Here is a 144,179-nt window from a genome sequence, read left to right as displayed (position 1 = left end):
AGCGTCGTTGGGTTCGTCTGATCCCTACACCTTCCTTCATCGCTAAGAACCAGACTGCTTCCTCTGGGTCTGTTGATTTTTTCCTAGTTCCCTTTTCAGTTCTTTCCTCGGTTACGGAAAACACGGTTTGGTGCCCAGTCTGGGCATTGAAGTGGTATCTAGACAGGACCAAGGCAATTCGCAATTCGGATCAGTTCTTTGTCACGTTGAGTGAGCCGTTTGCGGCAGCTTCCCATGATACCATTTCACGCTGGATCATGGAAGCGATTAAGTCAGGTGGCGATGATGCTCTCCTTTTTGACACTAGGCCGAGGGCCCACAATACCAGGAGTATCGCTACATCTTTTGCTCTATTCAATGGAGTCGATGTAGACGACAGGGCCGCTTTTTGGCGTGCTTCCAATTCCTTTACGTCTTTTTACTTAAAGGACGTTCCTTTGGGTATGACATTATTTACCTCTTCTGCTCTTAAGGCAGCGGCCTCCTTGTCTTCATCTCCCTAATTTTTGTGCACTTTCTCATTTTTTTTTTAGACATGACTCCCTTCATGATGAATCCGTGTTGTTCTTGCAAATCAAATGAATATATCCCAGTTATTGACAGTAAATTATGAAAATACCATGATTTTCGTATTTACGAGATAACTGGATATATTCATTTGAACCCTCCCACCGACCCCTTGCATAGCAACATGTCTCTGGATTTAGGCTCATAAGAGGAAATGGACTCCAATTTGCACAATGATCTTGGGATAGTGCATACGTAGGGCGATGCAGCGTGCGAAAGAAAAATTTTGTACTTTTATTCGCTGTGCAACTTAATTGTAATGAACTAGTAAATCAAATGAATATATCCAGTTATCTCGTAAAAAAAAAGAAAATCATGGTAAGTATTTCCGTATTTACTTGGATAGCACACAGAATTAAGTTTACTTAAAGTAATCCACAACCTTGCAACAGATTGAGTTTGATGATAAAAAGGGGGAGCCCAACCCATTTCACCCGTAACAGCATTGTTAGGTGTGTATTTACCAACCCCCAAATGAAACCTACATGCTCTGAAAAATACACCTTTGATAAAAGAAAATTCCTCTATGCCCCAAAGACCACTTGTATTGTTGGATTGTTAATACCATAGAGTAATACAATTTAGTATATATGTCTTATAAAGCAAACCACCAATAAGTTTAAAACTATGATAATAATGCCTAAAGCTCGAGAAGCTGATTGAGCCAGCATTTTGGTACCCTTTTGAAACAAAGAATTTGTCAAACCAAAAACAAAGGTATCTGTATGAGTCAACAATATCAAGATTGTAACCGCTAAGGTGAAAAGAAAATTTTGTTTGTTCCTGGCTCTTCCGTCGAAAATGAACAATTCGTGTTTGTGAAGCATTAAATTCTATTCTCCATTTAAGGGCCCATGCACTAACTTTGTCTAACATACATTGAAGATCAATTTAACATTCAGCTAAAACCACAATATCATCTGCATACATAAGCATATCAATTTGTGTATCTAGTATCTGAATACCTCTGACATATCCTTACACTGTCAACTAAGTCATTTATAATCACATTGAAGAGCAGCGGGGATAAGAGGCAACATTGTTTAACACCAGACTCTACATGAAAGAAACATGTTAAGTTACCATTGACATTAATAGTGCACATACATGTAGATTCCTGGTAAAGGGATTTGATCCTATTATACAATTTACCATGAACACCAATTGATCTTAATTTGTACCATAGCATAGTCCAATTCACCCGTATCTAATTATGAAATTTGGCCATAGGGATAATCAAGTATCACTGATCATCTTCAACAAGTCTTGCCACATGATCAAGGTCAAATGTCATTAGGGGTCAATAAAGCTACTATTTTATTATATGAATGTTTTTGTGTGCATAATTATCCTTCTTTGTTGTTTTAAGTCAGCACTGCTTTTTATGTTATAAGGAACATGCATGCCAAATTTTGTTGCAGTTACAGAATGTTGCCCAGATCAGAAGGGGGTTCATGACAGGATCAAATAAAGCAAATCACTGGAAATTTTATGGAAATTGCACAAAATGAACAGAAATCTACAACATCACACAGTGTTATTTGATTGTTAAGATTTTGGGCGATTCCGTGCTAGAAAAATCAGCCATTTTCACTGTTTTTAACCTGCTGTCCAAACGAACGAAGATCTTCAATTTGCTCTGTTGTAATATTATGGAATCACACTTTTAGGAATGCAAAAGATAAAAACAGACACATGTTTATGGAAGATTTGATAGCAACATGTATAATTTTTGTTTTTATGACAGAGTGAACTGTACCAGGAAGACATCTACCCTGATACTTTAGCCAATGAATATGCAGTTCAAGCCGGTGAGTGGATCAATGGTGAAGACGGCACACCAAAGTACATGTCCATGCACCAATTTTTCAAAGAAAAGGAAAACTCTAGTACGGGAGGTGGCCTTGGTGGCCTTGGTGGCCTCAAAAAGGGCGGATTGAAATCGACGACCCCAGCAGCCAGTGCTCCTGCTAAGAAAGAAGAACCCAAAGCAGCTCCCATAAGCTCTGTGAGGCCACCCGTTTCTTCGAACAGTTCTAATGTAAGTCTCTCAAAAAATTCAATTTTCTTTATTTTTCATAAATTCATAGGAATGACATATGCCACCTCCATTACTTTTATTTGCAGGCAGATGGGGGGGGGGAGGCTTTTACAGCACTTGTCTTCAATATTTTATTAAATTTTCAAATATGTGCTTTCACTTAGATACTTTCATCCTCATCAAGTTTAATCTCTGCAAGATCATTCTGTTAATGCACCTCAAATGAAAATTTGCATTGTTGATGCATTAACTGATACTGTGTGCCAATATCTTGTATACTGAACTGTGGGTCAACTTAAGTCAGAGTCTAAGTTTGTGCTAACTTTTTGGAAAGCAAAACGCATCATCACTTTGTTAAAACTATAGGTATCTAATGTTTTAGGCTTTTGTGATGTTGAAAATTATTGTAGTTATAATTTCCAGAGAATTGGAAATGTGCAAATAGTTCTTGTGCATTGGTCATTTTCTGTAAATGGTTTGATTTCGTATGTGTATCCATACCTTAACCACAGTATATTAAATTTAGACTGCCTTTCAGAATACAAGCGGTGCTGTATGTATTAGTAGCATTGGCAAAATGTAGTTCTATAATAATAACAATAATAATAACACATATGATTTATATAGCGTCTTTTCCATTTTTATTAAATGCTCAAGGCGCTTTGAAGGGAGTAAGACATAAAAGTAAAGAGAACTATTTAGAGAAATACAAAAAAGGGCAAATTTAAAAATGAGGAAAAATGACTTTTTTTTAAACCTAGTACCTGCTGGTGAACAAAAGCAATTTTAGGTTGCCCTTAAATGATGTTGCAGAGTTTGAGTTCTTCAGCTCCTGTGGTAGTGAATTCCAAAGGGCTGGTCCAGCATGAGCAACGCTCGATTGCCCCAGGATTTTTTAGGTTGATGGATATATGAGAGACTAGATTGGGATGATCGCAGTGTGCTTGCAGGTTGAAAGTGGTGTATAAGAGACCTGATGTAATCGGGTGCGGATCCATTGATGATATGATGAACCAAAAGTAGAATTTTGAAAACTCTGCGATCCTTTATGGGCAACCAATGGAGGTCTTTAAGAACAGGAGTGATGTGATCGTTTTTATTTGACAGAGAAACAATGCGAGCTGCTGAATTTTGAAGTTTTTGAAGTCGGGTAATTTTGGAGTTAGGTATATTAAAGAGAAGACTATTACTGAAATCAAGACGTGAGGAAATGAGTGAGTGCACAAGTTTCTCTGTTGCAGAACGAGTTAAATATTTTCGAATGAAACTAATGTTGCGCAATTGATAGCGGACAGATTTACAAATACTTGTGACCTGATTTGACATTGACATTTGGAAATCAAAAATGACACCAAGATTTGCGGCATGAATCAGAGAGAGGAACAGGATTACAGGCAATGAAAATGGAGTCTATGTTAAGTTTACTTAATTGACATTTTGAGCCAAAAAGCATGAACTCACATTTACTGTGGTTTAGTTGCAGTGAATTTTATTTCATCCAGGTGTCAATGGCAGAAATGCAATTTTCCAAAATGTGCAAAGCTTGGGAAGCTTGAATTTGGTCCGGTGGAAAAGAGACAAAAACCTGAATATCATCGGCATAAATATGGTAATGAACAGGGTGATTTTGAAAAATATGGTGAAGACCAAGTAGGTAAATTGAAAATAAGGTTGGTCCGCCTACAGAGCCCTGCGGTACTCCACAACCTAATGACTGTGAGGAGGATGTGAAACCGTCAAGAACGACAGACTGAATGGTATGATAATTAAGATCTAAAACCATTCAAGAGCCTGGTCCTGGATACCTAAGCTTGCAAGAGTATTGAGAAATATCTTGTGATCTACAGTATCAAAGGCCGGAGACAGATCTAATAGGACCATTGCAGTCGTGGATCCAGAGTCCATTTTCTGCAATATGAAACTAGAAAGTAGAGTCACAAAACTCTGGTGGGGTCGGTAAGCCGACTGAAAAGGGTCAAGTAAATTGTATTCTAACAAATAATCGTTCAACCTAGTGAACACAACTCTCTCAAGGATCTTAAACAGAAAGGGAAGATTGCAAACTGGACGATAATTCTTCAGGGTTTCCTGATCCAAGGAGGATTTTTTTTCCAGCAGAGGACGAATCAGAGCAGACTTTAAAACAGAAGGCACAGTAGCTTGATCTATACTGAGGTTAACAATTTGACAAATAATTGGGGCAAAAGTGGAAGCGTAATCCATAACTAGAATTGTAGGAACAGGATCTAACTGGCAGGATTTGGGAGGCAGTTTACGAATAAGGGAAAGAATTTTGTCTGCGCTGGTATGTTGAAAAGACCCGAGGTGGGAATAGGTGACTGGCTCTAATTCAGGTGGCACGTGATGAAGTAGACTACTTCGGACTTTATTTACCGGTACTTTAGAGTGAAAAAACTTGATAAATGTTTCAGCCATCGAACTACCATCGGTGTAAGTTGGTAGAGGAGCAGGCTGCTTCCGGTTCAGAAGTCGATTTGCAACATTGAACGGTTTCTTGTGATTATTCCCACAGTTCTTGATGAGTCTGGTGTGATATGAGCGCTTGGCTTGTGAAACAAGGTAGTTCACACGGTCATGCTGAGCACAGAATGACTGACGGTCTGCTTGTAGCTTCCCGTTGTTGCGCCATCTCCTATGTATACAACGTGACCAACATGGTTACAGCTGTATGTTTAAACTTGGCTCACCATGTCAAATTCCAACCTGAAACCAGCTGGTTTGTCAAATCTTGATTAAGGACTCTGCTCAATTTTTTTTAAAACAAGTGCACAACTAGTTACCAATAATGCTTATAGCATTTCCATTTATTTGAAAGCAGGATAAAAGAGCATTGTAGATTAAATACCTTGCTCACGAACATAGGTGCCGGGGATCGAACTCCGGACTTTCCATGTATAGCCAGGCGCCTTAGACCACTCGGCCACAGCACCTCCACTGCTCAATCTGCTGCAAAATTTTCATTGAGCTCCCTCGTGTGTCAAATGTGACAGCATAATCCTTAGACTATCCATTTCCTTAGCTATGTGCCTGAATTGTGCATCTATCCATCCTCTTGCACTGTTGAATGGCGTGGGATTTATTTGTTGTGGGGCCTTTAAACGTTAAAGTGCAATTTGAATGTTGGATATAAGGTTTCATTTGATTATGGGATTTGTGTTTAATTGCAAGTTTAGTGAAACAGGATCCAGCACTGTCAACAATTTGAAGACAGTTTGGTTCTATGACGTAAAATGGATGCCAAGGATGATGAAATTTATTTGTTTTATTGATATCACTCTCAATGTAACCTCTAATGGACAATGCAAACAGAATATATTGTTAGATGTACATGTACTTGAGTTTTGACTTGTGAGAAAATGATTCAGAATAATCCATTATTCTTTGCTTTTCCTTTCAACTTCTCTCCAGTAAAAAAAATTTATCCTGCTTATCGAAAAATGTCTGTATTTGATATTGATATTCTTTCCTGCCTTTAATTTTACAGGCATTCTTCTTTTACAGCATAACTTAAAAAGTATATGAACCTTGTTTATGAAACTTGAACATAAGGTTCATCAGTTATTACTGAACATCCTGCTTGAGTTTCAAGTCACATGACCAAGGTCAATAAACTTAGACCGAGTTGGGTGAATCAACATCAAAATCTTAACTTCAGGTTAAGTTTTTGAAATGTCATCATATCATATAGAAAATATATGGACCTAGTTCATTAAACTTGGCCTATATGGGTAAATACATATTACTGAACAACCTGCCTGAGTTTCAAGTCACATGACCAAGGGTCAATGAACTTTGGCCAAGTTGGGGGTATCTGCTGAATTACCATCATAACTCTGATTGTTTATGGATTTGATTCATGGAACTTGAACATATAAAGAGTAATCAAGTATCACTGAACATCCTGTGCCAGTTTCAGGTCACATGATCAAGGTCAAAGGTCATTTATGTTAAGGTCAATGAACTTTGGCCAAGTTGGGGGTATTTCTTGAATTACCATCATAACTCTGTAAGTGTATTGGTTTCGTTCATAAAACTTGGACATATTTTATCGCTGAATATCCTCTACAGGTGTAAGGTCAAAGGTCAATGAACTTTGGCCATTTTTGGGATATTTGTTGAATAACCATCATAACCCCGAAAAGGTATGGATCTAGTTCATAAAACTTGGACAGAAGAGTAATCAGTAATCACCGAACATCTCATGTGAGTTTCAGATCACATGACCAAAGTCAAAGGTCATTTAAGGTCAATGACTTCGGCCATTTTGTAGGTAGTTATTAGATTGCTGTCATAACTTTCAAAGTTTATAGATACCGTAGATTATAAAATGTGGATATAGGGGTAATCAAGTATCACTGACAAGTCTTGGGTCACATGATCAAGGTCAAATATCATTTATTGTCAATGAACGTAGCATTGTATCATTATATGAATTAGGCCTGGGACTTTCGGGTTTTTTTCTTTTCGGGTACCCGTGGTAATTTTCGGGCGGGTACCCGAAAATCATGTCGCTCGAAATATGACTGGTGGAAAAACCCCATAGGTGACGTCATCCAGCCACTGCGACGCAAGCCAATTTATGAATGAAAATATAGTAAGCATGCGCATTGCAAGCCTCAGCCCCACGCAGTATTCCGTCAAAAAAAGTCTGCAATACTGTGTCACCTCGTACCAAAATCGACCTAGAATTCCACTTTCCTTTATTTCATATGAATTATGAAAGGTATTCTCAGAGGATCTGTTTTCCCACCGATACCGCACTGGTAAGCAAATTTTTATTACTTCTTGCTTTTCCGTCAAAATCTTACGAAGTAGCGTCGATATTACATCGTGTTCGTGAATTTCTAGAATCTATCGCTACGTGAACAAAGTCAATTGATTTCCGGGTTTCGGAGCGTCGAATGCGCCAGCCAATCACGATCGTGTTACCATTTTCCGTTTATGATAAACTGAAAATGGTATCAAGAACGTGATTGGCTGGCGCCTCGTATGCTCCGAAACCCGGAAATCAATTGACTTTGTTCACGTAGCGATAGATTCTACAAACTCACAAACACGTTGCAACATCGACGCTACTTCGTAAGATTTTGACGGAAAAGCAAGAAGTAATAAATTTTTCTTACATGTGTGGTATCGGTGAGAAAACAGATCCTCTGAGAATACCTTTCATAATCCATATGAAATAAAGGAAAGTGGAATTCTAGGTCGATTTTGGTACGAGGTGACACAGTATTGCAGACTTTTTTTGACGGAATACTGCGTGGGGCTGAGGCTTGCAATGCGCATGCTTACTATATTTTCATTCATAAATTGGCTTGCGTCGCAGTGGCTGGATGACGTCACTGCGCTGCAAAAGAAACATGGCGACGATTGAACGATCTCAGTCACATCGTCATCACTTGAAAAACTAGTATATTTAAGGATATTTCGAGGGTAATTGGTGAGATTCAGAATGAGACTTGTGTACTTTTGTGATGAGTTTACAATCATGTCTTACACTACGCATTACAAATCAAATGTACGTTATACTGGTGAGCAATTTTCGGGTATCGGGTATTGATTTTTCTACCCGGGTACCCAACGCTTCCGGGCGGGACCCGGGTACCCGAGTTTTAGTCCCAGCCCTAATATGAATGGTGTTTTTTGTGAATAATAAGTTTTGAAAGTCAGCGCTGCTGCTGTATTGAATGGCATGATGCAAATGAGACTGCCAGATGTGCTCCACTTGTGTATCATTATAAGGTAACTCATTAATAACTACAATCAGTTGCGAGATAGAATCAATGTTGTAAAATTGATCTCCAGGTTTTTGAAATGTTTTTTTAATGGTTTCAGTTTAAGAATCACTCTCAGTTGAAAAAACAGTCAATTTCTTATTGAAAAGAAGTAATTCTTACCCATATAGAAAAGTACTTTGATATGTAACAATCTGGAAAATGTAAGTTCCGTCACTTGGAAATATGTGAATATTTAATGATCAGTTCTAAAGTAAATATGAGATTCATAATAATACCTCAAGTCTTGATTCTTGTCGTAAAGACTGGAGAGAATGATAATAAAGCAGAACCTGTTCCTGTGGACACACCAGTGGTAAAAGCTGCCCCTTCTGCTGAACCCCAAGAAACCAAGCCAGAACCTGAACCCAAGGTGGAGAAGAAGCCAGATCCGACAGTATGTGAACCCTAGCCAGCATGAATAGCATGTCCACTCTCTTATACCCTTAAAGTCTTCCTCAATAGCTCAGTGTCACCCATCCCTTAGCACAATGCATTGGTATTGTCTGGTTTCAAATATATACTACATGTGTGCATTGTAGATATTTCTAATAGTTTTCAGAGGATGCAGAGTTTGGTATAGATCCATTTTAGAATGTGTAGCATGTAATGGGGGTTTAATCCCTTTACCTTTAACATAGTCTGGGGGTATTATATCTAGTATGACCCAGTACACATGACACCAATAGCCTACAAACCATTGCCCATCAGACAATGATCACAACATTGACACAAGGTTAAACTCAAACTGTGTTCTTACAGGTTATCCTCCTATTGGGTAATTGGTCTTGTTGGCTTCTCAATGCGTTGTAATATCTGTCTTATGAATTATGATTCTTATGATCCTTCAGATTGATGAGATGTTGGTCTGTCACCCCCAGGGGTCGGGGGGGGAAGGGGACTTCCATTTACCAGTAAATTGGTATACCTTTTAAAAGAAAAGAAGCATCTAGTCTTTTATCCCCTTGTAATTCAGATCCTAATCTCTTAAAGGGGAAGTTCACCCTGACAAAAAGTTTATTGTAAAAATAGGAGAAAAAATAACCAAAAATATTGCAGAAGGTTTGAGAAAAATTCATCAAATAATTATAAAGTTATTAGAATTTAAATTATTTGATTTGTGACGTCATATGCGAGCAGCATTCCTACTTAGCGAATGGTAAAAAAATCAATGAAATATCGCTTTCTCAGCAAATTGAAAAAGATTTTCACTTAAACTTTTGTATATCAATGGACAAATCATTTCACATCCGATCATGAAAAGAAAATAAAATTAAGTCATCAGGAACCATACAAAATTTGAAATTCATACATTTTATATTACATAACACACGGGGCAGCTGCTCGTTTATGACGTCACAAATCCAAAATTTTGAACTCTAATAACTTTTTTACTCTTTAACGGATTTTCCTCAATCCTTCACCAATGTTTTTTACTATTTTTTCTGCTTTTTTTACAACAAAGTTTCCTTCAGGGTGAACTTCACATTTAAAGGAGAATGAAACCATTGGAACAAGATAGCTTGTGTGAAAACAGAAAAATCAATGAAACAGATAAATGAAAGTTTGAGAAAGATCGGACAAATAATGAGAAAGTTATGAGCATTTGAATATTGCAATCACTATTGCTATGGAGATAGCAAATTGGCAATGTGACAAGGATGTGTGATGTCACTGATGAACAACTTTCCCCATTACTTTAGTATATATTTCACTTGAATTGCCTCTTTTATCACATCTATCTATAAATCATGTGTTCTTTCTACATGAGGGCATGTAATACATATTTTTTAAGTATACATCATGGATAAAGAGTTTGTGTCATCATAAGAAAAAGCAAAAAGAGACATTTTGAGGGTATTTTATAGTCCAGTAAAGGGAAAGTTGTTCATCAGTGACATCACACATCCTTGTCGCATTGCCAATGTGAGGATCTCCATAGCATTAGTGATTGCAATATTCAAATGCTCATAACTTTCTCACTATTTGTCCGATTTTCTCAAACTTTCTTTATTCTTATTCTTTGATTTTCTGTTTCTACACAAGCCTATTTGTTCCAAAGGTTTCATTCCCCTTTAACCCTAAATCTCCCAGGGTATTTTGATTCTTGTCATTCCCGGGGGGGGGGGGCATAATGGCTCCCCTTAAGATCTCGGCGGACGATCACGCGAACGATTTTGCACGCTGGTTGTGCAAAAATTTGCACGCTGGTTGTGAGCGATGTAATCTACAAGGCTGTATGGTAAAATTTTCCAAAATAATGAGATTTTATTTTATATGAATTAATTATGCTAATTTATGCATAAATCATACTTTTTGCTCTAATTCACTAAATAAAGCTCCTGGAATGCTTATTTTGGTAAAAATATTCTTTGTCACATTCTTAACAATCGCAATTAAAAAAACTTCAGTTTGGAAATCAATTTTGTATGTATTTTATTGTTTTATGAATTTGTATGTATTTCTTTGTTTTTTTACTTTTTTTTTTTTATTGTTTTTTCAATGGAAATCGTGCCAGACTCAATTCTTATCATAAACAAGGCAAAATTAATTAAGTTTAAACAGTAAATGTAGAAATAATGATAATTTATGAATTTTGGCTAAATACACAATTTACATTGGATTTGTACATGAAATCACGTATATGAGCAATTTTGGGTCTGACCTGCACTTTCATAATGTTGCGTAATGTCGTAACCGCATACCCGGGCGTCACAAATTTGGTCTCAAAATTTGCGCGAGACTTGAAAGTAAAAAGTCAATGAGCGGCGAGGTCAAAAAAATTTTTGCAGCAGATATATCGCGAAAATTGTGGAGGGAGGGCCATTATGGCCCCCCCCCCCGGGAGAATTAGGATTGTGACAGGAAAATTATACCCTTTTTCAGCATTTTAAAGGACAAGTCCACCCCAACGGGTAGTTGATTTGAATAAAAAGAGAAAAATCCGCCAAGCATAACACTGAAAATTTCATCAAAATCGGATGTAAAATAAGAAAATTATGACATTTAAAAATTTTGCTTAATTTCACAAAACAGTTCCTGGTCAGTATGCAAATGAGGAGACTGATGATGTCATCCACTCAATATTTCTTTTGTATTTTATTACATGAAATAGGGAATATTCTACTTTTTTCTTCATTGTCAAGTGAAACAACAATTCCTCCCTGAACATGTGGAATGAGCATTGTTTAATACTATGTGATTCAGACGAGTTGGTCCTTATATTCAAATCTATAAAAAATGAAATATTGTATAATTCAAACAATAAAAAACAAAAGAAATAGTGAGTGAGGGACATCATCAACTTTTTCATTTGAGTTGTGCTTATCACTGTTTTGTGAAAATAAGCAAAACTTTTAAAGTGTCATAACTTTCTTATTTTACATCTGATTTTGATGAAATTTTTAGCATTTTGCTAGTTAGATTTTTCTCTATTTATTCAAAGGTCATTTCAGGTCAACGTCGAAGTTTACCTGCAAGACTCTCTTATGACACCTAACTCCGCAACCGTAACTCACTTTTCAACCAAACATGGATGTTAGATAGACTTGGGGGATGTGCATGTTATGCTGCAGTCATAGGCTACATGGTAAGGTCAAAGGTCATTTCAGGTCAACATTAAAGTTAACATGCTTGACTCTCTTATGACACCTAACTTCGCAACCGTAAGTGCTTTTCAACCAAACTTGGATGGTAGATGGACTTGGGGGACCTGCATGTTATGCTGCAGTCGGAGGTCACATGGTAAGGTCAAAGGTCATTTTCAGGTCAACATTAAAGTTTACGTGCAAGGCTATATGACAAGTGTTATTCCATCCCAGTCATTTCACAATAAAGTTTTGATAGAATTGTCTTGCGTGCCCTCACAAATCACGATATTTCTGGTTATTTTCATGAGTGGGCGAGACACAAAATTGCTTTTGCTTTGTTTTAAATAGGTGTTTTTGATACCCCTAATGATTGCACGTGCAGCCCGCATCCAAAATTGAAAAAACACCCCTTTAAACATGTTTTTTCGTCATGTGTGTGTACAGCAATATATTTGACTGGCCCTTTAGAACTGTTGATGTCCTGGTCATTCATCAGTTCTAAATATTGCCAAAGCAGGTTTTCACAAAGAATATTTTGAATCTATGCAACTGCTAGCCATACCAAAAACACAAACGATATGACTCAATGTATTTGTTGTGGTATAGTGATGAACTTAGAGTATTCTTATTTCTGTAGAAAGGAGAACATTGAATCTATTTCTAAAGCTGTTTTATTAGAACTTAAGATTTTTTTTTCTCAAATTAAAAGGGGTCAAAAGAAATTGCATCTTGTATTATCAGCTTCCATGTGTGCTGTGTGTGAGGTTTCTTAAGCATTGTAGCTCTATATGTATGTTAATTTTAGGTACAACAAAGTGACTATTTATGAAATAAATACATTTACATACAAATTATTGAATGTTTGCGGGGGGGGGGGGGGATAATTTTAGTATTTTCAATATTGTGATTATCAATTTACTTGTGGGTCCCATGGAAATTGGTAATTAGATAACAATACCAGTTTGATGATATTTTTTACTAGGTTCCTTTTTTTTTATCGTATAACCTAATATCTTTGTGCTTAAAAATATGTGCAGAAATGCAGGAAGTTCACTTTCATTCTACATAACATACACATTTAATACGTAATAATGTCACCATAATAACTAATCAATCCTACCTCCAGTAAATCTGACACTATTGCCACCTCCATAACCATTATTTATCACTTCAGCTGTGACAATTATTATCACTGCCATTATTATTAAATATGTTACAAACGAGAAACCGATATTACTACTAGAATTACTCACTTATGCCATTACAGTCGCTGTCACCACTACCACCACAAGCATAACTATCCTTTTTCATGATTACCACATCATCATCATCATCATAATAATAGTTTTGTCATTGTTGTTGTCAGCAGCTATCGTACACTCTCACCTCTCTAAACTTATAACCTTCACTCGGTGCCATATCACAACTGTCTACCTGGCACTACATGTAATTCCTCTCCTGACAAAGCAAATGATAAAGTTATTTTTTTCATGTTTTAAGCCCTAAACACTGACTAGTTTATGACCCATTGAGCCTCTGTGGCAAGGTGTTGGCCAATGAATTTTCTCTCACTAAAATTTCCCTGGTTGATGATGATCGTCGTTGATGTCATTGTGATCACCATCACCACCACCACCATTTTCATCATCATCATCAGTCATCATCAGATATTTTCATCACCAATACCATAGTCATTATCATCATCAATTACCATTATCTTCATCTTCCTCAAGAACACTATAACTATTTGGTATTGAAAATGACCACCATGGCACCATCTCTCATTAATGACCCTATTACTAAAAAGAGGGGATAGTGGCATTTCTTATCAGACCAAAAGGTAAACCTGTTCACTGGTCAACGTGATACCATGGAGCTAGCAGAGAGCTCTATGGTGATACAATGATAAGATACATTGCGCCATTGCCCTTTATTTCCTTTAGTATGATTATTTTTCATAATTTGGCCTTGCAGAATATCACACTGGTAAAATTCAGAAATATAATTCATTCAAATCCAGTCAAATATGTCACCTTCTTTTGTCATAGATGAGCATACAGGTTCACTCAGCAGCTCTGACAGCACAACCAGCAATATATTCATAACTGTCATTAAGATGTACTATTAGTCCTGCCTTATTCAGTGTATTACATTTACAATGCATGGGTTTGCTAGAAAGTGATTTTGCTGGTACAGTTGGATATAATAGATTCAGTGGAAAGCCAACTCTTTGTATAGAGGTAGTTCATAGTATGTAGATCTTGTTTGGTGATGATAACAACCATTATTAATGCCTAAAGGCTAAAGACACTGACCTTATTATACCTCAATGCAGATCTGTGTAATATTTCTTCCCATATATGCATGCCATTTGTCACTGGATTAAGAAAATTCATGAAATATGTCACAGAGGGAACCAGATTATTGTCAAAGTGAAAGTAAAGTTTAACTGTGCTCTTTATATTGAGTGAAAGATGTATACCATAATTCAACCATCCAAAACTATTACTATGTACAATGTAGCTTATGTTGTTTTATTTAGAATGACCAAATATATTTCAAGCCTTTTTAACAATACATAGATCTTTATATTTCAATTTGAATCTTATAGGCCGAAGGATTATTGCATTCAGTCAAATGGGTTACATTAAATTTTGATCCTTTACTTGAATGGTCAAACTACATTGCACTTGAATTGACATACATGTAGATTCAAAGTCATATAAATGCAGCACACACTTCCCCTTTAACCCTAGAAGGACTGGGGGTTGGAACCATGATGCACCCCCTCAATGCTTTGCTCGATATATACAAAACGCACAAAGATAGCGCTGTAAAATTTTATGACTTTGGAAAGTTTTGAGACTGAATTCGCTTCATTTGGGTATAGCATCGCGACACCACATCATCCCACATGACTTTTTCAAGATAATGTCAAGCCATAAAAAGGCTAATTTTTATCCTTTTTGTACAAAGTCTATGGGACATGAAATTCATAAAAGGGATGATTATTTATCGTTCTAATTGTTCTGTAATTAATTTAGGGTTTAATTTAGTTGTTAAATGGTCTGTAATTTCATTGAAAAAAATGAAATAAATTTACATATTCAATTCATGATAAAAAAAATAATTTTCAGAAATTGTCTTATATACTGGATTGTATTTTATGTGGTAAAGAATGCGTGTGCCAAATTTTGGTGCAAACGGCGGCCAAAATCAGAAGGGGGGCAATCATGGGGCTCCCTAGTCCTCAAGCTCAAATAGCCCAGTTATTTAGGGTGAAGATGTAAATCAGTCTTATCATCATCTAATAGTGATACTGTTATATGTCATTTGAAAGAATGTTTAATGCCCTTTGTTCCAATGTTTAATGTCCTACGTATTGTATCCTTGCCTTGCCTTTTTCCAACCAAACAGCCCCCAGCTTCCCAACCACCGCCTTCTCCTAAGACCCCTGCTCCCAAAGCACAGAGCAAAGATTCATCAGAGTCCCAGACAAAGACCAAAGAATTGACCACACCCAAAGGAGGAAAGGCACCACCTGTGATGGATGGCAAGATGTTGGTCTCAGATATCCTTCTTGATATTCGTAATCTTAGAAACACTGTCAGCAGACACGAAGCCAGTATCGAGGCTCTGGAGGAACTTCAATTAGTAATCATCTTATTGTTTTACTTTCTTGGATTGTTTGTTTGTTCACAGTATCTAGTTTGATGTTTCTGCCTGTTTATTCTACAGACAGTGTTACCAAACAACAACTAATCATTTTAGTTTTTTTTTAGCGTTTTAGCATTGTTCAGATATGCCACTTTTCATACAAAAGTGATTGTTTTCATTCTCTCCTCAAGAAAACATTTTATGTGTAAAAGGACCCATTTCATATCATAAAGACAGTTACATTTTGTTAATTGTCTTCCTCAAAATTCTGTAGACTAGAATAAAAAATTCATCACTGCATTTGAGAAATTACGGTAATTTAATCACATTTGTGTTGTATGTGTCTTCCAATTTTTATGTTGATATTTATATAATCAGTTTTCTTTCTAGCTTGCTTTGTTTATCATTCAGAGTGCCTCCAGTTTGTAGATCAACGTTTTGGAATGGCCGAGTCCCTTTGCTGTGTGTGACTAATAACAATATTTTTCCTATACCTACTAAATTAGATTTTGCATGCAAAGGTTACTTTTTTTCCATTTTGAAGATCACTTCCTATTGACATTAATGTAATATGATTTTTTTTTCTGTTTAAACATGTAAAGTTTGCAATAGACTTTCAAATCTGTTTATTACTGGATTCTGTTCTTCCCATATGATCTGTACAAAGACAACCCAGTTCTCATATGAGAGAATTGATTGAGCATTAATACTTGTAAAAGAGATGACAAAACCCATATGAATCTTTGACAAGATTACATCACACTTGTCTACAAGAGGATAAGAAATGATATTATTTGAAGAGAAGAATAATTGCCTCATTGGAATAGAAATGCTCAAAAATGGAGTTATCACTTTATTTCTGTGTTTCTTTGGTGTTACATACGTAATTGCATCAATCATAGTTCGTTTTTAAAATCCATTCATCCTGCATTTATTTTTCTCTCTCATAGGTCATAAACACTGCCTGTTCTGGTGATCATCCAATCTTAATTCTTATTTTGATATATTGAAGTTGAAATGTTTGTGGGGTTTTTTTGCTGAAGCAACTTCAAGTGATCAGTCTGTTTTAATGTATTTTTTCATTTGTTTATTGCCATACGGATGGAAAAGAGAATAATCTGTCATACTTCTACTTGAAGTTGTTAAGTCTTTAGGTCAATAATGATTACCCCTCCCCACGAATATTGCCGTAGATGTGTCATAAATTTCTTTTTTCATCATGATTGGTTATGTCAAGTTTCCCTCTTTAATTTATTTCAATTAATTGTAGGTTGAATTTCCACTATGTTGCTCTACTCATCTTTCAATGTATTCATGGAAATGAATTCTAAAGTAGAAATATGTTGAGAATTTAATGATAATCATGTCACCCTCAACCCAACAGAAGAGGTTTGCAGTCTGCATTGCTCTGTTTGGTGCCTGTTCTTTGGATTTAGCTGCAATGTTTGATTTGATGAGTGAAAATTTCACCCCCACCCTTTCTCAAATAAAAATGAAAAACACACACACTATCAAATGAAAAACAATTATTCCAAAGTATTTGGTCTTAGGTCTCCTGGTTAACAAATTTGCAGGAGCATCAGGAAAAATAAACTCATTTTTTGGCTCTTCGTAGTCTAGTTGATCCTAAAGTCATGGGTAACTGGTCATCTAGCTTCATGAAATGCCCCCAGTACCCATGCTTTGGGGCTGGTTCACAAAGCTCTACATAAAGTTATGCACAATCTTATAAAGTATTATTTTGTAGCCAGGCTTATTTAGCTAAAGTTGGATTATGCAGATTTGTCTTAAAATATACATGTAATATGGTACATGTTTTCAGGGAATAGTGTAATGCTGATACAATCATTTGAAATACAGTCAGATATGTCAGGAAAAAACTTGGGATTCATAGTTTGGTATTGTTTTGTAAGTACTACCGGTAGCATGTTATCAAAACTAATCATAGTTTCTTAGTATCTTGGTAGTATGCTTTTCATACTTCTCACCAGGAGACATCATACCTGTCTGATAATGTGACTAACCAGTTATCCCTTTGCCACCCTTAAGACCCTGAGCAATGTTATAACACCTGTACTGCATCTGCGCTTTTTAACATGTATTTTCTCCTTTATCACAGTTATAAAGGAATTTATATTGTATATATATATATATATATATATATTTTTTATAGCATTTACATTTATTTGAAAGCAGGGTAAAAGACCATTGTAGATTAAATGTCTTGCTCACGGGCATAGGTGCCGCGGCCGGGGATCGAACTCCAGACTTTCCATGTATAGCCAGGTGCCCTAGACCACTCGGCCACGGCACCTCTATATGAATCTTTACATGAATTAATGACCAGTGTATCAACCAAAATGCTGACTTAAAAAATTAATTTATGTAATTAAATGCCCAATTAGGCTATTGTGGTGTGAAACCAGAGATATTCACTTTGATATTGCTCAGTTGTTATTGAATGGGCATGAGGCTACATAAGCATGTCACTTACATTTCCATGAACTCTCATGTGCAAGTGTACCCTTTCCTAGAGTGATATTAAGAAGTAAGCACAACTCTTTATATATGTGTGCACTTTTGATAAAACTATTATTGTGTGTGATGTTCACATAAAATCTGCTTGTGAACTTTGATAGCATGTCATGCACAATGTTACGAAAGCCTCATCAGTATCTAACATTCATCATGTTTGTTTTCTTTACCCCTTTCTTCTGTCTCCCAAAATTTCTTGTTTTATCATTTTCAACTTTTCATTTCTATATCTTGAATTCTGTATTATTCTGTCTTTCTCTTTTTTCTTCACAATTTCTGTACTCTCCGTAATTCCCTCTTTTCATGCAATCTTCCTTTCTCTCTGCTCCCCATCTCCATCTTCTTTCATTCCTGAACTAAAGAGCCAAAGCCAGGAGATGAAGGATCTAGTTGCAGAGGTCGCCAGACTGAAGTCAACTGTCGAAGAACAAGAGAAGCGCATTGCCGCCCTGGAAGCCAGAAATTGAATAAAAACAACAGGGAGAGAAATTATGTCCAGAGAATGTCAAAATACATTTCAAGGTTGAGTTTTTGGAGTATGTGAAAGAGACGTTATTGTTAGGAGCCACGTTATTATCATATTTTAATTATTATTTAAAAAATCATGATTGGATTGGATAGAAACAATGCATACATTTATATGTATTAATGCTTATATACAATGTATATATCCATAAATAGTGGCAATGGCATATTTCTCAAGGTAATCTTGATGAGTGCCGTATATTGTCCATGATGTTAAAAAGTGATACCATACCAGTCTTGACTACATGGCGTAGTTTTCTGCTTATGATTTGGCTCCAGTAGTAGTGTGTGCTTAGGTAACATGTTTTTCTATGACACAGTTTCTTCCCTCATGTTTATACTCTGTGCTATACCACAGTCATAGTTGCCATGAGATTATTTACTGTAAGTGTAATAAAGTAAAATAGGTTTAGTATTTGATATTTTAAGGAAAACTTGCCCATCCAAGATCTGTTAAAATCCTAGTGTGTGCCTGGATATAGCTTTTACAATGAATGAACTCTCCATACGTGGCCTGTTATCTCACACATGTACATAGTGCCTTAGTTACAGTGTATGGTTAATACGGTAAGCCATAAAGCGCTTTCTTTCTTAAAAGGCACCAATGTGAATCAGTGACTGGTCTCTTCTGTAACCTGAAAAATGAACTAGAAATTTATGACGGAGTACTAAGTTACACCTTGTTTTGAGCGCTATATTTATTGGCAAAGTCAACATAGATAGCACTCAAGTGTGAAAGTGGAACACCACATCAGTCCAACAAATACCCTTTTCATAAACCTATCCTCCAATTAGCCGCCTAAGAGTAATGCGGATAATTCAATAAAAATTGCGTTCATAAACTCCGAAAATAAGCCGCATTATTTTTACGAGCACCCGTCCTGAAAAAGGCGGATAATCGCCATGACAACTGGACACGCCCCCTCCGATGCGGTTGTGTTGGAAAAGGGTGACCTTGTGACCGGACCATGGCAATTATCCGCATTATTTGGAAATGCGTTCATAAACTGAAAATCTTGTCCCGATGCCGCTATTATGCGGATAATAGCAGCATCAGAGTAATGCGAATAACTCTTGTCCACCTCCAATTTTACGACCAAATTATGCTGCTATTAGCTGCCTAATTCATAGCAATTGGGTTTATGAAAGGGTAAAAAATAAAGCACCAATGTCACAGTGGAAGATTTGAAGCCTAATATTAGTGTTGACAGCCAGTGTTTCTCTTTACACCATTCAGAACACTGTTCATGAAATGAAGCATGTGTGGGGATTAATTTCACTGATCTTACCAGGTGTTAAGCTTTTTATATGAGTGCTATCTATTTGTGTAATCCCATTATGCTGTAGCCAGGTTAGGCAATTAATACTCTCAACACAGACACAAAAGTTACACATTATGTGTTTCATCAGATAGAAAACATCAAAATTTTATTCTGACAAATGTGCAGAGGGAAAATATATTTATGATTTTTGTACTACCTATATTGATAGTTTGGATATATTCCAGCTGAAGAGGGCAAACTGTGCTTTTAATTAAAGGTATGGTGTCATTGAAACTCAGTTCTAAAACAATGAAAAATTACCAAAGAACATTGCTGAAAGCAAAGTTAAATTATGAATAAGTGTAAACAACAATCGAGCATGTTCCATTGTTTGACGAGGTATATTGGTAGTTCACTAGATTTGCATGCCAGACTTGTAGGTTTAGAAACAACAGATTTATTTCTGCAGCAGTTAATGTTTGAAATCATACATTTCTTGTCACTTTAGTGTAGATTTACTGATTATAGGATAAATGTGGCACACGTAAAAAGTTCTCCACTAAAGCAAGCATAAATTAGCAAGTAGAGATATTGTACCTGTATCTAGATCTTCATTTAAATTGTCTTAATATTTAGAAAAGGATATGATGGAGTAAGCTATTAAACATTACACTCTTGCACAATTAAACAAGTAGAACTTGTCAGTGGAAAATGCACTCTTTAATACCAATACATGCTCTTGTGAGCTGGTTGGGTTTTTATGGATATGTCATAGAAGAATCTGTACTGCACCAGAAATGTTGTTAATGTTTTTATTTTCTTGGCATTCTTGAGCTTCCATATTTCCAGATGTAATCATGTCTCCTTTTCTCAGTTAAACTTCCTACAGAATTTCTTAGCCCACTCTATTCTGTCTTTAAAGATGTTTTAGGGACCAAGGTCCTGTTTTGTGAAGCAAATTACAGAAACTGTTGAAAGCTACTGAAATCATGGTTTGTGATTGGCCGAGAGCAGATTAAATAATGATTATTAAAGTTTCAAGAAACATGGTGTAGGAGCAAGAACAGAATGTGTTCTCCCTATCATAAGACTTATGATGTAGTAAAGTTTATTTTCCTCATTGTTTGGAATATAAACATTATCAATTCAGTCTAGTTGAATTTATGAACGCACTGTTACATCTCAAATTAGCAGCAATCATATATTTCAAACTGTGGTATGGGAAGCTCAACTAGGTGGACCATAGCTCTGAGTGATATCAGCAAATTTAAAATCACTCACTCTGTGTATGGTATGGTTTGCCTCAATAATGGATATACCATGTCCTCAGAAGGCAACTTGTTTTATCGTGATGGGCAGCGACACCTAGTTGAATAGATTTTGTTGCTTCAAATTAACCAAATCTCAATGTATATCAAATTTAATTCTTTAAAGAAGGATACTTGTAGTATATATCCACTTTTGTATAAAAAGATAAGTATTATAACATTGGTACAATTCATTTAGAAATACAATATATGTTTTAGTACTTTTTATTTTCAATCTTTTTTCAGGAAAAGGCAATAATATTTTTAATGAATTTAATGAATGAAATCATTTTTGTTTTTCATTTGCTTTTTACAAGGCAAAATTGTCAAGCTTATATTTGTTTATTGTAGATGAGTATCATTCTAATGTGTAGAATGTATGGAACTTCTTTTTATTCAGTATTTGGATAAAAAGCCATGTTTTTTTTCTAGAAACACAATCAAATCCATTAGAATTTGAATGGTGAATATGATAGCTTGCTCTCTCTTTACTAAATAATTGTTGTTTTCAAGGAACATAATATTCCTTAAGATATAAATGTATATCAATTATCTAAATTACTATATGTAGTGTACTTTGTTATAATGGTTTGGGATAATTTTATTGCCATTTGGTCCAACGACCTTTAGACTAGTATCCATCCTGTAATAATTTTATTTGATCAGGGGTCTGTTGCAGAAAGAGTTGCGTTTAAACGCAAGTCAAAAAATCAAACGCAAGTCCCAAATGCGCGCTGCTGATTGGTTGAAAATCAAGTTGCGCATGATTTTTAGAGTTGCGATCGATTGCAACTCTTTCTGCAACGGGCCCCAAGCACTCAAGTGAAAAGCTGCAGGCCCTATAAGACCAAAAATGTAATGGCCAACAGATATTTTATGGACAAATAGAGTCATTAGGAGGCAATATTTATTTTTTAATACACAGAATGTGTGAATAGCACATTTGAGAAATGGAATTAATGCAGTGAGATTGGGCCAAATGGCAATTTTTCGGAGGGATTTATTTAACCAAATGGGTAATTTCATCGAAAATTTTAGAGTGAAAATGTATGATTGGGTAATGGACAATAAAATCTGATTTAAAAGACATTTGAATGATGTAAGTGTATATTTTGAAGTGTATGTTTTTCAGGATTGCTTTTAATAGTTTTATGCTTTAGAAAGAAAGAAAGAAAGAAAGAAAGAGAGAGAGAGGGGAGAGAGAAAGAAAGAAAGTCATAGATAAATGGATTTTATTAAAAACATGTCCTGCAGTACAGAACTGAATTGAACATGAATTACAAATAAAAATGAAATAATTTGAAAAGTTCCTTTTACCCAAATTGCATCAAAAGCCTGTGCAAGGTTCCACAGTCTTTTCCCTGAATCCCTATCATCTCATCTGTGGATAAATTGGAATGAGGAAGACACTGTTCATGAGTAAATGGATTATGCAGTTGATTAAAGTGGCATGGATTTTGTTAAAATACCTGTGAATAAACTGCAGTTGAAGTTTTGGTCAATTTGGGTTTGGGGGAGTGTTTCTGAAACAAATAATGAGTTTCACTTACTTGTTTTTCCTGATCAAGTCTCCATGACACAAAGATAAGCGATCAATCGCTTAATGGACTGACCGATCAATAGAAATGTTACACGTGCATATGGTTTGAAATGCTGACCAGGAACCAATCGGAAGTGTTCTTTCATACTTTCTATTCATCGCTAAGCTTTGTGTCACAGGGCCATGATTAGTGAAAGTCACTGCCTATTTCATGGAAATGCTTTCGAGCAATGCATTCTAAAAGATGACAATATTAAAGACACCTACCAGTGGCTAAAATGATTCTAAAATCTCACTGGTATCTATTCATAAATTTATAGTAAAATGTGATTTATGTCCCTTGTCAAAATATTAAATATGTAATAATTCATTAGTGATAGCAAAGATGCAAAGTGCCCGGCATTTGCCTCTTAAAATCCAAATAGATTATAAACTTATCATGTGAGCTATTATCTACTGAGGAGCTTATTCCTGAGTAACTTGATATCAACTAAAGTTTGCAGCATGATATTAATAATGATAACAGACATTCATACAGCGCTACCAATCTAGAAATAAAGATCAGAAATTTGGGTTCAAAAGGCCCATATCTTTTAATTGATAATATGAAGTTAAATGCATGCATGCTTGCTTGTGAACAAAACCATAGTGAAAGCGAATCGAGGAAAGAAACAAGATTGTTTGTAATGAATTTACTTGTCATTTCTTCCCTTTCCATAGTATTACTGCCCCAATGGCAGATCCAGGTAGGCAGAGCTGCCAACTATTAAAGGTCAAGTCCACCCCAGAAAATTGTTAATTTGAATCGATAGAGAAAACAACGCTGCAAATTTCATCGAAATCGGATGTGAAATAAGAAAGTTAAGACATTTTTAAGTTTCACTTATTTTTCACAAAACAGTTCAATGCACAACTCAGCGATATGCAAATGAGAGAGTTGATGATGTCCATCACTCACTATTTCTTGTGTTTTTTATTGTTTGAATAATACAATATTTCAATTTTTACAGATTTGAAAATAAGGATCAACCTTAAACTGTTAAAATAATAGTAATTCCTCATGTTCAGGGAGAAATAAAAATTTGTTGCACTTGACAAGGAGAAAATTAGAATATTTCAAATGATAAAATATAAAAGAAGTAGTGAGTGGGTGATGTCATCAGTCTGCCAATTTGCATACAGACCAGGATGTTCATAGAACTGTTTTGTGAAATTAAGCGAAACTTTAAAATGTCATAACTTTCTTATTTTACATCCGATTTTGATGAAATTTTCAGTTTTTTGCTGGTTGGATATTTCTCCTTTTTTTTCAAATCAACTTTTTGTTGGGGTGGATTTGTCCTTTAAAAAAATGTCATAAGTATGATTTTCATGTCAGATTATGTCATTATGCTTTTGACCTGAATTATTACTCTTATAGGCAAATAAGTCGGGGGGGGGGCACTTACATTGACGAGTGGATACCATGCGTGACCAAAAAAACACGTAAAAAGGATGTCTTTTCACGATAGGGTCTCAAAAACACAAAAATAATGAAAAAGGGTTATCTATTTCGCTAGGAAAGCTTCGTGTTTAGGGTCACCTTTGCGGGGATAATAAAACAAAATTAAAACGTTTTATAAGGGATGTCCTTTTTGCCCCGACACTACGTGTTAAGAGTCCGATTTGCGCGAGGTGAAAGGTGGGGCCGTATTAAACCCAAATAATGGTGTCTAAAGGTAAAACTGACGACCGACGTCGACGGACATACATGAACAATTGCTGTACTTGTTTATAGGGGTTAATTTCAGGGAATACTTGCCAAGGGTATCGTTTTGTTTCCAACACTTGTTAAGGGTAGGGTTTCACATGCCAATACTTGTTAAGGGGTACATTTTCAGAATATGGAAATTACGCGTTTAGGGTGCTTTTATAGAAACCCCTTGGTCGCGCATGGTATCCACTCGTCAATGGAAGTGGCCCCCCATGATAACATTTAATACTACTGTGTCAGTAAAAAAAACTTACCGGTACACCTCACAAATCCCCAATTTAAGGAAAAAATATTTCATGAACACATAATTATTATATATGGCCTAAAATACTTCTGTATGTTCTCCCCAAATATTTGATACCATAATTATGTGGTATATTTTACCCCTTCATTATAATTGTTTTAATGAACACTTTTAGTATCAATTCTCAAGTTAATTTCATTGAAAGGTATTTGCAAATAGGTTAACTCACTCATGTAGGATAATGACATCATTGGCATCTGGATTCATTCATTGCAGTCATGCCTTACTTTGGCGCAAATCAAAATTTACATCACTGCAAAGAATACCTACTGATTATCCAGTTGTGAAGACATATCACATAAATATGGTATCAAATTATTTAGAAGATCTTTCCAGCCATATACATGTACTAGCATAATGATTACAACATTTTTTCTTTTCTTAAATTGGGGACTTGTGAGGTGTCAAGGTTTTTTTTACTCACATGGTATATAGGAATACATTGGGCAGTGGTGAACTCATCTGAAGGTGGCCAATGATGCTCATTGATCATGTATCTTTGTTTACAACCCTCTGAATGTTATCATCACATGCTAATGACTTGATCTTGTGGTTTTTTCCTCTTGGATTTATGTAAAAAAAAAAGAAGAGAGTACAAGAGATGATTCTGAATCTGAGCCTTGAAGAAAAGAGGACCTTTTCTTGAAGAAAAGTGGATCTGCGCAGCTCATATATAATTGTAAATTTTATATCAAAATTATGACTTTGGAGCTTCTGGATTACTACTTTTTACTTATAAAGGTTGCCAGCTCTGGGTAGGGGCATGTCTGGTCCGTGCCCCCCCCCCCCCTTCGAGGGCCATAAAATATGTTGTGCTTGACAAATTTTTCCCAACATGAATTGGCATTGATTGGGAGTCCAAACCTTTTTTGGGGGTGGGGGGCAGGGGCTTGTTTCTTTATTTTGTACAAAAATCCCCCCCCCTGGAAAATCCTGTGTCTGCCCTAATTAGATTGATGTAACCCTTGGCTAGCAGAGATGCCAAGTTCAAAGACCCAGCTGTGCATGAGATTTTCTGTGACTCTGCATGAGATCATAGGCATTTGTGGGGATCGGCTGTGACACTTGTAGGAGAGATATGAGTGGAATGGAGCAAGAGTCTAGTGGGAGTATTGTGCATTTTGTGTGAGGCTTAGCATGTGAGGGCTAGAAGCTTGGTTGAAGTGATTTTTGAGCATTTTTTTATTTAATTCCAGTACACCGTCAAAACTCATATTGTACAATATCACATCATGGGCTAAATAATTTGTTCTAATATTGATTTGGTCCAATTGCCAATACTCCAGGGCCCTGTCTCACAAAGAGTTACAATTGATCTGATCAATCACAGCTATTGACGGCCAGCGACGTCAACATCTATTATGCATGTTTGCATGATCAAAATATTTTCTATGATGCATTTTCATGCATTCATCGCTTTCTTGAAAATTCACCTTGCTTCTCTTTATTTACAAAAAACATTGAGCAAATTTCCTATAGAAAAAATTATGACACTATGGATTTCCATAGAGCTATGATTGATGTATCAATCGTAATTCTTTGTAAGACGGGCTCTGGTATTCTCTTTGGCTATTTAATATATCTCTTATCTCTCCATCATCCCCATATTTATCTATCCATCCCTCGGTCCGTCCGTCTGATCTCTCTCTCTATCTCATTCTTTCTCCCTCTCCTGCTTTGTCTTCATTCCACTTTGCCTACTTTGTTTTTTGCATTATTTTTAATCAAAATGTGTTTATCCAATTATATATGCTAAGGGGTGTTACTTATAATAACAAGTAGGTTACATACAAAATGGGTAAGCCTAGATATGGGAATAAGACAATTTATGGTAAATAGGCTCAGTGGCTATCATGGACTTATTCCATGGTGGCTAAAACAATGGTAGAAAAACTGGTTGTAGATAAACTGACATCAAGTGTAAAATATACAAAGTGGCAATTCATCATATCTCTATGTAGGTTCATCAATATTATTTAATATTATATGAATTGATGATAGATGTCAATGTATCAAGGAGGTCACTTTCCATTCGAAATGGCAATGTCTGTTTCCACTATATTTTTGCCATTCCTATACCATATAGTCAATGTTTGTTTGAACTGATTAAAATGCTAAGTTACTGGTCGCAACTCTGTTATTATTGAAACTCTGCTATAACCTCAACCAAAAGAAAAAATATATTCATGGACTTGAAACAACATACTGTTACATAAACAGAATGAACACAATAGACTATGCTGTTCAGGATTTTCAATGCTTTTATTCTAACATTGTCCTAATAAAAATGACATCCAATGATCTGCACAAGATTTTGTTATACCCATACTAATACTTCGAGCAGGAAATTAAAAAGGACAATTATTGCATGTATAATTGATCCAACAGGTGCATTGCGGTATATTGAATCACATATAATTGACAAGATTGGTTTATTCATTGGCAAGAAACACACTTTGATCATAATACATAGTGCATAATATATTGGAAAACAAATATTAAAGATATGATTAAACACAAATCAAAGCCTTTTTTTTCATTTTTGGTAATTTTCACAAGAACCATTGGCTGGAAGCACTGTGGGTTAAGCTAGTGGATGGAATGCAAACTACATGTATTCTTGTGCAACTTTCAACTATAATACTAGTTGTATCGACTTCAATCTCTAAACCACTAATTTTGAACCCTATTGCTTTCTCAAATACTAGTATTTGAGCTTCATGGCCAAAAAAATGAACTATGCTAACTATGAATGTCAGATGACTGAAAAGAGTATAACTACGCTGCTAAAAAATAAGTCTTACACTAATTTTGAACCCTATTGCTTTCTCAAATACTAGTATTTGAGCTTCATGGCCAAATAATGAACTCTGCTAACTATGAATGTCAGATGACTGAAAAGAGTATAACTACGCTGCTAAAAAATAAGTCTTACTTTATGCACTTTTGAGGCTAATATGAAATCATCAGCTTTATAATCATCTTACATTTTGGTTATTTTCAAAGCTTTTATATTGGGCTATCATTTTCAAAATGATTATAACATACTTCATGTTATAGGAGCTTTTGTATGGAGAATGAATGCTTCTATCAAGAATTGTAACCCTTTCTTTTTAATCTGGTATTAGTCTGTCCTTTCTGTAAATAATTGTTTTATCACAGGACAGGAAATACTAGGGTAGACATACTGAAAAAAGTATCATGTGACCAATCCTCTAATGTCATGCTGTTGTTTTCAACACAATGATTCACTATGAAAACAGTCGTAAGGATTACAGGACACCAGAGTTGACACATGACACATGCACAGATAGTTCAATCACCAATTTTAAGAATAGAACATTAGAAGAATCAATCATGCAAAACAAAAGCTCCATATACTCTACACATCACAAAAACATTAAAACTGCATCTAAAATACAAAATGCAAAGATTTCACTTGTATAAAAGATTTACAATTACTTTGTACTAAATATTGCAACTACATGTATGTTGGCTATCAAAATGGTATTTCTACACAAATTCTCATTTATGTTTGCTAATTGCAGTTGTTTGGCTAGTATTTGGCAGCACCAACTAATGGGAATGAATTATACATATCATTTCACAAGATACAATCATAAATATTATTAAGACAGTGGAAATGTAGAATATTTTGATCTCCCTGAGAAAATAAATTTCTTACTTTTTCGCATCATTTTACAGAATCATTTAAAATAATAATAAAAAAAGACCTTTGAACTGTCTTTAACACAAAGAGTGCTCAGAATTTTCCTTAACCTATGCAGGTGTATTGTGGTAAACACACAGTGTACCTGTCACATTTAAAATATGCTAAGCTATTATAATTTTGTGTTCATGTATAACCATAAGATAAACAGTTGTTCTAACGATTTCAACATAGGTCCGTACAATACCTTGTACAATGACTACCCAAGAGTCTTTTGCATTTATAAATAAAAAAAAATGTTCTGGATATGAAATATTTTTCTAGAAGAAATCATGTAACTGCTGTGAAATTTTTAGCAAACTAAGCATTGGATATGAATCAAATAACAGGTATTTCCAAAGTAATAATACACTGTACCAGTACCACACATACTTAATTAGGATTTCACAAAGTCCAGTTTATGTATCTGTAACAGATCTACATGTAGATCTAGATGAGGATACAGGTACATTGATCTTGGTTTTACACACTTGTTACTGACTGCAACTACATGTACTTCCAATTATCTTTAAATGCAGATACAGGCTTGCACAAAAAAAAATGAAATCCCTAAAGGTAATTACCTGTAAAGACAGAGCTAGACCCCCTCCATCCCCCCCCCCATCCGGTGGAAAGATGAAAAATACATAATCCATATACCTAAATTTGATTCAATTACAATATGAATCCTAACTTGCAGGTATCTGACTTGACAATTGGGCAGAATTTAATTTAGAACAAAATACAACCTCCGTGTATTAAAACCTCTTTCAAATGCTCATGTATGGATTTCAACAGACACTACATGAATATGCATGTATATATGTTTACCATAAATTATACACACTAAAGAACACAAATTTGATCGAATACATACATACAGAATACGAGGGCAATCTCCCGAAATACCCAAAGTGTGGTACCCCTCCCCCTTATTTTGTCAATTGCATACTCATCACTACTTATTTCAATATGTTGCAAGTTTAACTGATTCATTTATAAGTACATGTACATGAATTTAAGTATATGAACGGATGTATTTAGGTAATGGTCTAGTGGTTAAGACTATCGTCTTCCAATCTGAGGGACATGGGTTCGATTTCAAGCCATGGTGTGTTTTCCTTCGGCAAGAAATCTACCCACATTGTGCTGCACTCAACCCAGGTGAGGTAAATGGGTACCGGCAGGAAATAATTCCTCAGAAAGCTGTGAGCACTGAAATCAGTAGACTAGCTTTAATAGCCAGGGTAATATAGGAGCGCCTTGAGCACCTAACAAGGTGGATGTGTGTGCCATAAAAATCCTATTATTATTACATAAAAACTAATTCTTGCAGAGAAAAACAAAGCAAATGTTGCTAAATCAACTGAATAGAAAACAATTTTCGAATTGTTATCTTAAATACATGTCTCGTACATGAGTTACAGTCTTTAATACAAAAAAGTTTATTGACACTTGACCCAAACGAACAGCCTTCTTCCTGTTTAATTACTGATTATCAACTGATCTCATTATCAACGAGTCAAAGTCCTCACTTTGAAAGGTAATTTTTTAGCCTTAGCATTGACTACAAACAAGGAATACAATACAAAGATGATACTAGTGTGTTTATTTTGCAATCAATGGGTCATCAGATAAACCACAGTATCAAATGTGAAAACTCAAATGAAGATCACTGATTATACTGCTTAAATGCACAAATAGCTGTGCAAATGGGTTTGAATCAGTAAAATCTGTATGATTTTTCTGAGATTTTCTTCAGAAAACTTTCAAAAAATGATAATACATGAACTTCAATTCTGTGCTGGCCCCCAAATCAAGCCTACTTGGAATGTCTTCTCTTTTCATCGATTTACAGCCACTTGGTCTAATTCCTAACCAGTTTCACTTTTTCTTTTGCAACTGAGTCACTGGTCTACTTTTAAAAGTAGAAGATTTTTAATGATTTGCCATAATTGATTAAATTAGTAATCAAAACTAAAGCAAACTAATTTCTTTTAACAACCTGTGTCTCATAAACCACTATTAAAACAAGCTGTAAGATTGTCTAATGTTTAATGCTGTTTTTTTTAATAGTTATAATCCCTGCTCGATTATGCATTTTCCATCGCATGAGTGTGACAAATATGAACCCAAGTTTATTTTCTTCTATAGATTATCCCATTATCAATTTTCATCAACTACTATTTCATGGTTATGTTTGAATTAGTAATCAATTGCATCAGTGGCATACTTCAAAATAGGTCAGATTTATCAAGAAAGGTCTGCTAAATTTAGCAAACATGATAATAAGCCGACTCAAGTACAATGTCAAGGACATTTGATATAAATTGCTAACAGACTATCAGTGAATATTACTTTGAACTCAAACAATATAACATAAACTCATCTCCTTATTTAGTGCTTTGATCATGATTGTCATTTAAAGATTTCAGAATATCAATTAAAAATCAAGTCTACCTGATAAAAACGCACAGTATACTAACTCCGTTAATAACTCAGAAAGTTTTACACAAAATTACAAAAATGGCCAGGTTAGACAATATTTCAATAAATGTTAATCATCTTCAATTTTCTTAGATGTCAGTTGCAATGTAAATAGCAAAAAAATTAACAAGTAAAAATTTCAAAAGAGTGATCTCCATTTAGGTCCTCACAAAACATAATATACATGTGCATATAAAGTCACAACTTTTCACATTTGAAGTAATGTACATCTAATCTGGCAGGAATTTAAAAAAAATCAGAATTGGCAAGAATGAATTATCTCCATGTAGTATTCCTGATTTCAATTATTTGTTTTATGAAGCATTTGAAGAGGCAATTAAATTGCTACTGTAGAAGACCAAAAGGCAGCCATTGTCCAAGCTAGGGCAGACATAGTCCTCAGGAGATATGGTGTAAAGGAATGTATGTCACCATTCTTCACTGATTTTTACATTCTCTTGTAGAGACGAATACATTCAATGTTTCCCAAAATGCATGTCTGTGAATTGATCAATGATAAAAAATAATCAACATTTAGTATATCAATAATTTAGGCCTTACATGTATAGCCACTGTTCTATGGGAGATATACTTCTACATGTATGTAATAGAACGAATGGGGAAATTCAAATTGGCACAAAAATTGCCAGGGTGAATGAGTGGGATATAAGGCGGTGCTGCACCAGCCCGAGTTTGCTCTTATCTCGAGACTTGGCCCTCTTAGTGATTAATCTCGATATTCTGTGCCTGTATTTATGTTGAAATCTTGGGAGAATAAATATGGCCTGTTTCACGGTTAGGCACAATTTTTCACTTTTTTTGGTTTTGGTCCACTGCACAAAATAGCAGCAGTTAGATGAAATGTTTTGGTATGCGCATGACAGACCCATAGGGGTACCTCCCATAGCATATAATGGAAGTCCAACTCAAAAGTGTCTGTGCGCAGTACAAGATGTGTCTCATTTGGACCTAGCTGATGTCAACCTGGCAAAATGCCTTTCTTCTTAACTTTGCCATCCCTTAACTAATCTAGATATTGTCAAAATAAATAGTATTTCTTATTATTGATGGTGGAAAGAAATCATGTGACTTTGAAAAAAATCTTATTATTCTTTAGTAAATTTTTTTCAAAGCCAAATTCGTCATGCGGATGTGTTGTCTGTTTACATTTTTTGAAATATTTTGGATAAGTTAACTTGTCATTGTGGACAAAAGAGATGTTTGTATTTGAAAATGATCATTTTTACACATTATCCCATAAAAATTGGTAAGTTATTCTTTGTGCTTTTCTTTATACTTACAATCTTCTTTTCATAATAAGCATATAACATGAAAATTCCATCGTTTCCATCAAAGCAAGTTTTTATACCAATACCATTTATGTCAATGCTTTTTATACATAAATTATGATACGACTCTAGTCATTACTAATGTCTCTCCTTTGATTTAATTGGAACATATACATTGACAATTTATGTGTGGATGTGACATTTTTTTATGTGAACGGACAGGTTATCTATTACCAAATATGTCAGCTTTGTTAGGCCTTTAATACCCTAAAAAACAATACTTGGTACTGTGTAACATGGTATAAATTCATTGATATGGTGAAATTAGATGACGTTTTAAATATAAAGTTGAGATAATTGACATCTTTAATTTTTGGTCTGTCCGTTCACATCTGAATTGTCGCATCAACACATAATGATGTTGAACATTTTTGTTATTAGAATTCTGAGGGTAAGCTTTAAAGTCATGAGACTACCGTATCCGAGTAATGGAAATGCTGACAGGAATATTTAATGAGGAAAACTGGTCAAAATGGAATATACGAAAAGTGGAGCGCAACTGTGAAACGGGCAATATATTATTATATTGAATTTGATGAAGAAATAAAATCAGCCACAAAAACATAAAATTTGTTATATAGATTTAAGAAGAAATGGCAATGTCCTCAGAATCAGGAACCAGATGCTATATTTGTAGAAGAAATGTAAAAGACAGAACTGACATAATGTCTTGATATTAACTCCTTTTAGCAGGCTTCCTGTATGTGTGTCAACCTTATTTCCTTTGAGGAAGGAGATCAATGTTCACAATTCACATTTAATCTCAAAGTCAAATGAACTTTTGAACTTCCTTTTAGGTTATAACAGATCAAAAAGTTGGCAAGTTCACAAATGACACTTGGCATAAGTTGGCATCTTTATGAGTACAGTACACTTTAATGATCCACTTTACAAATTGTTGTATTATAAATGAGGGTAGGCACAGTTGAATCAAATACCGAAAATTTACTTCGCATTGCAAGTAAACATTTTTTTGCATTAACAGCTGTTCCCTTATATACGTATAAAGCAAATTTCAGATACTAATAAAGATGAAATGTTGCAAAATTCTTATTTGATGTTTATCATATGCAATGAAATTACTGGGGTAAAATTGGGGGTTCAGGATGGGTGATACAAATGTGATGCAATAAGCACTTTAAAATTCCAATGATGTGAAGTTATTGCAATGGTGGCAATTTCATATTGTCTGAAAATTATCTAGTTCCTGAAGAGAATCTTTCCAGGCCAATTCTTCATTTCATCTTCTATAGACAAAACAATGAGGAATGCAGAAAAGTTGCTTAGAAAAAATGCATAATGCCCTGAAAGCAAGATTCCTGCATAATGACACAGCAGGTCAGGCCACTTACCACTTTTAGATCTTTGTTTGCATCTAGCTCCCTGATATAAGTACAATCCTTGCCATCTCCTTCTGCTCCAATGGTAGATTCTTTCTGTATCAGCTTGCCATCATCCAACGTCACTGTTGACTGAGTAATATAATGCAACACAAATCAGGAAAAAAATAATTGCCTTCCTATGTTCAAAGGTTAAATGTCTTGCCAGGCTGCTTAAATCATGTTCTAAAAAATTACAAAAATTGGAAAGCCAATGCAATGAACAATCTTTTGGTATTCACTATTTACATGGTTGGCCATCATATTCACTCAGCATGCAATATTAAGTCAAGAAAAAACAAATTGTACCAGGCTACCAGCTCTCTTTAGTTTCATTTGTTAAACTTTATTCTCCTCAACTTGTTGCCAACTGCAACCAGATGGCACCTGTAAAAAGGTCTATGGGAATTAATGGGTTTATACGAAATTTAATTTTAGGTATGCCACATTCTATTCCTTCCACCTACAAAAGGGAAGGGAAAACTTGTACAGAGATTTTGTATTTCCTTATTGCAATCCTTCCTTTTCAAACTAACTTAAATATCTTAATTTTGCATTTTACAAGTTTGGATCACCCTACCCCTGCAGCAAGTTCTGTTCACCCTGTTCAAATTAGAAGGTAAATATTGTGTGATAATACACACCTTGACCTTTCTTCCATCTGGGGTGGTGGTTTCAAACTCCTTGCCAACGTCAAATTCAAGCTTTGTGGTCTTGAATGTTGATACAGATGTCAAGCTGTAATGATCATCCTTGTTCTCAATAGTCAGTTCTGGCGTCACTTTGTTGCCAATCTTTCGCAGAAAATAATTCACTCCTGCAAGTATGAAGAAAAATATCGAGGCTTTAAGGATATAATGCCTTTACTAAGTACTTTACAGGACCCCAGCAATCCAATGTAGGCTGACTCCTATTCAATATGTGATCCTGCATGTTTTTATTTTGTTTTTCTCTGAATACATTATAGAGGTTTATCAAAATCTATTTGAGTAATCATAATCATGTCCTTACTTTATACTTAAGAGGATTCTAAAACCTACTTCTACTGTTCTGCTCTTTCCACAGCTGTGAACATTGCTGATTCAGCATCTACTGGATAAAGACAAACGGTACAGGAACCCATTTATGTTCACAGATTGCCACCATATCCATAGATGAAGAAACTCAGAAGAGAGAGAGATCAGAAGATCACGTTCGCATATCGAAGCTGTACATTGCCTCAGGAACCCATTTATATTTGAATTACCATTACGACATAGTTAACATTTTTAGTTTTCATGCTACTTCCCCTTGTGACACCTCAGACATACCTCATGCTTTTGGCAAGAGACTCATGATTTAGTTACTCAAGCTTATCCCTCCAATCTCTTTCTCACGTCTGTATATCATAGCCTATTATGTATTATTTATTTCATGCTCAGGCAGAGCTGGCCACCGTCTTACAAAGAGTTACGATTCATCCAATCAATCTTATTAAACTCTATGGAAATCCATCAATGTCATAATTTTTTCTACAGGCTATGTGCAAAACGTTGGTTGTAAAGAAAGGAGAACACACCAATTTGGCAAGAAGTCAATTGATTTATGGATATACATTCATATCTAGAAATACTTTTGAACACACATGTATTTTATATGTTGACGTTGCTGGCCGACCATAGTTGTGATCGATCGGATCAATCTTAACTCTTTGTAAGACAGGGCCCAGGTCTTTAAAATTGGTATGCCCGTCACTTGTAATTCATCAATGAGCTGATTTTATAAGGTGCTTACAGTATTTCTCAATTTGTCCTATGCCTTAATAAAACCGGGCCGGTTTTCAAAGTGGGGGGGGGGCTGACCATGCAAAAAAACACCATCATATGGTCATTTTTACGTTTCTGCACACTGTTTTGGAAAAAATGTTAAGTGTATATAATATCACGGTTCCTCTGCCTTTTGTTTGTTTTAAAGGAGAATGAAACCATTGGAACAAGATAGCTTGCGTGAAAACAGAAAAATCAAAGAAACAGATCAACAAAAGTTTGAAAAAAATCGGACAAATAATGAGAAAGTTATGAGCATTTGAATATTGCGATCACTAATGCTATGGAAATAGCAAATTGGCAATGCAACAAAGATGTGTGACGTCACTTAGGAACAACTCTCCCCATTACTTTAGTATATATTTAACTTGAATTGCCTCTTTTATCACATCTATCCATAGATCATGTGTTCTTTCTCCATGAGGGCATGTAATACATATTTTTTTAAGAATACATCATGGATAAAGAGTTTGTATCATCATAAGAAAAAACAAAAAGAGACATTTTGAGGGTATTTTATAGTCCACCAAATGGAAAGTTGTTCATCAGTGACATCACACATCCTTGTCGCATTGCCAATGGGAGAATCTCCATAGCATTAGTGATTGCAATATTCAAATGCTCATAACTTTCTCATTATTTGTCTGATTTTTCTCAAACTTTCTTTATTCTTATTTTTTTATTTTTCTGTTTCTACACAAGCCTATTTGTTCCAAAGGTTTCATTCCTAAGCTAGGCCTACACCATCTCAAATCGATCACCAACATCATCATCATTGCCATCATATATCATCATCATCATTATCTTTCATCATCACCATCATCATCATCATCACCACTGATCATCATCATTACCATCATCATCACCATCATTATCATCATTATCATCCTCATCATCATCACCATCATCATCATCATCATCACCACCATCGATTATCATCATCACCATCGATTATCATCATCATCCTCCTCATCATCCTAGATGAGCTTGATTTGCTACAAAGGCAGCCCAAAAAATCATACAGACTAGGCCCAGGCCAGGGAATTGTTTGTTAAACAATTCAAATTCCCATCATCATGACTATCATTGTTTTCACTAACCCATTCATAACAAAAATGGCCGATCGAGAAGGGGTAGGCGCTAGACTTCATCCATATAATCGTGGTAAGTGCATAATTTCTGTTTTCACAATTCATTTGGAGAAATATTTAGACCATAAATCACGCTAGTCTCGTGAGTATGGTCAAATGCATGGTAAGCCCCTGGGCTCCCTGGTTTAGTTTTTCATGAATGCATCTACATATGATATAGGGCCTAGGTCATGTAGGTCTAAGTTCAACTTCAAAAATCTACCCAACAAATAACCCTGGTCCCAGGGAGGCAGCTCCCTGGGTTACCCAACAAACTGTCAGCATTAAATTTCACCTGCATTCATCACTATCATGACTTGAACAGCCTTGATTTACATTATATTGGCATTATCGTGATATAGGTAACCACCGTTCACTTCATACAGCAGCGCTTTATTCAGTCGCACGCACGGTTCCCTATTTCCACCTCCATTCACTTTGTACACAAATGCGCGTACACAAATCTATGAGTGGTTTCCTAAACCACGATTTGGCCATTATATTTATACATGCACAACATACATTGTGAATACCATCATCATCGACAGCCAACATTCATCGACGCGACCGGGGCGGGGCACGTCGGCACCCGACTCCAAGCCGGGTGCGTGCTTGGGTACCGGGTAGCGTACTCTAACGTACGCGTAGGCAGCGTAGCTACATGTAGCTCTATACTGCACTGGCACTGCAGGGTAGAGACGGTCATTTCATTTTTAAGTTAGAACTCCCGAAATATTATCTGCAAGCTTACCGAGAGCCCCCATGAATTCATCAAAATTTTTGCTTTCAGCGAGTATGTACTTTCCAGCGAATTCCGGTGATGCCATATTTGAGCAGTTAAAATTTATGTTCCCTAGCAGACGATGAATGAGCCCTGAACTTTATAGGCTGAAGATTGATAATTGATAGGATGCCGTCGACCGTCGTAGAGATATGGATGCCGTTCGATGCATGCATCATCCGCACTGAGAGATCAGTGATCATCCGCTAGCATGTTGTACGTGTGTACCCACAAACGTAGAGGGCAGCAACACCACGCAGAGTTATCTATTGATAACTCTCTACATACGTTCGTTGGTGTGTACTAGTACTTGTCAAAGACCTTAAAATATCATGATGGGAAGCGCAGCCTCTTTGAATGCTGGTAGACCTGTTTTGTATACAACTTCGCCAGGCAGGTTGTTCCATATTCGGATTGTCCTTGGGAAGAAGGAGTATTTGCAGGAATCAATTGACGATTTTGGCACAGCAAATTTCAGTGTTTGGTCCTTTCTTGCAAGATATGTTGCCGGAGTGACTATAATATAGCTGGCATAGGCATTTTGACCAGTCTGTAGTGAATCTTGAAAAGAAGAGAGCATTGGTCTAGGAGTCGCCGATGATGTAGTGTGTCCCATCCGAGAGCAGACAACAGATTTGAGGATGACGTAGACCACCTATAGTCATGGGCAACAAACCGAGCTGCTGTCCTTTGCACTTGCTCAAGGTTTGATGGCAGTCAAGGTGTAGGGATTCCATGCTTCTGAGGCGTATTCAAGCTGGGGTCGAACCAGAGCTGTGTAAGCTCTCGACTTCACTTCTCTTGAGCATGGCGAAAGAGCTCAGCAGATAAGTCCTTGGGTCTTGCTGGCTTTTTGCCTGATATTTTGGCAATGTGTATTCCAACAAAGATCTGGTGTTACAGTAACTCCCAGGTACTTATACTCCGAGACTCTTGGGACAATATCATCCTGGATGTGATATTGGTAGATCCTTGGACTCAATTCCGAGTAAAAGACATCACACCACATTTTTTTACGTTAAAGTGCATGAGCCAAGTTGATGACCATGAAGTTAAACTATGAAGGTCCTTTTGCAAAGCATTACAGTCTGATGAAATTTCACGAAAGATTACACAATCATCAGCAAAGAGACGTATGGATGATGAAATGTCATCTTTGATGTCATGGATATAGAGTAGGAAGAGAGTAGGACCGATAACTGAACCCTGCAGTACTCCTAATGAGACCTCCTTCCATGATGATTGACTCCCATCAACAACGGCTGACTGTGACCTTCCAATAAAAAAAGCAAGGATCCAGTTGAGAGAATCCCCAGAGATGCCATAATATTGTAGTTTGATGGAAAGACGTTCGTGCGGTACTCTGTCGAAGGCTTTCTGGAAATCCAAAAAACAGCATCAGACTGACTACGATTTTGAAGCGTTTGAGACCACTCATAGACCACCGAGGTAAGTTGTGTTACAGTTGATAACCCTTGTCGAAAACCGTGTTGTGCATCGGCAAGAATGTTATTTACTGCGATGTGCTTTGAGATGTGGCTCAGAACGATATGTTCCATGATTTTGCAAGAGATCAAGGAAATTGGCCAGTAGTTGGATGGGTCACTTTTGTCCCCCGACATATGGATCGATGTTACAAAAGCTTGTCTCCATTGGGATGGAACCACATGCACCATTATCATAACTTTGCTGAAAGAGATGGCTAATGGTGGTGCAATTTCATGAGCCACAAGCTTGCATGAGCAGTCTTGATGGAATCTCATCAGGCCCACTTGCCTTTGAAGGGTTTAGTTGTAAGAGTTGCTTTTCAACACCAGATATATGAATATACAGCTGTCCCATGGCTGGATATGGAGAGGGACCTTTCTGAGGCATTGAGTGGACACCTTCTTGGATAAAAACAAATGTGAAGAACTCATTCAAGCTTCAAGTTCAGATTTGTCACTTGACGTAGCACACAACTTCGAAGCCCATCAAAGTGAGGGTATTCAAATGTTCTCTGTTCGGCAAGACTTGACATATGACCAGAATCTTTTAGGGTTTACTGTAAGACTAGCTCAAATGATTTCGTTTACATAGTCAGAATGTGCATGGATCTTTGTTGCGGAAATGTCTAAATGTTTCCCAACCAGCATCAGTGGAGTGCCGACGAGCTTTCTTGAATAGCCGGTCTCTCTTGCGCATCTGGTGTTTGTTGGTATATAGGTGTTATCCAAGGTGGGTGTCTTCTGCCTTTGGTCATCTAAGGCACGAGTTGAGACAGACAGTTGTTGAGAAAAGTACTTATCATGCTCCAATTAATTTTCTTCAACACTTCGTTTCTCTGGACTACTGTCAACAAAACCTTTAGAGAAGTCTTCCGCAGCCTTTTTTAGGCATTCGGAATCTGCCTTTTGAAACTGATAGACTTTCCTTGGTGGTTTGACTTGAATCTTTGCACTTTGCAAGGATGTTGTGGTCTAATATACCTGGGTGTACATGCACATCCTTAACAAGTGCTGGATTTGTAGTAATAATGAGATCAAGTACGTTGCCTGAGGCAGGCCTTGTGATGCCCCTACCAGTCTGAAGCAACGAGAACTGCAGGAGGATGTCCAGTAATCGCTGATGAGATGCTGCACTTGCAGGATCAGTGGTCGACTGAGATTCCCAATCAATATTTGGATGATTAAAGTCTCCAGCAATTATAATATTGGGAAGCCGCCTATGATGTTTAGACATCAACTTCGACAGTGAATTATGAAGATCCGCTAGACTTAATTTGTAGACCGGTTACTTGGAGGACAGTAATAGCTGCACAGGAAGAGGGATTTGCTGTTTTCAAGTTTAATGTTGCATCACTGTAGTTCACAGTCCACATCAAAATCAGGACATGCACTAACGGTCAGTGTGCTGTCAATGGCAAAGAATACTCCACCACCATGTTTGTCCCTGTCCTTGCGGAAGAAAAGATAATTGTCTGGGAAAATTGAGTAATTTGATATATCACTGTCAAGCTTAGACTAACATCCAAATTATACATCTGGTTTGTGTTGTGCAATAGTAGCCTTGAAGTTTGCCTGCTTCGTCCTTCTCTTCAGCCCATTGCAATTTATGACCATTGCTTTGATATCCTTTTTTTTATATCGTCGGCGCGAATTGCTAAAAGAGAAATGTGATTGGTTTTCTGTCTACCCCCATGGTTCTGGTGAGCAGGAATGGGTTTTGGTGGAGATGTGAGAAAAGTAGGCTCATGGCTATAATCAGAGTCCGAATCATTTTCCTCACATTGGGAAGAGCTCAATGGGGGAAAGCTATTCGAATGTGAAAAGTCCAGGCCCCTGAAGAGAAATAGTAGAGCCAACATTTGGTACAAATCCAAGAGAAGCTTGTTAATTTATTGACAAGACATTGATATGAGCTTGGTGAAATGCAGTGGCGTAACTACGGGGGGGGGGGGGGGGGGGGGCATGGGGGCAAGAGAAGTAGTAGAGTCAACATTTGGTACAAATCCAAGAGAAGCTTGTTAATTTATTGACAAGACATTGGTATGAGCTTGGTGAAATGCAGTGGCGTAACTACGGGGGGGGGGGCATGGGGGCAAGAGAAGTAGTAGAGCCAACATTTGGTACAAATCCAAGAGAAGCTTGTTAATTTATTGACAAGACATTGGTATGAGCTTGGTGAAATGCAGTGGCGTAACTACGGGGGGATGGGGGCACGTGCCCCCCCCCCATCGGCTGACCCCCCCGGAAAAAAAAAATAAAAACCAGGAAAAAGAGAAAAAAAGAGGGAGAAAGGAAGAGAAATGTAGTGGTGAAAGAAAAAATTATTGTTCATTACAATATGTTATATTACAATATGTCATGTTATATCACAAAAAAAACATTTTTCATCACTTTATGAAACATTATTTGCTCAGGGCCTATGTCTTCATTGTTCGTGGTGCTCGCATAGACTGTTTGACGAGATCTACAACCCTGTTGTACTAAAACCTCCCGTTTCATATCAATATACTGTACGCCAAATATAATTTCCTCGCAATTCGAGTTATTGTTTTATGTAGTAACATTTGCTTCTTTTAATGACCACTTAAAGTGACTGCCCTATTTTAAGGTCTTAATATAAAACATTTTCTGTCCGTGCTAAAGTTCACATTATTGGTGATGTCTGCTCTTCATAAATTCCTTAAATCAGTCCTTAAAATTTCAACTTTTCTGATCTCAATATTAAAAATTTTCAGCTCGCGCTTCGCGCTCGCATTATTTGGTAAGTGAAGTAAGCACGGTCTTAGTGAATCCTGCAAACAAGCCTCTTCAGGTCTGAATTTCCTAAATTTTCAGCTCGCGCTTAGCGCTCGCAGTATTTTATCAGTGAGATGCGTATGACTATGACCACAAAATGTGCTTCATGTGTTTAGATGTAATTCTAACAAAATCAGCAAAGGATGGCATTATAGCATAAGATGACTATGATGAGATATGTATACTCTTAATGGATTCCTAAAATTTAGTCCTTAAAATGTCCCTGTTTGGGGTCAATATATACAAAAATTTCAAACTAAAAAAAAAAATAATAACACGCGTTTTATTTTATTTATTTATTTATTTCACGCATGACTGGCCATCCACCCGGGATTACCTTTGCCATTCTTAGCTATGTGATTAACCCTACCATTTTTGCCTCTGCCATTATTACCTCTGCCATTTTTACCTCTGCCATTTTTACCTTTGCAATTTTTACCTCTGCCATTTTTACCTCTGCCATTTTTACCCCTGCCATTTTTACCTCTGCCATTTTCACCTGGCACCATTTTATCTATAAACATTAATAATGCATGGTTAGTTAAATGTTTCTTTCTAAAACCAATTTGAACCTTCGATTAAATAATATATTTATTTTAGAAAATTGACAGTGCGAGAGTATATTAATTTTTTTCGAGAATTTTGGAAAAAGCTTAAGAGCGAAATGGGACGATAATTTCCAATATCATTTTTTTTTACCTTTCTTATGTATCGGTATAGCCTTTTATATTTTCAATTTTTCTGTTACTACCCCAGTTGTTAAAGATAAGTTGAATAAATAAGTTAGCGGTTGTACTGTTTCATTTATAGTCTTCTTTAAAAGAAAATTCGTAATATTAATATAGCCAAAGCTTGTTTTTAGTTTTCTTTAACAATGATCTTATATAATTTCACGAAAAGTAATGGGAGTGAATATATATATTGACAGTTCGGTTCTTTTAAAAACGATCGAAAATCAACATCGGAATTTGGAATGTCGCGGGCAAGATTTGGGCCAATATTTATGAAATAATCATTAAATGTTTCATCAATCAACATTGGATTTCTTTTTTTCGGAACTGTTGACCATACTTGAAGAAATAGATGGTGATTTTTTTTTTATTTAGAACAGTGTTTATCACCTTCCACGTGCTTGAGATATCATATTTAATTTCTTCGAATCGTCTAGAAAATAATTCTTTTTAGCGGTCCGAAGTAAAGTAATAATGATAACTTTGATCTGATTTAATTTTTTTGTGCCTATAAAAAAGACGATTTTTCGATTTATACAACGAAGAAGAAACATTGTGATCCAGGGAGATCTCGGATTTTTTTTTGTAGTTCCGGAATGAAGACTTCAATGGAATGTTGGTATTATACAAATTAACAAACCTGTTAACAAAAATATTATATGCTTCATGAGGGCCGGAATTTATGTACACCTGGGACGAGTCAGCTTGTGCTGAACATTCTCTAAATTTGTATAAATTGTCTTCAGAGCAGTCTATGATATGGTCGGGGGTTGGTGAAAAAGTCCGGGGAAGTGGCCGGGAAGCATATCACTGATAATAATTCCGGAACTTAAGCACTGATCAACATTTTGTAGAAATGTTATCTATAAGGGTTGAAGATACATCAGATATTCGTGTGGGTTTGTAAATTAAAGGTAAAAACGAAAGCGTTATATCATAAAATTGTTGACATACATTACACGAGTTACATTTTAAGAGGTCTATCTCCAATGATAAAGCATACTTTATTTTTAAGAGTTGTTGTATTATCCGAGTTGTACGCGGTGTTCTATGCCATATTCGCATTGTATAAAGCTCTCATCATGCCAATCCATGAATATGGTATACCAGCCTGGCACCCAATGAAAAAAATCCAAAATACCGCTTGTGCTAGCCAAGTTAGGTTTTGTGATATTATCTGTGTGATTTTGTGTCAAATATTAGGATCGTGAAATAATTGGAACACTTTGAATATATTGGAGGATGAGGATTGTCTGTCGGATGTCTCTACACGCATAAGTGGAGATAGGCTATACCTTTTTCCTTTTTATCTATTATAACCAGCCCCCCCCCCCCTTCAGGTCCATGACAATAAGGCTTTTTTCGAAAGTTTGTGGACTGGAAAAGAAGTTATCAGAAGATTTGCAAATCCAGAGTCAAGAGATTCCGATGCTGTCCTGGTCCGTCAACTTGCGACAAAAGCCTCTCAGCTCTCCATTGTGATTTAATTGACTTGCATTTCAAAGGAATTAAGTTGGTGTGTTGTAGAGAGTGTCCTCCACAGTAAAGCGAATTAGGGTTCGGAATATCGAACATTGGAAGCAGAATCAAGTAACAAACTCGCATCTAGTTTTAAGTAAAATGGCCGGTAAATTTGTCAGAAAAAGCAAGCTTCGACATGTTTTTGGGAGTGAATTCAAGAAGGACCAGTGCTTCGAGTCGATTCGGGTGACGACAAATACTAAAGCGCAGCTGATTTGCGCTGTCAACCCGAAGTTAGTGGCAGTGGTCACAGATAAGGGTGATGGCGGAAACTCCCTGCTTGTAGTGCCACACAACAAGGTAAGTATGCATTCTTGCATTTGTTGTACGGTGCTAGGTTTATCTAGCCTTGAGGACTCTGTGATGATGTCTTTAAATATTTTTACATATATTTCATCACGAAGCCTTGAATCCCTTCCCATAGACGCTTAGGCGAGTCCTGTACTATGGAAGCTTAAAAGTGCCACCGAGATGTTGAGATAATTATCTCGGGAAGTCGACATCTTGATAGCTAAAGATAAGATGACGAGATCCCGGATCTCATCATGTCGACATCTTTAAGAAGAGATGATGATATGACAAGATCCCGGATCTCATCATGTCAACATCTTTAAGAGATGATGAGATGACAAGATCCCGAATCTCATCATGTCAACATCTTTTAGAAGAGATGATGAGATGACAAGATCCCGGATCTCATCATGTTGACATCTTGTAGAAGAGATGACAAGATCCCGGATCTCATGTTGACATCTTGTAGAAGAGATGATGAGATGACAAGATCCCGGATCTCATCTTCTAAAAGATGTTGAAATGATGAGATTCGGGATCTTTTCATCTCATCATCTCTTAAAGATGTCGACATGATGAGATCCGGGATCTCGTCATCTTATCTTTAGCTATCAAGATGTCGACTTCCCGAGATAATTATCTCAACATCTCGGTGGCACTTTTAAGCTTCCATACTATACACCCAGATGGATTTCCCTACGAAATCCATATTTAGAGGGTGAATCTGTTTGTATCTATTCATTTTATTTATTTATGAACCTTCATACGCCTAATGCGTATGAAGGGATACAAAATATTTCGTGTTGATCCCTCGATTCATTTTGTAAACGACGCAAATACAATTATCCATATAGGATGGGGGTCGGGTGTCCGGGTACTTTATATTTTTGAAGCCTTCTTTTTTGTCTTTGGATTACACTAAAAATACGAATTCAATTATTGTAATCATCTTTTATTTTGTTCTCTATGATATTTCCCCAACATTTTGTACTAATCATTTATGAAACTTCGCTTGTAAATTTTTCCAAATGACTTTCTAAAACTGATCGTCGGGACACACAACCTGTCCGGACACACAACAACTGTAAACAATTAAGCTACATGTTGTGCACTATACATACAATAGCACAATTACCAATAAAACAAAATTACAAAAAACTAAGAAGAAATGCCTGACCTTCTACTATTCTCTCTTGTCATGCTTGTCATAGAATGGTCGTATTGCACCAGATACACCACAGGTCAGTCAAGAAGCAGCTATTATCGACATTGCATGGTCCCCTTTCAATGACAACTTGATTGCCTCAAGCGATGAGAATGGTTTCATCTACTTCTGGGAGATTCCAGATGAAGGACTGACTGGAAACAGTGTAGAGCCACTAATTTCAGTGAAAGCACATGAAAACCGGTGCTCCATGATCCGATGGCATCCCTTGGCAGAGAATGTACTCCTCAGTGTAGGTAAGTTAAAATTCAATAGTGTCCGGGCAAGAAAACTATTTTATTTCAATATAAAACCGGGGGGGGGGGGCTTTCACAAAGATTTAATTATGGGTGACCATAATTTCCGCACATTTTGAAAATCATCATGAAGTTGATTTTCAATACAAAAAATTCTCACAGTTCACACCAAATTAATCAAAATCATAAATACCAGACAGAAGGCAAGAATCCAAAGTCAATTCGTCTGACGGAATTATAAAGTAGGTCAAGGGTTTCGCTCGTATCGCGATCTCAAAATTCCATGGCGATCGATTAGTGCGCGCTCGGCTGAAAAAGTGTCAAAAAATGTGAGACCTAATACCTTGGTCACATTTGTTCTACGGCAGCCGTACGGCGAGTCGAAAACAGTCGTTTTATTCATTTTTATTCAAACCACCTATATGTAGCTGGTACAAAAAACGTTAAAACGGCCGTTTTCGACTCGCCGTACGGCCGCCGAAGAGCAAAATGTGACCAAGGTATTAATTTGGGCGTGATTGTTTTGCAAAACTTTTGAAAAGAAATCAAGCAGACAAAGATAAGATAATTATATCAGATGGAGGTTAAAATGCCATGAATTCGGTTGGTATCACATTTTACTTATCGACACCTCTGCTTGCAAACTGGCGATTTCTTGATCATTGGCGGCGGAAGCAAAAAAATTTAGGGGGTGTCCACCTGAAATTTTGGGATGGACACAGGTAAGAAATTGGACAAGCGCCACCAAAATTTTTTGACAAGCAAAAAAAAAAAGGATCAAAAATAAATTTAGGGGGACCGTCCCTCCACCTAAAATGTAGGGGGGACACGTCCCCCCCCCCCCCCCCCGCTTCTGCCGCCTATGTTCTTGATGCTTGTCGAGAAGATCGAATTTTCTCGGAGCGCATACAAAAGGTAACAATATTTGCCGATGTTTTGCCAACATTTTCACAATTTGAGACCTTACCTTCAAAAAAATTACCATACTGAGTAATTTTGGGTCGCTTTTTTCTATTAGTGAAATCAGTTTTTCAAGATATTAATTAGCTAAAGAGATATTCGACCGTGCGCAAAATTAAGTAACCCTCGAATTAAGGTCACAACACCCCGTGTAGTGTCTTTGCTTATGTATACACACATCACAATACACACGTCACAATGGATGAACTTGTGATTTAATCAGCTGTAGGTATTAAATGTGAGCTGATTTTTCTCCATATCTGCACTAGTTACTGCAGATCTGATGTGTAATTTTATGAAGCTGATAAACTGGAAATATTCCATGGACCATTTTTTTATTCCTCTACAATTTCAAAAGTTTATCTGTAGTGCTGCAAAGTAATAGAATATGACCCCGAGTTTGAATAAATGGAAAAGTGGTTCGGAATTTTTCCTCACATATAGATCTAAAGCTTTTGGCGCGTTTTCGTGTGTTTTAACAAGAGTGCTGGTAGTTTGAAAACAAGCACATGAACCCATATCTTTTTAATGTTTGCACCTCTTAGGTATACCTTCCTCTACAACTTTGCAAAGTTTGGTGAGAAATGCTGACCAAAGGGCAGCATTTCTTAAGTTTGTTATTGAAATTTGAAATTTTTTAGCTTGAGTATCTTTCCCGCAATTTCTAAGAACTGAGAGTGTTGTCTGACTTCAATGAGCAAACAATAATCAATGAATTATCCATCTTACGGATACAATAATTAATCATATTGCAAAGTTTGATGAAATCTTCATGGATTTTGACTGAATTATATAGCTTTAAAGGGGAAGTTTACCCTGACAAAAAGTTTATTGTAAAAATAGCAGAAAAAATAATATAAAATATTGCCGAAGGTTTTAGAAAAATTCATCAAATAATTAAAAAGTTATTAGAATTTCAATTATTTGATTTGTGACGTCATATGCGAGCAGCATTCCTACATAGCGAATGGTAAACAATCAATGAAATGTCATTTTCTCAGAAAATTGAAAATGGTTTTCATAGTATCTTTTGTATATCAATAGACAAATCATTTCACACCCGATCATGAAAAGAAAACAAAATTAAGTCATCAGGAACCATACAAAATTTGAAATTCATACATTTTATATTTCATAACACATGGGGCAGCTGCTCGTTTATGAAGTCACAAATCCAAAATTTTGAACTCTAAAAACTTTCTTACTCTTTAATGGATTTTCCTCAAATCTTCACCAATATTTTTTTACTATTTGTTCTGCTATTTTTACAACAAAGTTTTCTTCAGGGTGAACTTCCCCTTTAAACTGATTTCGTGAGGTCTAAAAATTCCAAATTCTTTTGGATGCGCAATTCTTAAGAACATCCATTTTGGGTTAACTTTGAAGCTCTTTAGCAAAAAATCAAGCACATTGACCCATGTTAATTTTTGTATATTTGGAATATTCAGGTGCTCAAGTATCTATGTGCAAAGTACGATGAAAATGACATAGATTTTCAATATTTGGGAGCAAGACTACGGAACCATTCGCATTTAAGACGGTATTAACAGACTTTTGCTTGTTTTCGGCGCATTTTGGGCTGTTTCAAGCCAACCCGCAATAATTTGGACACTGATAATTTGAAAACGAGCACATGGACCCCATAATTTAAATATCTTAGCTTCTTCAGAATATACTCGTCTATAAGTCTAGAGAGTATGGATTTTGAATGTTTGGGAGCAGGACTAAGGAACCATTCCTATTTATACATTTTGAACGGTATAAGACTTTTGCCCGAACGGTTTTAGGCGCATTATAGACTGTTTCAAGCCAACTCGCAACATTTTAGACACTGATAGTTCGATAACGAGCACATGGAACCCATACTTTTGATATTTTAACGTATTCGGAATATATTCCTCTACAAATCATGAGAGTATGATGAAAATGACATGGATTTTGAATGTTTGGGAGAGAAATATGGAACCATTTGTATTTTAAAGGGTATTAAGAGACTTTTGCATGCTTTCGGCGCTTTTTAGGCGATTTTCAAGCCAACTTGCAACACCTGGGACACCAATAGTTTAAAACCGAGCACATGGACCCCATATTTTTTAATATTTTAATGTCTTCAAAATATATTCTACAAATTAAGAGAGTTTGATGAAAATGACATGGATTTTGAATGATCGGGGGCAAAACTACAGAACCATTCGCATTTTAGACGGTGTAATTACACTTTTGCACGTTTTGGGCGCATTTTCGGCGATTTTCATGCCAACTCGCATCACTTTGGACACTCATAGTAAAAAACGAGCACATGGACCTCATATTTTTAACTTCCCGACACCTTCGATGTGCATTCCTCTACAGTTTAGCATGATTTGATGAAAATGACATGGAGTTTGAAAAAAATGCAGCTTACAAAATACTTTTTTAAATTTTTAAACAGTAAATCTTTTCAAAATGAATGAATCTTTGTTCATTTTTCTTCAAATATTCATCATGTTCACTCCACAATATTTATTTCACATTTTTGCACGTAACAACCACTTTTATGACTTGTTCTCTCATCTACACATTCTCTCCAATCACTCTATTTAATGACTATTGGCAATTCAATGTATGTTTGCAAGTCTATAACAATAAAAGAAACAAACGGAAACAGCATTTCAATTAATACAACAACTTAATAGGAAAAACAGATCAAATAAATATATCATACAAATAAATCTATTTCAGTTGTACGGATTAGTTCATCCTGCTGATACAAGGATTAATTTATCTTCATTTTAAAACTACATTAGGATAAATTTATCTTAATTTCAAGGCTACATGAGGATAAATTTATCCTAATTTCAAGGCTACATGAGGATAAATTTATCTTAATTTCAAACCTACATGAGGATAAATTTATCTTAATATCAAGGCTACATGAGGATTAATTCATCCTAATTTAAAACCCACATGAGGATAAATTTATCCTAATTTAAAACCTACATGAGGATAAATTTATCTTAATTTCAAGGCTACACGAGGATAAATTTATCCTAACTTCAAGGCTACACGAGGATAAATTTATCTTAATTTCAAGACTACATGAGGATAAATTTATCTTAATTTCAAACCAACATGAGGATAAATTTATCTTAATATCAAGGCTACATGAGGATTAATTTATCCTAATTTAAAACCTACATGAGGATAAATTCATCCTAATTTAAAACCTACATGAGGATAAATTTATCTTAATTTCAAGGCTACACGAGGATAAATTTATCCTAATTACAATGATACACCAGGATAAATTTATTCTAATTACAAGGATACACGAGGATAAATTTATCCTAATTACAAGGATACACGAGGATAAATTTATCCTAATTTCAAGGCTACATGAGGATAAATTTATCTTAATTTCAAGACTACATGAGGATAAATTTATCTCAATTTCAAACCTACATGAGGATAAATTTATCCTAATTTCAAACCTACATGAGGATAAATTTATCCTAATATCAAGGCTAGATGAGGATAAATTTATCCTAATTTCAAACCTACATGAGGATAAATTTATCTTAATATCAAGGCTACATGAGGATTAATTTATCCTAATTTAAAACCTACATGAGGATAAATTTATCCTAATTTAAAACCTACATGAGGATAAATTTATCTTAATTTCAAGGCTACACGAGGATAAATTTATCCTAACTTCAAGGCTACACGAGGATAAATTTATCTTAATATCAAGGCTGCATGAGGATAAATTTATCCTAATTACAAGGATACACGAGGATAAATTTATCCTAATTACAAGGATACACGAGGATAAATTTATCCTAATTACAAGGATAAACGAGGATAAATTTATCTTAATTTCAAGGCTACACGAGGATAAATTTATCCTAACTTCAAGGCTACACGAGGATAAATTTATCCTAATTTCAAGACTACATGAGGATAAATTTATCTTAATTTCAAACCTACATGAGGATAAATTTATCCTCGTGTAGCCTCGAAATTAAGATGAATTTATCCTCATGTAGGTTTTAAATTAGGATGAATTTATCCTCATGTAGGTTTTAAATTAGAATGAATTCATCCTCATGTAGCCTTGATATTAAGATAAATTTATCCTCATGTAGGTTTGAAATTAGGATAAATTTATCCTCATGTAGCCTTGATATTAGGATAAATTTATCCTCATGTAGGTTTGAAATTAGGATAAATTTATCCTCATGTAGGTTTGAAATTAAGATAAATTTATCCTCATGTAGCCTTGAAATTAGGATAAATTTATCCTCATGTAGCCTTGAAATTAAGATAAATTTATCCTCATGTGGCCTTGAAATTAAGATAAATTTATCCTAATGTAGTTTTTAAGATAAATTAATCCTTGTATCAGCAGGATGAACTAATCCGCACAATTGAAATAGATTTATTTGTATGATATATTTATTTGATTTGTTTTTCCTATTAAATGGTTGTATTAATTGAAATGCTGTTTCCGTTTGTTTCTTTATTGTTATAGACTTGCAAACATACATTGAATTGCCAATAGTCATTAAATAGAGTGATTGGAGAGAATGTGTAGATGAGAGAACAAGTCATAAAAGTGGTTGTTACGTGCAAAAATGTGAAATAAATATTGTGGAGTGAACATGATGAATATTTGAAGAAAAATGAACAAAGATTCATTCATTTTGAAAAGATTTGATTGGAGAGAATGTGTAGATGAGAGAACAAGTCATAAAAGTGGTTGTTACGTGCAAAAATGTGAAATAAATATTGTGGAGTGAACATGATGAATATTTGAAGAAAAATGAACAAAGATTCATTCATTTTGAAAAGATTTACTGTTTACAGTGACTATTGTTATTCATCGTGCTTCAACATCAATTTCATCATCGCCATCACTGTGAACTTTAATTTAAGAAATCTTCGCCAACTGACTTGGAGTTTATCTTGATTCAATACAGGACTATCATAACTTTGGATTATAATCAGAACAGACACTTCAGGAGATTTAAGATCAATATTATTTTTGTTTTGTTTATGAATGAACCTTTTCCTGTAATAAAAGAAAAAGAGATCAAATTGAAAACTAAATTTCATTGATATTTGTTGCAGTATCGTAACAATACCAATTGGCAATTTTGTTTTTGATGTATATAATACTGATCATGGAATTATCTCCCTCTCATTGTTCCCAGGCATGGATTTGAGAGTGTGTGTATGGAATATAGATGAGGGAGTTTTCATTTTGGATATAAAAACTTCACATGCTGTACAGGATGTGTGCTGGAGCCCTGATGGAAAAAAGTTTGCTACCGCCAGCAAGGACAAGAAGATCCGTATCTACAATGGAAGGACTGCCCAGCTAGAACAGGTATACCCATTGGTTGGGTGTCCGGACAGGTTGTGTATCCGGACAGTCGATTTTAAACAGCCAATTGAAAAAGTTCACAATTCAAATCTCTTAAATGTTTCAGCACAAAATGTTACACAATATTATAGAGAACAAAATATTGATGATTTGCACTAATCGATGCACAGTTTTTGTTTAATCCAAAGACAAAAAAGAAGGCTTCATTTTTGTTACGTGTCCGGACACCCAACCCCCGTCATCTTAATAAAACAGATTATGAAAATGTGAAAACATGGGTGATGACGTTGTAACCTCTGATCAAAGAATGGGAGTGCCGAGTCGTTTGGAATAGGCCACGCCATGTTAGTGAATGATTCAGAACAATTTCGATAGAAGTTACGTTTCATAAAAAAAAACTTGTAGGGCTGTATCGGAATTTTAAAGATGAAAACAATATTTAATGACAATTTATGTCTGCCCTTTGACATGAAAAACATAACTTCACTGTAAAAAAATATTGGGTAAAGATTTGCCACCACGAGGGTAATTGTGTCCGCCAAATTTGGGGCAGTATTTTACCCAATGCGCGAAGCATATTGTCCAGCAAGGATAACAAATAAGCAGCAATTGCTTTATAATGGGCAAAAACTTCATCACACTGAATAAATAAAAATGCTCAAAAGAAATGCCCAATGTTGGTTGGACACATAGTCACCCTCATGGAGCACTTTTACCTGATATGTTTTAGGGAAGTTTCTGTTTGTTTAAAGTTATGTTTGTTTTTCCATAATTTCACAAGATGAACACTTTCCTTCTTGCTTCAAGGTGTAGCATCTAACACTGCCGACAACAGACTTAACCTTATCTATTATGGCTGGGGATGGGGGGGGGGTCGACCGCACTAAATATTGGCACGTATGTTGTCTAGGAAAATCTACAAAATTGTATATATTTCATACAAATTGCTAATAATTCATTATGCTATTTTATGCGTAATTAGTATGCAAAATCTAATTTTTGGTGTAGAAAGCCTTTGTGGTGTTCTTAGCAATGGGTATGTGAGGAAATTCTGATGTCGGATCAATTTCTTATGTATTTCGTTGTTTTTTCAACATTTTGTTCATTGGGTTTTTAATGAACTTTGTCAGGGACTCTTCAGACCGTAAACTGCATAAAATAGAACCATTTAGACCACTAAAAGTAAAGTGGTTGAAAACACAATTTGCATTGACTTGTACACAAAATCACATTTTTCAGCAATTTTGGGTCTGACAAGTCATGCACTTAGACCCCTGTTACATCTGAGAGATTCCCTACCTCGGGCCGGCCCGGGGCCTACCTCGGGTCGGAAAGAAATCAGATGTAAACATCCCAAACCTACCTCGGGCCACCTTTTAGCGAACCTACCCGAGACCACATCCAGAGGTAGTCTCGGGTAGGTATCGGGCCGGCCCCGGTCCACCGATTCGTAGATGTAAACACACACAAGCTTTCGAACCTATCTCGGTCCGTTCGCCAGCTGTCAAATTACGTCATAGCGCGCGCTATCCCCTCCCAGCCCCGTCGTTCTTCGAATGTTTTTGCGGCATGTGAATTGTGATTGATAAAGTCTTTGATTTGAGTGAAAAGAAGCATTTTAAACGTATCCTTTTCAAGTCGATCATAAATTATATTCAACGACTGCTGGGATCATCAGCATTCTTTCAGAATCTCGGTAACTTCAATTAGCGCGCGCGAATTATTCGGAGCCTAGATCGAGAGCGCCTTTTAAATGTGTCAGCAATCGGATGCCGCTCGAAACAGTACAGATAGGGCGATAGGGGAGGAAATGAACACTGTGATGTAAACAGACCACATTTCGGACTCGGTCCGTTCGCGAAGTTAATCCGCCAATAATCCAGTCAAGGTTGCAAGTGGACTCGGTCGGGTCTCGGGTAGGAAACTTTCAGATGTAACAGGGGTCTTACATGCAAAATGTTGCGCGGTAATTTCGGAACCGTGTACCGTATGGGCACCCGTATTCAACCTGGCATAATTCAAAGATTCTGACATATTCCCCCAAATATTTAGAAATAGAGAATTTATCTTAATTTCATACCTTTGTTATTTCCAGGTTAATCTGTTGTCGGTATTTTCTTTATCAATCTGTCGCCTGTATTCGAGGAGGATCGAACTATGCGGCGATGGACTTTTGCACTGAATGGCATTAGTATTCAACCTAGTGAGGATAGATAGTGAATCTTAAAATGGTTTAGATCGCTAAATTAGATCTAGATCTATGTAATTCTCTGGCTTTAATTCCCTGTTCAGTCTCATGTCAAATGGTCTAGTTCATAGTCGGATGGGACAAGGGCAGATTGAGAGATAGGGTCATCTTTCATCGCTATGTTGGATCACTAGTGCCAAATACCATCGCCGTATAATTCGATCGCCCGCGCACACAGTCGACGGGTAAAGAAAAAAATGACGGAAAAGGAATAACCAGCATTTGCTCTTGGAAATAAAACGGGTCTGAAATTCAGGTAAATTTTGCATTTCTATACATTTGAGGAAACTCTCCAAGCGGGTTGAATACTAGTGCCCTTACGGTACGTGTACCTGGGTGGCGCAAATTTGATCTAAAACTAAAAACATACGCAGGACTTCAAAGTAAAAGTCAGCGAGCGGCGCGGTCAAGAAATTTCGCACGGGAAAAATATTGCACAAAATGTTGAGGGGGGGGGGGGGATTCGCCGGCCGGCCTATATAGGGTTAATGATTCAGATTCAAATTAAGATTCATTTGCAAAGAATTTCCACGTTAAAACAGTCGGGAGGCTGATACAAACAAAGATTACAAAGTAATCATACATGTATAGTGACATGTAGCTGATTGATGTAGCAAAGTAGAGTGGTTTGCTATTATGCTAGGCAGTCCAGCAGTTAATCTTTGTTAATGTTTTTCATTTTTTAGAAACGGATATATTTACTTGAGCAAGTAGAGATTTATCATTCCTCCATCATTTCCTTGATTTAGGTGTGATTTTAAAAGGCGGAAAATGAACATTCTGGATACGTCATAGGATAACGCATTGATGAATTTCCCCCCATATTTTCTGCTATACAATTAATGATTATTATTAGGTGTTTTGTCCTTTCCTGCTTACATGTAGCAGAAGTGAGGCGTGGACATTGATTTTCCGATGCAAGAAATGGGAAGTGTCTGATAGTGTGATATAAAAATGTGTTAGGTTAAGTTATTACTTTAAAGTTTAAGCTATTACTTTAAAAAGTTTTTTTTTAACGAAACTAATAGCGGCCGCGGCAGCTATGCCCGTGAGCAAGGCATTTAATCTACAATGCTCTTTTATCCTGCTTTCAAATAAATGGAAATGCTATATGCATTAATGGTAACTAGGTGTGAACTTGTTAAAAAAAAAAGAGGTTTTGTCACTGCGATGTCGCGCTAGTAAGACGTGTGTTCGACGGGTCGTTTGATTTGCATGCTATAGGTACGCTTACATTTGATTATGCCTTACGGTCTCAGAAGCGGAGCCCCGCCAGAGAAGGCCGGGGCGAAGGAAACACAAACTGAGGCGGATGGATCGGCTTTTGTTAGGAAAGGCATTTTGGAAATACGTACAATGTTAAGCAATTACGAAGAAGCATTGGAATTTCAAAGCCAACGAACTACCGTTTTGGAGCAGAAAATTCTGCCTATCGAGGAGAAAATGCAGAAATTGGATGATAAAGTCGAGGTGATTAAACAACGACTTCAACGTGCAGAGATAACAGAAAATAAACTAGAACGCTTATCCAGGAGAAACAATTTCCGAATAATTGGCTTGCCCCAACGTCAAAATGAAAACCCAATGCTTCTCGTGAGAGATTTCCTGAAAGATTATTTTGGAATGGATAACCCCAATATTGAAAGAGCTCACAGAGACGGACCTGGAATAAACAATATGCCACGTCACCTACTTGTGAAAACGCTATCCTTCCAAGATAAGTATGTACATCGTGTCCCAACAGAAAGAATTAAGCTTGAGAAGGTGAATATGAGGATTTGACGAAGTTAGATAGAGAAGAGAAGAGAAAGTGGGGTAGAGAAGTTCAACGGGCTTTTCATGCTGGAACACGATACCACTTCTCAGCTGGGAAGTGGCGAGATGGGCGTGGCAACCTAGCAGCTTTCTATTCGACCGCAACGGCTATGAGCAGTCCTTCCGACCTGCTGAAAGATCGCCGCATTCGAATGAAGGCCAACGCCCCTCGGGCTTTTTCACCGGGAAGCAACGAGAGCCACGTCACCGAGGATCTGGTACTAAACAGTTCACCCGACCTGCATACCAAAGTCACTCACCGTAGCGGAGATCCCTCACTAATCTTAACTCCCATCGTCACTGCCCAAGTACGCGCCGAGGATCTCATTCAATCCGAGGGTAATTTCGCGGATTGCGTCATTACGTTGAGGTCCATGAATTTACCATCGATCATGCCATTGTTCCACGTTTCAGGCGATGCTTCTGTGCTACGTTCTTTCATTTTAAATTTACATATCAACGCCACAAGTTCCAGTTGAATTTTAAATGATTGCGATCCAATTTTTTTTTAGATAAGTTAGAAACGCACTAACATAGTCATGCTATTACGCAATTTGGGAGTTTAATGCAGTTTAGGTTAGGTTGATTTTATTTTGGCCTTTTTTCTCTCATCAGCTTTTTAAAGTGCTTTTTCCATTTTACAAATCATCATCTTAATCAGAATCAATCATGTGGCAAGAAATACTGTACTTAGCCGCTCCGCAAATGTTGTGTCACTGTTCATTTTCTGTCAAGTCTTATAGTTTGGCATTAACTTTTAAAAGTTTTTATTAGTAATTGCATATCTACACTCTTGTTGAACTGATCCTCGTTCGAAATGGCAGTCGCAAAATTTTATTTAGGATTTTTTCTCTCAAGAAGTAAGGCAAAGAGAGCTTGTATGTTATCACATTCATACCCTTTTGCTTAAATGATATAGAAATGTCTTTTAGAACTTTTATGTTGTGCCCGTCTGCCCGATTAAGTTGCATTTGATGCTTAATTATAAAATGTGTACGCTCTTAAATTTCATTTGGGTAATTTCAACTTATTTTTATGACGAGTAAGATCGGAATTTATTCGATGAATGTACGGGGTCTACAGGATCGAGTTAAGCGTCGTCAAGTTTTCACCTGGCTTCGAAACAAAGACGCGAATATATTCTTCCTACAAGAAACTCAACTCATTCAACTGACAACTGTGTAAAAGCATGGAAAGAAGACTGGGGAAATGATTTTGTATATTACTCACATATAGCTTCTAACAGTCGAGGAGTCTGCCTATTGATTAAAGATCTTTCTCAAATAACAATCACCAAGCAATTTCAAGATGACTATGGAAGAATAATTGTTTTAGATACTGATTTTGATGTCAAAAAATAACATTAATGTTTACGGTCCAAACACGGATGATTCAATATTCTTTAATTATATATTTGAAACTCTAAGCAATTTTGATTGCGAATCTATTGTATGGGGAGGAGATTTCAACTGTGTACTAGATTTAAATTCAGACAAAATGGGAGGTCGTCATGTTACACATGGCAATATCGTTCAATGTATAATGGATGAGTATCTCATTGATGTTTGGAGATTTCAAAATCCAAATTTGGTTCGGTTTACCTGGCACTCGGTGGATGTATTTTGCCGTTTAGACTTTTTTCTCATTTCGTGCAATTTGGTTGCACAAACAGATAAAATGTACTATAGCCCCGGGATTTAAAACCGACCACTCGGCCATAAACTTATATTTAACTGCTTTTAGTGAAACCAGACATGCCAGAGGTCGGGGATTTTGGAAGTTTAACACCTCACTCCTTAATGACAATACATTCGTTAAAATCATTCGTAATTGTATTGCAGAGAATAAATTGTATTATTATAATAATTTAGATCCAAATACATTTTGGGATTTCTTAAAGTGTCAGATGAGATCAGTTTCAATAAACTATTCAATAAATAAATCTAAAGAAAAAAAAAATGAAACTGACTTGGTCCTGAAATTAAATAAATTAGAATTAGATTATGATGAAAATCCGTCCAATTCCCTTTTAGATATGATAAAACAATGCAGAGAAGATCTCGAGTCATTATATAAAAAGAAAACGGACGGTGCTATCGTTAGATCCAAATCAATCTGGATCGAACATGGGGAAAAGAGTACCCGATATTTTTTTAATTTAGAAAAGAGAAATCAACGACAAAAATTAATTTCAAAAATCAATAACGAAAAGGGGGAGATTGTCGAAGGTACTAAACCTATTGTTCAGGCCATTAAAAACGTCTATGAGACAATGTTTTGTTCTTGTGATCCACCAATGGTCTCTTTGATATTTTGCCTCAAGATTGCCAAACGTATAAGCTATCGGTTAATGATAGAAAACATTGTCACGGTCTAATATCGACGAAAGAATAAATGGATACACTTAAAACAATGAAATAATAAACCCCTGGTACAGATGGGTTTCCATGTGAATTTTATAAGTTTTTCTTTAAAGATTTAGGGGACCTTTTGTTGAATAGTTTTAATTTTTCATTTGAAACAGGTAAATTGTCAGAGCAAAGAGCTATAATCAATCTTATTCCTAAAAAAAGATCACGATCTTCTATTTTTTAAAAATTGGCGCCCGATTTCTATTTTGAACACTGATTATTAATTACTTACGAAGTGCCTTGCGTGCACAAAGATTAAGAAAAGTAATAGATGATATTATTAGTTCGGATCAAACAGGCTTTATTAAAGATAAATACATAGGAGAGAATATAATACTTGCGTTAGATATGATAGAATATACAAATAGTAGTAACGTTTCTGGTTTCATTTTCTTAGATATTGAAAAGGCCTTCGATAAGTTAGAATGGTCATACATGTTTGAAGTGTGACAATATTTCAATTTCGGAGAAAATTTTATAAGATGGATTAAAGTAATATATACAAATATATACTCCCGTGTCATTAATAATGGTCATGCCTCCGAATTTTTCAATATCACTCGAGGTATTCGTCAGGGCTGCCCCCTAAGTTCATTACTTTTTATAATTTGTCATTGAGTATCTGTATTAAAAAAAGACCCTGGTATTAAAGGTATTTTAATAAATGATGTTGAAATTAAAATCAGTTTGTATGCTGACGATACTGCATTTTATATATAAAGGATGTAAAATCTCTTTACAGAATTGTCCTTATTTTTAACAACTTAACAACATATTCTGGATTACAAATGAATCGCAATAAATCTGAAATCATAGCACTTGGCTATTACAAAGCCCACCCTCCGGATATTCATACTACAGGGTTAAGGTATTCGAATGGCCCTTTTCATTTATTGGGTGTTCAATTTACTTATGATCCAAAAGATTTTTATGCACTCAATTATATTCCTAAACTTGAAAAATAAAAAAAAGAACTCTAAAAATATGGTCGCAACGAGACCTCACGCCTTTGGGCAAAATTACTGTTGTCAAAAGGCTGGGTATATCTCAACTTTTATATTTGTTTTCTGTCCTTCCAAAACCTACTGAATGGTTTATGCGGGAGCTTGATTCTGTAATCTTTGAATTTGTATGGGACAAAAAACCTGACAAAATCAGTCGTAAGACTATTGTCGGAGATTATAATGTAAGAGGTCTAAAAATGTTACACATACAGTCAGTTATTATGGGCTTGAACATTACATGGGTGACAAGATTTTTTAATGATTATAACACAGGTAAATGGAAATGTTTTTTAACGTGTTCCTAAATGGTCTTGGTAATAAACTTTTTATTGCAATATTAGAAACAATGAAAAGAAATTTCACATGGATATTTTTATTAAAGAAGTTTTGCAGTCTTGGTGTGAGTTAACTTTTAATGAAATCCTCCTGCTGAGTTTATTCACAATCAGGTTACATGGAATAACTCTTGTATCAAGGTTAATGGTTCTTTACTTTTTAAAAAAGATTGGATAAATAAAGGTATTATTAGGTTAAATCATTTGTTGAAGCAGGATGGTAACTTTCTCTCACATTCTGATTTTGTTTGTAAGTTTGATAATCATTGTAATTTTCTTGATTATTATTCTGTTATATCTGTCATACCAATTGAATGGAAAATGGTTTGCAAAGAACCTGCTAAAAAAGTGAATTACCAAGAGGAAATTATATATAACATAAACAAGGTAACAAAAGTGTGTAAATATATTCACAAAACCTGTGTTGAGAAAATTTTTAAAATTCCTATTTCACAAAACAAATGGAAAAGTATTATTTCAGATCCAATCGTTACTTGGGACAAATTCTACATGATTCCTTTAAATGTACTTTTTCAACAAACCTTAGATATTTTCAGTAAAATTTTTTCATAATATTCTTGGCATTAACAAGTACTTGAAAACTGTTGGTATATCACATTCTGATTTATGTTCCTTTTGTTCAGCACATACGGAAACTATTGCTATTTATTTTGGGAATGTCCCCTTACTCGTCGATTTTTAGATGATTTTGAAAAATACACTCTTAAAAGTGAAATAAAATTATCTTTTAATGACTTTGTATATGGCATACCGGCTGGAAATTCTTCTTTTAATTTTGATATATATCCCAAATATATCTTTTCAACTAAATGTTTAAAAGGAAACTTATCATTCTCATCATTTCAAAAGAAATTAAAGTATCGGCAGATAGAACGAACTATGCACACGCAACAAAATAAAGTTTATTGTATATCTTGATGAATCGAGGCACATCGAGCTTATTTAAATTATGTATTGTGGACATGTATGATATTGAATTTGATGTATCACATACATTTTGCATTTGTTTATATGCGTTGTGGAGAAATATTGAATAAAGACTTTCTTTGAAAAAGAAAAAAAATCAAGGATGATTCTATTACGGTACTCTGAAGGTTAGAACAAAACAAAGATACATTTGGTTCTCATTATAGAGCTGACTAATAATGTAAATGCTCTTCCTGCAGAAAAGTTATCCTTTCTTGCTTATCAATGCTTTCATTAATTCTATATTAATTGCCAGTGTTCTGAATAGCCTTCACTAGCTTCATGCAATGTCAGGAAGTGAACATCAGTATCGATATAATACCACACTGTTTTTAACACTGATATGTCAGGAATTTGCAGGCCATGGTGGTTCAAAGGAAATGCGCATCAGTTTTTTGAGGGGCAACAGACTACTTTCCACGGGCTTCTCCAAAATGTCCGATAGAGAATACAAGTTATTACAGTTGGTAAGTCCACTGCCCTCAATAGAGCCTAATTCTATGATTAGATAAGAAGTCTAGAAACTGAAAATTTGAATACATTCCTGTTTAGTTGAGAGAATATCCATTCATTTTGTGCGGATAATCCTGAATCTGCTGGCTAGAGACATTATAGCCTGGAAACCTGTAGGAGTATCTTGATCATGTTAATTGGAGCATGGATGTAGAAAGAATTGCTCTGACCATGCTCTGACCAAAACAGCGTACGTCTGGGTCGTATAAAAGGAAACCAAAACACAAGAAGAGAAGCAATCTTATTGGAAAGAGTAAAATGAGAGGAACTATTTTGAAAAAGTTACACCAAAATCGGTGAAAAAGTCTTGTTGTACTTTCTATGGGGATCCTCAAATTGGAAAACGTGCTTCAAAATGGCTGATTTTGTGGACAACTCTCCATTTGTTTTATACGCAAATTTTCAGATTTTCCCCATTATTTTACATATTTCACATTATCTCATCCTGACCTTGACATATGTGGTGTGAATTATATGTCCCCATGACATATGGTGTGCTCAGAAGGATGCAAGATGCAATTTGAAAGATGAGGAAAATAAAAAAAAATTGTGTACAAAACTAATGGAGAGTTGTCCACAAAATCAGCCATTTTGAAGCACGTTTGCCAATTTGAGGATCCCCATAGAAGGTACAACAAGAGTTTTCAAACTTCCATAACTTGCGTATTATTTCATAACCGATTTTAATGAAACTTGTTTTACAATGTTCCTCTCATTTTACTCTTTGCAATAAGATTGCTTCTCGTCTTGGGTTTGGTTTCCTTTAAGAGGAATAAACTGGGAAGTGTTTTTAATCCCATCTCATTTTCATTGGTCTTTCTGTTGCCATTTTGAGACTTTGGATTCTGAAACCAATTGATGTGTGGGGCTATAGCCTCTGTGATTAAACCAATCTCTTAATTATTGACATGTGCTTTGTAAAAATTGCTGAAGCTAGCACATGTAAGAATATTGTTCATTTTGACAGATTGGAATTTTCGCAGTGCCCTTGTAAAGTTTGATCAATTCCTTTTGGAACTCAAGTTATATATTTGTATTGTATACTGAGTGATCATTGGTCTGCCCTCTTGCATTCACACCCTACTTTGTTTAACATTACCTTGTATTTATTTGCAGTTTAGTTTGCTGATGAGCATTTCGGTGAAACAGACTGTAAACCTATTCTGAACTACTTTAGTCAGCTATAATTTCTACATACACTCCTATACAATTGAGCACTACCAGTAATTGCAGTCTTCACTAAATATCGCTTATATTAATCTATTCTAAAATTATTTCATGTTGGTTGAAGGAAACTAAATCTATGTGTATATTTGTTTTGGTTTTTTTTTCCTTTTTCTCTACTTTTTAGAAAGACCATGGTGAACCAGAATGCTTACTACATGAACAGATAGACACAGCCCATGGTGCCCTTTACATTTTTGCTGACCCAGACCTAAACATTGTTTATCTCGTTGGAAAGGCAAGGGGCATGTTTGTAATCATGGTTCTGTTCAATTATTCAAATTAATGTATTGTTTAACCATAAAATAAAGCAGTACAAAGAAGAAGCATGGCCTGTAAAAAGGGGCCACCAAATTATCAATATTATAAACATACATTATATAAAGGAATTATTTGTTAAAATTATCAGTTAAAAACACAGTATAAAATGAGCTGATGAACTATGCTTTAAGTAAAAAAAAACTCAAACTGGCTTTCATAAACTCAAATTAATTTTATATCATGATATTATGGAACAAAAAAGTATAGTCTGTTTTTCACCTAGTTGCAAATTGTGATCAGTCATGCATGAATGATTGTAAGTCATCACACCCCTGTACAAAAGTCGATGAGGCAACACCAGTCAGATATATATTGTTTAAAATCGTTTGCAATATGCATAATACTGAGATATTAGCAATTGTATATAAATTTTAATGAAAGCATATATATCATTTCGTGTCTCGGAAAAAAGTATAAAAGAAGCCATGATCAGTCAAGTACTACACGCTACGCTCCAATAATCACAATGTCGGAAATATGCATTTTTTGCATTATGATTCATTTATGCCTGACCGATCACAACTTGCAACTAGATGCAAAAGAAAGGCTGTACTTCTCTTATTCGTATGATATATAATTATTTTTATTTCATAATAGCCAGATTAGGAATTTTGGGGTTCCAACATAGTTTAGAATAGTTAGAATGGTCTGGGGCACATATATATCGTGGATATAATATATATATATATATATATATATATATATATATATATATATATATATATATATATATATACACACACAAGATCTGAGTTTGCAAAGATCCCAATAGATCATAATATATTTTGTACAAATCGAGTTGAGATAGGGTTTTCGAGATATATTCATTTACATTGACACCTAACAAATTTTATATCAACTCTATCGTTAATATTTCCTCCAATAAGGTTTATAATATTTAAATAAACTACCCTGCTTCTTCCTCGAAAAATTGTATACTTGGTCTTTTCAAAATTTAAGAAGAGTTTATTCAAACAAACCACTTATGAAGTTGATCAAATCCTTTATTTGCTGATGATATAGCGCACCCACACACACCATGTGTTATTGTTGTCCTATTTGTTTATTACTCTGTTCTATTGGGTTGTGCAATTTGTGTCAACCCCCCCCCCCCAAAAAAAAAAAGAGCAGCCGCATTGAAATTAGGTCTCTTCTGATAAAGTGATAAGTTGTGCATGACTTTGCCAACATATCTAGATGTGTGGGACTGAATGTCTTATTACCCAAATCATATGTTTATGACTGATAAAGTTAATGCATTCAGATGTATATTAACATAAACTACTTAAAATATTATACAAATTGTTGCATTTAAAATCTCATTTAGCACCCAAGATTTGCTCCAGTCGTGCTTATCATAAATTATAGATATTGATTTAGGCTTTTTGAAGCAGTCGGGTAAATAATCCTCCCTTAATCCAATATTTATCTGCTTTTAGGGAGACAGTGTGTTCAGGTACTATGAGGTGAATGATGAGAAGCCTTACTTTCAGTATATCGGCACATACCAGTCCAAAAATGCTCAGAGGAGTGTGGGATATATGCCCAAGAGAGGATTAAACGTTAATGCCTGTGAGATTGCTAGGATGTATAGAGTGACTCCGGATGCTATTGAGCCTGTCTCCATGATTGTTCCAAGGGAGGTAAGTGACTGGTTGGTGCTTGCTGGACAGCAACTTTGCTGTCAATTTTTTGGTACATCTCCCGGGTACAACTTGGGACTATTGGGGTACGCCGATCAGAAGAAGGGGTTCGTAACATGATTCAAAGAAGCAAAACACTGGAAATTTTTATGAAAATCGCACAAAATAAGCAGAAATCTACAACATCACATACTGCTATTTGATTTTAAAGATTTTAGGCATGATAAATAGGCCTATCATGTTTATTGAAGATTTAGCAACAGCTATCATTTTAATGTTTTTATGACAGAGTGAACTGTTCCAGGATGACATCTACCCTGATACTTTAGCCAATGAATATGCAGTTCAAGCCTGTGACTGGTTCAATGGTGAAGATGGCACACCAAAGTACATGTCCATGCACCAATTTTTCAAAGAAAAGGAAAGCTCTACCTCAAGCAGTGGAGGCGGTCTTCGTGGCCTAAAAAAGGGCGGATTGAAATCGACAACCCCAGCAACTAGTGATACGACTTCTCACAATTCTAGTGTAAGTCTCTTTCTCGAAAACAAAATCAATGTTATTTATTTTTCATAAAATTCCTTTGAATGGCATATGCCACATCCATTTACTTTTAGTTACAGGCAGATGGGGGGGGGCTTTTACAGCACTTGTCTTCAATGTTTTATTAAATTTTCAAATATGTGCCTCCACTTAACTTTCATCCTCATCTAGTTTAATCTCTGCAAGATCATTCTGTTATTGCACCTCAAATGAAAATTTGTAATGTCCATGCATTAACTGATACTTTAAGCCAATATCTTGTATTCTGAACTGTGGGTCAACTGAAAACATTGTCTAAGCTTGTGCTTACTTTATGGAAAGCAAAATACATCATCACTTTAAAAACTATAGGTATCTAATGTTTTAGGCTTTTTTGATGTGGAAATTATTGTAGTTATAATTTCAAGAGAATTGGGAATGAGCAAATAGTGCTGGTGCATTCGAAATTTTCTGTAAATGATTTGATTTCGTATGTCTATCTATAGCTTAAAGGTCAAGTCCATCCCAGAAAATTGTTGATTTGAATAAACAGAGAAAAATCAAACCAGCATAATGCCGAAAACTTGATCAAAATCGGATGTAAAATAAGTCAGTTACGACATTTTAAAGTTCGCTTATTTTTCACAAAACAATGATATGCACAACTCCTCACTCAATATGTAGGGGAAGGCGGGGTAAGTTGAGCATAGGGGCAAGTTGAGCCACCAGCCCCAGGCCAATAATGAATGAGTCAGACATTGTGGTGATGTCATGTATTGATGACCCATAGCATAACCCCTAACCCCACCATATTGTTTTCAACTTTGAAACAAAAAGTAGTTTTTTAGAGGGAAAAATATGAATTTCAGCCAAAAAAGTAAAAAAAGAGTGTGAAATAGATAAGTGCTTTATAAACACACACGTCTTTAAATATAATAAAGACAGGATAACAACATTATTAGTACAGGTATGGATCTTCATTCTTGTCATAGTCTTTTATATGATGGATGCATAATAAATGTGTGGATACAAAATTATCGCACTAAGTTCGGACTTGGGTAAGTTGAGCCAAACAGCATGGGGCAAGTTGAGCCATGGTAATTCCTATGATAATGTAACTTAAAAAACAAACAAACCATAAAAATTGATTGAAATGCTGGCTGAAAGGAGCAAATTTACATGACTGCTCTTTTCCTTTTAAAGGATGTTAGTATTTATAGAGAATTAGCAAGTGAAAAGACTTTAAACAAAAAATTGAAATGCTGGTTCTCCCCTCATACATTTGTACATAATTTTTGTGGCTCAACTTACCCCAGAAGGTGGCTCAAACTTACCCCATATATGGGGCAAGTTGAGCCATTTGACATCGTTTTTTTCAAAGGTCAGGATGACTTTCAGTGTGGGGATAGAAAGTTATATATAGGTGGAAAATATTTCAGAAGAATTAAATTTCAAGGCAAGGTTCTTATTTCGACAAGATTATTAATCATATCAATTCAAACATGCAAAAAGCAAAAACTGTCACAACTTACCCCGCCTTCCCCTATTTCCCCGATTTGTTTGAAAATCCACTTTCTTATCCATGTCATCTACCATGTAGGACTAGCGTTCTGAGCTAGCTGCCAGAGTAGAGGCTCAGGCGGGCATACACTGATGACCAGTCGAGCATGCAGGTCTCACAGGCCTAATTCATTCCCCATAGACTCATGTGTTAAATTGGCACTTTAAAAAATTCATAAAAAATAAGGATGAAATTCGGGGGTCGAATGTTTACTACCAGTGGATAGGATTTATATCTGGCAATCCATATCTGACCAGAAAAGGGTCCCTCGACCGGCTCATTTCAAAAATAAATTGGCGTGTTTGAAGACACCGTCGGGGGGAGCAGATTCCACTGAGGCAGATTCATCAACTCAAACAGCAAAATGGCCGTAATCCTTCCGCCAGTCAAAATATAGTCCAAAATTGGTGATATTTCTTCCCAATTAGGGAAAAGGAAGTTCAGTAATTACCAAAAATAGAATCAGTGTTAGATGTACAATCACATGCATACACTTTGTCAATCAGCCATATCAAAATAAAAAAAATAGCAATGGGTTGGCTCGAATGAATATCTATGGCCTACCACTAGTAATTAGGCCCGTGAGACCTGTAGGTCTCACAGGCCTAATTCATTCCCCATAGACTCATGTGTTAAATTGGCACTTTAAAAAATTCATAAAAAATAAGGATGAAATTCGGGGGTCGAATGTTTACTACCAGTGGATAGGATTTATATCTGGCAATCCATATCTGACCAGAAAAGGGTCCCTCGACCGGCTCATTTCAAAAATAAATTGGCGTGTTTGAAGACACCGTCGGGGGAGCAGTTTCATCAACTCAAACAGCAAAATGGCCCTAATCCTTCCGCCAGTCAAAAAATAGTCCAAAATTGGTGATATTTCTTCCCAATTAGGGAAAAGGAAGTTCAGTAATTACCAAAAATAGAATCAGTGTTAGATGTACAATCACATGCATACACTTTGTCAATCAGCCATATCAAAATAAAAAAAATAGCAATGGGTTGGCTCGAATGAATATCTATGGCCTACCACTAGTAATTAGGCCCGTGAGACCTGCATGAAAGCGGGATTTAATCTCGCATCTTGCAAAGGCATGCATAGTGTCGCATGAAATGATATCGCACACGAAAAGCAGATCTATAGGGCCTGTAACACAAAACTTAGCTATGATTGTAGAACAGATTTCTACGTTTGATTCTATCGATTATAATGTACAATCAATCTTAAAAATCGAGTGTATGATTAATGGTTAACTTTTATGTTACCAGACCCTAAAGATGCGTCCTTGAGGTTTGCGAAATCTCGCTATTATGACACAACTTGCAACAATAGGTCACTTTTCATCCAAACTTGGATTGTGGATGTACTTAGCCGACCTGTATGTTCAGTCACAGATCACATGGTAAAGTCGAAGGTCATTTCGAGATCAACATTAAAGCTTACGCTCAGGTCAACGTAAAAGTTTACATGCAAGACTCTCTAATGACATATAAACTCCGCAATCGTTAGTCACGTTCACCCAAAATTGGGCTGTAGATGTACTTAGGAAACCTGCATGTAATATTGTGCAGTCAAGGTCACATGGTAAGGTCAGGGGTCATTTTGAGGTCAACATTAAAGTTTACGTGCAATATTCTCTTATGACACATAACTCTGCAACAGCTAGAAAGTCACCTTTCACCCATGTTATTGTGCAGTCTGAGGTCCCAATGTAAGGCCAAAAGTCATTTTGAGGTCAACGTTAAAGTTTACGTGCAAGACTCTTATGACACATAACTCCGCAACCACAAGTCACTTTTTACCGAAACTTGGGTCGTAGATGTACTTAGGAGACCTAGCTGCATGTAATTATGCTGCAGTCAGAGGTCACATGGTAAGGTCAAGGGTCATTTTGAGTTCAACATTAATGTTTACGTGCAAGACTGTCTTATGACACATAACTCTGCAACAGCTAGTCACTTTTCATCCAAACTTGGGTTGTAGAGGTATAAGAGACCTGCATGTTTTGCTGCAGTCGGAGGTCACATGTTAAGGTCAAAGGTCAATTTCGGGTCAACGTTAAGTTTTAAGTGCAAGACTCTCTTATGATCGTGCGCACTGCGCAACCGTAATTCACTTTTCAACCAAGCTTGGATTGTAGATATACTTAGAAGACCTGCATGTAATGCTGCAGTCAGTATTATTCTGTCATTCTCATTTTTTCTCACAGTGTCTCACCTGCATAGCAGAGTGAGACTATAGGCGCCGCTTTTTCGACGGCGGCGGCGGAGTCAACACAAAAATCTTAACCGAATGTTGAAATGACAGCATAACTAAAGCATATGGACCTAGTTCATGTAACTTGGCCAACAGTTAATCAAGTTAATCAAGCCCCTTTGGTGGCCGCTATAGACAGGTTTGACTGTATTACTAAACATCCTGCCTGAGTTTCAGGTGACATGACCAAGGTCAAATGTCATTTAGGGTCAGTGAACTTAGAACATGTTAGGGGAATCAACATCAAAATCTTAACCTAAGTTTAAGTTTTTGAAATGTCATCATAACTTAGAAAATATATGGACCTGGTTCATGAAACTTAGACATAATTCTGCTTGAGTTTCATGTCACATGACTAAGGTCAAAGGTCATTTAGGGTCAATGAACTTTTGCCAAATTGGTGGTATCTGTTAGATTACCCTCATAATTTTGAAAGTTTATTGGTCTAGTGTATAAACTGTGGGGTGATCAATTATCACTGATAAGTTTTAGGTCGCATGATCAAGGTCAAATGTCAGTGAACGTAGTATTGTAATATGAATGGCGTTTTTTTGTGAATGATTATTTTATAGTAGTTTTCAAAGTCAGCGCTGCTAGCTGCTATATTGAATCGTGTGATGCAGGTGGGACCGCCAGAGGCATTCCACTTGTTTTTAAATACTGTTCATAATTTCCACTTTACTTGCAATCCTCTCTTTCTCTCCCCTCCTTTCTCCCCCTCTTTCTCCCCCTCTGTCCAATCTGCATGTTCTTTCATCACTGTGACATACAGAGCCAGAACCAGGAGATCAAGGATCTAGTTGCAGAGGTCGTCGGACTGAAGGCAACAGTCGAAGAACTAGAGAAGCGCATGGCCACCTTGGAAGCCAGAACTTGAATAAAAAACCTGAGAGAGAAATAATTTCCAGATAATATCACAATACATTACCAGATAGTTTTTAGAGTATCTCGAACAGACATCATCTGATAGGAGCCAGTTTACTACACTCTTTAATAATTATTGTTTAAATAAATCATAATAATTGGCTTGGATAGAAACGATCGATGCATAATGCTTATGTTATATATAAATAGTGTCAATGTCATATCTCACAAGGTAATCTTGATAAGTGTCAGATATTGTCCATGATAAAAAGTGATATCATACTCGTCTTGACGGGGGGGGGGTGCCGGGGTCAGTTTTCTGCTTCTTGGCTCTAGTTGTTGGGCTCCTTGGGCTTCTTGGGCTCTAGTTGTGCTTGGGTATATGCGTGGTATTATCTATGAAGCAGTTTCTACCCTCATTATATAGGCTATACCACAATCATAATTGATATTTCAAGGAAAACTTGCCCATCCAAGATCTGTTTAATCACAGTTTGCCTCAATAATGGATCTGTCACCTTGCCTCCAGACTAAGGCAACTTGTTTTACATGTAGCTTGAAGGAGAGTGACACTTTATTTGATATATTTCACACACACACGGAACCTCTGATTTGAACTGAATTCCCGAACGAAGGCGGTATGTGCCCTTGGTGACTTGTCAATCAAAGCACTGCATCGCAAATAGAAACTAGATGAGTCCATGACAGTTGTATTATCTACGTAAGTGCTTAAAGCTTAAGTCCACCTCAGCAAAATTTTGATACGAATAAATAGAGAAAAATCAAACAAGCATTATGCTGAAAATTTCATCAAAATCGGATGTAAAATAAGACAGTTAAGACGTTATAAATTTTCGCTTATTTTTTCACAGAACAGTGATGCACAACTCAGTGACATGTAAATGACAGTTAATGATGTCACTCACTTTTTCTTTTGTTTTTTTTAATTGTTTGAATTATTCAATATTTCATTTTTAAAAGATTTGACAAAGGACCAACTTCATTGAACCATAAAGCATTACACAATGCTAATGCCATATGCCGAGGGGGGCGCACTCAGTATATACTGCATAGTGGGTATGTGCCGCGGAGGGGACCCCCATTTTCACACTCAAATTCCTTTCCAAGGCATAGCAATTTTGCCTTTTGAGAAAAAGAACAAAGAAAGCCGCTCCAAGGCATAGCATTTGGCTTCTTATCGAGAAGAGAAATCCGCCCCAAAGCTTCGCATATTTTTTTCGTTACGCCGCTCCGATCGCATTGAATGAGCTGCAATTTTGGTGAAAAGCGGCCGCAGAGCTCCCCGGCGGAGGCCGCGCTCGCTGCATCATGCACGCATGACCGTTCCATAGGGATGCATGCGCACTTACACACTGGCGATCCGTTCCAAGGACCCCCGTTTTCACAAACATTTGTCGTTCCAAAGCCCGTTCCGAGAACCTTCCTTTTTACAATAAGCCCGTTCCAAGGCCCCCGTTTTTTTGTCTCGTCCGCGGCACACCCCCACCACTTTTTTTTGTCGAGTGCCCCCCCCCCCGGGGGCCATATCCAGGGAGGAATTATTCACTGTTTCACAGGACAGCAAGGAGAATATTGAAGTATTTCAAATATCATGTAATAAAATATAAAAGAAATGGTGGGTGATGTCATGCAGTCTCCTCATTTGCATATACCGACAAGGATGTGAATATAACCGTTTGTGAAATTAGGCGAAACTTTAAAATGTCTTAACTTTCTTATTTTACATCCGATTTTGATGATTTTTCAGTGTTATGCTTATTGATTTTTTCTCTTTTTATTCATATCAACTTTTTGTTGGGGTGGACTTGTCCTTTAAAAAAAGCATAGCTCCGCCCCAATACATGTTCGGGAAGTCAAGCCTTTCACACGCTAAATTTGTACCGTAATTTGAGTAAAATTCAAATGGAATTCACCTCTAGAGTATAATTTGAATTGGTGATTGTGATTAGCTGTCTTGATTCTAATCATGTGCCAGTTTGGTTTCACACATGCTAAAAATCGTCATCAGCCTCATTTTTCACTGGAATCATCATTCAAATTACGATTTTCTTATCGTCTGAAGAGGCGGGTTGTCTAACAAATCTCAATTTATATCAAATTTAATTCTTTAAAGAAGGATAGTTGTAGTGTACATCTATTTTTGTTTAAAAAAGTATCGTTACCTTGGAACGAATCAGTTAGAAAAAAATAATATATGCTTTAGTACTTTTTATTTTAAACAAATCTTTTTTTCAGTAAAAGACAATAATGTTAATGAAATTAAAGAATGATATAATTTTTTGTATTTCCATTTGCTTATTTAGACAAAACTTTCAATCTTATATATGTTTAATGTAGATTAGTACAATACTAATGTATGGAACTTCTTTTTTATTCAGTATTCGGCTTCAACGGCCATTTTTTTTTAAACACAATTGTATTTCATTAGAATTTCAATGGTGAGTACGATAAGCTTTTATTTTCTCATTGTAGGACCATGATATTCTCATACATGTATATCAATTATTTTGAATTACTATAGTGTACTTTGTTTATTGTTTGGGATTATTTCATTGCCGTTTGGTCCAACTTCCTCTTGTCTGGCATCCATCCTACAATAATTTTATTTAATCTGGGGACGTCCGTTGCAGAAAGAGTTGCGTTTAAACGCAAGTCAAAAAAAATCAATCGCAAGTTCAAAATTCGCGCTGTTGAAAATCAAGTTGCGCGTGATTTTTAGAGTTGCGTTTGATTACAACCAACGAACGTAGAGGGCAGCAACACACAAGCGTGTTGCTCTAAGGAAGGCATAGAGTTATATTATACAGATATTGACTAATGGGGTGTGTAATATAAACATTCTTTGGACCGCCGGATTTGTATTTTCCCGAGGGGTCATATTTTCCCGAAGCGCTCCGCGCTTCGGGAAAATATGATCACGAGGGAAAATACTAATCCTTTAGGTGGTCCAAAGAATGTTTTTTTTTACACATCCCATCAGTCAATATCTGCTATATTAGATAGCCTCTAATGATGAAGATAAAGTTAGGCCTAACGATGCGTGCAGCATGTTTATGATATTCAAAGTGATTGATTGAACTGGTATAGATCTAACATTAGATCTTGATCTATATATATCTAAGTAACGTTAGTCTAACACAGTGAATGACCCTTTTCTATTCAAATCAACTTTGTTTAGGCCTAGCCCTAGATCTAAATCTAAGTTCGAGCCCAGTCCAGGTCCAAGGCAGGCCGATAATGCATGGTAACATCTAATCCACAAGAGGGCGCCATACACGTAAAAAATATATTCATGGACCGGTTAGTCAATATATTCATCGAAGGTGGACCGGCTGGGAAAATACATGGATTTCGATCATATCACGTGACGCGCAATTGACCAATCGCGCTTGGCTATCTGTCTTGGCTATCTAATATAACTCTTTGAAGGAAGGTCAACTCGATACGCGCATGCAACTGATCTGCGCGCATATTTTATTGTTCATGACAACGAAATCAAATGCAGATCAAATACAACAACAAATTAGTAGTGATCAAGAAACGAATATGAAAGAATATGATAACGATATCAAAGATAAGATTAAAAAATATGTTGAGGGATATACAGAAATATGAAAACATATTTTGATATTTAAAACTTTACAAATGCAAGTTTCAGGAAACTAAAATCATTACCAAATCGGTGATTGTTGTTATCAGCGATTTCACCAGACGGCTGTATTAGGTGATTTGCGCCGAGACGATTTTGTGACCACTCGCAAAGCATTTCGGGATTGAATATAGCAACCTTATTTTCTCTCGGCTCTTCGCTGAACCCTCATCATCTATGCTTAAACTACATTATGCTCCGTCGTCTGCTTAGATTTCAACCCTATAGTCTAGCACTGGTACTTGTTCTGCTAGGCGTCGATCAGCATTTATCTGCTGCATGCAGTCCATAGGGCAATGGGCCCCTGTTCATCAAGCACTCAGTGAAAACTGCAGGCCCTATATATTAGACCAAAAGTGTAATGGCCAACATATATTTTATGGACACATAGAGCCATTATAGGAGGCAATATATCTTTTGACTTGATAATACAGAGAATGTGTGACAAGCACAGTTTAGAAATGGTATTAATGCAGTGAGATTGGACCAAATGGCAATTTTCCAGAGGGATTTATTTAACCAAATGGGTTATTACCTAACAAAAGTTTAGAATGAAAATGTATGATTTGGTAATGGACAATAAAATCTGATTCACAAGACATTTGAATGATGTATATTATTTTGTAAAGTGTATGACGTTTTTCAGGATTGCTTTTAATAGTTTATGCTTTGATAGATAGATAAATGGATTTTATTCGAAGCATCACGTCGTGCAGTACCACAATAAATTGAACATGAATTCCAAATAAAAATAAAGCAATTTGAAAAGTTCCTTTTACCCAAGTTGCATCAAAAGCTGAAACAGGTTCCACATTTTTTTTTATACTGAATCCATTCAAATGAGGAAAATGTTATACGCGATTAAATGGATTATACAGTTGAAAGTGTCATACGTTTTGTTAAAGTACCTGTGAATACACTGCAGTTTAATTTTGCTCAATTTGGGTTTGGGGAGTGTTTCTGAAACATTGAATGAGTTTCACTTATTTGTTTGTTCTTTTGTAATCAGATAGTAACAATACAATAAATGAAAGTCACTGCCTATTTGTTTCATGAAAATGCTTTCAAGTGATTCACTCTAAAAGAAGACAATGAAGACCCACACCAGCGATCAAAATAATTTTTAAATCTCACTGGTACCTATTAATTTATATTAACATGAAATTTATGTCCCTTGTCAACGATTCAAGAAATATGTAATTCATTAGTGAGTGATAGCGAAGTTACAAATTGCCCGGCATTTGCGTCTTGAAAATCCATTAATCTAAAATATATTGTAAAATTTTATCATGTGAGCTATTGTCTACCGAAAGACTAATCCCCCAGGGGGGGGGGGGTTACTTGGCATGCTTAGTATAAGTATAGGGGTTGAGATCCTCATTCTCAGCCTAAATTTCCGTCAGAGTATCACCAATTCAGAAAGCCATACATATTCCTATATATCCCCTTTCCGGAGAACCTCAAATTTGTGATCTCTCGTTCCAATGCAAGCCCATCATTAAAAAAAAAACAAGTGCACACCTATATGGTTACCAATAATGCATTTCCAGTTATTTGAAAGCATCATGAACTACTGTATCGATTTAGAAAAAATGACGGGATAACAGGATGGGTATATTAGTAAAAGCATAATTGATGCAAGCACGAGCTGATATTTCTTAGACATAAAACTTGGATATTCTAAGCATTGCATCAATTGGGTATCTAATGAAACAATGCCAGCGCGAAAAGCGAGCAAAAATATATATTATGACCTAACACTGGAAATTCTAAGCATGTTTTTTTAATAAAAAAGTTTAAGTTATATATATATATATATTATGTTATGAAAAGGTTACGCAAATGTGGGATCACCTCCATGGCTGCATCCAGCATTGGTATTGGCGAGGGGTGGGGGGGGGTAATTGGCTAGATTATTTGCCAGAAATTTGTGGATGAAAAATTTTAATTTTTACTAATAAAATACATTTTCCCTTATATGATGATATCGTTTCCTTCACTCTGGTTCAGATTTCTTTTAAAAAATATGCGCCTACAGTGTCCACTTTTCAGATGGGAAAATCAAAACAGAATAGGTATCTGACTTAACAACTGATGTAAGCGCGAAGCATGAGCTGAAAATATTCATTATCTGACTAGATAAGTTGACATTCTAGGTACTTTTTGTTACCATAAAGACCATTGGTATTTGAAATAAAACGTTAAATAATATACTGACTCGAGATGGACTCTTCAGGCTCTGATTAATTTTCAGTTTCTTTTCTTTCTTTCTCCCCCTTCTCATATTTCTTTTCTTTTTTCCACCGCCATTAGGGGGGGGGGGGCTGTGTAATCTCCACATATTTGATGTACGATAAAGGCAATACAAAAAATATTTGTATGACGGCATAATAGCCTACCACGAAGAGAGTCGAACCCCCATACACATAACTTTTTTTGTCAAATTATCCTTCAGTGTAAAATTTCATAAAGCTAGAGTATCTATATGAATTTTGTAAAAATGCCAGTGCTCTGCTTGTGCCGATAGCGGTTCATCCATCATGTCCAAATGAATTGGTAAATTTGCTCTCCTAGTATTCAACAATTTACATTTAGTGTCCATGGAACAAAGATTGTAAAGATTTAGCATGGTTTACTAGTAGGCATATAACCTAAGCTTAAACATAAAAGAATATATAGGCCTCGAGGAGCGTGACATATTTGTCAAAATCAGAATTTAGATCGAGTCACCGCGAAACGCGTGTCAATAATTTATTCATGATGGTCAGTTCAGATGGACATTATAGATGGCTCCTTGCTGCTGTTTTGTGATGTTTTTATTTCATCACTGAAGAGTTGCCATTTATTGGTCAAATATCGCTGTTACTATGGTTTCTGTTAGAAAATACTTTGCTGCAAGTGAAATACTTGAAACGATGCAATGTATAAATGGTGTTTTGCCGCAGCTCAAGATTTTCTTATTGACAACATGACCGGTTAAATCAGTCAAAATTATATACCCAGCTTTAGTAGCAGTCAAAATGGTACGAGTAAGTTAATAATACTTAATTGATTAATTGATTATATAACATTGTACAAATAAATATTTACTTATAAATTTGCTCTCTTCGTATATGTCTGTATATTTACTTTGCATTAACCAGTGTTGTGATAATTGGGCAACCCGGATTTATTTAAAGTTATTCTCTCATTTTTCCTGCACTTAAATGTTTCTGTGTTTCTTCACACCTTCGAGATTAATGAAGAAATCAGAAATCGATAACCGAAACGCGTGTTAGAGAGAATTGGTATGACACTGGATAAGATGATGCGACATCCTGCGACGCAAACTTCAGGATTTTGTTTTAATTCCTCATTTGACCCCCTTATTGGAATGGTTTTAGGCTTTCGATATGAAAATGAAGAGAAAAATATCCAATAACGGTACAGTCCTTCCATTTATCTTACAGAGGTGCCTCATTGTTTGTCTTCTTATCAACGTCGCCTCGACAACTGGTAATTATCTTGTTTTTTCTTTAACATTCCTCAACTAAACAATAAAATATGTGATGTATACGATCCTTGATTCTATAACAAAATCAATTTCAATCTAATGAAGCATCTTTTATAATATCCATATAATTGTTTTTAAAATGCGGTCTTTATATTGTCAGGCTACATGCATATGAAAATGGCTTCAACATTGCTTCTAAGTATACCTATATTTAGGTTATCTCGAGTGAGACGAAACACGTACAATATTTTGGGCTTTATTATTTACAACTGTACGGTTATTTTGAACTCTATCAATATGACCATACCTTGAATATAAGCCACTCTAAAAGGGTCGATCTAAAGCTTGAGTCAATCAATCATTATTCTTGGATTAATGCATGTGGAGTTTAAAATATGTTATCTGAACAAACAATATTTTAGTCAATTCTCACACAACGTATATATTTTAATTCGTATACAAGATTCATGTTCTGATTTAAAGATGTACAATAGATATACCCAATGATTATCAAGGGGAGGTGTATAGTCTTCGATAATAATTTAATAATTCCATGTTTTCTCTCTAAACTCATTCTCATACGAAAAACTTAGATCTCGGAAATCTTTTTAAAGCTCGCAAGATTTAATGTTTCTCGTTTGTACCTCTTGACAGAATCCAATACCTGTTCACCGATTCCATTCTGCAACGGAAAAACTCATATAATGACAGATAATTTTCTCATTGGCCCTCACCTGATGGACTTAGGACTGTTCAAGAATGATTTGATAAAACATATCTTCTGTGATACATCTGATCGTAAGAATTAATGTATATATTAATAATATTTACAGAGGAGTAAAAATGATGTGTCACCAGAATTTACAATGATTTGCTTTACATTCTTTCACGGTGTGCAGCGGCGTATAGACATGTCTTTTGAATGGGAGAGGGGGTGTACACCCACAACTGACCAACAATACCCGCAAATGACATAACACTTTACCCGAAAATGTAATAATGTCACCGACATCAATCTAATAAAACATTTTACCCATTTTGTAATAATTTTGAATCCCCGACAAACATGACAAATGTAAAAATGACGTCACACATAAAATTAATGTGATAAATAAGTGATATTTGGTCTAATTTGTTCAAAAATAAAGCTTGGGTATAGCGGTAAGTCCCCATGAACCTATTCCTGCATATTTAACGTTAATTGATTTATTATCATTATTATCAAATAAATATATATATATATATAAAGTTTTAGCCTATTATCATTACATTTTTTAATTCCACCTTGAAATTGGGGTGGTTATTAAGCGATTCAGATGATAGCTTCTTTGAATTGGCTCTTTGAAGGGTAAAGCTAATCAGAATGGCGTATAATAAAACTAATGTTATTATCTTTATTATTACTTGAGATAAGATCTCCTTTTTCGGCAAACCCGGGGGAAGCGTGCATGGGGTTTAACGCGATGTGACATGGCGCTATTCCATCCTTCCGTTACAAGCCACTAATATATAGGAATTGTGTGTGTCCCCCCCTACCGAGTTTCAGTTCGGAGTGACGATCATGAAAAAATAATGTAAGACAACGAAGTAATGAGGGAATTAATAGACAATTACAACCCTATTAAAAATATCAATTTGTGTACCTCGGAATAACAAATATCTCTTCGATTTTCTGCAACAAAAATAGCGACCAATTTATTCTTTTCAAGCGTGAGCGCGTAACACATTTGAGCAATATTGGCTTATATTTGAAAAGTGAAAGTATGTAAGAAAATTTCAGTTTGAATGGGATGCTGATGACGGTATTTTTCAGTCTCATTTTTTGTGGATGGAGGGGTCTTTTAACCGTTCTAAATATCTGGGGCATTTATCCTGTCCAGATATACTGGGCACATATATACACTGCAAAAACTCCGGTGTTGATTTAACACCAGCTCGGAATCTATATGTCCACACCAGAGAAGTATTGAAATAACACCAGTTTGGAATCAAACCGATGCTGTTTTAATACTAATTGAAGGTGTATAAACACATATCTTGTGTTAGACCAAAACCAAACTGGTGTTTAACACTTCTCTTGTGTGGACATATAGATTCCGGGCAGGTGTTTAATTAACACCGGAGTTTCTTCAGTGTATGTGTGTATATATAAAGCATCGCTGTGTACTGTTATCAATGTGTTAATATAAGCAGCTTGCCACAGTGACCCGTGTCAAAATGGAGGAACATGCATGGAGGTGGACGGTGATCTTATGTGTAGGTGTGATCTAGCATTCGAGGGGATGTTGTGTGAAATTGGTAAGTTTTAATCGCCTTGAGGAAACTCGTCTCCGTAAATAAGAAAAACAAAACAAATCTATGAGTTAGGATGACCATGGACCTACTATCCATGGGACGACCCAAACATTTATGGAAATGAATGAGTGAATGGATGATTGAATGAGAATGGGTGAGAGATTGAATTAGATTAGTAGATTAAAAACAATGAGTAAATTTATCTACGATATTAATGACAAAGTACATATCAATGAATGTGTCATTGCCTGAGTACCAAAATTAAATGCATGGCTAACTGAAAACGGGACTGAAATCCTTAATAATAGAAAGTTAATAATAATTGAAAGTTAGTAATGCTTACTATAATTTAGAGTTGATAGGAAATTTTCGACTTAATTCAATTCCTCTATTTGCATTTTAATAGAAATAATAGACCAACACAGTAAAAATGCCGTTTAAAAGTTTATACAACGCTGTTTACTACATGAACCATACAATAGTTTTATCAACAGTTTGAACACCCATGCCTAGTTTGTTGTTTAAGATTTTTGCATTTGTTAAGTTAAAAAAATAGGTTCATATAGTATATATCGTTGTATAATATTGAGCCGAATTTTTACTATTCATACAGAGAGATGGAAACGTGATGTATGCGTAATATAGCAATAATGTCCACCCCTTTAAAACACTTGTGATTTGTTTTTCTCAATGCAGAATTACATAAGTTTTTCGTCTTACTTGATTCATCCTTATATATCGGATACTTTCCATCGACTGGAAAGTTCTTTAATACTACATTCGTTGCAATTCATCTGCTGCCGTCGTACCTCTTTCTTAAAATGATAGTGGATCCAACAACAAACAAGATATATATATTAGCTTCTGATAGGATAACTTCTGAAAAGATCTTTTTGCGGACTAATTACGATGGAAGTGAGAAGGATATTATCTTCACCGGTACTAGAAAGGGTGGGTACAGCTTCAGGCTCTTGTCATTTTGTGATTTCTATCAACGTCATTTTCATTTTAGCGGTCAAAAAATTAAGTGACAGATTTCCTATTTTTCTAAAGACTCTTAAACCATATGGCAAGTTGATAACATCACACTTACATCCAAAATAATACTTTTAATTACTAAAACTGCTATGTAAAACGAATTAGAATTTGAAAGATATACATAATTGCATTCTCTTGTTCGTCAAAACAGGCCTGTGCAATAAAAAAAATGTACACATCGAAGAGTTCCTAAACAAAATTTGTAAAATTTATCCAATGAAATAATTTGCCAAGAGTGCCAGTTACAATATCCTTAATGAATAATTTTTGTTATTCACAGATATCATAGAAATGACACTAGATGTTCAGCAGCATCATATCTATTGGATTGAACACTTCCAAAGACTTCACGTGACACATTTTAATGGCACTTATCTGCGTGAAATTGATTTGTCAGGATTGATCCCATTTTCAATTTATTTCGACACTGAGACAAGGTACGAATATTCACCAAGGTTATATTAGATGAGGCTATGAGGCGCATGGAACCAAAATTGCATTTGGACAGTTCCATGTTGAAGATATCATTTTTGGCTTTCACCTTGTAGAATCGCATACTTTGATTTGAAATTAATTCAGAAATTATCAGAAAAAAACAGTGGGATGCACCTCTCATCTATTCGGTTTGCCGGTCAGCACCTTAACCATCAGGCCAGCACTGGTCTACTGCACAGTGTAAAATTTCACCTCAATTTTTTTTTTTCAAATCTGACTTGCATTATCAGTCCGCCATGAATAATGGAATTGAATGGGTCTTAATTCATACTTGGTAAAGGCTTGCTGGGGAAGTTTTATATTGAATATATACATTTTTTGCTTTCATCTAGCATTAAATTTAATTAGATAAGAGGTTAAAATTCAACTCGTTCCAAAATCGCACCATGTTGCCGAGTAAAGCAGGAGACAGTTTGGTATATACCAGAAAATATATTTTTTAATGCAAATTACATGAACATATTTTTTTTTAAAAGAAGGCGCTGTATTTAGATATTTATATCTATCTTCGTTTAATCGTCCTTATATCGAACCATGCATGGTATACAAAGTATACTGCAGAATAGTCTCTATTCTTATAATATGTATAAAGAAATCGAAACTGTTTAATTGATTGAGGGATTTCGCGATTGTCTTCCTCCATGTCATCGTTCTACCCGGGGGGGGGGGCACTCGACCAAAAAAGTGGTGGGGGTGTGCCGCGGGCGAGACAAAAAACGGGGGCCTTGGAGCGGGTTTATTGTAAAAAGAAGGGTCCTCGGAACGGGCTTCGGAACGACAAAAGTTTGTGAAAACGGGGGTACTTGGAACGGATCGCCAGCGTGTGAGTGCGTATGCATCCCTATGGAACGGTCATGCGTGCATGATGCAGCTAGCGCGGCCTCCGCCGGGGAGCTCTGCGGCCGCTTTTCACCAAAATTGCAGCTCATTCAATGCGATCGGAGCGGCGTAACGAAAAATATGCGAAGCTTTGGAGCGGATTTCTCTCTTCTTTTTTCTCGATAAGAAGAAAATGCTATGCCTTGGAGCGGCTTTCTTTGTTCTTTTTCTCAACAAGGCAAAAAATGCTATGCCTTGGAACGGAAATTTGAGTGTGAAAATGGGGGTCCCCTCCGCGGGACATACCCACTATGCATTATATACTGAGTGCCCCCCCCCCCCCGGGTTCTACCTCTCTCTCTCTCTCCGTATGTACAATTGTATGTAGTTGTAGGTTTCCGGTAGGCTCATTTCTCCACTAACCGTTATATATTGAATACAATACAGTGATCTTTTACTTGGATCTCAAATCAATAACAAAGGGAGAATTACTAAAGAGAACATGGTTACTGGGAAGAAAAAGACTGTTATAAGAAGCCTGGCGAAACAACCAATCAGTCTCCTCTTTATTTCTGAAGGTGAGTCTCTCAAAAGCCTGAATAAAGGCCTGGTCACACCACCGAGCGTTGTTGGAGCGGTCGTGGAGCGGTAGGGAAAGAGGGTCGAATTTCGCTCTCAAAATTGGGGGAAAAATCGATAACAAAAATCGAAAAAAAACAACAACAATCGAAATCGAAAATGGTAAACGGTAGCGAGCGGTGATGATTTTTTTCTCTCCACTCCACTACCGCTTCATCAACGCTCTGGCGGTGTGACCATGCCTTTTTGATTATTCTGTCCCCTCCGTTTAAATAATGTAAAATGATAATGTCGATGGTGAATAATGGCAATAATAAAAAAAAAATTGATTTGTAGAGCGCTTTTTGCCCCAGAAGATATACAAAGTGTTAACATTATTATCACACCTTTGCTCAAACAGCGTTCAGTACAAAGCAATTAGTGAAAACAGTTGTGAATGTAACAATGCCAAAAAACAAACAGTGATAATGATAGTTATATTCGTTCTTCAAACAATTAGACTATGGTATTAATAAGGTATGCATATCTATTTTTCACATTATAGTTATTAAATTTGTTATCATAATGAAATATATAAGAAATATATTACATGATAATAAGCTGAATTAATGAAATTATTTCCATGCAGAAAGATCTTGATGATTTTTTTTTAATTGTATAGCACCCCAAGAAACCCAAACCACCAGAACTGATATTGTTATTCATATTATCATTAACGCCATTGCCATAATAATTTTGTTATAACTATTGTCAAAATATTAACAGTAGGCCTAATGATAAACACGATAATAGTAATAACTACTATTCTTATCATTATCATCGGTACAGTGGTACTAGCATGACAAGTATTGTTATTTTCACTGTCAGCATTAGTGTCAGTGCAATTTCACTGATGGCAAACCAGATCGACGAGGCTATCGATAAAAATTATTCGTAAGATTGGTAACTCCCCCACCCCCCTCTCTCATTTTTTCAAAATTATTTTTATGCACAGAATCCCGTGTCTATTGGACGCATGCATCTGTTAACAGGATATTCTATGCAGATATTGATACGGAATTTAAACCCATAGAGAAAACGATTCCCATGTCCGATATGGTGGATGTTCCATTTGCACTTTCCACTTACAACTGTAGATTGTATTTTCTGGCAGGTGAATATCACCTGTATGCAGCCAATGATGATGGCGACGATATCGTACTTCTAGAAGAGGAATTAGTCGAAAAGATTTATGGGGGCAATTTGCCTCGATATTATACGGGACCGTTTATAATGGATATGGAAATTGTCAATTGAGGACACCAGGGCAACTCAGTCTGTGACACGTTGTGAAATAGATTAATACTACCTATTTATGTTTCTAATCATTTTATTAGCTCAATTCATGCAATGACCGTCCGCTATTTTAAACAAGAAATAAGGAGCTGAAAAAAAAAGGTTTTTGAGGCAGGACTTCTATGTAAAATATCGTATAGGTTCTATTTTCTCGTAGATTTTTTTTGGGGGGAGGGGTGGGTGGCGACAAAGTCCCCCCTCCATAATAGCTACCAAAATACCTGCTTCTAATTGAATAACTAAAAATATAATGTTTAATGTTATTGTATAAAATGATAACATTTATTGTGGAAAGAAAACCCCCCAAAAATGTCTTTTTTTCCACAGTATGATAAACGCGATGTATTATTATCTATGTTACATATATATACATGAGATATTTTTCTTTAAATTGCTTACTACAAAACAGTTTGCCTGATTTTAACACTTTGTTTAAATAGATACCAGAAGAAAAATAACCAACTCAAACTCATGTTTTATGCTTTTGTCGATAAAGTAATTCATGACAAGAAATACTCAAAATATTCGCAATTATCTACTCTTTTGAAGTCTGAGCTGGACACTGTTTTAGTTGAGTTGTTAAGTTGACACGTTCCTTCATGCGAGTTAACATTCATTGAAGAACAATTTGGTGACCTGATGCAGCTGTCTAAGCAACGGATCAAAGATGATGATTGGATGTCTCTAATCACGTGACCAACAAGACAATACCCTGGACGGGTTGAATCTTTTTGCATGTAGGCACTCGCAATTATTTGCTCTTCGTCGATCCCAGCCTTCTCGGTGGAGATCGCGCCATTTGCAGTGATCGGGTCTTCGGTAGTGATCGGGCACTCTGTTGTGACTGGGACTGTGGACATTGAATGTTCCGTTGTTGGTACAGGTAGATCATCTACATCAATGCAAAGAACGAAAATGATTATCGATATTTCAGCGAAAAGTGCACCCCAGAAAAAAGTTGATTTGAATAAATAAAGAAAAATCAAACTAGCAAAATGCTGAAAATTACATCAAAATCGGATGTACAATTAGAAAGTTATGACACTTTGGAGTTTCGCTTATTCTTCACGAAACAGTTCTATGCACAACTCAATGATATGCTACTGAGAGAGCCGATGATGTCATCCACTCACTATATATTTTGTATTTTATGTTTGAATTATAAAATATCTTATTTTTCTCAGATTTGGCAATAATGTCAGATTTGGCTTCACCACATTATGTTAAGACAATTGTAATCCACATGTTCGTGGAGGAATAAATCTTTTCTTCACATGACAATGAGGAAGAAATTGGAGTATTTCATATTACCTATCATGAAACACAAAAGAAATAGTGAGTGGGTGATGTCATCAGTCCCCTCATCTGTATACAGACCAGGATGTGCATATAATTTTGTGAAGCGAATTTATTTTTAAAATGTCATAACTTCCTTATTTTACATCCGATTTTGATAACTTTTCAGTGTTATGCTTGTTTGATTTTTCTCTTTTTATTGAAATCAGCTTTATGTTGGAGGTGGACTTGTCATTTTAATTATGAAAATAACCAAATGTTTATGCTGACTAAAATAAAGGTCCTCGAGTAGAGGAAGCTAGCTTTGTAAAAATTTATTAGTGCAATTGTGGAAATAAAAACCCACACTTTTCTGTCCCTAGAAATGTTCTTTTAACATTAGGTTTATGTGTTTCATTTGTTTTGAAAGTCAATGTGCGTTGCAAAGGCAGTTCAACGCGTTAATGTGTACATACATATTTATGCCTAAGTGTTTTAGTCAGGCAGCATATGTCATTTACTTCGACAAATTGGCTAAGTCTGATTTTTCACTTTTATGTGATTGGTGACATCACAAGGAACAACTTCCAACTTGGTGGCAAATTTTTAATGGTCATCTTGACCATGTTGGGGGTCAAAATAAGGTCAATGGGGGTCATTTTTTAAATTGCCCCAATTCTCTCAAATGACACATCAAATTGTTTGTCTTCTTATACTGAACAAAAAAGTGTACACAATTATATACTCTTGACCTCCCGTTAAAAAGTTATGACCAGAAATGTCAAAGGTCAACAAACTTTTGTTAAATGGCAAATTACACCGAAGGTCTTAAGAAAGTTCATTTATTCCTTGTTTTTATGCATGTGTGTATTTTTTTATTTTCGATTTTGATAAGTCCATCGTCAGAAGTCCTTATCCAGAAGATATAAAGGGTCAAGACAAGGTCAGGGAAAGGTCAAAAGGTCAACAAACTTTCATTGGAGGCCATAAATACACGTGTAATAGCGGTTAGAAGTTTAGAAATCTTATTTTTCGTGGGTTCCTCATTTTGAGTCTATATCTCAGAAGATATTTTATATATAAAGGGGTCAAATATGCTTATTTAGGAACAAGATAGATCAACAGAGATAGACGTCGAATACATTCAGTGTGGTATGGTACTGCAGGAATACTTTGAAACCACTTGACAAACCCTATAATGCCCTTAAAAGTCGTATCATCTTCATGATGTACTTATAAATGCAACCAGCTCTTTCCGGGTTTCTTGATTTTCTTGATTTAGGAATTCAATTCAAGTTCAATTCATTGTCAATTTACTAGTCTTTGATATGTAAAGATACATTTAGTCCGTTTGCTTTGTACATAATATTTTAATCAACAGAAAGTATTGTAATGTATTGGGGTATATAATTATGTGCACTACATGTATGTTAACAGACACATCGCTTGATCAGTGCTCCCAGCTCCTAAAAAAGATGCCTAACATCTTATTTGGATTAAATTACGAATAAGATGAGGTAAGGAATGAGGATGATATGATAAGTTGGACTCAAATTGCTATTAATTCTAATGTGTGACTGTTATTTATTTCTGACAAAGAGGCAACATCGTTCATGCATGCTCATTGTAGTCAGTCATTGGTGTCCATCATGCTGATGTGATATGTTCTGACCATTACTCGATCTCTGGAGCCAACGACTACACATTCCTGATTATGTGCTGACATTAACACGGCTTGTACTATTTTATCAAGTGTGTTTTTCCAGAGCATACAACGTGAAACTAAATTTAATACCAGATGCAGTTTTTGTTTTTGTTCTTTTGTCGTTCTTGTTTTTTCCTACTTGCTGAATTACCTGGATGTTACTTAAAAGAATAATTATATGATTGAAGTAAACCACGGCCATACCGCAGCGGGAAGGGGGGGGGACAGCTGCCCCCAGAAATTGTGAAGACTTGCATTTTTACAAAAAATAAATATAATTGACCAAAAGTATGCACGAAATCCTTATAAATTTTCACTTTACAAAATGCAAAAGGGCCCAATGATAAGCTTAGAACAGCACATGAACCATAAATGTGTAGTCCTTCTCGACTCCAGAGATCGAGTAATGGTCAGCATATATCACATCAGCATAATGGACATCCATGATTACAATGAGCATGCCTACACGATGTTGCTTCTTTGTCAGAAATAATATAACCGTCATACATTAGAATTAATTGAGGAGCAATTGGAGCCCAACTTATCACCCTCAATCGTAACCTCATTATCTTATTTGCAAGATAATCCAAATGAAAATATTAGGCATCTTTCTTAGAAGCTTGGAGCACTGATCAATCGATGTGTTTATTCTGTTAACATAGTATTATACTTGTACCCCAATACATTACAATAATTTCTGGTAATTAAGATATTCTGACAAAGCAAATGAAGGAAATACTTCTTTACATATCAAAGATGAGTAAATTGAAAATGAACTGAACTTGAATTGAATTCCTAAATAAAAAAAACTCCCTGGTTGCACTGATCACATCTTGAAGATGATAAGATTTTAAGGGCGTTTAGGGTTTGTCAAGTCTTTTCAAGGTATACCACACTGAATGCATACGACGTCTATCTCTGTTTTTTTTCCTAAATAAGCACATTTGACCCCTTCATATATAAAATGTCTTCTTAGATATAGACTCAAAATGAACCCACAAAAAATAAGACTTCTAACTTCTAACCTCTATTAGACGTGTATTCTGGCTTCCAATCAAGGTTTTTTGACCTTTTGACCTTTCCCTGACCTTGTCTTGACCCTTTATATCTTCTGGATAAGGACTTCTGACGATGGACTTATCAAAAATCGAAAATAAAAAAAAATTACACATGCATAAAAACAGGGAAAAAATGAGCTTTCTTAACACCTTCAGTGTAATTTGCCATTTAACGAAAGTTTGTTGACCTTTGACATTTCCGGTCATAACTTTTAAATTGGGGGTCTAGAGTATATGGTTGTGTACACTTTTTTGTTCAGTATAAAAATACAAACAATTTGATGGGTCATTTGACAGAATTAGGGCAATATAAAAAATTGACCCCTATTGTCCTTATTTTGACCCCTAACATGGTCAAGATGACCATTAGAAATTCGTCACCAAGTTGAAAGTTGTTCCTTGTGATGTAACTAATCACATAAAGGTGAAAAATCAGACTTAGCCAATTTTTCGAAGTAGCCGGTAAATCATGACATATGCTGCCTGACTATTATTTCTGTTACAGTAGCTACCTGGAACATCTATTGGAATTCATCTGTTGGGGAAAGGCGGCAGAAGCAGGCCAAAAGAACATTTTTAAAAAGATGATTGGATCACATGCCTATTTTTATTGGACTCCCATATCTATTTCAATCAAAAAAAAATTGCTTAAGCTTTAGATTGTATTTCCATGTAGAAAATGTCAAAATCCTGTGAAGAAAAACCAAACTGGCCTCCTGTGTTCTACTTGTAATAAGTGGCACCATTCCAAATGTGAAGGCATAAGTGACCAGGAGTACACAAGATTATATTACAACCGTAATGAATGTTGGACTTGTTTAACATGCTCCTTACCGCCTTTTTGTGATTCCTTATTTTTGCACCCCATGCAAACAGATGATGGTCATACCGAACCGCTTTTGCCTCCCACTGAACATGTAAATAATACCCCACCTTCTGATAAAACAACAGTGTATGAGTCCTTTGAAGAAAAGTTTGAAACAAAAGGGTTGCATTTCATTCATTTAAACGTGAGATCAATATTAAATAAAATATCCGAATTTCGGCTTCTTTTTTTCTAAACGTAAAATAGCTATTATTGCCATCACTGAAACGTGGTTAAACTCATCTGTAAATGATTAAGAAGTATGTATAGATGGATCCTGTATATTACGTAAAGATCGTGAATGTGGGCTAGGTGGTGGTGTTTGTCTGTACATAAGAAATGACATTGCATTTAATATAAGAGAAGACTTGACTTCAAGAAATATTGAATCGTTGTGGATCAATATCCTATTGCCTCGGACAAAGCCCATTACATTGGGTGCTCTTTACAGACCCCCTAAAGATAATAATTTAATTGAATCACTCTCTGACACTATAGATAAATTTAAAAAAAGATGAGGAGATTATACAGTGCGTATCAAAAAAAGTTTACACTTAGAAAAAATCCTATAAAATTATATTTTTGTAATATCCTGACGATTTTTCCACATTTTAGCATTGGTACAGATCCATTTAAGCAAATGACGATATAACTGTCGAAAAATATTTCCGCTTGAGCGAGCACCACTTACTTTTGAAAAGTTGGTGAAAAATGATTTGCGCAGAAATTTGAAATAGTTATGCGAATAAAAGTAGACCTTAATCATGAAGAACACGTGGAAATTAGTTAGTAAAATTGATTTGAAGATATCTTTACCTTTTTAAACTTATTTCCTTGCCCAAACACTTCGAAGAGTGCATTGCGCCCCACCCCACTCCCCCACACACCGAGTCCATCGTGACGATATTTGCTTTACACTGAGCTGTGATTTACATGAAATGGCTTAGGCTTGATTTTCATTTTGTTAATCATTGCCAAGCTTGATAAGGCTAAAATTGCAAATGAGTTTAATCGTTACTTTACGACTGTGGCCGACAAGCTAGTTTGGAAATTACCAGTAAATACAAACAAATTTCATGCAGAAAGTGACCAATTTCAAAAGTTTTATGAGGAAAAGGGTATTTCAAAAAGTAGTTTTCATTTTTCCCCTGTTACAGAAAAATTTGTTTTAGACGAACTAAATAGGTTGAAAATATCAAAAAGTACTGGTCTAGATATGATACCTGCAAGATTTCTAAAAGATGGGGCAAGAAATTTGTACAAACCTTTGAATTATGTTATTAATTTATCTCTTATGTCTTCTACCTTTCCTGATGATATGAAATTTGCAAAAGTTACCCTGCTACATAAAAAGAAAGATAAAACTGACGTTAGTAATTAAAGGCCTATAATTGTATTAAGTGTAGTGTCGAAAATCTTGGAAAAATCTGTTCATGCTCAAGTGGAGAAATACTTTCAAGAAACCAAGCTAATATATAAATTTCAGTCCGGCTTTCGTAACGGATATTCCACTGAAACTTGTTTAATACATTTAACAGATTTTATCAGGAACGAAATTTCACATGGGCGCATGGTTGGAATGGTTCTCCTAGACTTACAAAAAGCCTTTGATACTGTAAATCATAACATACTTTTGAAGAAATTAGAAGTGATGGGTTTAGACTCTGCATGTGTGACATGGTTTAGATCATATCTATCTAACCGTCATCAAGTAGTTACCATGCAGACGGTTCTTTCTGATTCACTGCCTATTAAATGCGGAGTCCCTCAAGGAAGCATTTTAGGCCCCATTCTTTTTATGTCTTACATCAATGATATGTGTACTTGTATTAACGAATCTAAATTAATTTTATATGCTGATGATAGTGTCTTGCTATATTCGGATACAAATCCCAAGATAATTGATAAAAAACTTAGTGCAGATTTGGCAAATTGCATTGAATGGATGTCTGACAACAAGCTTAGTTTACACGTTGGGAAAACAGAAAGCATTTTATTTTGTTCGAAACGAAAGTTAAGATATACACACGATTTCAAGGTTTCATGTAATAATCAGGTAATTGACAGAAAAGATTCAGTGAAATATCTGGGAATTAATTTAACAAGTAACCAATCATGGACGGGTTTGGTAGACTCAATCGTCAAAAAGGCAAATTCGCGCTTGAAATTTTTGTATAGATATCAAACTTGTTTGAATATGAAGTCTAGACGTATGTTATGCTTTGCTTTGATACAATGTCTATTTGACTATGCTAATGCGGCTTGGTACGGTAGCCTGGGTGTTACGGATAAGAAAAAACTAAGAATAATCCAAAATAAAATTGTGAGATACATAAATGTTTAAGGACCAAGAGCACATGTCGGATGTAATGAACTTGAAAGGGCAGGATTACTTCATGTAGATCACAGATCACAACAATTAGTATTACACCACGTGCATAAAATATTCTATTCGGATATATTAGATCATTATATAGCAAATAATTTCACCCGTGTATCAAATATCCATAGGTACGGTACTCGAAATAGTAATTTTAATTTCATATTGCCAAAACGTGAAGGACATATAGGGATCACTTTTTACTTTAATGGCATCCAATCTTGGAATGCTCTTCCCAATAAAGTAAAAGCAGTTAAAATATTTTCTCAGTTTAAGAGTGCATTAAAGAAGCACCTAAAACTGGAAGCTACTCGGGAGCAATATTGCCATTAGAAATCACACATTTTGTACTGTTGGTTTCTACTATTTTAGATAATGTATACAGTAGGGCATGTTAAAATATAATCTTGTTTCACGTATTAGGAGGATTGTTGTTTGCTTCAGATGTTTGCTTATTATTTGACTGATGGATATGTATGTATGTATTTTTTTTTTTTACCATATTCCAGTTTTGTTACAATATGTTAATGTTTTATACTAACTATAGGACCCCATTGGAAATAAGCCTTTCGGCTTTCATGGGCTATCCTGTCAAGGTATTCTTCAATTTCATTGTAATCTCTTGTGATATTCTTGACGAATAAAATCAATCAATCAATTTACCAACTGTAAAATTGTATAAACTTACTGTCCTTCTCGCAGACGACCGATATCGGGATTGCGCAATTGGTATCGCCCCAAGACCCAGCGAGGAAATACATGCAGTCAAAAGAAGGTATACCGGATGGCTTTGAAGGGCCCCAAGCTGAAGAGAATGATCAGATGTAGGAGAATAAGAAACAATAGTGGGTAGTGTTAGATACCGATACTTACGTAGTTCCGCATTGTTATTCCGAAGGTTCGGATATTCCGAAGGTTCGTTATTCCGGGGGTTCGTATTTCCGAAGGTTCGTAAGTCCGAAAAACGAAATGAGTTTCATAATTCCGAAGGTTCGTTAGTCCGAAAACAAAGTGAGATCCGTAATTCCGAAGGTTCATTAGTCCGAAAATGTAATGATTAACGAACCTCATTTCGTTTTCGTACTAACGAACCTTTGGAACAACGAAACTTATTTGTTTTCGGATTAACGAACCTTCGGGACAACGAACCTTATTTCGTTTTCGGATCATCGAACCTTCAGAATAACGCCACAAATGTTCGGATTAACGAACCCTTTTACGTTTTCGGATTAACAAACATCGAGGTATAGGCAATGTACGTGTTTCGGAATTACGAACCTTCGGAATAAAGAATCTTCGGAATTGGGAACCTTTGGAATTACGGAGTGTAACCTTAGATACAAATATAATTATAAAAAGAAAGGGGACTGCAAGTGGGAGAAGGGGGAGGGGGATTAAGAAGAGTCAGAGAAAGAAAATGATACGGCCTGTAGAGAAATCCGAATTCAGAACACTGTAGTGCTAGGGGGTGGGGGTTCAGAAAAAAATGAAAGCACTTTCAATGGGTTATGCATTGAGCCAGGTGTGTATATATTTTATCAGAAGGCTGCAATCCCTGTTAGAATGGTCATAATAAATAGACCATCGCAGATAAGAAAGAGAAGACATGACTGTATATGACTGTTAAGGTGGGTGTAGAAGAGCGTTTGTGTGTAAAGAGAGAGAGGAATCATAATAAATGACAATGGTGACACGCGTATCGAATCTAAGCCAATTTGTCGTAAAAGAGAGGAAAGAGTGTTTTATGCAAATAAGGAACAAATTAAGAGTAGATTTACATCTTACATAACTTTGATCTTAATTATTTTCACATATAAAACTTAAAGAAACTTCTTACAAAATCAAATGAATACATGATGATATAATCATAACCATACTCTAAGTTCAGCCATTAAAAGTGAGCATTGTGCCTTTTATAGTAGTGATGGGGTAAAGATAGTTTTGAAAATGATGACATGATGATTTTTGATAGGGCTGTACATAATAGAGAAAATGGAACATTGTATTATTTTTTTAAGCGTCATGCAAAGGTTATTCTTCTCCACCTACATGCGTAAAGAATAACTACATTACATAAAAAATGTATAATTATAATGGCCTTCAAAAATTGTTATTCCATGAGCCACGCTAGATACAACACACAGCACACAAGATAGATACATCACACAGCACATCTGTTCCAATGAACATGATGAAAGAGGAGCAAACATCATGGTGCCATTTGGTTATTCAGAGAGGCTTGATGAACGTAGGTCAAGATATCTTAACTATTTACATCTCTGTCTTGTAGAGTGCCTATTTATCATTATTTCTTACCTGTGTAAGTGACTGGATGGTCATCTTCTCCACATAGGAATTCCCCCTCTGTGACATCATCTCTGCAATTAAGCCATATATACTGTCCATTCGAGATGCTATTGACGTACGTGTTCTCCTCAGTTGATGTTATCTCAACTATCAAAGCTCCTTGATTTTGACATGTGGTAGACGCTGTGTCCCAGCTCATGCTACCGGCATGTAAGTAGTAGCAACTGGACGAAAATTCACCCCATCCTTCAGGACAATCAGCTAAATTGATAGACAAGATGAATAAGGAATGCCTAACTTTTTGTGACGGTGTAATATTTGAAAAAAAATGTGGCTTGTAAACTTTAGAGTTGATTGCCCAATACGACAGAAAAAAGTACATCACTTGTAATACCGACGACTGCATTCATGTCTACTTAGCTGTTGATGCCCTATACTTTGGATCGAAAGAAAGCTTTTTAACTTTTCCCCCGCCTCTGTCAAATTGTTTTTAAAAATGTTTAATAGACCAGTTCGTAGTTACTTCATGGACAATTTTTCTCAAATGACCTTTCATTTCTTTCATTATGATAGGCAGATTTCAAAGCAAGATATTACGTAAGCTTGCCTTGCATAGCAGGATGAAGAGATTGAATAGACCAGGTGACTAGAATAGCACACCAATGAACACTTTATGAAGGTATTTGTTGCATTCCTACTTTGAATGCAGATCATAGCATGTTGCACAATGTACTTGGCAAACTGTGAAATACCAGTCGTTCGTGGACGCATTGCTGTTTTTTGTGGATGTAAATGAAAACTACAATTCAAAAGAATATATGAATAATCAAGACATCAAAGATGGTGCTTATCTCATTAGATTTTAAACTACCATGTCACTTTGGTACAAATGACCTTTTTCTGATCATGCGTAGAATATTTTGATCATGCGCAGAAAGTAACTACGAACTGGCTTATTCGTTACCATCACTTTCTGCAGACGACACTATGTTACGTTGTGTCAATACACAGCAAAAACTGTGGTGTTAGCCGGTGTACATAAAGGACACACCAGTTATTTTACATCGGTGTTAAATTGGTGGTGTTAGTTTTACACATATAGGTGTTATTTTAACACATTTGGTTGTTACATTTACACTCTTTGGTGTTATGTTCAATTTGTAGGGTGTAATTTTAACACCTTTAGGGTGTGGTCCTCTATTAACACCAATTGGTGTCAGTTTTAACACCACAGTTTTTACAGTGTACACTTAAAGAAGAACTGTCTTTAAATTGTAATTGGCATCAATATATTCTTTTTATTATACAGTGCGTATCAAAATAAAAGTTTACACTTTGAAAAAGCCCTGGGAATTAAAAAATATACAACAGGTGGGTAATTTTTTCACATATAATCTTGGGTTTGGGTCTCATCTATCCAATGAGAGTAAAAGTTTTGACAGAATCTTACACTTGAGTGAGCACTGTCAATTTTTGTAAAGCTCACAGAAATCTGTTTGCGCAGAAATGCTCGTTTTCACGCTGTGTCAAGGGGAAAGGGCGAAATCACACTTACCCTGCGAAATATTTCTCATACATTTCCCTTGCACTTTTAGTCAATGGAAATAAAATGGATACATTCAAGCATTTTAGAATAATTTTGCCACCCAAACTGAAATTTCAACACTTAGTCAGCACAACCTTTACCCTTTTTCTGCCAGCTGGATCTGAGGACATAACTGATTTGTTTGTTTTGATAGATCCGTACTAAGTTATCAATTAGCATAGCACAACGGTGTTTTTGTTATTATCAATCTATTTTTGTGAGCATTTTACTGCTAATGTGTAGTTGTCCCATTTTACACAGGGATGCGAGCTTTACAAAAGCATAACTGAATCTGAACAAAAATTCATTTCAGATATCTCCAGCATTTTTTCACTAAGTTTTTATAATTTAAAGTGGGTTTACATTTCATTTTTCATTTAATTCTTGTTTCTCCACACCTTTCCCAAGCTTGACAATGATTAACAAAATGAAAATCAAGCCGAAGCCATTTCATGTAAATCACAGCTCAGTGTAATGCAAATATCGTTACGATGGCATCGGTGTGTGGGGGAGTGGGGTGGGGTGCAATACACTCTTCAAAGTTCTTTGGGCAAGGAAACAAGTTAAAAAAGGTAAAAGATATCTTCAAATCAATTTTACTAGCTAAATTCCACGTGTTTTTCATGATTAAGGTCTACTTTTATTCGCACAACTAATTCAAAGTTCTGCGCAAATCATTTTTCACTAACTTTTCAAAAGTAAGTGGTGCTCACTCAAGCGGAAATATTTTTCGACAGTTATATCGTCGTTTGCTTAAATGGATCTGTACCAATGTTAAAATGTGGAAAAATCTTCAGGATATTACAAATGTATAATTTTACAGGATTTTTTCTAAGTGTAAACTTTTTTTGATGCGCACTGTATAACTATATTGTACCTCCCTGCCGATGTCCGTTCAAAATCCTTTGGTGGTATTGAAAAAAAAAAGAATAAATGAAAATCAATGTTTTGGGATTTCGATATAAACAAATATGAACGGCCTTCGATCGGAAGTTTGGTGAAACTATGGTCAGTGAGGCGAATGGGGATGCGTCCCTCAATATTGGGACCTTTCGCAATCATCACGGACGCTAGTATTAGGGTCCCCTAACACAAAAGTTAACGCTTAATCATACACTTGATTTTTAAGATTGATTGTGCATTACAGTCAATAGAATCAAACGTAGAAAACTGCTCTACGATCAATGCTAAGCTTTGTGTAACAGGGGGGTTACAGGCCCTACAAATCTGCTTTTCGTGTGCAAAATCCCTTTCCGCGACACCCGTACCGCATACATGCATGTATATTACGACTGATGGCTGGAGATATTCAAAATGCAGAACCTAAAATAGATTTATGACATGGAGAAGAAAGTGGTTTTTCAAACAAATCGAGAACATATTGAGTGAGGAAAAACTTACTGAATGAAGGCTTAAATATAGATCATTACAGTCTATCGAATCGATATTACATTTAATGTGGATTATTGGTGGATCACTGGCAATTGATTTCATGGATAAGATCAACCTCTCCAGCCGAACATTTCGCATGCGTTGATATGTACACATCATATGCGATACCTTTGAACTCGTTTCCTTTTGTTTCTTTTGTTTCTTTGTTTCTTTTGTTTACTCCTTATACACAAACGATATGCCTCTCGCACACGATGTGAGGGGCATTAATGTTTTACATTCCCCAGAAATGGGGATTAGATTCAAATTCCGGGGGGACCACTTCCATTGATGAGTGGATACCAGGCACGACCATGGGGTTTCGAAAAGTACCCTAAACATGCTAAACAAGGGAAGCAATTCTTTTCCAGATTATGAAAATGCATCTCTTAACAAGTATTTGGCTTGTGAAACCCTACAAGTATTGAATATATATCCCTTATTTCAGCATTTTAAACATCGTTTTGACACCCTTATAACGTTACATAGGCCTATATACGTAACGTACCTACCCACTCTATCCCTTTTACGGGTGGTCGCTACTGGTATCCACTAATCAATGGAAGTGGGCCCCCGGGCGGCCTCTCGAGCTCTAGGAGGAGTCAAATATGGCTTTGGAAAGTCGTCCTCAATCGGATAAATCGCTGTTACCATAGTAGCAACCAGAATTTTGCACACGAAACGCATTGATATGTTTGAATATTGAATGTTTCCGTCGCAGATGCGAAACGAAAAAAAAATCTCATGTCACACAATTTGCATTGCAGGACTGAGTTTTACGACCATGATGACGGGCCCAAAAAGTCCCTTCCAAAGTCAACGACCGTTGTAAATAAGCGTCCGCGTCCTCAAACGAAAGGTCGGGAATGTCGCAATTCGGCGTCACTTTGGGAACCATAAATAATCAAACCAACTCCTTTGGCGGCCATTCATAGGATACATGTATACACACACATACACACCCACACACATTTCAGGTAATTCCCGGACATTGATTTTTGTTAATATTATTATGTATAGTTTGATTTCGCGTTATTATGTTGTGTATTCCCGGAAAATAAACAACAAATAGTATATCCCTTTTCCTTACTGGTCTCTCCTTTATATACCGATGGGAATAGGAACTTGTGAAAAAGTAGGACACTCTTGCGTTACTTGAAAAATCAGAAATCTGGGTACATCAGTCAAAAGATGTTCTTCTACACAACTCTCAATCAACTACACAACTCTATTAATAAGTTGAAATTTCTTTATTTCTTTCACACCTTTTGTGACATTAAAGTGTGTTACGTAGTTTTGGTAGATTGTGCTATGCTAATTGATAACTTAGTACGGATCTATCAAAACAAATTTGTTTGATGACAGACAGATTACAATGTAGTTGAAAACTTCACCATGTTCTACAGTTAGATGAGCTCTTCATGAAATTTATTCACGAACTTTGAATTGCCATATATTTTCATGAACGACGGTGTTTTTGTTATTATCATTCTATTTTTGTGAGCTTTTTACTGCTAATGTGTAGTTTTCCCATTTTACACAGGGATGCCCAAATGCCTCCCTAAAATTAAGGGTTTCGAAAATCAATAAGAGTATGATATAGGGGTAAATCAGTAAATACTAAACTGCAAACTTCAGTATCTATGATGATCATGACCTTGCATGATACGTTTTGTAAAAAAAAGTTACCCTAGGAATATTTTCTGAACATGCAAAAATTTCCCATTTCACGTCGGTCTCCCCCTGTTGAATTTTTCGTCCTACTAGCCATGGTAAACATGGTAAAGCACCCATTCTGGTATATGAGTGGAGAGAAGCATAGTTTGCAGGAATTAAGGATTTACTCACACAATACTTGGCTGAAACACATCATGAGTGTCAGAGTCACATGAACAGTAGTAACTTTCGACGAAAAAAGTCCCGAAAAATAACTGTTACAAATAGCCATCGTCCTATATGAGGCCACTTCTGTGTCCTGATCTGAACAATAAAGTAATGGCATCACTTTGTTCAGACGTGATGATTGTTATATGATTCTATTCGCAAGGGACACCCTTCATGTTTTAATAAAGGCATTATTAGCCTACTTCCTCGATACAGGACTTCTGTTTGCGTAACAGAGGCGATAATTGCCGTTAAAGAATTCATAGCTGCCAATATGCTCGTCTAACGTATAGTAGCTCATGACACAATTAATTTCGCTACAATAAAGAGAATTTAATTGTGTGATCAACATATTATTGTTCATTAGTATCCCATTGTTGGATTGTGTAGATAACATAACTGCTATTTGTTTGCTTATTAAACGTTTGTTTTTTCGTAAACATCGCTGTGTATGATTTAATAGGGGAAGGTCGACGGTGATCAAGAAGGAGATGAAGAAGAGGAGGAGGAGGAAGAATGAAAAGAAGAAGAATGAGAAACAAAAATTAGAAGAAGAAAAGAAAAGGTATAGAACTAAAAGAGAGAGGAAAGAAGATAAAATTGAGTTTAGGAGGAAGACAATTAGAAGAATAAAAAGATGATGAAACTATTGGAAGAGAAGAAGAGTAGAAATAAAAAAGGGAGAATATTGGAGTAGAAATAGACTAGAAAGAAAAGAATAATAATAAAAAAGAAGATGGTGAAGAGGATGAAAATAATAGAAGAGAATAAGAGTGGAAACAAAAAAGAAGGGGAGAGGAAAACAAAAATTGAGAAGAAGAGGAGGAAGAGAAGAAGAAGAAGGTGAAGACGAATAAGATGAAGAAAAGAGGAGAAGAAAAATTGAAAAAGCAGAAGGAAAAATAATGATATTAAAATAATAATGATGTTAATAATAAACAATAATGACAATTGTTAATATCGTTCATCTAAATAAATATATTATTGAAAATACATTAATGACGGTGATGATTGTTTTTTCATTATTAGTATTATCATTATTATTGTTGTTGTTTGATATACTAACATGATAGAAAATAATGAAAAGAATAACAAGGTCCTGGATAATATCCACAACAAAGTGAGGTGAACTTATGTATTTTCTACAAGGAATAGATGCGATGTCCTTTTTCATGTGTGACCTGTCTCTCTATCTCTTTTTTCTCTCTTTCTTTCTTTCATCTCTCCCTCTTTCTTCTTCTTCTTCCATCTATGATCACCATCATATCTTATCACTTTCTTTTTATTTCTACTTTTTAATTGCAATCCTCTTTTTGCATATGCCATCATGCACAATATTGATGTGCCGTATTTGCAATTTCGCGTTTACACATGCTCATTTTGCCTTTTGTTGCAAGGGGCTGCACCTTTGTTTACCTGTATTTCCACTTTCCGATTATTATTCTTTCTTTTATCCTTGCTTCATCCCCCTCTCTTTTCTCACTCTCTATCATGCTCACTCTTGCCATGCTTGCTCCTCTTTCTTGTTCTTCTCCTGTGTACCTGTCCTACTGACTCTTTCCTTTGTTTGCTTAACACTCAGCAATAAATCTAGTAAATAAGCCTATGTATACATGGGCTATATTGTGACGTATCATCATAGGGGTTTTTGGTAGTATTGTCTACAACTTGTTAGATCATGCTACAATTTGAAAATGTTGGTGGCTCCCCCAATTATAGGGCCCTCCCCCATTTTAAAAACTTCTGGATCCACCACTGATTTGTCAATAAATTAAACTGATCGTGAGAAATTGTTAGGAAAAGAATACATTTATGCAGTATAACTCATCCATAAATAAACAAATCGATTTCATTTTTGCACAGAATTCTGCCCATAGGTTGAGAAACATTACTACCAAATGACATTGCTAAAGACAGCCTTCAAAAAAAAGTTCCACCATCTTGAATGAGGGGTTACTTATACTCTTAAACATATGCTCCCATAATGTACACAAGTCTATGAGAGAGGACGTCAAAGTCAGAGTAACACTAGACAGATTTCGATTGTCTGCGACTGCAACGTATTCCTAGTTCACCGGAAGTGGTGACACCGCTCGTTCAGTATCACGTTCGTACATTGATGAAAACAGTTTCGATTTAATCGACGTACCCGTACTGGGCCCGTACCAGACCGCAGCATATACCAGCGTGATAGCGAGCGGGCCGTGGGTCGATGCCCCGGGGGGGGGGGGCACTCGACCAAAAAAGTGGTGGGGGTGTGCCGCGGGCGAGACAAAAAACGGGGGCCTTGGAGCGGGCTTACTCTAAAAAGGAGGGTCCTCGGAACGGGCTTCGGAACGACAAATGTTTGTGAAAACGGGGGTCGTTGGAATGGATCGCCAGCGTGTGAGTGCGTATGCATCTCTATGGAACGGTCATGCGTGCATGATGCAGCTAGCGCGGCCTCCGCCGGGGAGCTCTGCGGCCGCTTTTCACCAAAATTGCGGCTCATTCAATGCGATCGGAGCGGCGCGGCGTTACGAAAAATACGCGAAGCTTTGGAGCGGATTTCTCTCTTCTTTGTTTCTCGATAAGAAGAAAGTGCTATGCCTTGGAGCGGCTATCTTTGTTCTTTTTCTCAACAAGGCAAAAATGCTATGCCTTGGAACGGAAATTTGAGTGTGAAAATGGGGGTCCCCTCCGCGGCACATACCCACTATGCATTATATACTGAGTGCCCCCCCCCCCCCCGGGGTCGATGCTCGGCCGGAGAGTCAGGCGCAGCATCACCCTACGAACCAGTGGGGCGACTGAGGGTGCAACACTTGCACTCTTGCGCAAAAACCCCCAAAACCCGGTTTTTTTTAAATAGAACATCAATTACCTATCGGATATGTAGTGTCTGAAAACAGGACACACTAAATGTAATGGAAAAGCTGGTAACAAGCAGTAATTTGCAGTTTACCAGCCCTGCCGAATCAACGAAAGTCAAGTGTTGATGCGGCTTCATTCATTTTTGCTAAGCTTGGATGACGTCATCATGCACGAACAAGCGCTCGTTCGAGCACTATGACAGCGAACGTCAAAACCTTCAAATACGAGTCACAGATTTGGGTAGTGAACGAGAAGGCTCGTCACAGAATACTTCGCGCATGCGCAGTGCTCCCAAAATCCCTTAATCTCGTACGTCCACATGGCTCGTCTCAGAAAACGAAAGCTCTCAACTATCCAAAAGGCGCGCACACCAAACTAACAATTCGATACGGCACAGAGTGGGGCCAAGGGCCTTGAACTTTCTTCTCATTTGCATAATTTTTGAATATTGTGTGCTCACTGATGCATTAAACTTCGGGATTTTCATAAAAATCAAATCAAATGAACCATGCAAGGAGGTTTGTGACAGATATCCATAGTTACAAATTGCATTTTTTTCCAATAACGTAAAAAAGAGCTAATCACATTCCACATGTTCATTCAAGCGTGAATGTTTAATTAAACGCCTTTGAATCATTTAAGCATGATAATTGGTCATGAACATAATAAAAAAGTTGATAAAAGAGCAGTTTCAGTTCCCAAAATGAAACAATACTTGCTTATGATATTTGAAAATCGCATTTTTTGTTTTCAATAACTGTTCATTGAACCGTGAAACGATGAATATTGGTGAAGATACTCTTCCTAACAATAACTGTCATCATATTCTATCATTTTTCTGATAAAAATGTGTAAAAATCCAATTATAGCAAATTCGGACTTGTGTTTATTCAACCGTGAAATTTAGCCAAAAAAGTTGTGTCGTCTTTTAGAAAGTACCTTTTACAAGCCTTCTGACTATTTTTCATAAAGAGAATGTGGAATCAGTTCCAATAAAATGGAATCAAAGTCATGATATTTGGCTTAATTGTTACTTTTGGAAAGTGACAGTTTTGCCTTCTGACGGTGCTCACTCAAAGCGTGACGTAAAATGCGTCCATTTACTCAGATGGTACCTTATAAAATTACCTACACGTCATGTAAAAATATATCAAAAACCCACATTGGTTTGGAAATTATTGATGTTTGTTCAAGGGGGGACTTACTTTTTTTGTTGTGTATATTTTTTTTTTGTATATATATATATATATATATATATATATGCATGTTTTTTTAATAACCATGCAATAATTTGGCCCCACTCTGTGCCGTATCTTTGTTAGTTTGGTGTGCGCCTTTTGGATAGCGTTTCTCTAAAACCATGTGCGAAGTTTTATGAAATAACTATTGGCAGAAGTAACAAAAACCGTTCATGAAACAAACCCTTATTTGATATTTGTTAAAATTTTGACTTCCTCTCTCATAGACTTGTGTACATTATGGGTGCATATGTTTAAGAATAAGTAATCCCTTATTCAATATGGTGGAACTTTTTTTCAATGCTTTTTTTATATAGCAATGTCATTTGGCAGTATTGTTTATCAACCTATGGGCAGAATTCTGCGCAAAAAATGATATCGATTTGTTTGTTATGGAAGAGTGAGCACGCATCAAAGTGGGAAAATTGGTATTTTCAATGCCACAGACTCATTTTAAAGGGTAATAAGGTGAATATTGGGAGCAAATTCGGTTTCAAATGTTACTTTAGTTGCTGTTGTTTTTATCATCCATCATTTCTATCACCACACACTTTCTGAACTTTTAACATTTTCATGGTTGAGCGAGCACTTTCGAAAACTTAGGAATGCACACTCTTTATACTGCTTAAATGTATTATTTTCCAAACATTTTCTCATGATCAGTTTATATTATGGACAATCAGGGGTGGGTCCAGAATTTAAAAATGGGGGGGGGGCTATAATTGGGGGAGCCAACAACATTTTCAAATTTTAATATGACCTAACAAGTTGTAGAGGATACTACCATAAATCTCTATGATGATACATGTGTACGTCACAATACAGCTAGGGGCCGCGGAACCGTTTTCAAAGTGTGGGGGAGTGGCTTAGCCAAAATTGAGATGGGGCTGACTATGCAAAAAATCAAAATCATATGGTCATTTTTACATTTTTGGAAAAAAAAGTGTGCCCCCCCACCCCGCTTCTGTGGCCCCTGCAATATTGTGCTCACTCAACCATGAACATACGATATCAAATTGTGTGTGGAGTGGCTAAATGATGGATAGTAAAACAGCATTAACACCATAAAATTCACTTAACATCAACTTTTGCCCAATTTTGTATTTGCACAATCTAAAAAACGACTCTTGTGACTTTCAAAAATGGTCATTTTTAATTCAATCTTTAATTACTCATGCATGACCCAACCGATCAATCTCATTTTTCCCCAGGAGTTGCTTAATGAATGTAGAAAACCACATACGAAATATCATATCTCAAAATAATTCCGTTCAAAAGTTACAGCAATTTGATGTAGGGGGGACTTCCTTTTTTTGTTGTGTATATATATTTTTATATACAGTGCGTATCAAAAAAGTTTTCACTTTGAAAAAGCCCTGGTAAATTAAAAAAAAACAAAATGTGGGTAATTTTTTTCACATAAAATCTTAGGTTTGGGTCTCATCTATCCAATGAAAGTAAAAGTTTTGACAGAATGATACACTTGAATGAGCACTGTCCATTTTTGTAAAGCTCGCAGAAATCTGTTTGCGCAGAAATACCCGCTGAGTCATGGGGAAGGGCGAAATCAAACTTACCCCGAGCAACATTTCTCATACATTTCCCTTGCGCTTTTAGTCCATTGATATAAAACGGATACATTCAAGCATTGTGTAACAATTTTGCCACCCAAATTGAAATTTCAACACTAAGTAAGGACAACCTGTACCCTTTTTATGCCAGCTGGATCTGAGAACATAACTGAATCTGAACAAAACTTTATATCAGACATCTCCAGCATTTTTTTGTCATTAAAAGTGGGTTTACATTTCATTATTCATTTAATACTCGTTTCTCTACACTTTTCCTAAACTTGACAATAATTAACAAATGAAAATAAAGCTTAAGCCTTTTCATGTAAATCACAGCTCAGTGTAAAGCAAATATCGTCTTGATGGTCTAGGTGTGTGGGGGAGTGGAGTGGGGCACAATGCACTCTTTGAAGTGTTTTTGGCAAGGAAACAAGTTTAAAAAGGTAAAAAGATCTTTAAATTATTTTTCTAGCTAAATTCCACGTGTTCTTCATGATTAAGGTTTACTTTTATTCGGATAACTATTTCAAATTTCTGCGCAAATCATTTTCAATAACTTTTCAAAAGTAAGTGGTGCTCACTCAAGCGGAAATATTTTTCGGCAGTTATATCGCCATTTGCTTAAATGGATCTATACCAATGTTCAAATGTGGAAAAATCTTCAGGATATTACAAATGTATAATTCTACATGATTTTTCTAAGTGTAAACTTTTTTTGATACGCACTGTACAGTGCGTTTCAGAAAAAAGATAATCCAAATCTAAAGGGCTGATATTCGGAGCATATTTAGGTTTGTGACATTACTGTGCATGAATATAAATAAGAAATTCATCAGCTTTCCATTGATATCTTATTTGTGCCATTTGCGCTCCGAATGACCGAATTAATTGATGTTGAAGACAAAAGGTGCAGAGACCAATTTTTCCAAGTTTTTGAAAACTTGATGAAAGGCAGATGCTGATGTAAATACTGTAATCGATGTCTGAGCTGGCAAAATCGTTTGATTGGACCCTTTTTCTTCGAAAGGATTTTTAATAAGTGAATGTACTTGCACACCATTAACGGGGAGATCATACCACATTTGGACCAACATTTTGAGAGACAGTTGTGAGGAGTGTACAGGCATTCTTTGGTGGATTCAGGACGTCGATCCTGCCCATCGTTCCAACATCATTCGTAATAGACTCTTTGGAAATTGCGTTGTTGCCCTCAACCATGGCACTGAAAGGCCACAAAGAGCGCCTGGCCGCACGCCCTGTGATTATTTCCTTTAGGGATACTTAAAAATAAGGTTTTTGCAACTCTTCCCCAAGATTTTGATGACTTGCAGGGCCGAAATTTTCACTCATCATTTCAGAGAAATGCCTCTAATAACACTTCATTCCACAAATTACTTGAAAAACATATTATTCTATCAAGTGCACATTTTACCCAATTTACCAAAACTTGGAAAAAAGTGGTATATGCACCTCTCCGGCTAGTCTGTCCTCGTTTTTCTTTTTAATTCAATCTGTTTCATCATACACGCCTGCCGTTTTAATTTAATGCATTTTAAAACATAAATATTTTCTTGCATGGGTCTAATAACGGTACTGGATTATATTCATTTTTTTCTGTTTTATTTTGTGCATTTGATTGAGAACTCACATCGTTAGTCTTCAGACTTAATAAAACCGAATTGAGTTGGAATTAAAATTTAGAAAAAAGGAAGGAAAGCTAGTATCGTCAAACAAATAGAAGGAAACTCTGCTGCTATACTTTGCGACCGATGTACCTCCGAAAACTAAACATTACAGGAAAGGAATCAATGAAAACGTGGCTTGAAACCAAAGCTGATACATTTATTAGAGAAGAAGCTATATCAAACATCCGGCAAACATCAAACAAAGTTTTCACCCTACTCAATATTTCTTTTTCGATTACTCTCAATTCCTAAATTGCGAAGGTGTGAAATCATATACAGAGGATGAAATGAGTACACATTCCTAACAACCGTGGATACATTTTTTAAAGGGAAATATAAACAATCACTCAGGCAAACAAATTGGCTTCCATATTTTGATAGGCATTATTTTAACATCATGAGACTTGGAAGGAATATACTACCAACTCAGAATGAAAGTATGGGCTTACGAGATGGAGAACACAATCTCATAAAAGCAGCATCTGTATCTCGTTGTTATAAGAATAGTGCTCAATACGTCGCTCAATTTGGTGCCTATTTCTTGTTTTTTTTGACATTGAGCCCGATCTAATACCAAGGAGGGGGGGGGGCAGTACGTGGGGAAAATCCCGTGGTGTTCGGGATACAGGAATAGAGAATGTTGGAAATTACCAGCTGAGATGGAGATGGTGACGATGGTACTCATTTACTATGCGGTGGAGAACCTTACTTAATTACAACAATAAGGAAGATATCAGACCCGACAACTTGTCGGGCAAAAATGTTGATAAAAAGCTCTCCTACATGAGTATTCTTGATTGGCTCCGGTTAAAGCTAGGCTGCACTTGCACGATTCTGTGGCACATATTGGCCGGGCATATTGGCACGACTAATGCCATGACAGTGCGCAAACTAACTGGCGTGAAGTGTGCGTAAACCCGTCGCCGTCGTGACTGCGTGCCATATAACTATGGTGCCATGTCAGGTTTGAGAAACGATCCCTTTATAATCACTAAAAAAAACCTTTTTGGGGGATTTCACTACAAATATAAAGTTAAGGTCCCAACACCATGTACTTGAAATCAACCATTTTCGTCACGAGAATTTTCACTACCCAAAAAAGGGTTTTCACTACAAAATGGAGGTGATCTCAGTAAATTTTCTGCTATTTCCGAATTTCCAGGGGGTGAATAACACAAGCAGGTAAGTAAATATGGGGGGGGGGTGCTTCACCTCATATTTCAGGGCCATTATAACGTAGATGGCGCAATCTTTATAAATTGACAAGATGGCAGCGCCCATGAAAAGAAAATGTGACGGATCTGGAACAAATGTTTCACCGCCTGAAGGAGAATTCCTTGTCAAAAAACAAAGTACGGACTGTCAGATATTTTTATCATGGTGCGATAAAGAAGGAATCCTTAAAAATCCTAAGGTTTGTTGCCATTTAATTTAGAAATTAGACACGTTGAAGTACCGTATGTAGACCCTATTGTTTGGCTCACACACTAACGTAACCCAGCTAACTCCCGCCCGCTACGCGGGCGGGAGCCCAGGACCTTACGTGTAATTTGGCATACTCACCCGACAAGCGTGAAGTATGGTCAAAATAATTCTATGAATAAATAGTTAAAACAGAAATCGGCAAGACTTCCATATGTCCCCTCCACTAAAATTGAAAAAAAAAATATGGAGGTTTATCAAGAATTATCTAACATATATCTAAGAGATTTAAGAAGGAAAAGTCGGATACATACCAAAATATGCTTTATTCCGTCAAAAATTTGAGTGTGTGTAATTCCCAATGGCATCGGTTTATTTAGTCAGAAAAATAAATACCCAATACTCTTGGAGAGTAGACTAGTTGTAATATCGGTTGATGATTGTTATGAAACCCATGGCTTTCAACAATTCCTGCTAGCTCAGTGAGTAAGGCGACAGACTGGAGATGCTTCGTTCTGCAGCGAGAGGTTCGAATCCAAGTTCCCACCGGAAGTTAGAAGAAAAAAAAGAAGAAAAAAGAGAAAGACAGAAGGGGGTTTTGGGGAAGTATTTTTTAAAATTAGTGGAGGGGACATATGGAAGTCTTTCCGCACTTACCAGGCCATGATTATATGGATGAAGGTCTAACAAGTGGCAGTTTCCTGACATCTGGCAGTAGAGGCGCACAGCCAATATGGGATTGGGAGACTCCAATAGGGGAGACAATCTCCCACATTGGAGACTTGCTTTGCAAAAGGAGCAACACCAACAAAAGTATGATTTTTTCCACCCAAAATTTTGTCTCACTGAGGTCAGAAGCCCATTTGTTTTGTGTGTGATTGATCACAAAAATCCTTATCAAAACAAAAGTAGACGGTGAATTTTTAAAGTAGACGGTGAAAAGGGGTAATTTGTCATGAGGAATCTGCTTATCACATTTTTATTTGCCGCCAAGGTAATCCTTTTGCCGCAAATGTAAACAAAGGAAATTAGTCTCCAGAACTGGAGACTGTCTCTGAAATTGGATACCCAAATTCTTTACAAAAGTCTCTGATATTGGAGATAATTTCCCACATGGGAGACAGTCTCCAATATTGGCCGTGCGCCTTAGACTACTGTCTGGGCACAAACTGGAACCTCAAAAAAACAAAAAGTTCTCTCCTACCCCCGTCTCGATCGGCCATTTTGTTATGAATCGTAACAAAATGGCTGATCGAGACTGGGGTAGGAGAGAACTTTTCGTTTTTTGGAGGTTCCAGTTTGTGCCCAGATGTCGGGAAACTGCCACTCGTTAGACCTTCATCCATATAATCGTGGTAAGTGCTTAATTTCTGTTTTAACTATTTATTCGGAGAATTATTTTTGACCATACTTCACGCTTGTCAGGTGAGTATGCCTTTACACGTAAGGTCCCGGGCGCTAGTGTTAACCCAGGGAACTCCTGCCCGCTATGCGGGCGAGAGTTCCCTGGGTTAACACTAACACAGCCATTCTCATTTACGGTACCAGTAGGTACTTTTTTTGAAGCGCCACATACCGGTATCTTGTTGAAAATCTGTAAAAAGTGTAGGCTAATGCTTCACTATCCATTACGCAAACCAGCAATGTATCAGAGGCCCCTGGTGAGGTCTAGGGGGCAATGCCCCCAAGAAGTTTTGGATTATGGGGCCTTTAAATTGCCCAGAAGGGGCTCTAAATTAATATTTAACAACAGAAGAACTACAAATGCCAACAAACTACACAATATCAATATTAAAAGAAAACTGACCAGTGACTTTTTCACAACATACCAATGATACCACTAGTTCAGACTGTTCTGAACCAGATCTAGGGGTAATAAGAATAGCAGGGCCCACTGGAAGAACAGTTTTCAGAACTGAAGTGGCCTCCCTCGGTAAATATACCTACAATTCCTCAGGTTGGTGGACATGAGCTTAAAAATTCAAATTCAATATTTTCTTGAATTTTTTAATACTTTCAGTCCTTCATACATGATAGTTTCAGGGACAAGAAATAAAAAGTTTATTTTCATATGTATACTTTGGAAAAAAATGGTCAAAAGATGTGTCTTCCATTGTGTACCAAAATACAAGACAAATAGTGAAAAATGAAATATGCCTTATTGCCATTTTGTTGTTGCAACAACATACCACTTTACATATTTCTGAAGTTTAGAAGAGTCAAATTACTAAAAATACACAACCGCTTTTCAAGTAAATTTGTAGTACTCGTTCAAAAATGAACATTGCAACCTGCTCAGGTGATGTAACGTGAGTAACCGAAAAAACTGACTTTGTTTTCTGAGAGAAAAATTCTTCAGTTAATTGGTGGGATTTTAAATTCTCTTCCTTCAAACAATCTTTGACACAGTGATGACTATCAAAATCATTAAAAAGTACGATTTTTTTATAACTGTAACGTGAGTAACTTTGTAACGTGAGTAACCATCATGTAATGTGAGTAACCATCATGTAATGTGAGTAACCAGTAAAAATTATTCAGTTCGGTAACATTTTCTGTGGGATGTCAAGTTTTAATTCTCATGGTGAGTTATGAAGTTATTTTTGATTAATTAAAAGCAAAATGAGGGTACATTTCTTGATGCGACTCTTTGTTCATCAAAATATCAGTGGTCATACAATCACACAAAAATTGAATATTAGTAGAAGTATTCACAATGCGAGAGTGCATTAGTAAGACTTGGTTTTGATTAACCAAACTTTAAAGAGTGTTCGAAAACACATTGAATGCCCTTACCTGTAACCCTATCTAGGCCGGGGTATTTTGGGAGTTGATATGGCCCGGGGGTGGGGGGGGGCTCCCAGGCCCCCCTTGAGATCTCGGCCATTGGCCGCACGATCACGCCAAAAATTTGCATGCAGGTTGTCTTGGACATAATCTACAATACTATACAGTAATTTATTTCATGCAAATTGGTATTAAGCGATTATGCTAATTTATGCATAATTAGTAAGCGAAATCGTACTTTTCCCTCCTACTCCCTAATAAAGCTCCAATTGTTCCAATTTTTGGTATAAAATCTCTTTTAGATGTTCCTAGCAATGAATTTTATACACATTATTGAATTTTTAATGACATGTGTGTTGTTAACCATACATGGACAAAATGTAACGTGAGTAACCGTAACGTGAGTAACCATATTATCTGCACCCCAAGTAAAAACCATGTGTTCTTTATTTTTTTAATTATATACAAAGTTTGTCTCCCTAATATACTTCTGTGAAATGGATATAATCAACTTTCATAAAAGCCTTGTATGAGGAGACTTTTCACTTATGTCGACTTTTCATTTTATGCATGTCCAAATCATGTAACGTGAGTAACCGACACATTCCAAAGATTTTCCAGGAGCATAATAGAATTTCCCAAGTTTTGTTTTTATACGAAGGATAGTCAGACTGTGTACTTTGTTGTGATAAGGAGATGTTTAGTTCCTATCAATAATAATGGAGTTACAGCTCCAAGTATGAGTCAAGGTGTCTCCAAATGTAATGTGAATAACCGTGGAATAGCCCACCTACATTATTAATATCATATAACAAGGACAGCCAGTAGATGTCAAAAATCAAAGATGGCGTCAAGAAATCTGAGTCTAAAGTGACTGCTGTTACTTAACAAGTGGAATGCCTCTGGCCGTCTCACCTGCATCGCGCAGTTCAATATAGCAGCAGTGCTGACTTTGAAAACTACTCTAACTCGCACAAGATGTTCAGTGATACATGGTTACTCTTATGTCCACTTTTTATGAACTAGACCAATAAACCTACAGAGATATGATGGTTATTCAACAAAAAACCCCAACATGGCCAAAGTTCATTGACCTTACATGACCTTGATCATGTGACCTGAAACTCGCACAGGATGTGCAGTGGTACTTGATTACTCTTATGTACAGGTTTCATGAATCAGATCCATAAACTTTCAAAGTTATGATGGTAATTCAACAGATACACCTAATTTGGCCAAAGTTCATTGACCTTTGACCTTGGTCATGTGACCTGAAATGTGCACAGGATGTTCAGTGATACTTGATCACTCTAATGTCCAAGTTTAACGAAATAGACCAATAAACTTTCAAAGTTATGATGGTAATTCAACAGATACCCCCGATTCGGCCAAAGTTCATTGACCCTAAATGACCTTTGACCTTAATCATGAGACCTGAAACTTGCACAAAATGATCAGTGATGCTTGATTACTATTATGTCTAAGTTTCATGAATCAGATCCATAAACTTTCAAAGTTATGATGGGAATTCAACAGATACCCCCCAATTCGGCCAAAGTTCATTGACCCTAAATGACCTTTGACCTTGGTCATGTGACGTGAAACTCATGCAGGATGTTCAGTGATACTTGATTAACCTTATGGCCAAGTTTCATGAACTAGGTTCATATATTTTCTAAGTTATAATGACATTTCAAAAACTTAACATCAGGTTAAGATTTTGATGTTGATTCCTCCAACATGGTCTAAGTTCATTGACCCTAAATGACCTTTGATCTTGGTCATGTGACATGAAACTTTAATAGGATGTTCAGTAATACTTGATTAACCTTATGGCCAAGTTTCATGAACTAGGTCCATATACTTTCTAAGTTATGATGTCATTTCAAAAACTTAACCTCAGGTTAAGATTTGATGTTGACGCCGCCGCCGTTGCCACCGGAAGAGCGGCGCCTATAGTCCCACTCTGCTATGCAGGTGAGACAAAAATGGACATAGTTCATTTAAAATATACCAAGGACATATGATTTTGGTGTGTACTCAATGGTGTCATGATTAAAATGATACCCTCGACTGGTTACAAAGATAATGCACTTGTCCATTTTGCCAAAAAATCCAAGAAAGTTTTCAAAATGGCATCTAAAACGAATCCTATCACTCAATAATGGTCAGAGCTTATACAATATTAATCTGTGAGAAATAATTTTGGTGTCTACATCGTGGTATAAAGGGTCAGATAATACATCCAACAAGTAACAAGGGTATTTAGTTTTCGATTTGTCCAAAAAATCCATGGTAGATTAAAAAAAATCACCAAATGGGTGCTATTACAAACTCATGAATCAATATAACTTATCCCATACATTTAAGTGTAGACACCAAAATGAAAATGTTTCTCACAGGTGGATATTGTATGAATGATGTATCCACTTTGGTTGGTTGGTAGAATAGTCATCTAACTGGAAGTCTTTTAGATAAAATTTTAGCTGTCTTTGGATGATAAATTACCATAACACAACAATTCAGTTTTTTTAACTTGGCGCAAAATTGCTAATACACTTTATTTTAGGTCCGCGCGGTGTAGCTAGCACTTGTAGCAACTGCATGAGTTGGTAGCGAATTGGCATATGATCGTATTGCAAGCGCTGCAAGTTGAATTGTTCGACTCATGATCATCGGGGTAATTCCCCCAATTTACCTCCAACTACGTCACTTTGTTGTTCACTTCATTATCATTCTATTCATCTCCAAAATCATCAATTTGAAAATCCAAATCTAGATAAAATTCTGGGTTTTCTTTCATTTCTTAAGTATTCAGTGACAGTGTGGAGAAAACGTACCCACGCAACTGGTTTTGCATGCAAGTGGAGCTTCACGTGGGAGAGCCAATCACGCCTCTCGTACACAGTGACGTCTTCGCGGAAGTAATTCTGTGTGTTTGAAGCATTCAGAGAGACTATCAAAACTATCAATTAACTGAGTTTCATCGGTCTCCATGATAAATAGTGTACACCATCGTCTTCTCCTTATTTTCTCCTTTGATTTGATATATGATTCTCCATTTTTATGATTTTCAATATATTTCTTTTAACATAGTTTATTCCTTGCCAAATGTATGATTGAGTCTTGGAAAAGTTTCAATGGATGACAAGATTTTCATCAGCAATTCTTATGGCCTATATAAAATATTGATGTGTTTCTTGATAAAGGTAACAGTAAGACGACAAGGATCCTGTGCTCAGTGTGGTATGATAGCCCTGGATGATATCAGTAAGGGAGAGATCCTCTTTACCATTCCCAGGTCAGTCCTACTTCATCCAGGGACATGTAGTCCAATCCTAGCACAACGACTTGAACAAGGTATGTTTGGAAATATCAATGAACCTCATGTTATATAACGTAGTGGAATCCTATAATGAGTTCTTTGATATTGAAATCACAATACGGGATCATGCCAGTGAGTTGATTGTTTCATGTAAGATAATGACACTTTGTGCTGCTTTCTTCTCCAAGATGTTGATTACCTGCATTATTAATTCTCATAAGATTTCTTCTTGGACCATATGGTTCCATAAGGCAATTTTTTTTTTAATACATGGTATTAGTAGTAATAAAAAGTTTGGAAGTCCATTTCCAAGTGTTGATCTTTTTTGTGTTCAATTTGTTGTTACCCACAAAAAGCAAATGAAAATCAAAATGCACTTTTTAGTGAAACATGGTTTTGTTTGTATTAAAATGAAATCTTTTGAAATTAATTCAAAATCCAATCCAATGCTCCCAAAATGGCTACAGACATGCGCTTGCACTGCTATCAGGATTATCTGGTGTGATTCAGTTTTCTTTCTGTCCATAGATGCAGATAGTTTGGAAACAGACAGCGGATGGGTGCCTCTTATCCTAGCAGTGATGTATGAATACACCAACCCCAGCTCAAAATGGCGGCCATATCTTGATCTCTTCCCAGACTATACTGAACTTGATCAACCAATGTTCTGGGACAGGTACAGAGGAAATAATATCTGCAAAGAACAATGCTCCATGCAATTGTTTTTGCATGGTATGCATTTACTTTTCTAAATTTATGTAAATGACAACTGTAAAAGGTATATCTTAGTATTGTAGTTGTTCTTATGAGGGTGTGTATGTTTGTGTGGGTCAACCCCTGTCTGGAACTATGGAATTTATTTTTATGAACTTTGTGAAAGGAATTTAAGCTTCTGTGTGAGACATTATTATGCACTGTGGCTCAACTTATTGTACAACAGCAGGCATACTATCATTTTGTTAATATAGGGCCTGTTGGAGAAAGATTTGCATTTAAATGCTAGTAAGTAAAAAAATCAATCTGGTTGAAAATTAAGTTGCGTACGACTTTTGGAGTTGCATTGGATTGCAACTGGTTCAGCAATGAGCCCTTGTATTACGAAACGAAAAGGAGCGATTGATCCATTTAAGACTCCACTGTTTGACAACATTAATGTAATAATTCCTGTATCTCTTTTACCTATATTCTTTCATCCTTACAAGCAGAAATTACATGGAACAGGAATTGAGAGGGACTGGTATACCTGAAGCAGTGCAAAGAGATCTCAGGAATATTGATAGTGACTACCATGATACTGCTCTTCCATTCATCCAGAAAAATACAGATTTGTTCAGGTAATCATCATGTAACATTGATCAAGGGAATATTTCACGAGAAGTCTTTTCAGTGGTTTCATAATCTACAAAAAAATCCTTGCATCTAATTTGGCAAGAGAAAATTAGGCAATGAATATCACTAACGATACAATGAAATGCCCCCTAGACGGGAATGATGTAATGAATTCCTTATATTTGTATTCCTGTGTTAGTTCATCTGTTCATTTTAGTGCAGTTGTTTACTGGTATTTATTTTCCTTTTTGAAAGCAAAGACAATTTCAGAGTGGCCTTTCGAGGAAACCCTAAATGAGGATTAAGAGCAATTGTTTTCCCTCACCTGCTGCTATTAACTTTTTCATTTGATTACAGTGAGGAGAAACACAACTTTGATCTTTACAAACGAACGGTATCATTCATCATGGCCTATAGCTTTCATGAATCACTGGACTACGATGAGGATGATGATGACAGTGATGATGACGATGATGATTATCCACCCATGATGGTTCCCTTAGCTGATGCCCTGAATCACATCGCTAAGAACAATGCGCATCTCAAGTTTGGCAAAGAAAGTCTCAGCATGGTGGCTATCAAAGACATCAAAAAGGTATTAATTACTGACGGCAATTTAATTTTTTTTTTAATTAAATAATTTCCTGTGGTATCTTGATCTGATGGTTATGGCAATTGTTTCACTGACACATCTGAGATAATTCATTTTTATTTTGGTTCAAATCAAGTTGATCATAATCATTATGGGGTTTCCTCGCAGACATAGTAAAGGAGCAACTAATATAAGGTAAAGATTACTTCTTAAATATTTTAAGAGGAAAGGGAAAAAAGAACAAACAAACCGGGTTATAGTTTGAATGCTAAGTTTTGCTGTTCATTTCTTGCTGAACTATATTCTCCCTCAACTTTCTTTATTTTCTCTGTATTAGGGGAGTGAAGTTTTCAACACCTATGGACAAACAGCCAATTGGCAGCTTCTTCACATGTATGGCTTTGCTGAGCAGTACCCAGAGAATGTCTATGATACGGTAAGTCTATCTCAAGTTTCTTATTCTTTTTCTAGTTACATTACATCATGTATGTATTAACACTTTCTTATCATTTGTCTCACAGTATTGTAGTAATCTCAAAGTCATCAACTGATTTCTTTTCTTTGACCAAAGGATTTTTTGTCTCGCCCACCAGAGGTGAAGGTGAGACTTAGGGATCCAAATGTCGTCCGTCCATCACAAATCTAATGACACATAACTCCACAACCGTAAGTCGCTATTCAACCAAACTTGGATGGTAGATGGACTTGCATGTTTTGCTGCAGTCGGAGGTCACATGGTAAGGTCAAAGGTCATTTTCAGGTCATCGTTAAGGTTTACATGCAGGACTCTCTTATGACACCTAACTCCACGACCGTAAGTCACTTTTCAACCAAAATTGGATGGTAGATGGACTTGAGGGACCTGCCTGTTATGCTGCAGTCAAAGGTCACATGGTAAGGTTAAAGGTCATTTTCAGGTCAACGTTAAAGTTTACATGCAAGACTCTGTTATGACACCTAACTCCGCAACTGTAAGTCACTTTTCAACCAAACTTTGGTGGTAGATGGACTTGGGGGACATGCATGTGATGCTGCAGTCAGAGGTCACATGGTAAGGTCAAAGATCATTTTCAGGTCAACGTTAAAGTTTACATGCAAGATTCTCTTATGACACCTTACTCCGCAACCGTAAGTCGCTTTTCAACCAAACATGGATGGTAGATGAACTTGGGGGACCTGCATGTTATGCTGCAGTTGGAGGTCACATGGTAAGGTCAAAGATCATTTTCAGGTCAATGTTAAAGTTTACATGCAAGATTCTCTTAAGACACCTTACTCCGCAACCGTAAGTCACTTTTCAACCAAACTTGGATGGTAGATGGACTTTGGGAACCTGCATGTGATGCTGCAGTCAGAGGTCACATGGTAGGTCAAAGGTCATTTCAGGTCAATGTTAAACAAGACTCTCTTATGAAACCTAACTCCGCAACCGTAAGTACTTTACAAAAAAACTTGGATGGTAGATGTACTTAGGCAACCTGCATGTTTTGCTGCAGTGGGAGGTGACATGGTAAGGTTCAGGTCAACATTAAAGTTTTTGTGCAAGGCTCTTATGACAAGTGTTATTCCATCCCAGTCATTTCACAATGAAGTTTTGATACAATTCTGTTGCATGCCCTTGCAAATCATAAGTGGACGAGACACAGAATCGCTTTTTTCTTGTTCTTTTCTCATATTTTTGTATTACTACAATTTATTATAGAGAAGGCTTGGTCACTAATTGCTAAATATATTTACTATAACAACTCAAGACCTTTTAGATGAATATTTAGACCTTCCCCCTGATTTTAAGATCCGATGCGGTTGAAGTACTATGTTAAAATTTAGTGACCAGAGTTTTAAACCAAGTTGAGTGTGCCAGAGGCTTTTCATACATAACAAATAATCCTAGGTCCTTTGAAGAGATTTAGAGCCATCACTCCTCTGGTTGGTAACTAGCACCTATGGTCTCCTTAAAGCAGCCAGATGGAACCAACCAATGAGTCATTTCTATTGTGTTTCCCATACATCTTAGGTGGATATTCCGCACAGATATCTGCTAGAAGAAGCTCAATCACATGAAGCATTCAGTGCCACTCTGGACAAGAGATGGGAGTTCTTGAAAGGAGTGGAAGCGGTGTCTGATGATGGAGCGTTTGTGGTGAGCGTGGATGGAGTTCTGACCGATGAAGAAATGTTTCTGGCACTTACGGTAAGTCTCTACAACTTTCCTTTGTCCCACATTGTCCCTAATATTCTGAAACCCATCTTGTATCTACATGTATCAACTTTTGTCATGTTCACATTAGCTTGAGGTGCTTCAAACGTGTAAAATTTTCTTACTTTATTTTTCAAGACGAAAAGATCTATGAATTACATAGACTTTTTTTGGACTCCAGTTAAAACAATACTGACAAGTTAAAGGACTGGGACTGTGTAATAAGTAAATTTTTCTCTGAATACATACAATGGTCTATCCTTCCCGTCTCTCTACCTTTCTCTCCATCTTGCCACCTTATTTCACTTCTTTATTCCTTATCTCTTATTTCTTGTGCAGATTCTAACCCTTGACCAGGAAACTTTTGACAGCCTTGGACCAGATGACTGTCCTAGTGCTGTCGATGATTCCTTTACAAATGGTAAGAACAATATCTCTTGTCTTTCATGTGAATGGATGTGGATTTGAATATTTATGACAAATGCTTTACTATTTGTTACTTTTGAATAATTTTGTGTGAGGATGTTGGCAATTTGTTTTTCTCCAAAATAAGTTGATCTACATTGATTCTTTTAACATCAGTTTATTTCCTGCAGATTTCTAACTTTCTGGTGTTCCCTTTGTTTTGAATTCAAATTGAAGGATTTTTTTGTGAGAACAATAACAAAGTTTGAACCACAGGGTAAAAATTACCACAATATTAAGAAGTAATTTCGATATGGAGAGTGAATAAGCTGGTCATTTCACCCTTTTTTCCAGTTTTTCTCTTCATGTTAGAATTTTCTCTCAATCAAAATTTGCCTCGTGAAAATGGCATAAAATACCATATTCTAATCTGTTGAGTGAATGCTTCCTTTGCGATAGGCATCATACATACATAGATTATCCATGGGTGAGGCGATGGCCATTCACATCCAAATAAAAATTAATTTCAAGCAAATCAAAATCAATTTTTGTGTGAAGTTTGATTGTTTATGAACCTAAAATATGATTGTAATGGTTGATGAATCAGTCTTCTGGGTCCCTTAGCCATTGGGTTTTGAGAAATGGATGAATTCTTCCACTGTATCTAGGTCATTATTCTGTATTTGCATGTCATTTGCAGCCGAGCTTTGTAATTTGCCAGAGACTTGGAGAAGGCTACTAACGGGTGCTGCGAATCGAACCTTGAAAGCTTTCAATGATCATCATGCAAAGGATACTAGCTCAGAATTGCCAGAGCCAGAGGAGTTGGCCAAGCTGAGTACAAGAACACGCTATTCTTTATTTGTTAGGATTGGACAGAGAAAGATCCTGGAAAGACTGGTAGATTTCTGTAGGATTACCTGGTGAAGGATAAGAGAGTCTGCTACGGAGGTAAAGCCAAAAAGGAGGAAACTGAAAAGCTTCATCCTAGAGGAATTCACATAACCGAAACCAAGGGTATGCCATTTTCTATAAGGATTGTGGGGAAAAGACTGATTTTTGGAGGATTGCCTAGTTAGAATTAGGAGAGATGATATAATTATGAAAGACTAAGCTAAGTCTAAAGTGCACAGTGTTATCTGTTTATTAACAGAGAAAGAACCTTGATAGATTGCTTCATTTCAGTTAGATTACTCAGCGAAGGAAAGGAGAGATAGAGGAGGAAGTTGAGAATGAGGAATAACATGCAAGATTTCTTTGGCAAGCACTGGTGCTACTCTCCTTCCTCCACTGTAGGCTGTTTGCACTGACAAATTGGGATTATCTTTCAGTTACCATAGTATTAGACCAACCCCAGTGCACTTTTTATCAGATATGACATCTTGTCAAATGATAAATATTAACCATTTTAGGCAGATTGTATAACAATATTTTTCAGATTGGTTTATTTGCTCCTCTACACATTTGGTTCTCTCCCGTTTCATCCTGAGAACCATTTGATCTATTACAAAAAGACTGAAGCCCTTTTGACAATGGCATCTTTTAACCCCAGACTTTCTGTGGTACATTATTTTCAATGGGAATAATGACCTTTTTCATCTAATTTTGGTCTGCAAACAAGAAGAGTATACACGATACATTGTACTTGACTATTTTCCCCATCATTTCATTGGCTTGCTTGGTTCCATGACTGTGACGTAAGCTCTGACTTTTTTCAGAACTTGTTGGTATGGGACTTTCTGTGGGGCTTTCCCACTTTTACAAAAAACCAGAGTAAACAGGAAGCAGGTCAAGGATGGTTATGTACAAATGATGGGGTAAGGTCTCTTACCCTCTCTGGTGGTATTGGAATAAGTAAAAATTCACTCTGTGAAAAATGTAACAATATGTAAAAATACCCTGTGTACATATCAGACCAGGGGGTGTTTCACAAAGATTTAAGAATGACTTAGAGTCGAAATTAAATGTCTAGTTGCCCGGTATAAAAGGCATGGCAGTATTGGTCAGATCAAGCCAAGAAGACATGCACTACTGCGTATTGATCAATAAGATTGCGTATTGCATATCATGTACACGTCAGGATTTAAGTGCAACCGAAGTCATTCTTAAATCCTTGTGAAACATCCTCAGGGCCAGTTATTTGACCCAATGAGTATGATGAATAAGTATTTTATCATGTTTCAAAAAAAGCTTTACTCATTTGCAATGGCTGCCAATGAAAAAAATAGATATGGTTCTGGAAATTACCTATGTATGGAAAGCTCAGATCCACCTTTTATTTTACCAAAATAATTTTATGTGATAAACCATAAACACCTAGCAAACTGATTGCAAATGATCATTCATTTTACATATCTCCCTCAATTTTAAAAGCTCCAAAGGACTCGCCTCTCACAAACTGACAGATTGGGAGCCTAATTCCTCTGCAACCAAATTTTCATACCTTTACCAAATGAGCTATGAATAATTTTAAGGTATTTTGGTATGAAATGAAAGTTGAGTCTATGAGCATTCCTTATTAATTTTTCCCAGTCATAAATAACTTTTCCTTGACTGCCATTACAAAAGTCATTTTTTTGACAGGTAGAAAATAAGGCTCATTTAATTTACCAATGTGGTAAATGGGCCACGAACTGATTAAATAATTAGATCAGTTAATTGCCATTATTTTAAAGATCAAATTATATGATTACAATTTAGTCTACTTGCCTTTTGGAATCCCATCTTAGATTAGTCTATAATTGAAAATTCAGTGAAACTGAATAAGTATTTTTATTCTTATTAATCCACTGTGTTAAGTAAATTCATCTACCTCTTATGATGGGATTTAAAGATGTAAATAATTCAAGCAGAATGAGAGAGAAGCATCAATCTGATCCACTGTGACATTTTTTCATTTACAATAAAAGAAAACACATCTCACAAGAAATTATGAATTCATATTTGTCTTTAATATCATTTCCATGAAAAATTAGAATGTGTATATCATAGGTAAATTCATCTTTGGCACATCTGCTCTTGGTAGCCCCAAACTAATTTTTTTGGGGGTACAAAAGGTATTAAAAAAGGCACCAAGTGTAAATTGACTAATGCATTTCCAAATAATGATTACTGTTTCTGAAGACTGCGGTAAGAGTTCACATAAATCCCCACAGTACTAATTGTGCTGGTGAATCACTCAATGAAGTCGAGAACTAGCAGAACCTACTGAGCATACTTAGTTCTAGGCCCGGTTTGAAAGTCCATTTTTGATGCACGTGTACACGGCGTGTTTTTCGGTCGTGTACACGTTGTAAACACTGAGTGAGAGTGAGTTACGGTATTTTTTTCAGTGTTTCCTACATGTAGCCTAAGTCACGGTTTTAAAGCTTACCTGAGAAGTTAGAAGTATCAATCCAAAAAATTGGTGCAATTAAAAAGTTTACTCAGCTTAGCAGCGCATTAAATTAATAAAGAATGCAAAAGTAAATCAGTGCAGGGCCCTAGTTAGCGCCGACGTTCGTTGGATGCGCATTTTGCATACTGTACCGTACATGCATGCACAGATCGCTGCAGAATTAAGTGTAACTGAAGTTATCGATTGATTTTCATTATTTTATTGCCAATTTGAGGAGCGTGTGTTTGTAGGCTTGTAGCACATGTTTATGAGCGTATAACACGTAACTGGAGCAATGATCGCTGTCGCAATTGGTGATTCTCAAATTGGCTCTAAAAGTGATTGAAGAACGCTTTCGAGAGTCTCCAGTTACGTGTTATACGCTTATACACATGTGCTACAAGCCTACAAACACACGCTCCTCAAATTGGCAATAAAATAATGAAAATCAATCGATAACTTCAGTTACACTCAATTCTGCAGCGATCTGTGCATGCATGTACGGTACAGTATGCAAAATGCGCATCCAACGAACGTCGGCGCTAACTAGGGCCCTGCACTGACCGGAGCATACCCATTTCGTGTGGTACAAAAACTTGAGTCTCCAGAATAAATGTGGATTAAATCGGCGATTTTGGAAGTAAACTCACTCTAGGTTAATTGAAATATATTGACATATTAGTGATTAAAACATGTGCAGTGTCTGAGAACTAAGAATTAATGAATAATGTGAGGCTGTGAGCTTGTTCACTGACTTTACAGTCCCACGCAAGCTTTATGCAGATGCTACCGTGTACACGGTGATGGAATTTAGTACACGTGCACTGACTTGACCGTGCGTGTACACGTGTACCTGTGTACCCGAAACGGGCCTACTTAGTTCACATCTTCTTCAGATCGTTCTCTTACATCATCTGTGTGTCTGCATGAATGAGGTTATGATAAAGTGTTTGAATGTGTATTTGCGAGTGTGTTGTGTATGTGTATGTGAGTCCTCTGCCAAAAGGGATATCATTGCAAAGATAAATGGGGCAAAATATTGGGAATCTGCCAAACTTTCTTGTGGATCTGCATTCTCAATGGAGAATAATCTTTGTGATATTTGCAAAAATAGGAGGCAGTGGAAAGTCTGACCAAGAATGTCAGTCAATTCTCTGCTATATTTCGGGTGAGAAGAGAACTCAAACTCATTAGCTTTTACTAGCAATAACAGACAGATGCAAAATATAATTGCTGCTAAGCTTGGAATGGTGTAAATTTGTGCTGTCTTCCTGATACTCCACAGTACAATAACAAAGAAACCAAAATTTTGGTATCATTTGCAAATTTGTCCTAAAAGTCAACTTTAATGAAGAAATTCCCGGTTGATTAAGCATATTCCCAGCTGATACAGGTTTGAGGATTTCACTTCTTCAGCAATAAAGGAAGTCCTTATAGAAGGTCGGGTGACATTTTCTATAAATTACTCAAGGATGACAACTTGGAATCTTGCAAGACCTTCACACATGAAGTAAATAACATTACTTGATGATCATGCCTCTTTCTGGTCCAAGTCACGTTTGTCTGTTGGCCCATTCTCAAGACACACTAAAGTTATCTGTTCAGGCACTGAGCTCAATTTGCTATTAAGGATTAGTGAACAAGATCCAAGTCTAGATTTCATGTTACCGGAACCATGTTGGACTCATTTTGGAAGACAAACGTGATCTTATCCTTGGCTTCCAGAAGGTATTCATCCTAAACATGTAGAAAAAACAATACGGGAATTCATAAATTATAGATCTCAATCACCTTGCCATGAAAGAAAGAAGATGTAATGTTAATTAAATACATAAGGTAACATTAAACTCTGTGTTGTAAATAAAAAGGAGACATCAATGGAGAAAAAATATCAACTGTGTGAAGACACTTTCAAGATACCTGTGACCGAAAAAAAATCATAATTCAATTTATCTCCTAGGAAGTCTAATTGTAACTCATAAAATGTATGAAAAAAAGATGGGATGGCGATTCTGGTCACTACATTTTTCAAAACTTTTTCAAGGCCTCATTCTACATTATATTCCACATAGGAATTATGTTGTGCAATTAAAAAAAAAACTTAAATAAACTTTAAATAGAAATTTACAGTCTTTCCCAAGCGTTGCTTTCAAGAAATGGCCACATTCAAATTGCCGGGGGGGGGGGGGTAGATTTCCCCATTACCTTTACCTGACAGGAATTAATTACTAAAAAATGCAATGAATTCATTACTAAAAATATATTACCTGAAAATCTTGTGGGAGTGGCGCAGGAAAGTGTTGCCATTCATTCAAATCACCCATTGACAAGTTTTTCTGTAAGATACAATCAAAGATTGAAATACATTTTCAAATTCAAAATTTATGAATGCAAAGAAATATTATGATGGTAATGATGATCATGAGCAGATGATGGTGATGACAGTGATGATGATGTTGCTGGTGATAACAGAGCTGCCAAGTAGTACTGATTTTCGGTATTAAGTACTGAAAATAGAGAAGAATACTGATGGTTTCATGCAAAATACTGATTTCTTAAGTTTTAGTTTATGTGATGTCCTTTGGTATTCCTGTGAAAATACTAATTTCCCACCAAAATACTGATTTTCAGCCTTGAAATTACTGATATGTTCTTGTTCAGGTTGGCAGCTCTGTGATAATGACGTGAATGAAAATGATGAAAATAGAGAATATGATTACGGCATTATTTAAGGAAATGAAGATAGTAGTAGATAATATTTAAGCAAATGAACTTGACAATTTAAGAGTAGATACCTGGCAATACTCTACCTTTGATACTATTGGCTGGGGTCTTCCAAGCTGGCAGGGTCTTTGTGGCTCTTTCTGAACATCTTCAGCTGCTTCCACACTTGAGGAAGGTTCATTGGAATTGGAACAGTCACAGCCCAACATGTCATGTGTTATGCATGAGCTACCTTCATGCAGTGTGAACAGGTCCTGTGATTCAACATAATAATGAAAATAGGTTATTAATTAAAGAAAATAAGATTTCATAAAGCTGAGTACGTGAATTCAGGATAATAAAAAACAAATTGGGGTAGGTAAGTCATATTAGATTCCTAACTAGTTGACAAATGCTTGGTTGATTTGCCCAAGAAGCGCGCATAAGTTACGAGGAATCCCCTGCTAGTTGTTGAGGTACAACAATAAAAATGCATGAGGAATAAAAAATAAGGGAAAAAAAGTTTCCGAAACAGAAAATCTTTAAAAAAAAGAAGGGGGGGGGGTAGGGGGTAACATAGATCTTGGTCTAACTAAAAGTCTTGCTAAAGTGTCAATGCATAATGTGAAATCTCATAACATGGGAAATAACTTCCCTTGAGCATGGTCTGAACATTGTTGGGATGCATTACATAACATGGAATTTGTAATTTCAGTACGATTTCTACTCATTTCTAATCTTTTGTGAAACATCCACCAGAGCCCCATCTCAAAAAGAGTTGACTTACTCTGAGGTCTTCAAAAGAGAACTTGACGGAGCCTCCTTGTCCTTTAGCATCTACCACAGCTCCACTAAGACTCTGCTTGCTAATCTGACGTTGATAGATCTTCTCTTCAATAGTACCCTGTTCGAAGAAAATAGATTCATGTATGTAACTTTACTCCACCATATTCCCTACATATACAATCCTACTCTGACCACAAAACACTTCTCCCAAACATAATGACATTCCAATATTCTGGTATCCCTATGAGTCAACACCTTGATATCCTGAGCCCGAGGAATTCAACCCACCTTTACATTAAAACCCCCGCAAGATACCACTAAAACTAGCATTTTGGAATGTCTACTTTCTGATACCACAACAGTTTAACCTGAACGTCTTGACACCCTTAGGTTTCAACAACACTAGGATCTTGGTGTTCTAATGTCTATGAATCTGACACACCCATTTTCTAACATCCTACTGCCCTACCATCCCCTAGCCTTTACAAAGGAAACCTAAATGTAATGTGGGAGCTACATGAGATAAAAATTCAAAGTCACTTACAGCTGTAATCAGTCGATAGATGTGAACAGTCTTCTTTTGCCCATCTCGCCAAACCCTAGCCATTGCCTGATATTAAAAGATGTGGGAAAGATTAATCATTGCTTTTCATTAAACAACCATATCAGTAACAGTAATACAAACATTATAACAAAATTATGCTTGATTCAAGAATGCATTAATGTACATCCAACAGAGGTAAATTAACAATAGTTAAAGGTCAAGTCCACCTCAGAAAAATGTTGATTTGAATCAATAGAGAAAAATCAGACAAGCACAATGCTGAAAATTTCATCAAAATCGGATGTAAAATAAGAAAGTTATGACATTTCAAAGTTTCCCTTATTTTCAACAAAATAGTTATATGAACGAGCCAGTTACATCCAAATGAGAGAGTCGATGATGTCACTCACTCACTATTTCTTTTGTTTGTTTTGTTTGAATTATACAATATTTCAATTTTTACGAATTTGACGATTAGGACCTCCTTGCCTGAAGCACAAACTGTTAAAATAATGGAATTCCACGTGATCAAGGAGGAATGAAACTTTATTTCACATGACAATGATGAGAAAATGACAATATTTCATATAATAAAATACAAAAGAAATAGTGAGTGATGTCTCTCATTTTGATGTAACTGGCTCGTTCATATATGTATTGGCATAATGACATAATTCAGTAGTCAATAGGATAAGTGATCTATCGAGTGTTGTCTGTAGGTTTCACCATGCCCCATTGTTTACAATGTGATATACCTGAAGATCATTTGCAGGATTCCAGTCAATGTCATAAAGAAGAAGCCTGGAAGCACCGACCAGGTTCAGACCAACTCCACCAGCTTTAGAGCTTAGCAGGAAGATGGCTAAGATAAGAGCAATAATATGAAAGAATTCATCATTTAAAGTACCTTGACCCTACCGTTCTTGGAGCCCATGGCCCTAACCACACCACCTTTAGATCTTAGAAGAAATATACCAGGGATAAGAAGAGTAATATGAACATAACCATCATGTAAATGTACCTTAGCAAATGTATGGATGATTATTTTTTTGCTGCCGCTTTTAGCAGAAATCGCACTTGACATATTTTCTCTTCTTTTCCTCTACTCTACATAGACAAAACAACAAGGAAATATGTGCAATACTACAAAAAGTGCAGAAAATGGAACCAAATGTTTATAAAGTACCTAATAGCAGTACAATTAAAGGAATGAGAGGCACCCATCTGGTTCACATTAACCACTGATAATTTGGATAGCAAGAAATAAGACAAAATATCAGGATGAAACTCATCGCTCAAAAGCACAATCTGATTCATGACAATGTATTGAACAATTATTTCTTTTTTTTTAAAATAAATTCAATGCAAAGAAAGTGTTATCATATCTATGCAGTGGGAGAAAATGATTAAGAAATCAAATAAATAAACTCAAAGGAACATACATGTGTAAGGGTTATTCATAATAAAAAATCATTATTACAGTATGTTTTAAGTGAGACTTACTTTCTTTGGCATAGCTGCTGTTGAAATGCTCTACTATTGATTGTCGCTTAGCAGTTGGTGTAGAGCCATCCAACCTGCAGAACTTATATCCCTCAAGATTACACAATGCTTGGAGTATATCAAGTGTCTGAAAAACACAGAGAAACACTTATGATCATAAGATATTATAAGAAAAGACATTTACAGGGTAGAAGTTTTAAAAGAACAACCCATTAAGACTCAAAAAACATTCTTCACAAGACACGATCACAATTTTTAGTACGTCATACCCGAAGCAACCATTGATTCAATCAACTTCTCATTGTATCCCAGAATGAGAAGGGTCTGGAACAACCTACCTCGAGAATCAGTCAATACTGAAGGATTATCCAATGTAAACAAGATTTCCGTCACTGCCATTAGAGAGATACAGCTAATTGTAGCTTCCTCTTGTGACTTTAAGCACCTTGGATTGGTTTTTACTTGCACTTTGAATTGCACATTTTGACTGGATATTAAACTAGCTCCAAAATCTACCCATAACCATTGTTGTACTTTAAGACACTCCTTTTGGTGGCTCACCTCATCAACTACATGTATTCAGCAAAAAAGACTTTCTGCTCCTAAATCATTGTAAGGAAGACATGACAGACATAACAAGTAGTAGTTTAAGGAATTGATCCCTGCCTAGTACCATTCAATCTCATCTCAGATATAAATTCTGCAGATTATCAACTATTTACAGAGCAATGATTGAAGTACAGGTAAGTACTCAGAAAAAAAAACAGTACAGTTCCAAGAATTCATCTCCCTTGGTTTTTCTAGAACATTTTGCGATTGTAGGACATTATCAAACTCATTGACATTCAGTATAAGAAAAACATTTGTTGTTATGGTAAAAAAAACTTGCTCAGAATACTATGGCCCATGATGGAAATGGAAAAGACAAAGTTAAAAATAAGCCAGCGTTACCTGAGTGTAATTGGAAACAAGAACAAGTCTTTCCCTCCTGGTTGGATCAGCATGCATAGCTCTAAGTATATCGGATAGTACACTCAGCTTTCCACAATGGGCTAGCAATGGAGTGCCTTCGGAGTATTCGGCTGGGTAGATGGGCAGTAGACCCTTGTAAAGAGACTCCTAAAGAAAATAACACAGAAAGAGTTTTAAAGCATATCAGACACAACACTGTCAGCAGACTAATTCAATGTGACTCCTAAAGAAAAATAATATTCCAACAAATGAGGAAAGTTGCTTAGAATTTGGCATCTGCCTGCTGAGTTCAAATCATCTTAGTGATCACAAACTGTTTTCAATGAAAAAAAAACTTCCATCATATTCTGCATTTGAGAGTGAATTGTATTCTAATTAGTATGCTGGTCCAATCGGTAGAACTGTTACCCCAAGACAAAATTAAATAAATATGAGAGGAATTCTTTATAATGAATACAATATGATATAACAATGATAATGTAGAAATCATATAATAACTCCTTTGACAGGTCTAAATGTACCACTGTCAAGACAGGTAATTTATTTTATTTTTAACAACAACAGCAACAAAAGACACAATCATGTCATTTTCTTTGGAAAAAAGTTAATTCCTTTATCAGTCGACAGAAGAAAATAATATAATCCATGCAATAATTCAATTTTCTAGGGACAAGTTAAAATGACCATCCAATTTCTGTCCCCCCCCAGACAAAAAAAAAATATTTACAAGGGTAAGAATGTGAGTAAAGAGAAGGATAATGGATAGGAATCCTGACAGGTGACATACTGAAAGATTGACATAAAATGTAGATTTTAAAGAGAAACATAAAAAAGAGGCCGATATGATAGGGCTCTGATGAAAATGCTAAATTTAAATTGACAACAAAAACAGTTCTCACCTCCTCATCATCTAGCAACCAGCTATCTCCTCCTCTCATCTCCCCTGCATCATTTTCAGCCTTCTTACTAGCCTGGTAGAGCAGACTGGGATCATTGCAGAGTTTCTTGAGTGCTCCTATACAGACCAGATGAGGGGAGCCAGCTGATGCAGTGGGGGTGTATCCCCTAGATAGACAGGACCGGATGAGGGGTGAACGTAGAAGATGATGATAGAGTTGGAGCTGGAGGGAAGATGGCTGACAGAATACCACGGTCTCAACTGTGAATAGACAAATGTAAAGATTATATTGCATTTAAAGGATTCACAGTGAATAAAGGGTGTAGAATATTCAAACAACTGAAGGAGGCAGTATAGATCATAAGCGCCATAAAAATGGTCTTTAGTACAAAGAACAAATAATTTAGAGCAATGAATTTTTTTGTAGATGTAAGTTAATTCACCTTAACACTATTAATTGCATCAAAATATCTGGGGGGGGGGTTCTAGCAAAAATACATAAAAAAATAATTTATCTCATTTACCTTTTGGTGGGAGGTATTTGTTGTTGATCTCCTGTGTACGCCTAAGTACAAAAAGACTAGTCAACCTTGAAAGCTGAAAAGAAAAAAAAAAACCTGTTTGGTATTTCAAATGCGCCGCTTAAGAAACTAAAGGCCTGTGTTAATGAGTGTATAGGGCATCAAGACTTCGCATTCAGGAAGGTCCACTCGATATGCGCACACAGTTGAAGTGATTGCATGATATGGTAGGCATGTGAACAGAACCATGAATCAATAGAATACAATCACAGAGTAATACCAAAATACAGACAAAATGACAAATGCATCATAAGAATAGATTCATCCAATGAAAAAGCAAAATATAAGTCAGATTTATGTTTTCCATCACATTAATTACTGTTTGCAATAAATGTTTCACACCAATATACTTAGAAAATGTATAACTTTCAGTAAATTGGAGTCAACGTTGTCACTGAATTAACCATCCTGCTATTAAAATTCACATGGTTTTAGGCAAGCCAATAATGTGACCCCCAAATCTTCTCAGGGAACTTTTTTTGTAGATCAGAATGAAAAAAATATCAACTCTTCAATCTCCCCCCCCAATTTCTCTGAGAAGAAGGTAGTCACAAAATCTGAGCAAAGTAGGCCTTTCTAATTGCAAAATTGCAAAGTGTTGATGCCCTCTACGTTCATTTACCTAGCTGTCATTGTTCCTGTTTAATCTGATTGTGAATTTAAAGATAAGAATCACAAGTAATTAACGTCTAGGAAGCTGCTACTATAGATAGTTTCCAAGCATCATATCAACTGTGTTTGATCGCCTTAAGTGCATAAAGATTATCAACTAATGATTGGTAAAGTATACCTCAGTAGCTCTAGCAGCTCCTAGTTTCTTCTCATCTTTAGTGGCACTGGGTTGATTGGATCTCAAGATAGGTTCCTCATACACACGATGAAATGATCCACTTGTACCTTTACGGCAAAAAATCAAGCAAATTAACAAAAATGAAAACACACTGATATATATATTCATATAAAATGGAAATAGTTTCTTACATATTTGAAAATATACATGCAGCTGGTTGGCTGACCACTGTGTGATACAATGGGCAATGAGTAAAATAAGTGTAATGGAGGGAGGGGGCGGTGGGTGGCGATATGTAGCCTTTAATAATTCAGTGTTACATTTTTGATATCTCCATGATGTGCATATTAAGCCTAGTCCTGTTCACAAGAGCTTATTTCAAGCAGATCACGCTAACATTCCCAAGGGTATAACAATGGGAATATGAGCAGACTCTATGTCTATGTAACGAGCAGCTGAAGACAGTTCATTCAAGAGAGGCATGAGGTCAATACTTGAGTGATCCTTCACAGCTTTGCTATCATGGGTGCATACAGGTGCTGTATTGACTTTCTTAGTTTTATTTTGTTCATCTCTGGGTCTACAGGTATATTATACTTTATCATCATAATCATCATCATCATCATCATCAATCTCATCATTATCATCACATCACTATAATCATCATCATCAGTCTCATCATCAAAATCATCATCATCATCATCTTCATCAGTATAATCAATTCAATTTAATGAACACCACCCCTAATTACCATACTTTCATTTCAAATGTTTATCAACTTACCCAAAACTCCTGGATTGCAAAATTCTACAATGGAATAGAATTCTTGTAAATCATTCTAAAATACAAGAAAAATAAAAATAAGACATAAAGTTAAAATTAGCTAAACAAGGATAATGTTCACAGTCCATTCAGCATATATTCTTCCTTTTCCTTAACCCATGAGAAATGCACTTTTTCAATTCCATTGCATGTGTTTTAGATGGGAAAAAAAAAATGAGTGAACACAAAGAATTACCAAGGGAAACTAGAAATATCACTAGGCCTAAAGGTAATTGATATGCGAGGAACATTATATGCAGTTACCATGGTAACACAGTACTTGACACTTATAGAAAATGTGTGAAGCACATCCTCACTCCAAGACCAATGTGCGTGCCAAGTGTCATGAGCATTTGGCAGAAAAGCAGGAAGTTGATTGGGCAGTATGATATGCAATAGATTTCCCAGTGATACAATTATTTTTTAAATGAAATTCCAAGCTACTATATGTTGTGTCTTTTAGCGGGAAATCAACTCGGCAATTTTTCGCTTGTAATAATCTAATTTCTACTGTGACAAAATAACAGGAATGGGTAAATCCACTGTGGAATCTGTATACATTTACGCTGATTTACGCAACTTTTTGCAAGGTACTCAATACGAACATGAATGAAAATATTTTCATCTTTGATAAGTGTTACAAAGCCTAAACAATTTGTTTTAATGTGAAAGGATCTCACCTGTATAGGAGTGCCTGTTAACAAGATTCTTCTCCTGACCGCGAGGCTAGATAGGAGCTGTGGATGTATAGGAAAAAATTAATTACACTCAAACAATCCATTTAAATTTTTGTTGATACCATTGCTTCCAAAACAATTTTACAAAGAGAAGGATACCAAGATTCCAATTCGTTAGATTTAGATCACTTTTATGTTTGCAAAGAGGCAATTTGTTTTGATGGTAGCACTACATGTAAAGTACATACATGTTAGAAAATAAATACCAAGATTCTATAATTTGGCAAAGTGATTTCAATTTTGCATTTTTTTGTTGTGGGGTGGGGAAGGTCAACAGAAGAGAAAAGAATTGTATTGGGAATGGCCTTTACACAGTTATAACTTTTATGGGGGAAGCCTATTAATGAATAACAACATGAAACGATAAAAAAGTGATAATTTCTCCAAATAGTCAACCATCATGGATGATTTCTGGTTGCACACTAATGCACAATTGGAAAAAACAAATTAAATGCGCCATGCACTTGTTTTACAAAAATTTAAAAAATGAGTTCTTACTGATGCAGTCTTGATAGTACTGTTTTTCAGCCTGTGCCCTTCATCACACACGACCAGGTCAAAGGTTATACCTCTGATGTCATCAGCGTAACGTACCATCATCTCATAGCTGATCACCATCACTGGAAACAAAGGACTCTTCTTGAACTCCTAAGTAAGGTCAAAGGTCAATACTTAAAATGACTTCAACACATTTATTTGCCTTATCTATTTTTTTCAATAGATAATATTAATACGTAGATGAAATGCATGTAGGAAGAGGATAAAGGTGAAAGGTTACTACTTCTATATCATCATTATTATAATTTTCATGTTTCCCTGCTTTGGATTCGTGGTGTAATAAGTAAATAATTTCCTCATTCATATGAGGATATTAAGATCCTATTTACCCAGTGGTGCCAATGTGAAAATTACACTAGTGGGTGAAAGAGAAGTGTATTCAACAACAAAGCTACATATAAAATACCATTTCTCTCCCTTAAAATCCAATATAAGAGGGTGCTTCTCCTGACAAGGGACAAGCAAAGTCAACCACGCTAAGTCCTTTGAATCTAGTTATACCCCCGACAGTATGCTTAAATCAAGTTAATAGCTTCTGCATTTAATTGCCACCAATAAACTTGAGGCAATAAACAAGTGCAAGGCCATTAATCCATGTGTGCATCTTTAGCATTAATTGAAGTTTGGAGAAATCTTGGCTTTGACTGATACAGCTTTGGTCAACAGAGCAATAAAGTAAAAAAAAAAAGTCATTAAGAAACACAAATTACCCCCTAACCTAAAGGAGGGTTTTAAGCATATGAAGTGCTTTTAGCAATCTCCATGCAAATTTCAGAATATTGCACCTGCTTCCCTAATAAAACATGCTGAATGCTAGCAAAATGAGGGGAAAATGAAGTGTATTTCATTTCCTGGCTTCATAAGTGCTTGCAATATGAATTCACAGAAAAAGAGTATACCGATAAATGACTCGTTTTGTTATGAGTCAATTTAATTTTTTAATCATTTATACTGCACATGGAAGGCATCTTATCTTAAACATTTTGGAAAACTAAAATGGTTAAAAAGGGATATTTGTTTGTCACATAATGGATGGCTGACCTTCAAGTCCTTTGAATTTTTAAAAGTCACTGCTGATTCTTACTTCTCATGTCACTATATACAGTATTAAAATATTGGTTGGTGTTGTTGGTAATTTTTTTTTTACCTGATTGCTAAGAAAGAATGAATGTTTGTAAGCAAGCAACCAGAGGACCGACGGCTTAAGGTCCTCTCTTACATACTCTTATTCATAACTTAAATGTGGAAATAAGTAGATCCAATTATCTATCAAGAATTAATTTGATATACCATAGTAATTCTACTCTTATATTTGCTTTCATTAATAGATTAATAATAGTTTTCTAGTTTAATGCATTTATATTTTTTGTTCGATGTTCAGTAGTCTGTTGCTCTTAATTTTCATCTATGATTATGTTGTAATTTTTGTAAACATGTTCATTTTGGGCCTTAGAAGTTTCTATCATGTATCTATGTTTTAAACCAAATAAAAACAAAATAAAGAAAATAAAGAAAAACTTCCAATGCTCATTATACTCCTGCAAACAGGCATGAGCTTAATGAAAAAGATGTGTACTTGAGGTTGCAAGCCATCCATGAGGACGATCATTTCCTAGGGGAAGGGAATAAATTGTGATGAACAGAAACAAGAAGAAATTACCTCCACTTTCTTCTCACTACTAACAGGGAAAACTGATATTCTCTCTGAGCCAAGCCACTTCCTGAACTCCCTGCACCAGTTCTGAATTTAAAAAAATATTTTTTGAAGAAAAGATATATGATTATAATCTGAAACACAAAAGGAACCAGAAGACAAAAGGGAACTTTTCAAGAGTCAAATGAAACACATGTATGGTATTGTCTTCATTTGAAGCTAAAATGGTTCTATTAGTATTTTTAAAGTACTCTTTTGTACCAAATGTTTTCATTTCAATTTGTCGATACTTATATTATAAAACAAAGGGATTTTTCATTGTAGGTTTAGCGCTTACCAAACGTTTAGGGATATCCATCTCAAAGCATAGATTCCAGTCTCCTTTATTCAATGTTTGTTACTATGTGTAATGAATATTTTCAAAATTAGAATGGATCGACAATCAGAAAACCCCAATCACACAATGAATTAAAAATGCATACCTTGACGAGACTTCCTGGTGTAACTATCAAAACCCTCTTGATAATTGGTTTCCCTCCATATGGACCTTGCTTGAATAAAGTCCTGAAAATAAAGTTAACAACACTTAACTATTATACTACTTATTTCAGCTGAGGAAGGTACTTGTAAATGAATGTTCATGAAGATATATGTCTTAATTTGTTTTTCAATAGTCTGTCAAGATTTTACTTCTTCTCACTCTATGTTCTAATCAGGAGTTAAATTATTTTTCATAAGTTAAAAGGTATCATAGGGATGCCAGTTGGAATTGATTAGAGGGCCTGAAAATCCCCTAGAATACAATATTTTGTACACAAAAATGCTAAAACTATGGCCTAAAAATGAATTACCAGAGCCCGAATTCAGGCTTTTGCCTGAAAACTGGCATCCCTGGTATCATCAATCTCTCAAACAAATTACAATAACTTACACTTTGAACAGAATACGGATGTATTCTGAATGCTAATATCTGTATTCTTTCTAAAATACTTTTTTTAGTCAAACATGCAAAATATGAAAATACTTACCTGATTTTCTTATTTACGAGATAACTCATACATCTACTTGATTTGCTAGTTCAGCCCTCTGGACTGCCATACCCGAATAGAACTCCCAAGGATTTAAAAAGCGCGAGCGCGCCCTCTCCCGTTCAGGCTTACTACCCATGATCACCGCGCAATTAGCGTCCATCTTCCTCACCTTTCGCAAGCCCATACGTTGAAACATGTTGCTACGCAAGGCGGAGGGTCGGTGGGAGGGTATCAAGTAGATGTATGAGTTATCTCGTAAATAAGAAAATCAGGTAAGTATTTTCATAATTTACTTCAATAACTCCATACATCTACTTGATTTGCTAGACCAGCACGGACTCAAACCGTAGGGAGGCATGTTTTCAATTGTAAGCCTAAGAAAATTTAAAAGAAAAAACAAAAACAACGAAATTTAGGGAGAGGGGGAAAAAGCCGCAGCTGCTTTAAGCGCCGAAGCAGCAAATCTCGCCTCGCTGGACGGAATGTCCTCGAGAGGAATGCCCTGTATACTCAGGAATACTAAGTATCATGGGCCCTCGGCCTAGTGTCAGGAGAACAACATCACCTGCTGACTAGAGCGTAAGAATTGAAATTTGTTGAAAATTTCAACAAGAATCGTGATCGGAAAACTGAAGCTTTTAAGGCTCAGTAAGTGATCAATCGACCAATCTGAGAAGGCGAGATATCTCAGAACCCCTACCGAAATTTAAGCGTGCCGCTTGCTAGTAACTAGCATGCGACTAGCAGGGCACTCGCTTAATAAGCGAGTGCATGCTAGCGAACAGTCCCTGCTCGCTAAAAGATCGCTTAACTATTACTCTGCACGCATATCACACGCTTATTAAGCTAACCGCATGCTAGTTACTAGCATGCCGCAAGCTTGCGCAAGCTAGTCGCACGCTTCCCGCAAGCTTGGAAATTTCTGTAGGGGAAGCCTCCGCGTGGGAGAAAGCGCCCAGAATTCGATATCTGTCTCAAATGCGTGAGGGCAGAAATCTGCAGAATTCTGATAGAGAGCTGTGGTAAAAAGTTACTAGCGGTCCGAAGGGGACCAGGAACGACGGAGAGTAGGGATTTAGGAAGAAAACCACTCGTAAGGCAGACAAGGGTCGAGAAAGCGACTGAGTGCCATCCTGTTAATAAGGAATGCCGCGGACATGTTGCCTATGTAGAATAGAGCAGTCTGGTCAAAACAGCTCAACCGGGCGTGTCAGGGATACAGCGCGGTACACATCACGACAAAAGTGTGTTAGACCGAGTGATCGAGAGAGAACTCAGGATCCCCTTTCTCCCATACTGATTGAAGCACCCATCTGAGGGTGCAGTGCCCGCGGTGGAAGAGGTGGCTTGGCTCAAGCCACCATCGCCGAGAGAGCCCGTGAGGCTAGGCTGCGATGGCTGTCCGCTGGGCGGGGGAATCCCTAGCAGCAGCAAGTGTACGCCAGAGGGAGCTGGCGAAAAAAAATCTGTCACGATATTACGTGTAAACGACCATCAAGAGATGCTCTAAACGAACAGACATCGCCAGATATGATACCTCAACCGTTACATTCCCAACGGAATCGAATGAGGTAGCAACGGCCCTGTCCTATCAAGTTAGGGACGGAAACTGGCTAAGAGTGTCGAAGTCCTCGCTTGAAGAAACAAGCGAAGGAGACTTGAGGAAGTAATCACAAAATTTCCATCAGTCTGCGGTGAGAACCAGTTGTTTATGAAAACAGTCACAAGGCCTGTTTCTCAGGTGATCGTAAGAGCGAGCACCGCCGGCGCCGGTTGCGGCAGCGTGGAACAGTCCGATATCGGTAAGATTAGGAGCTCCAAAAAGCTGCGGGGGGGGCGGCAAAAATGACGCCCTAAGCAGCGGGGGATGAGAATCTAAATTTCTAAAAGAAGAACTCCAGTGAAGTAAATCACTTACATGGAGAGGCTCATCCACAGTCGGCCCGAGAGAAGGCGGGTCGTAGTGATCGTGGTTAGGAAGGCATAAGCATACATCCATCCACTGTTACATCATCCTCGGTCGTGCGGTGACCTTGGCCACATGCCTTGCATGGAAGGAGGATGAAAGCAGCATGCGGGGCGACTCGAGTGTGCCGTGAAAAAATTTCTAAGAAAGAAGCCGATTCGACTAACGGGCACGGTAAAGACATCCACCGTAGACCACTCCGCACAAGGAGGGAGCGGCGGAGACGCCCGCAAGATTGACCCACATAGAGGGCAGTCTATAAGATAGACAGTTAGAGCTCGACCGATGGTCTGGCGGTGTACAGTTTGGTGTGAACTCGCCGACCCGGTACGGTGGGTGTGCCCAGAAAGTAGGCATAGAATGCCGACAGAGAATCCTGGGGCTTTAAACAAGTTTGAACGCGCGTACATAGCCAACAATCTCATGAGATGTACGGCGGTTACTTTCCTCCGAGATGATGTTTACCCAACCGGGAAAGACTCGGGGAACAGCTGTGAATGTCAACAGGAGGGATATCTAGCATATGAAAAGCTGATTCCTTCCACGTATTCGGTGCGGGTGCTGCCGGCGGTGTCCGGGGGGACGACCGGTGATGGCAGCTCGGGCAGGGTTCGTACGAGCCGCCCGAATACGAGACAAATAGGTTAACATAACCATAATGCACCGGGTGGTGAAGGCATAGCGATTATTAAGCACAGGAGAACTTTTAATCGCCGTGACATTCAGATCCGATATACATACTCATAAGCTCGGAGAGCTATGAGATAGTGAGACATACCGCTGAGCGGTGATGGTGCTCATATCAGAGTCGCCCTCTCTTCAGCGGCGATCGCTGGAGAACGGGTGTCTGTACTAGCCCTGACTCTGGCGTTGCAAGGGTAGGAGCTAAGTAAGACAGGGCACCCTTACTTTCGAATAGAAAGTGAGGTTCAGGCCAGAAAAGCGACGGTCCCGTCGCCTGGGCGGACGGTCCGCGGACGTGATAGGTTGTCCTCTCAAAGCAGCCAAACATTCTCACGAGAGAAGTGCGGCATGCGGTATGTAAGAGATTCATACCTCCAATCTACGGGCCCGCTTAGGGGGAAGAATGGAGAGAGTTACCGCTGAAGGAGTCGTCGCCGTATGTGAGCTTGACGTAGAGGGCGAATTCGGGAGTACCTGCATAATAATCGCCCCCCCCCTGCCTCTGCCTTCTCGCTAGCCTCGAGAGGCTTGAAAATTTCGAGACGGCGGCGCCGGAGCCTGGCGCTTCCGGGCAGCAGCAGAGCGGGGGTGGGTTTACACCCACGGAGCTGGCGGCTTCCTCGTCGTAGGAGCCGCCTCGTCTAGAGCGACCCCGTCACTCTCCGAGACCCCCAATTCGGCCGATTGAGCTCGGAGCGCCTGAAGAGGCGGGGCGAGAAAATATGGACTCCCTTGCTTCATCAATACCCCCGCTCGGAGGGTAGATGTGAGGTAGATACTTGTCAAGCAGCGCCTGAGCGCTTACTGAAAAGTCGACCGCGGGATAGGGGTTGTCCTCGTAAAGGGAGTCTCGCTCTATGGACTGAACCGGGGGGTTGTCCAGTAAGCGCCGGGGTGGCCCCGCGTGTCGGCTGGGGCACGTGCTCTGAGATCGACGAAAATGCTGGAAAGCACACGCGATCTTGGGGCACCCGGTTAGTCGGTGCACTGGCTGGCGATTTAACAGAATCGCTCGAGGATTTCCCGGGTGTCTGGTGGTTATTGCCCACTTGTCTCGCTTGATGCTCAGGGGCATCAGCGGGGTGAGTAGACGTCGAGGGTGGGGTGAACCCGCACTACTCGAAAGCAGAATGTAGCAGCATGAATAGCTGTAACATCTGACCACCGACACAAGGGTCTGAAGGAGGGACGCCCATGGCAACAGGGCTGGCCGGCCTCACCTTCGACCTCTTCTTCTCCGCGGCCTCCGCCGGTGTGGCCGGGGCAGAAGAAGGCACAAGAGGCACGGGTGATTTCTTACGATTTGCCGCCCCTGGCAGGGCGGCCGTCAACAACGAAACTTCACCCGGATCTGACGGGGTCAGATTGTGGTCACAGTCTGATGTGTGACGCCTCTCGCGGTAGCAGAATGTAGCAGCATGAATAGCTGTAACATCTGACCACCGACACAAGGGTCTGAAGAAGGAACGCCCATGGCAGCAGGGCTGGCCAACCTCTCCTTCGACCTCTTCTTCTTCTTCTCTTTCTGCGGGCTCCGCCGGCGTGGCCGGGGCAGAAGAAGGCATGAGAGGCACGGGTGATTTCTTACGATTTGCCGCCCCTGGCAGGGCGGCCGCCGACAATGAAACTTCACCCGAATCTGACGGGGTCAGATTGTGGTCACAGCCCGATGTGTGACGCCTCTCGCAGTAGCAGAATATAGCAGCATAACATGTATGACTGTAACATCTGGCCACCGATAAGAGGGTCTGAAGGAGGAATGCCCATGGCAACAGGGCTGGCCGACCTCTCCTTCGACCTCTTCTTCTTCTTCTTATTTTGCGGGCTCCGCCGGCGTGGCCGGAGCAGAAGAAGGCACAAGAGGCACGGGTGATCTCTTACGATTTGCCGCCCCTGGCAGGGCGGCCGCCAACAACGAAACTTCACCCGAATCTGACGGGGTCAGATTGTGGTCACGATCAGATTGTGGTTACAGTCTGTGTGACGCCTCTCGCGGTCAGGGGCTGGGCGATCTCTCCCGATGCTGTCAACGGAGGACGACTTATACGGCAGAGATCCTGACCTGTGCCGGGGGAGAGAACCGCACTCTCCCTCCGGACTTCTGGTGACCCGGTAGCCGGTGGGTCGCATAGACCTATGGGTGCTGCGGCGGCAGGACCTAGTTTAGGCTTGGAAGCCTTGGATACCACTTTTTCCGAGGCCGAGACTGTGGTGCCACGGTCTCGGCCTTCCTTCTCTTAGCATCCGACCGCAAATTCGGAATGCTGATCGACGCACCCTCATACTCACCGCCGCTGGGCGCTCACCGCGGCGTCCCTCCTGCTCGCCTGGAGGCGGCCGACTTCTGTAACTTGCAATCGGGACGGTCCCCGTGGAGGGCACCAGGTCCTCTGGGGCTGTGTTAGTCCCATTCAAAGATACCTCTCTCTACCCTGAAAAAGGAAAAACAAGAATTTTTCTTTTTCTTTTTTTTACAAAGATCTCGCTTAGATTAAAAGTGGAGACCGGAGTGGTCTTTCCCTCCTCCTAAAAGGAGTTTGTTTGAGCAAACAGAACAAAACAAGAGGGGAGGGGTAGGGAGGAAGAAGAACCTAAGAATAGTTTAGGTATCTGCCTGTAAGAAAATAAAAAGGAGGTCGGAGACTTTGAAAAAAGAAACTCCTACAAGGTTCCCCTACTATATTCTCTTTTTTTGTGCCCGAAGGAAAAATTCGAAACAAAAATTCAAAAATGAATGCAAGTTCAGAAGAGAACGAAGTTTCCACCTGCGAAGAAACACAAAAACAAGCATTTCAGAGCAGGAAGAAAAGGGATTGAGAGACAAATAATTCCAGATAAGAGAAATTTTACGATAATTTCCAAGAGGAAAAAAAAAAGTAACCTCCTGTGGAAAGGTAAAGAAATTCAGAACAGGAGGAAGGAGGAACGTCTCTAGTAACGATTCCAAGAGGAAGAACGACCCAGTAAATCCTCAAAGGGAATCGTAGAGCCCGCCTGTCGAAATAAAAAAATATATAAGACTAGGAGGGAAGAGGGAATTGAACGAAGAAAACAATTCCGGGACAGGTCAAAAAAATTTCTAACAGGAAGGAGACCCCACCTGTAAAGAACAAAAAATTTTTTTTTTTTTTTTTTAGGGGGGATTGAATAACCGAACAATCATCAGGTATAATTGCGTAAGCCGAATTAAACAATCCCCGAAGCGTCTGTGAATAAAATATTAATCAAGAATTTTATTCAGAACAGAAAGGAAAAGGAATTGAGCTTTAGGATGCGCCTGTGAATAAAATATCAATCAAGAAATTTATTCAGAACAGAAGGAAAAGGAATTGAGCTTTAAGATTCGCCTGTGAATAAAATATCAATCAAGAAATTTATTCAGAACAAAAGGAAAAAGGAATTGAGCTTTAAGATCCGCCTGTGAATAAAATATCAATTAAGAAATTTATTCAGAACAGAAAGGAAAGAGAATTGAAGAATTAATCAATCAATAATCAATCGAAAATCTTAATAAATCAATTCCAGAAAGCAAGGAAGGAACAGAGTTGAAGATCCCAACCTGCAAAAAGAAATAACAATAACACCCTCGACAACAAAGTGTAGAGGCTGTCTAGAATTTAATTCAAAAACGGCACCAAAAGCCACCACGCTTTGAACGTGAAGAACAATAACCATGACAGGTGGTGAAGGCTTGCTGCCACGTAGGCAGGCCAAGCCCGGTGCCTCGCGAACGCGCTAGCGATGCGGCGCGACGAGAACTCAAACGTTAGAAAAACAATTTAAGTGTCACCAAAAACACGTCTAAAAAGTCACGCCAAGTGTAAATTCTGAACACAATCTTACACACAAATGGAAAGATTGAAATTAAAAGGGAGAATGCACCACAGATAAGCGAAAATAATATACCAAAGCTCAAAAAGATTTGAGCTCTTAGGAGACTTATCTGAGCACGTCTTGACAGGTGGCTTGCCGAAAGCAAAAGAGGAAGATGGACGCTAATTGCGCGGTGATCATGGGTAGTAAGCCTGAACGGGAGAGGGCGCGCTCGCGCTTTTTAAATCCTTGGGAGTTCTATTCGGGTATGGCAGTCCAGAGGGCTGAACTAGCAAATCAAGTAGATGTATGGAGTTATTGAAGTAAATAAGTGATTAGTCTAAGTATTTTGAGGTTCTCACAGACACTCATATTTTATGCAGTAGTTTTTGCCTTCAACTCACCATATGAGGGTAATGCATTGCAATGTCTTCCCAAGACCCATTTCATCGCTAAAAGAAAAGGATTAACATATATGATTTTTTTTTAGTATATAAAAGAAACATAAGGACATCTTCAGTAAAGAGATGTAAAGATGTACTTTTCAGTAAAGAGATTGTACTTTTCATCTCATGTTACATTCAACCAAGCTTTAACACTCAATTACTTTGATATATTTGTCAATTCTTGTCTCTACTCACCATGATTTATCTCAAAAGGGAGAACAGAAATGACAGTGTGATATATATCAAATCTGAGGCAAGTACCCCAAAAAAAGCAATGTAATATATTCATAAAGAATATCTTCATACAAAAATAAAAATGAATATTTTTTTTCAGTCAAATTCCAAATGAGCATCAATGGTAATTACTTCAAATCTTATAGTAGAAAATTGAAATTTCCAATGCAAAAACTTTTATGAAGTATGCTTACGCCAGAATAGCCCCATTGCCCTGATACTGTCTCAATCCCATAATGCACTCATACAGGAAGAGGACCCCTTGTCGTTGATGTGGTCTGAGTTTTGAAGAAAGGTGAGGATCAACCACCACATCGATGACAGACTCATTTCGCTGGTTGTTTTGCCATTGATGTGATGAAGGTGGGCGTGGCATAACCAATGCATCAGGGTGGGTGGGGTCATAGAGGGGCTTTGCTACTCTTGGTTGAGCAATCTAATTATAGGAGGTGAATATGTATAATTTAGACCAGGATTAAAACACAGTTCAACACAGATTAATAATGCAAATATTTTTATCAAGGAGCAATTAAACTTTGAAATCAACAACAAATTTATCCATCCCTGACTATAGGAAGATCAATTATCAGTTCACATACGAGAAACATAAGCATTTGTTTACTAAATCATATTTCATCATTATGCCATGCCATAATCATGGGCCTACATACTATATACCTTCCATCTCTTCAGTCACCCCCACCTCTTTCCAAAACTAGCCATAAAAGGAAGTGATTGAACACATAACTTTGTAATACTTGAATCTCAGCCATGAAATACTCCCAATAGTGCATTGTTATACTGATTGTGTTTATTTTCAAACAATCATCATGCCTTATTTAAGCTTGAGAGCATGGTAATACATGAATTTAACATCTTCTTGTGTTTATTTAACTAAATACTCTTACTTTTATTTGCATAGCAGCAGAACTGCCAGTCCCTGTCTTCTGTGGGTTGGCAAAAGGTTTGGAAGGATGAACTGCTACAGTTGCAGAGACATTGGAAGTTGTTGATGAACCTGATTGGAAACATTTCCCTGTGGTCCAGTCTTCTTCTGATATACTTCCCATTACCTACAACAATCAAGAATGTCAAAGGAAAAAAAAGAAGCTAGATTTGGTCTGTGTTCTGTGGTGGTCCTGAAATATCACAGGTCATATCATATGGAATATCATGACTACTGACTGTCAATTTGATGGACTTACTGGAAAGTTTATGGTTTGAGTTTTGAACAGTAAATTCATGGTAAATTCATCAAATTTGAAGTGAGTAGACACAATCTTTGATATTACTAGTACCATATGGAATAGTAAACTCTAGTTGGTACATCAGTCTCTTCAGTGTTCATTGAGTATCATTAAAAAAAAAGATCCATGTTCTTTTGGTTTATATTGAGCAAAATAAGACTGAAACCCAGTCAAGAAAGAGGTGCAAATGAGAAGACATGGTCTGAAAAGGGACATTGCAGAGTTTCCTATACAAAAGAACAGATAGACTTAAAAAAAAATAGGGACACAGTAGTTGAAATGGGATATATATTTCACCAAATATCAGGAAGGTGTCGACCGCAGGTATGCCACACACTCTCAATTGGATAACCACCAGAAAACTCCCCGGGTTAACCTATACCCAGATGATAATGAGCTTCGTTTGCAAAGCATAGTCAAGTGTCTAAGTGGTTCTATATCCCATAATTCTTTGTTCCAATCCCATAATTCTTTGAGGTTTTAATAAAATGAGATGAGGTCACAAGACCACACTGCTACCTTCCATCTCACCTGTCCCTTTCAATTTCCCATCTCTAAACCACATCAATTACAGAATTTCATGCATTGTGTATATACGCACTTGCTTTTCTATGAATTAGAAACACACATAGATCCTATCTAATTTGCCACATGACAGACCAACAAGAACAAAGCTAAAATATATCAAATGCAAATTAAAAATACAAGCTCATAATGTTTTAAGAGGCAAGCTGTTACGACTCTCTCTTTTTTACGATACAATGCTTCTTAGTAAACAGAACCAAAGATAGTACTTTGATATTTCTTGTTTTTTAATCCACTAAGCCCGGGGGGGGGGGGGAACTTCCATTCATGAGTGGATACCATGCGGGACCATGGGGTCTCGAAAAGCACCCTAAACATGTAATTTCCATATTCTGAAAATGCACCCCTTAGCAAGTATTGGCGTGTGATACCCTACCCTTAACAAGTGTTGGAAACAAAACAATACTCTTGGCAAACATTCCCTGAAATGAACCCCTAAACAAGTACAGGAATGTTTTATTGTTACGGGTCCTTCGGTCGTCGCCTTTACCTTATTTGGTTTAGTACGACCCCACCTTCTATACCTCGCGCAAATCGGACTCTAAACACGAAGTGTTGGCGCCAAAAGGACATCCTTTATAAAACATTTTAATTTTGTTTTATCATCCCCGCAAATTTAACCCTAAACACATAATTTTTCTAGCGAAAGTAATAGATACCTTTTTTCATTATTTTTGTGTTTTTGACACCCTTATCACGTTACGTACGTAATGTGCCCTATCATGAAAAAGACATCCTTTTTGCGTGTTTTTTGGGTCGCGCATGGTATCCACTCGTCAATGTAAGTCAATGAAATA

At 36.7% G+C, this 144,179-nt stretch overlaps 7 protein-coding genes across 10 annotated transcripts in view; 4 read left to right on the top strand and 3 right to left on the bottom strand.

Moving 5' to 3' along the window:
- LOC121409049 (coronin-6-like) overlaps positions 1-19,474 on the top strand; it is a gene marked incomplete at its 5' end in the record, with an annotated part of 38,433 nt that extends 18,959 nt beyond the window's left edge. Inside the window, 4 exon segments of one of the 2 annotated variants that reach the window (XM_041600837.1) lie at positions 2,315-2,608; positions 8,669-8,800; positions 15,411-15,647; positions 18,548-19,474. In XM_041600837.1, coding sequence (XP_041456771.1) covers positions 2,315-2,608; positions 8,669-8,800; positions 15,411-15,647; positions 18,548-18,652 — 768 coding nt within the window. 2 annotated transcript variants of the gene reach the window in all.
- Positions 19,475-27,119: 7,645 nt separating this feature from the next.
- Positions 27,120-37,704, bottom strand: LOC121409048 (fatty acid-binding protein, heart-like). The gene is made up of 4 exons (XM_041600836.1): positions 37,487-37,704; positions 34,445-34,617; positions 33,774-33,893; positions 27,120-31,571 (listed from the first exon to the last, which is right to left on the bottom strand). The coding sequence occupies exons 1-4, from the start codon at positions 37,560-37,562 to the stop codon at positions 31,521-31,523; spliced, it is 420 nt and encodes a 139-aa protein (XP_041456770.1). The 5' UTR covers positions 37,563-37,704; the 3' UTR covers positions 27,120-31,520.
- Positions 37,705-44,033: 6,329 nt separating this feature from the next.
- On the top strand, positions 44,034-71,023 carry LOC121409047 (coronin-1A-like). The gene is made up of 8 exons (XM_041600835.1): positions 44,034-44,351; positions 45,554-45,803; positions 51,959-52,134; positions 61,282-61,398; positions 62,796-62,906; positions 64,429-64,632; positions 64,922-65,158; positions 69,743-71,023. Exons 1-8 carry the CDS (start codon positions 44,151-44,153, stop codon positions 69,845-69,847), a joined length of 1,401 nt encoding a protein of 466 aa, XP_041456769.1. The 5' UTR covers positions 44,034-44,150; the 3' UTR covers positions 69,848-71,023.
- Positions 71,024-73,534: 2,511 nt separating this feature from the next.
- On the top strand, positions 73,535-83,857 carry LOC121409045. Its single transcript, XM_041600831.1, has 7 exons — positions 73,535-76,999; positions 77,652-77,795; positions 79,191-79,295; positions 79,989-80,243; positions 80,611-80,767; positions 82,092-82,222; positions 83,218-83,857. The coding sequence occupies exons 1-7, from the start codon at positions 76,897-76,899 to the stop codon at positions 83,517-83,519; spliced, it is 1,197 nt and encodes a 398-aa protein (XP_041456765.1). The 5' UTR covers positions 73,535-76,896; the 3' UTR covers positions 83,520-83,857.
- Positions 83,733-99,491, bottom strand: LOC121409046 (CD209 antigen-like). 2 transcript variants are annotated; one of them, XM_041600834.1, is made up of 4 exons: positions 99,465-99,491; positions 93,158-93,409; positions 91,530-91,646; positions 83,733-84,450 (listed from the first exon to the last, which is right to left on the bottom strand). In XM_041600834.1, exons 2-4 carry the CDS (start codon positions 93,345-93,347, stop codon positions 84,059-84,061), a joined length of 699 nt encoding a protein of 232 aa, XP_041456768.1. In that variant the 5' UTR covers positions 93,348-93,409; positions 99,465-99,491; the 3' UTR covers positions 83,733-84,058. The 2 variants fall into 2 exon arrangements, with proteins under 2 accessions (XP_041456768.1, XP_041456766.1); XM_041600832.1 differs by lacking the exon at positions 99,465-99,491 and adding an exon at positions 98,013-98,569.
- A 7,143-nt stretch (positions 99,492-106,634) lies between these two features.
- On the top strand, positions 106,635-119,633 carry LOC121409044 (N-lysine methyltransferase setd6-like). The gene is made up of 9 exons (XM_041600830.1): positions 106,635-106,809; positions 112,814-112,964; positions 113,458-113,605; positions 114,135-114,263; positions 114,616-114,853; positions 115,188-115,286; positions 116,865-117,041; positions 117,387-117,468; positions 118,153-119,633. Exons 1-9 carry the CDS (start codon positions 106,663-106,665, stop codon positions 118,377-118,379), a joined length of 1,398 nt encoding a protein of 465 aa, XP_041456764.1. The 5' UTR covers positions 106,635-106,662; the 3' UTR covers positions 118,380-119,633.
- A 2,071-nt stretch (positions 119,634-121,704) lies between these two features.
- Positions 121,705-142,627, bottom strand: LOC121409042 (DNA repair and recombination protein RAD54B-like). 2 transcript variants are annotated; one of them, XM_041600828.1, is made up of 19 exons: positions 142,459-142,627; positions 141,745-141,986; positions 141,275-141,322; positions 133,859-133,940; positions 133,383-133,463; positions 131,663-131,812; positions 131,108-131,164; positions 130,389-130,443; positions 129,606-129,712; positions 128,759-128,831; positions 128,236-128,495; positions 127,316-127,483; positions 126,365-126,491; positions 125,617-125,723; positions 124,862-124,927; positions 124,319-124,435; positions 123,624-123,806; positions 123,096-123,164; positions 121,705-122,565 (listed from the first exon to the last, which is right to left on the bottom strand). In XM_041600828.1, exons 1-19 carry the CDS (start codon positions 142,618-142,620, stop codon positions 122,488-122,490), a joined length of 2,232 nt encoding a protein of 743 aa, XP_041456762.1. In that variant the 5' UTR covers positions 142,621-142,627; the 3' UTR covers positions 121,705-122,487. The 2 variants fall into 2 exon arrangements, with proteins under 2 accessions (XP_041456762.1, XP_041456763.1); XM_041600829.1 differs by having other exon boundaries at positions 123,639-123,806.
- Positions 142,628-144,179: the final 1,552 nt, after the last annotated feature.

Source organism: Lytechinus variegatus, chromosome 2, assembly GCF_018143015.1.
Source record: "Lytechinus variegatus isolate NC3 chromosome 2, Lvar_3.0, whole genome shotgun sequence".
Classification (NCBI taxonomy): domain Eukaryota; kingdom Metazoa; phylum Echinodermata; class Echinoidea; order Temnopleuroida; family Toxopneustidae; genus Lytechinus; species Lytechinus variegatus.
The sequence above is the reverse complement of the archived record's forward strand: the minus strand, read 5'-3'. Positions and strand labels throughout refer to the sequence as shown.

Bases quoted from the DNA above. Each gene is read 5' to 3' on its own strand.
- LOC121409048 (XM_041600836.1), bottom strand. From the start codon at position 37,562: ATGGCATCACCGGAATTCGCTGGAAAGTACATACTCGCTGAAAGCAAA. The intron at 34,618-37,486 runs GTAAGCTTGCAG...TCATACTTGCAG, and splicing joins TGAATTCATGGGGGCTCTCG to GAGTGAATTATTTTCTGCGA. The intron at 31,572-33,773 runs GTAAGTGGCCTG...ATCAATTCACAG, and splicing joins CAAACAAAGATCTAAAAGTG to ACATGCATTTTGGGAAACAT.
- LOC121409047 (XM_041600835.1), top strand. From the start codon at position 44,151: ATGGCCGGTAAATTTGTCAGAAAAAGCAAGCTTCGACATGTTTTTGGG. The intron at 45,804-51,958 runs GTAAGTTAAAAT...CATTGTTCCCAG, and splicing joins GAATGTACTCCTCAGTGTAG to GCATGGATTTGAGAGTGTGT. The intron at 65,159-69,742 runs GTAAGTCTCTTT...TGTGACATACAG, and splicing joins CGACTTCTCACAATTCTAGT to AGCCAGAACCAGGAGATCAA.
- LOC121409045 (XM_041600831.1), top strand. From the start codon at position 76,897: ATGAAAATGAAGAGAAAAATATCCAATAACGGTACAGTCCTTCCATTT. The intron at 77,796-79,190 runs GTAAGAATTAAT...TAATATAAGCAG, and splicing joins CTTCTGTGATACATCTGATC to CTTGCCACAGTGACCCGTGT. The intron at 79,296-79,988 runs GTAAGTTTTAAT...TTCTCAATGCAG, and splicing joins GGGGATGTTGTGTGAAATTG to AATTACATAAGTTTTTCGTC.
- LOC121409046 (XM_041600832.1), bottom strand. From the start codon at position 98,166: ATGCCATTACTTTATTGTTCAGATCAGGACACAGAAGTGGCCTCATAT. The intron at 91,647-93,157 runs GTAAGAAATAAT...CATTCTCTTCAG, and splicing joins CCATCCAGTCACTTACACAG to CTTGGGGCCCTTCAAAGCCA. The intron at 84,451-91,529 runs GTAAGTTTATAC...GCATTGATGTAG, and splicing joins GGTCGTCTGCGAGAAGGACA to ATGATCTACCTGTACCAACA.
- LOC121409044 (XM_041600830.1), top strand. From the start codon at position 106,663: ATGGCAGCGCCCATGAAAAGAAAATGTGACGGATCTGGAACAAATGTT. The intron at 114,264-114,615 runs GTAATCATCATG...ATTTGATTACAG, and splicing joins AAAAATACAGATTTGTTCAG to TGAGGAGAAACACAACTTTG. The intron at 117,042-117,386 runs GTAAGTCTCTAC...TTTCTTGTGCAG, and splicing joins AAATGTTTCTGGCACTTACG to ATTCTAACCCTTGACCAGGA.
- LOC121409042 (XM_041600828.1), bottom strand. From the start codon at position 142,620: ATGGGAAGTATATCAGAAGAAGACTGGACCACAGGGAAATGTTTCCAA. The intron at 131,813-133,382 runs GTAATTTCTTCT...GACCTTACTTAG, and splicing joins GTAGTGAGAAGAAAGTGGAG to GAGTTCAAGAAGAGTCCTTT. The intron at 123,165-123,623 runs GTATCTACTCTT...TGTATCTTACAG, and splicing joins CAAAGGTAGAGTATTGCCAG to AAAAACTTGTCAATGGGTGA.